We start from the raw sequence: 121,028 nt of genomic DNA, 5'->3' as shown, positions 1-121,028 counted from the left end.
GATACATTGTTTTATGGTAAATTATACATTGTTTCTATACTTGCTTTCTAAAAATGTATGTCTTGTTGCCATCACAAAAGACTAATTTTGAATAGTTTTGCTGATTTTTAATTAATTGTATCCCAGCCATGTTCCTAAAGGCACACTAATAGTACACATTTTCAACACATTTTCTTCCTAATCAAACACACCTAAATCAGCTCATTAGAACATTAGAAGAGACTCCAAAAGCCTAAAATGTATGGGTCAGATAAGGGGGATTATTGTTTCTATACCCGCTTTCTAAAAATGTGTTTGTTGTCATCACAAAAGACTAATTTTGAATAGTCTTGCTGTTGTTTAATCGAGTGTTTCCCAACCATGTCCCAAAAGGCACACTAAAAGTACACATTTTCAACCTCTTCCTAATCAAACACACCTAAATCAACTCATCAGAACTTTAGAAGAGACTCCAAAGCCTAAAATGTGGGTCAGATAAGGGAAATTAAACATTGTTTCTATACTCACTATCTAAAAATGTATGTCTTGTTGCCATTACAAAAGACTAATTTTGAATAAACTTGCTGTTGTTTAATCGAGTGTTTCCCAACCATGTCACTGCAGGCACACTAAAAGTACACATTTTCAACCTCTTCCCAATCAAACACCCCTAAATCAACTCATCAGAACATTAGAAGAGATCCAAAGCCTAAAATCTGGGTCAGATAAGGGAAATTATACATTGTTTCTATACTCGCTTTCTAAAAATGTATGTCTTGTTGCCATCACAAAAGACTAATTTTGAATAGTTTTGCTGATGTTTAATTAATTGTATCCCAACCATGTTCCTGAAGGCACACTAATAGTACACATTTTCAACCTCTTCTCTATCACACACATAAATAAACTCATCAAAACATTAGAAGAGACTCCAAAGCCTAAAATGTATAGGTCAGATAAGGGGGATATTCTGTTGGTGTGCCTCCAGGAACAAGGTTGGGTAACATTGGTTTAATCAACTATTGCATTTTTTTTTTGTATTGAATTTTACACTTTTTGATTATACTTTCATAAAACTTGCGTAAGACACTCTTTGTGTTTATAAAAGTGTGGTTTACGCTCTTCTTTTGTATTCCTGTTTTTAAAGATCAAAGAAGCGCCAGATTGCATTTAGGGGAAAAACTGCCCAGCACTGTACTGTACATATCAATAATTTACAGCTTTTGAAGACTGTTTACAGTTTTCCACAGCCTTCAACGTGCAGCCTATTATTTAATCAGCAGAAAGCTGGATGATGATTTTATTATTGGTGCTGGGTGACTGCTACGTGACTCTCTGTGGCCAATTGCCAAGTCACTCCCTTCTTAAACTACAGCACACCAATTCCTGCAGTAAACAAACAGCGAGTGGCGCTGTGCATCAAAGAATACCCATACATTCCCAATTCCCTACAAATCAGCTTCTGAGGATTCTTGTGCTATTCATGCACTGTGACATAAACAATAAAAGAAGCACATATATTTAACACAAAAAAAAAAAACATGCACAAATAAAAGAACATAGCAGAGTATTCTACTTAGTGTGTAAGTTATCAGCGGTATCCCGCAGGGTTTTGTCATGGGACCAATAGAGCTTTTCGCCCCCCAATCATTCCTCGCAACTGACACTCCTCCGTGCAGTCGCAAAGAATCAACAGCTTCTTTCACACGGAGGATGAGGAGGATGATGCCACACATGTAGAAGAGCATGATAGAGGAAGAGCATCCGTGGATTCCGTGGTCCGAATGAAAGACGCGAAGACAACCACACCAAAGCGGAGCTGTGCATTTTTCACAGGCTGTTTTTTTCTCTCTCTCAAGGCGTGAATTCGATCATGAATGCTGAGATTTAACGAGACTTTCTGTCCCGGTGACACATAGACAAAACGCTTCTTCATGTTGCATCCTCAAGCTTCATGACAATGGATTATTCGCTGTTATTATACAGCCTTTGGGTTCCCGTTATTCTCGCTGTTGAGGGTAAGTGCAAACGCTCTTTGTTACGGGGCCACTCGGATTGCGAGCTGCTGTTGGTCACCCCTTTTGCTAGTCTATTCACGGAAAGATTAGAACATTTAATAACAAATATATATAGAGAGAAAAGAGATAGAGCAGAACTTATAACCTTGTGATTTACGGACGGCGCGGACTGTTCGGGTTGGAAAACTTCGACTAGAACTTAAATGGTGCGATTTTGCATTTTATTTACAGGCTGAAACGCTTCGGCTGGATAATAAAACATATGCAGATGTACAATAGAACATATTGGGCGTTTAAATAAAAAGACAAAACATAGGTTTAATACCTTTACTGTCTTATTTTAGTGTTCACGGCAATACCATTATTTAATATATCCGAAATTGCGTTTGATTTACATAATTCGGATTCATTTAAAGGTCTCTTATAGTGAATTGTTTTAAAACCCTGTTCTAAAGCTGCAAACAAAGCAGCAAGGTGTTTGTTTTGTGGCATGCCCATAGCACATATTGATACAGACGATGTTGTTAGTCCGTGCCTTTGTTATAAGGTATAACAAACTGTAAACCACAGGCTAAATGAATCCTTTTGCAGTTGTTTGAACACGTTTACACACCATTTTTAATTTACTCGCGAGAGCCCTCGGAGATTATCATAACAACCTTTCGCTTCAATCATCGCCGTATTAAAAATCCCATGTAGTTTTTAGATTTTTCAGATGTGCTTTGTGCTGCTTGTGACACATGGTTCAGAGCTGCTGAAAGCCCCCTGTTGCTCTGGTGTGACACATTTCACCCTAAAGGCTTTTAAGTCACCCTGATAGTTGTGATAGCAGCATCACTTCATTGTAATTGCCACACATGCTAATTGGCTTTCATGATTGCAGCTGTTCAAAGAATTGTATAGGTGAGAAAATTGTAGTCTCATCAAAGTAACAATCCGTTTTTCGACATTATATCCAAGTCAGGTGATGTTTTAAAAACAGCAGTGAGGTAAAAACGTGACTAGTATTGAGCCTAGGTGTGGTTTTGGGGGGGGAGAGAAAGGCGATTGATACCTTCGAGGTTTGTTTACTTTCCACTACATTTTTGTAGAGAGCACTTATGTTAGTCTTATAAGTACACACACCAATTCGTCTAACCCTCTCGTAATGTCAAAACAAATTTTTGCTAGGTAAAAACAAGGCTGTTGTATGACCAAACATTTGAGTCTCAAGGCAGAATTTCGTTTGGTATCTTAAGCACATACACGCTGGCATCAGAATAGCCCTTAACTACAGTAGAGCCAGATACTTCTTCACCTTGGCCATGACTACCTCGATTCTTCATCAGTTTCACTGTCAGGATCTCAATCGATAGTGTGTGTGTGTGTATCTAGAGAGAGAGCGAGAGTAGGTGTTTGACTCACAGGCCTAGTTTCCGAGCAGGTTTCTTAACAGACTACATTAGTTACACTTCCAATGGAGGTCAAGTGGTGCCGAGCACCTCACGACAAGAGGAAAAAGTGTAGAGCTGCATCCAGGGTCCCTTGTGTCAATTCAGTCCATCTGTCACAACCTTCCCCAAGGCACTACGCGCTCCAAATATAAAACAAATGTTATGTGTTTTAGCCCAGTTACTGTGTCCTAAGTAGGGGTGACAGGTTTCCGCTTTTGTAATAACACACATATGTTTTTCGCATTCAACTGCTCCGCTTATATGTGCCAGATGGACGTGCTTGACCATTGCTTTTATGTCTAATCTCTTTTGCAGCATCTCACACAAAACACAGCATTAAAAATGCAGTAAATGTGTTTTATTTTTTCCACTTCACTACCTTGTCAGTGTGAATGGCCCTTAAGCATACTCTGAGCATTGTCCTCCTTACGCAACTTTCATCACACACCCTCTGCGTGTAGATAATTAGTATTTTTTTCCATGCAGACAGTCCTTGCGCAACAACACATGCGCAAGGTGAATGTTGTTAAGACAGTCTAAGACTGCGCATGTGTCAAACATGTCAATCTGCACTCTTCCGCACATATTTGAAAGCTGCTTTGATGCAGTTGTGCCTAAAATTAAACACCCAGGCCTTTAGAATTACAGTCTGATCTCATGAGGAAACGTAACTATTTTGCATTTTGTCACTTTAGTGGCTAATGGGTAAATGCACACAGACTTTTAAATTCAGTCCACCAGCCTCAGGGCTTCCTGTTAATTGTCATCCCATACAAAATTGCTGCGATTAAGTTCTGATTTCTTTAAAAAATTGCAATCTTCACTGCCAGGCTGAGATACGATATAAAGTGGGTATCAGAACAAACAAGAAGCACTGCATTAATGTTTTTAAAATATGGAAATTAAGTTCACCCCAGTATTTTCGATGGAATTTCTGCACTAACCTGCCGCTGATGATTTCATTAGGCATGGGCCGGTACAAGATTCTGACGGTATGATATCCTTGAATAAAAATATCACGGTTTCACAGTATCAGGGTATTGTGATTACTGCTCTAAAATATATTCTTTTAAATGTCTTGGTAAAAAAAAAAAAAAGCTTTTTTCCCCTTTGAACACAATAACATTTATTTTGAGAAACTTTTATAATATTTTGGAACAGTAAACATGTCCGGCTTTACTATTTCACAGAGTGAAGTTTATTCATAAACAAATTTCGAGAGGATCACGTGCTTATGATTGTTCGCAGCTGTTCCAACTTTAGCTAATGACTGATTATCCTATCAGACGATCCTTAACTCACTATAAATAACCAGACTTTTCTCATCTCAATCACTCCGTCTCGAAGAAACCCCCCCCACCCAACCCTACTTTCCCTCCTTTCAAACGGGCGTCACGGTGGCCAGTGATTAGCGCTGTTGCCTCACAGCAAGAATGCCCCTGGTTTAATTCCTTTCCAAACCAGACGGCATTTCTGTGCGGAGTTTGCTTGTTCTCCCCGTGGTCGCGTGGGTTTTCCCCGGGTCCCCCGGTTTCCTCCCACTGTTCAAAAACAAGCACTCTAAATAATTAATCAAAATACATTCGCTAACCTCCGAGTTCCCCTTTCAGTATACATATCTGACTTTTAGCTACAACAAGCAAGAAGGGGAGTCATCGAGATCTACCTGAGCTCAAACTCCCCTCTCGCCTTGCAACGGGGGGGGGAGCCCAGGGCTCGAGGATCTTATAAGCTCAGGGCTCTCTCCCGGGACAGCACGCCAAACTAGCTTTACTATCAATCATCAGCTAAGTGTGAACTCTTGAATTTCTTTACTATTTAAAACTGCATCTTTGGAGATATTTTCTGCTGGAGATACTGTTGTCCTAAAAAAAAATAATAATAATAATTTAACATGCCTTAATATACCTTAGGGACGGTATAGCAGAAAATTTTGGCGGTTTTAAAACCTTGACTTTTCTAAACCGCGGCATACCTTGAAAACGGTTATCGTCCCATGGCTAGATGGTGCCTGCATTTAAACGGTCGTTCGTCTCTTTTTAAGCTTTAGCAACCAAATGGATGCTTATGCCTATTAAACTGAATATATTTAAAATATATTACAACGTTGATACTGTAAAAGGAACCTTATGAAATTGAAAATAGCTCTAAACAGAAGTTCATCATTGGCTGAAAAACACTAGCTGTGCATATACCCCATTCATATGAGTTCAGTCGTATGAAAATGTATGATTTTAAAAAGGAGGTGTGGTACCAAACCCCACCCCTAAACCCAACCATCATAGGGGGGTGAGCAAATCATACTGAATTGTATGAATGAGATCGTACAAATTCATATGAATTAGGCGCTAAATCAAAAAGTTACGAATTGTTGTGAGATAGCATTGGAACAACCATACTGTACACAAGCAATTATTATGTAAAAGTAGCATAACTTGCTTGTGTTGATGTCTGCTTTATGTGGCACTGTAGGGCTGGGTGATATGACAAAAATATCATATCATGATATAACTCATCTCATATCCTGATAACGATATATATATATATATATATATATATATATATATATATATATATATATATATATATATATATATATATATATATATATATATATATATATTTATATACACACATACACACGCACACACACATACATATATACACACACACACATATATATGTATCGTGATATAGTACATTTTCTGTAAATGTATGTAAATGTAATCAATTTATAATTCATATACATGTTTATATACATGGAAGGCACTGTTTCATTTTGTTTTTGTTTTAACATTTTAAAGTATTTACTTGAAAATGTACTCATTCATGTGATCGTATTTTTCACTTTTTATAGAACTTCAGGACAAACAAAATAAACATAGTATAAAATGTAGAGATATAAAATACTTTCCTAATGAATACAGGCAGTAAAATATATATATATATATATATATATATATATATATATATATATATATATATATATATATATATATATATATATATATATATATATAATTTTTTTTTTTTTTGCTTGTTCAAACTACTTATTTAAAATGAGCTGAAAAAACCCAATTCTTGAGATTTCATTTGGACAACTTAATTTTTTTATGTGTTCAATCCACATAAATTTGTTAAAATTGTTAAGTTAACTTAATCAATTTGTGTTGGGACAACATGAATAAATTGTGTGGAACAATTGTGTGGAACAATCTGCATTTTTACAGTGTAGATTTTGAGTTTTTTTTTAGGACAGCTTAATAGTTTTATGTTCAATTCACTTAAATCTGTAAAAAACTAATGCGTTAACTTAATGGGCTCTATTTTGATGATCCATGTGCAAAGCGCAAAAACAATTAGGGCGTGTCGGAATCCACTTTTGCTAATTTACGGACGGAAAAATCCGCTTTGCGCCGCGGCGCATGGTCTAAAAGGGTTGAGCTTATTTTTTTTTAAAGAGTTATAGGTGTGTTTTGAGAATAAACCAATCAGAGTCTCATCTCCCATTCCCTTTAAGAGTCAGTTGCGTTGCACCATCCACTCATTTACTATTTACACGACGGACTTTGTAAGTGGAAAAACTGAGAATTTCACTACCAAAAAAACAGTTAAACAGAGCATCTGCAGCGCGAGAATGAGAGAAATGGCCTCATCATTATCTACTTTCATTTCGCTCTCGTGGATAGGGAAACCTTGTACACACAGACATCCATTAGCCTATAAATAATTAATTTAGTTTGTTAAGCACAAAAATTAGTTTCAAAACTGTTTCTAAATTCAGTTCTAATTTCCATCAAACTTATAAATGAACAATAAAAACGAAGTGTGGTCAAACAACTGAGTTATATACTAATACACATGCTGTGCCCCATATGGTCTAAAACCTGACAGGTGGGCAAATCTAAGCTTGTTTTTAATAAAACAAATATACATATGCATATAATAAATAATACTGCTAATAATAATAACATTATACAAAAGCAAATTGTTCTGAATAAATTGAAAAAGCCCCCCCAGATGAAGAAGGCATGAAAGTTTAGTTTTTATATTTATGTAGGCTAGAAAATATTATGTTTTGTAATATTTTAATCCTTTATATTTATATCCTAAAGGCTATATATCTACATTATATCCTAGAAATATCCTTAATATTTTAATTATTTTTCGTTTGTTAAGATATTTGTGTATTGCTCTACACCCTGTCTGTATTAAGCAATGTGTAAGCGAGGCGCACAACTAACTGTGCTGGACAATAGACCAGCTTTGATCTGATCTATTTGAACCTTCAAGTTCCTCAAAATAGCAACGCGCCAGCAATGCACCTCAATACGCCTTCTTTTTTAGACCAGAACGCCTATGGGCGCACATATGAGCGCAAATGCATTTGCTGTTTAAACAGCGTGGCGCAAAACATCAAAACGACTCTTGCGCCAAGCTGAAACTAGCAAACAACTATTGCATCGCGACTTGCGCCACATTGCGCCGGGTGTATGATAGGGCCCAATGTCTTCATGTTGTCCCAACACAAAGTAATTATTTATAACTTACCATTTTCTACAGTGTATAAACAATAGAGCACATTATGAAACAACAGACTTTTCATTTGGTCTATACAATATATATTGTCAAATTGCACAGCCTTATGGCACTGCAGGGTGTTAAGTCCATTTAAGTCTAACTACAGTGAACACATTTTAGACACAACAACGCTACAGTTGCATATGCAAAAACATATTATTATAGGGGCAGATCATTGACTAATTGTGCTGTTGTTGGCATAATAGTACACATACATGTGTTATGGCAGTTTACTTGTGACATGTAAGCCCATGAATCAATAAATTAACTCAAAAGCCACGTAGAAACAAGGGAAAAGGAAATGGTTGCTTCAGCAAAATTTAAGATCAGTTTTATCTCAGTTTGAAATGCATTAACACTATGAGATAGGTTTAGTTTTAGTGCACAGCTTGGTTTTTTTTTACAGAAATGTAGGCAGTAATGTATTTTCAATGAACCTGGGTCAGCTGTTTCATATAATTAAGCTTTTAAAGTCAAGTGGATTCACTAGCCTTGTTTATAATTGTCATCACTCTGGTTTTAAGTAGGGTTAATGTTTTTTTTTTTTTTTTTTTTTTTTTACAATTTTATTACAAAATAATACGCTTAAGCTCTATATAAAGTCAGGTGGATTCTGATTGCCCAATGTTTAAATGATCATTTATTGATTTCATTTGTTGGAAAAAAAAAGGTTTCCAGTCAAATGATATGATATCATCTGTCATAGTCAGCGTTGGGGGTAATGCATTACAAATAATGCAAGTTACATAGTAATATTACTTTTCTAAGTAACGAGTACATTTCTCTTACATTTCTGTGATGGAAAATTCTCATTATTTCAGAAACATGGAAGACAAGTGAAAGAGGATTATCTGAAAGGACAGGGATTTTACTTAATAAGACAAAACTTTACTATATTTAATTAGACAAAATCAAATGTAGCAAACACATTGCTTTTAACTTTTATTTATCTGTATATACGGCATGTGTCGTTCTAGGGTCAGAATGTACGCTGAAGATAACTTTATCCTACATTATTTTAATGTTTTTTTTTTTTAATAAAAGAAGAATATAGAGTGTGTTGTTAATTGCAGAGCTCTTCTATTTTAAAAAGAGAAGAAAAAACCCTCAAGTTCTGCAAGAGTATTGAAAAAGTAACTAAAAAAGTATCTCAAAAGTAACATAATGCATTACTTATCATAAAAAGTAACGAAGTAATGCAACTAGTTACTTTTTTAGGGAGGAACGCAATATTGTAATGCATCACTTTCTAGAGTAATTTTCCCCAACACTGGTCATTATTGTTGTAGTGTGGACCACTTTTACTGTATGTAGGAATTAAAATATTTATTAAAACTATAATTTTAGTTTAGTTATCATGTTTTGTGTAGGCATGGGACGATAAACGGTTTTAAGGTTTAACGCTGTATGTTAAAGTCAAGGTATGAAAACCGTAAAAATGTTTTGTTGTACCATTTCTAAGGTATATGTAAAAGTGCTGTAAGGAAATCTGTGTTTTTGAAGCTAATGAAGAATTTAGTGGTTTATTTTAATTATATAGCCTGACATGTTTACTGTTCAAAAATATAAAAAATGTTTCCTAAATTTTAAGATATTGTGTTAAATGAGGAAAAAAGTTTTTTTACGAAGACATTTAAAAAGAAATTACTTTGCAGCAGTAAACATTCATTCATTTTCTTGTCGGATTAGTCCCTTTAATAATCCGGGGTCGCCACAGCGGAATGAACCAGAACCTTATCCAGCAAGTTTTTATGCAGCGGATGCCCTTCCAGCTGCAACCCATCTCTCTGGTTAACATCCACACACACACATACTACGGACAATTTAGCCTACCCAATTCATCTGTACCACGTGTCTTTGGACTGTGGGGGAAACCGGAGCACCCGGAGAAAACCCACTCGAACGCAGGGAGAACATGCAAACTCCACACAGAAACGCCAACTGAGCCGAGGCTCGACCCAGCGACCTTCTTGCTGTGAGGCGACAGCACTACATACTGTGCCACTGCTTCGCCCAGCAATAAACACAATACAGATATTTTATTCAAGGTTATCATATCTTCAGAAATTTATTCTGGTACATGCCTAGCTTGGTGTGAAAGCTGCTTAAATATTTACTGTTAAAGACATTTTTAACATTTTTATTCTTCCTTATATATTTTTTTATTTAATCAAATCAAATTGTTTTCGACACATTTTGAAACATAATAATTTTAATAACTAATCTAATGACTTCATTTAGCCATGATGAAGTTATTGTGCAAGATAATAGTATTTAACTTAAAGTGCAGTTTAAAGGCTCAACTAATTAGGTTAACTAAGGTTAAATAGGGAAATCATTAGACAACAAGAGGGCTAATAATACTGGCCTTAGCAGATCTGACATTGTGATATACAGCTGAAGTCAAACACTTTTTGTTTCTTTTTCAAATATTTTCCAAATGATGTTTAACAGAGCAAGGAATTTTTCACAGTATTTCCTATAATATTTTTTTCTTCTAGACAAAGGCTTATTTGTTTTATTTTGGCTAGAATAAAAGCTGTTCTTATTTTTTAAACAGCATTTTAAGGTCAATATTATTAGCCCCCTTAAGCAATATATTTAGTCTACAGAACATACCATCATTATACAATGACTTGCCTGATTACCCTAACCTGCCTAATTAAGCCTTTAAATGTCACTTTAAGCTGAATACTACACTGTAAAACCCAACAATCAACTTTACCAAATGAAATGAGTGTAGTTAACTCAAAATCTACGGAAAGTTAATTCTACTCATTTGAAAAGAGTTTTGAACTCAGTGTTGAAGGTAATGTGATAATTAAATATACTTAGATACTTCAACTTAAATTGATTAAGATCACAGTACTCATATAGATTAGTTTAACTCAAATGGTTTGAGCTGCCTTAACTTATTGGGTGTTCTCAGTACTCAGTTGGTTTAAGTTCTTTTCATTTATTGGGTTTCACTGTGCTCAAATTGCTTCATTTACTCAAATAGATTAAGTTCAGAGTACTCATTAGGATTAGTTTTTGAACTTAAATGGTTTGTTGCAATTAATTTCCTAAAATGGTTTGAGTTACCTTGACTTATTGGGATTTTTACAGTGTAGTATCATGAAAATATATTTAAAAAAAAATACAAAGAGGGCTAATAATTCTGACTTTAACTATATATATATATATATATATATATATATATATATATATATATATATATATATATATATATATATATATATATATATATATAGTTAAAATATTATGTGCTGTCCTTATGGCAAAGATAAAAGAAATCAGTTATTAGAAATGAGTTATTATGTTAAGAAATGTGTTGGAATATTTCTGTTAAACAGGAATTGGCAAAAAAATATACAGTGTAAACCCTAATGTTGTCTTTAGTTGACTGAACATAACTTAAAATTTAGCATTTTGGTCCTATCACTCAAAAATATGAGTTAATTTAACTTATGTACCATGAAACTTCATAAACGTAAGATGTGTGGTGAGCTAAAAATCATAAATAATCCTTAGGTGATTTTCACAATAGGTCATTTTCACAAATGTGGACTGTAAAATTCTAAGATGTGCAATCTTTTAAGTGCAAGGGCTTTTTTAAATCAGAAAACAAATGGCTTCAGGTATAATTATTCATTATAATATGAATAAATGGCTAACTATTTTCTGTTTTCACAGTATTTTATTACACACATGGACACACACACACACACACACACACACACACACATATATATATATATATATATATATATATATATATATATATATATATATATATATATATATATATATATATATATATATATATATATATATATATATATAGTTGAAGGCAGAATTATTAGCCCTCTTTGTATTTTTTTTCTTTTTTTAAATATTTCCCAAATTATGTTCAACAGAAAAAGGAAATCTTGTAATAATGTCTGATAATATTTTTTTTCTTCTGGAGGAAGTCTTATTTGTTTTATTACAGCTAGAATAAAAGCAGTTTTAAATGGGATGGGGTAATAATTCTGACTTCAACTGTGTGTGTGTGTGTGTGTGTGTGTGTGTGTGTATATATATATATATATATATATATATATATATATATATATATATATACATACATGTGTTTGTGTGTGTGTGTAATTCTGACAAAACTGGCAAGTTAAATAAACTTAAACATGCAAGTTTTGGGAGACTCCATTACTTAATGAAATTGAGCCAACAAGTTTACTCAATTATTTAAGTTCAGTCAACTTATTAGGGTTTTCAGTGTATAAGGGGGCTAATAATTCAGGAGGGCTAATAACTCTGACTTCAACTGTATATATATATCATAATTTATCTTCAATATATCACATATGACAATTGATTGTCCAACAGAAATCCAGTTATACTTTTACAAATGTGATTTTTATAATAAAACAGTATAAGTGCCGCTCTTATTTTTCCGCCTCACAAACATCACAAACTCCCTCCAAAGATTGTTTGTGTTCCTTTGTACTTTCCCATCCTCAAACTCTAGGGGAGTTCGGAAGAGATTTCAGAAAATATAATGAGACGTTTTGTACATCTGCTGACTCTACAATACCAAAGTTTCAAAGTACATCCTGTACACTCGTTTGTGTGAAACAGACTGCAATGAGCTGCAACGTGTACGAAAAAAAAAGAAGCATCGTGATGCCGTGCTCCACAATACAGCCAAAACGCACAGATGCAAAGAGCCGTAAGGAAAGACTCAATGCGGTCATGAGGAATTGATCAAAGCATCAAAAGAACTTCCCTCCAATTAGATGAATATTTCACACGCCGAGATACCCTTACAGCTATTTCATCACACAATGAACTCCCTCTCTGTGATTTACAGCGCTGTTAAAGCGAGGTGTACAATCCACATAAACGCCATGTGTACGGTTATCATGCGCACATTAATCAGCTAAGTTGATGTTCTGCTCTAAATATTCCATGTATTTGCTCACAGATGTGTGTGTGTGTGTGTGTGTCACATCGGCTTCATCGAAACGCAGACTTGCAAAGTGAATAAAACATTGGCATGTGCGGTTAATTCGCGGAAGCCGGCTCACACAGTTTTGCTCCACTGATCGGAGTGTGTTTAAAGAACAGCGAGCGCCTGGGATGCAGAATGTCACCGGCCCTGCGAGCATCCCTGCGGTACGCAACAGGATCTGTTCTCAGATCAGCCACAGGCCAGAGCTGGAGCGGCGAGATAAATGCGGATGGCGTTATTAGTGTGCAGACTGAAAACAGTGATTAGGCCTTGCTCAGAGTATGCAGGGAATTCAAATGAGTGAAGTGCTTTGATATGTCGCTGGGCAAATTACGGTTTTTAACGCGACGATGCTCTGTTGTGTGTTTGGAAGGGAGGTTTTCGCTGTTTACTGAGCCTCATTGATTGCTTGTTTTGCAGAGACTCTTATGGACAGCAGGTGGGCTACTACAGAGCTGGCGTGGACCACCTATCCTGAAAGCGGGGTGAGTTTTGGGGCATTTTTTTGTTCCTGTCCAAATAAAAAGAGCATTTTAATCAACACAAGCACTAGGGATGCATGATATTGGGAAAAAACTGACGATTTTCTGCTTTTTCTGCAATGTACATTGAGTTGAAGTCAGAACTATTATCCCATTTTTTAAAAATAATTTTTAAAAATATTTCCCAAATGATGTTTAACAGAGCAAGGCATTTTCCCACAGTATTTCCAATAATACTATTTTCTTTTAGAATTAAAGCAGTTTTTAATAAAAAAAAAACATTTAAGGTAAATATCAATAGTCCCCTGAAACCATATAGCAATGAATCGCCTAAAGAACAAACCATTGTTATACAATGACTTGGACAATTACTCTAACTTGCCTAATTAAAGAAGATGGAATAAAATACCAGTGTATATCAGAGAGAGCAGCACTTTTAATAATTTTAAAACTGTTCTTAATTTAATAATTTGGCTAAAACAAAATCAAATATGCAGCCACTGATTTGATTTCATTTTATTGACAAATGATGTATTGTATTTATTGTACTGTAAGTGTATATTGTATTTGTTATAACTGTTAAATTTGTTACTTCCTGCCCAGGGACTACAGATGTAAATTAGCTTTATAGCTAACTCTGGCACAACATGTCATGTTGTACATTGTCCCTGTATAAATAAATAAAGTAAATAAATAAATTAACTTAATTAAGCCTTTAAATGTCACTTTAAGCTGAATACTAGTATCTTAAACAATCTAAATATCTAGTCAAATATTGTGTACTGTCATCATGGCAAAGATAAAAGTTATTAGAAATGAGTTATTGAAACTTATGTTTAGAAATGTGTTGAGAAAATCTTTCCAAGAAACAGATGTTGGGGTGGAAAAAAATTATACAGGAGGGCTAATAATTTTGACTACAAGTGTATATTGCGATCTGAATATAATTCACGAGTAATTCTCTTCAGAAAAAAATCTTGATTTTACATTGATTGGGATGATTTTGTTTGGTTGAGGGCATCTGCATAAAATATACAAAAAATAAGGCACAAATGAAAACAATAAAAGATAAATGAAAAGTGCTTCATGGTTTTTAGTGGGTGTCTGCTGGGTTTTAAAAAGTTTTAAAATGTTATAAATTTCAAAACCTAAATTTTTAGGCCTTAAAATGTCTTAAATTCACTGACATATTGAGCCCTTTCATACACTTGGCGCAATAAGGGGCAGGACGTGATTGCCCCGATGTGTTGCTATTTTCAGGTCAGCGCAATCTTAATTTTCCTGTTTTGCGCCACGTTGTTAAAATAGTAAATCCAATTGCGCCACTTTCTGGACACATTGGTGTTCTGGTCGTGAAAGGAGATGTATTAAGATGTGTTGCTATTTTGAGGAACTAAAATAGAGTGTGCTATAGAGTCCATCGCAGAGCGGGCTAGTTGTGCCCTTTGCTTTTACACATTGCTTAAAACACACCAGGATGTACATCAATATACAAATATTGTTACAAATGAAAAAGAAAAAAATGGGGGGAGGGGGGGGGGGGGGGCTTTTTTCAGTTTATTCACGACAACTTGCTTTTGCATATTTATATTTGTTTTTATTACAAACAAGCTTAGATTTGTCCACCTTTCAGGTTTTAGACCATATGTGGCAAAGCATGTGTGTTTAGATATAACTAACCACACTTCGTTATTATTGTTCATTTATTCATTTGATGGAATTTAGAACTGAATTTAAAAAATATTTTTGAAACAAATCTTTGCGCTTAACAAACAAAATTATAATGTAGGCTAATGTCTGTGCGTACAACACGTTTCCTTATCCACGAAAGAGAGAAATTGAAAGTAAAGGCAGATTGGAGGAGGCTCATTCTTTATCCTCTCGCTGCAGATGGTCTGTTTAACTGATTTCTCACTAGTGAAGCGCTGAGTTTTTACATTTACAAAGTCCACCATGTAAATAGCAAAGGCGCCATGCCGCGACTCAACTGACTCTTAAAGGGAATGGGGGATGAGACTCTGATTTGTTTATTCTCAAAACACACCCATAACTCATTAAGAGAATAAGCTCAACCCTGTTAGACCATGCGCCACAGCGGAGAGCATATTTTTTTGTCCATAAAATTGCAAAAGTGGATTTGGATTTGTGGATTTGCGCCTAGATAGTAAAATTAGAGCCCAAGCACATGTGATTGTGTTGACACTGAGACCAGGCACGTGCACACATAGGGCTGAACCTGTGCAGTGCACATGCCCTTTTTAGTCTTGGAGAGAAAGTGCCCTTCCAAAATGATCAAAAGTGCCCCCGCGACGAACCCACATTCCCCCTACCGCCCTTCAGTAGCGCGAGAACACCTCTCTTGAGTACGCGCGCATCCCCCAACACCCCCCCTTGCTTTACAGTACACGCGCGACAACACCGCAGATCACAACACCGCTCTTCAGTACGCGCATGACAAAAACAACAACAACCCCCCCCCCCCCTCCGCTTTACAGTTCGCGCGTGACAACACCACTGATCAGAACGCACACGACAACACCGCTCTTCAACAACATCAACATCCCCCCCCCCCCTGCTCTTCAAAAAATTTATCCTGCACATGCCCTTTGGACAGTCTCTGCACGGGCCTGACTGAGGCACTCATTGACATTAATTGAGATGAATAAAGGATTTTGAGGAAGAGACTGGATTTTGCAGGTAATCCATGGTGTTTAGCTATTTGTTCGTGCTGTCTTTAGAAATGCACTTAGTGTTTTGAAATTTTCAATTTTGATCTAAGAAATGTATCAAAGCGACTGAGAAGAACTGTAACCACTTAACAAACACCAAAAATGTTAAACATCATGTAGCTACACATGTGTATGACCGTCATCTTCACTGTATGCTTATTCATAACAAAATGAAACCTATAACGTAACCTACCTCCATTCATTTTCTTCGGAAAATATGAAGCATACCCTGTCTCTTTTGAAGAACATGAGTTTAATAATCAATAATGGCCAAAGTATAACGTACATAAAGTTTATACAATATAGGAAATAAAGGCAAGCAATCAGTTGTGCAGAATTAATGTACATGGTTAAATGAATATATTAACTTTTCTTTGCGCTCAGCCAAAATATGTTACCTAAGAACAAGTATTCAATTCAAAAGGCCGAAGAGTCGTTAGATAGAGACCAGATTAATTAAATATCACATTTAACAACTATAGTGAGATAACATCCAGCGGTAAATCCTTGATGAACTGTCCGACGTGCACTGCTCTCACCTGGGGAGGTGTGCTCAAAGCACCTGCTGACTGCCTGGAGATCATACGTCCGCATACGCTTCAGTGCATGCCAGAGTGTGTGTGTGTGGTCACAAGGTACGTTTTCAGCAGTATAGTGTGGACGAAGATCTTTTCAGAAACATTAGGTAAAACGCCATTGTGGACGTAAATCGTTTCAGTTCTAAAATACAGTTTTAAAACTAAAACGTATTAGTGTAAACTGGGCTTCATTCATAAATTGTATACGATTTGAGATCCCCCAATGAGAGGTAAATTTAGGGGTGGGGTTTAGGGGCACACCTTCTTTTAAAAACCGTACGTTTACGAGTTTATTTGTATGAATTAGCCACATTTCTGACAATATGTAAAAATAGGTACATTTCCTTCTGCAATCGGGCTGAACTATCCCTTTAATGAGCAAGACAAATAAAAGGAGAAAGACTCTCAAGACTCAGAGCAGCAGTTTATTTTACACATGTGACTGGTGAAGAAATTAACCAGCGACTCTGACCTTAAGCCTCACACACACACCATCCAAATCCACTTGCTCCCGTACTATGATTTGTCTTTGGAATGTGCATGCGAAGTCAGTCAATGGAAATGATGGGTTGCCATGGAAACAATCTTAAGCAGCTCAGCCCTATTCCGCAGGCTGGTGCTCGATGTCTGGCATCTCAAAAGCCATGCATCATCATAAGTAATGTGTTCCTTCACACCTGGAGATAAACACATGCTACCTCTCGCTGCGATGCCTCTTAATTGTGTTGTGAGAAGTTCAGGGAACCCAAATGTCACCTTTGAGAAAGCATTTCTATTTACCCTAACCACCGACATGAATTTAATTGAGCATTTGAGTCGTTCATTATTCCTGCTTCCATTTAGTGCTGCTTCGGGGCTCGACTTAAAGCTGTCATCGGAGTAACAATCAGCGATATTTAGGGTTCGTCTGATTACGAATTTCCAGACTCTATTTGTTGGTCCATACTTACTTTGAAAACGGGACAGAAATGTAATGTAAAAATGAGCAGCAAATGCAAATACTCAATTTGTATCATTACAAAAAAAAAGCTTTCCTAAAACCTTGAACATACGTGTCTGTGTGTGTGTGTATGTGTATACATTTTAATATTTATTTTAAAATCAAGAATATTTAGTTATTACAAAAGCCATGGTTGAATAGATAATTGACATAACAGCTTGAATCTTTCCTTAATATGGCTAATATGATTTTTTTTTTCTGTTTCTAATTCTATTCAAGGTAAAATTTTTACGTAAAAGCAATTATTATTGTAATATTTTCAAAGAAACAGTATAAAATATATTAATAATAATAATAGGAGTAGTAGTACAATGTTTTCTTTCCAACACAGCATTTTATGACCTAAAATATTAATATTAGTTATTTAAATTGGTAATAACTATTTAATTATTAAATTAATAATATTAGTCATTAAAAATCACTATAGTCATGGTATGAAACGCTTCTATTTTTGTATTTATTAATTGATTAAACAGATAATTCATCTAAAACTGAAATTTACCTCATTTACTATCCCTCATGTGGTTTTTAAACCTTTTTGAGTCCCTTTCTTCTGTTGAACACAAAAGAAGATATTTTGAAGAATGCTGATTGCTGGAACTCATTGACTTCCGTAATAGGATAAGAAAAATACTATGGAAGTCAATGAGTTCCAGCTACCAACATTCTTCACAATATCTTCTTTTGTATTAAAGAAAATAAAGAAACTTACAATGGTTTAAAATAATTTCCATAATTGCTTTTTTTTTCAGTTTAATACAAAAGAAGCTATTTTGAAGAATGCTGGTCATTCATTGAACACTTATTGAGCTCCATAGTAGAAGGAACATAATATGGAAGTCAATGGGTTCCAGCTACCAACATTTACAATTTCATCTTTTGTGTTCAACAAAAGAAAGACCCTCAAATAGGTTTTTTAGGGTGAAATCTCCCAATTAGTAATAATAATAATAATAATAACAATAATAATATTAATAATATTAAACATTATTCATTGTTCCTTACAATAATACTCAAAAAGATTGTGCACTGATTAAATTTCACTGTGGGTGAGACTTGCTTAGCGCAGCATTACATAAATTAAAATCAAGCGATTGACAGTCCTGTCAAGGCCACAGCTGATTGGGACAAACTTCAGGCAACCAGTATAGCTAGTGGCAGTCTAGCAGTTAATAAATAAATAAAACGGCATGTTTCTTGCAGAAGAACATTGTAGTTCTCAGTGGGTATGGATATGATGAGTCACACAGGTACCGGGCGACTTCGCAGCAGGGATCGACTCCACACATCTTAAAAACTCAGAATATAAACACTTTTATAGACTCTCTACAGTGATTCAGGATAAAACAAACACAAGGTTTGGAAGATGTGCTGGATCATAAAATACATGGTGTGTTGTGTTATTTACAAAAAAGAAATACCGCAGTTTTAAAGGGATAGCTCACCCAAAAATGACAATTACCTAATTTATTGTTTCTCATATAATTGCTGACCACATAAGGAGATATTTTGAAGTAGGGCTGCTATTCAGTTTCGATTTTGACCTCCAACAATTATGACAAAAACATCATTCATAATTTTAAAACGTAGCTATCAAGATTAAATGATTATTGCATCATATCCCATCCTCTTTCCAGCAGTACGCGTTTGTTCTACTGCAAAGCTCAGTTTCACTTGAAAATGTATTTGTTTCATTCATTGATGGGTATTCAAGGAAGGGCACTTTTTTGTCAGACAGCTCACCGGTCAGGTATTCATCCGTGCTATAATATCAAGGCAAAAGTCAACATAGCTTGCGTAGAAGAAGATCCAGCTCCCAACCCAACTTTGACAATAGATTAACGGCGATATTTTTTATTGCGCGATAAGAGTCAACACGTTAACGCCAATAACGGCCCACCACTAATATATATATATATATATATATATATATATATATATATATATATATATATATATATATATATATATATATTAGGGATGTAACGGTATCAGAATTTCACGGTACGGTAATACCTCGGTATGAATGTCACGGTACGTTATTTATTGAATCATTTACAGGAAAAAACAAAACTTATGAAAATACTCCAAAAAAGTGCCAAAAGTGTCAATGACATACAAATTAGCCATCTATCTGTAAGCTTTTGAAACAGGAACTTCAATTTTAATAACAAAAAATTATTAAACCATGTAAAAAAATAAAGTTTCAATTTAGTATTGTTGAAAACTCATCACATTCAACATTTAATCACACTCAGCCCATCTACACAGATGAGAGCTCTGCTAGTCGGACTTCTCATCAAGCATCTCCCGCTGGATCTAATCTCACTATATTTATTAAACGGGATATTTCATTTATCTTGTTGTCTTTATCTAACGACATATTCCCTGACTTTGGGCATTGGAATCTATTACTTGTTCTCAGGTAACGTGTTTTGGCTGAGCGCAAAGATAAGTTAATGATTAATGTAACCAATTCTGTATACTGACTGATCGCTTGCCTTCATTTCCTATAATGTATAAACTTATTGTATGTTATACTTTTAAAATGGCCATTATCGATTCTTAAAACTGATACTCAGCAAAAGAGAGGCTGTGTTTCGTATTTTCACTGAAATTGAAAGGAGGCAGTGTTTTTATCGGCTCCGTTTTGTTATAAATATCCACACAGTGAAATTGACGCTCATCTTATGCAGCACGACGCCTCAACATGTCTGCTGTCTAAGTTGCTAATATTAAAATGAAAATAGGCAGTTCCTTAAATCATGTTTACATTTTATTGTTGAGAAAGTGAAACAACGAAGCCAGGGTGATGTGAATGAAGTTAAAGTACACTGTTCCCTTTGAAGATTTACCCGTGTCCTCGGTATAATCTGCTTTTCCATATCAAACTGAGAAGAAGAGACTGCAGCCTTGATCAAACTTGCGGAGTCTGAACTTAAGCAGGTCGCACACCAGAAGCGCCGCTCGGCGCCGCGACACGGCGCGTACATGACAGTTTAAAGTATCGCACACCAGACGCGCACATTCGAATGATATTTAACATGAAACTAATCAGATGGCGCTCTGTGGCGCGGCTGAAAAATGAACTGCGTCCTGAGCCGTCACCGGGCGCCGCCGACAGCCGCCGACTTGCGGCGCCGGTGTGTGTATCCTGATAGAAACCTATGATTAGAATTCTAAAATACATGGCGCTGCGTGGCGCTGCGCGCCGCCGAGCGCCGCTTCTGGTGTGCGACCTGCTTAAAGAGTTTTCCAGCTCTTTTCATCCCCGCTTCTAGCAGCACACTCCATTTCCGCATTACTGGATCTGTAGCGACAACAGACCGCAAGGGATGATGGTCAAGCATGGGCTGATGGCAATTGTAGTTTTCGCTACATCCCGTTCGCTTCATTCGCCTGAGCAAATTTTCTCAGAAGACCTATAGTTTTACCGAGTCATGCGACTTCGGTAATATCGAAAAAAAATAATATTGCGGTATGACGGTATTTACAATACCGTTACATCCCTAATATATATATATATATATATATATGAGCAATATCACACGAGTAGCATGTATATCGGCGGCTGAGTGCCTTAGTGGCCCCATCAGTGCCGATATACAGCCATATCACATTGCTACGAGTGTGATATTGCATTTATACAACAGTTTAACTGCACAATTGTGTATTTAAAAACAAAATCAAACATGGAGAGTCTCAAAAACCCTTTTGAATGAGGAACTACTTTCTTCTGCGTTGGATTCAAATCATAAGCTGTCAGTTAACCCTCTCAAGGCAGGCGTTGCTGATTTGCAACAGTTAAAAGCATAGACTTTGCCTGTTTCCAAAATTTAATTTGAGCCTGAAAGGGTTAAACAGCTGAGCAAGCATCTTTTAAAAATTCTAACGACACTTTAGATCTAAGAAGAAGTGCCGAGTTACTTCATAACTCAATATGTTTGAGGTTGATATTGAGCTCTTTTTCAGCCAACCATGTCTTTAAACAATTTACGGCCTGTACAGTTTGCCGCACAGTGTTGTAGTCATGCCGATTTTTTTCTAAATAGTCCAAATCTGCTGATGAAACAGCTACACTTCTTGCAGTTTGCTCCATTGATGTCGGCTTTTCATCTTCTTCATCTGATGGGCTTTCATAGCTAATATCGAAGGATACGTTCACGAAAAATGTATCATTTGCAATGTCTGTTTTGCTAAACGGATTCGCTGAGACGGTTTGAAATTTTGTATCTTTAAATAGCTTGCTTTGAAATCTTTGCAAGCGGAGTGATACATTATACATGGGTAAAGAAGCTGTATGTATGCTGATATTACCTAAATATCTCACGGCTATTAGCCAATCAGATTCAAGAACCAGACAGAACTGTTGTGTGTATGTATATATATATATATATATATATATATATATATATATATATATATATATATATATATATATATATAGGTTAGGGTAATAGGCAAGTAATTATATAACGATGGTTTGTTCTGTAGACTATCGAAAAAAATATAGCTTAAAAAGGCTAATAATTTTGATCTAAAAATGGTTCATAAAAAAAAAATAAAACTTCTTTTATTCTAGCCGAAATGAAACAAATAAGACTTTCTCCAGAAGAAAAAAACATTATCAGACATACTGTGAAATTTTTTTTTGCTCTGTTAAACATCATTTGGAAAATATTTTTAAAAGAAAAAAAATTCAAAGGGGGCTAATAATTCTGACTTCAACTGCATATAGTTTATAGATCTGTTCTCCAAAACTTTCTACACATATAACCCACTGATAATTGCTTAAGATAACCGTGGCTACAACTATGACTAAAATAATCATGGTTATGGCAGCAAGGTGGCGCAGTGGGTAGCACAATCGCCTCACAGCAAGAAGGTCGCTGGTTCAAGCTCCTGCTGAGTCAGTTGGCGTTTCGGTGTGGAGTTTGCATGTTCTCCCAGTGTTTGCGTGGGTTTTCTCTGGGTGCTCTTGTCCAAAGACATGTGCTATAGGTGAATTCGGTAGGCTAAATTATCCATAGTGTATGTGTGTGAATAAGTGTGTATGGGTGTTTCCCAGTGATGGGTTGCAGCTGGAAGGGCATCCCCTGCATAAAACATATGCTGGATAAGTTGGCGGTTCATTCCGCTGTGTTGACCCCAGATTAATAAAAGGACTAAGTCAAAAAGAAAATAAATGAATGATAATGATTATGATTTTTCCCATAATCGAGCAGCCCTGTTTTGAAGAGCTCTGGTTGCTGGCACCCACTGAGTTTAATAGTAGGAACAAAAAAATTATATAGTAGTCAATGTGTGCAAGCTGCCAGCATTTTTCTTTTTTTTTTCAGAGGAAAGAAACTCAAATAGGTTTTGAACAAGCAAAGGGTGCATAAATAAATTATTCTATTTTTTTTTTTATGTGAACTATTCCCTTTAAACTTTATGTCTGGCTTTATTACATTCCACCTGCTTACACCATGTCACATTCAATTGAAACTATACACAAGAAAGATTTCTATAAACTAAATGTGATGAAGGTCACATGTTTTACTTGGCTTCACTTGTGCTAGTTTTATCTGAAAGAAGTGCTGCGGTAGAACCTTATGATAAACCACACTCTCGTTACACCATTCCAGAGGTCTAATAGAATCTGCTGCCATTTTTCAATTGGACATTTAATTCCAGGAAAGTTGATCGCGCAATCAGTGACAGTATTTTATGTCCTTCTCAGTGGGAGGAAGTGAGCGGATATGATGACCACTTGAGCCCCATCAGGACTTACCAGGTCTGTAACGTGCTGGAGCCCAATCAGAACAACTGGCTCCGTACAGACTTCATTCCCCGTCGAGGAGTCCTCCGAGTCTACGTGGAGCTCAAGTTCTCTGTGCGGGACTGTGGCAGTATTCCCAACATCCCCGGTTCCTGTAAAGAGACCTTTAATCTGTTCTACTATGAATCAGACGGAGACATGGCCACGGCAAGCAGCCCACCGTGGAGGGAGAATCCTTATGTAAAGGTCAGCCACAATAATCACTTGTTTTAGTTTAAGACTTTGCATAATGATACATTTTTACAACGTTTTGCTGAATGGAGGTTTAATTTTAAAGAGAGAAGGAAAATTCTGTCATACTCTTTTGTTGTCACAAACATATCTCTTTGGATAACGATACAATTTTAAAATGCTTTGCTAAGTGGAGGCATTTTTTAAAGGGAAAATTAAAATTATGTCATCTTTTAGACTACTTACTCTTATGTTACTTTTTTATACTCTTATGAAACTTATATCACTTTGCGTAATGGCATAATTTTACAATATTTTGCTTAATGGCTGTATGGTTTTAAAGAAAGAAGTCCTGTCATCATTTACTTCAGGGAGAAGGGGGGGGGGATCCCTGGTCAGTACTACCAAGGTCATAGATATATACACTAGATGTCGCCTGGCCTATTGTTGTCTATTGGACGGAATGCGTCAATAGCGCCGCCATCTTGCTACAGGGTAGCGCTCCTTTGAAATGAATGCGGGACCAATGTACAGTGGAGGACTGTGGCCATCCAAAGCCAGAGATATACACATATATCTATGATCAGGAGTTTTCCTGGATGTTAGTATGTAATTTTTTTTTCTAATTACGAAAATTATAATTTTACATCACTTTTCTACATTGATTGATCAGTGACCGCACGGGCATTCCTGACAAAAAGCTTGTGTTTGTGTGTCCAGAAATTTACTATTCACCCTCCCTGTTAAATTTGATCTAATCATGTCCTGAACCACACCTCCTATCCTGCTTTCACTGCTCATACTGATGGAGGGAGCGATTCGTTTGTGAATGAATCCCCCGTTATGAACGACTCTTTCACTAACGTTAGCCGACAATAATACAAGTTTCTGGCAGCGCAGTATCACGTTGTTATATTTCTTTTGCATTGTTTGCTGATTTTATTCAACAAAACTAGCATAAGCCAAGTGTTTAGTGCGAGTTGGAGCTTCTTTGTCTTATGGTGAATGCAGTAAGTGACTGTTATCATCAATAACGTTACCTGATTAGCACAAAAGTTCAGAACATACAAAACCAGAAAAAAACGTAATATTACCTATGAAATGTTCTGCCTTTGTGCTTTGATTTCTTTGTTTGCTCGTTACTACACCCATAGACAGCGCTAAAGTCCAGCATCTTCACGTAATAACACTGTCTTGTCTAGTGCGGTTGAATGGCATTTGTCCTGGGAGCACTGTACCAATGTGGCGGCGCTATTGACGCATGCTCAGGGCCCCTATGCGATATCTAGTGTATATATCTATGCTACCAAGGTCAGCAATCCGGGGACTGTACCAAAAAGCTGAGGACAGAGAGGAGAGTAAGGGTGAAATTTTAGTTTTCCGGGAGACAGAACAAAACAGGAGATGGGACAGAAATACAGGAGACTTCCAGTAAAAACGGGAGTGTTGGCAGGAATATATAAGGGGTAAGGGGACGCAAACTGTTGACTGGGATCCCTGGTCAGTACTACCAACGTCAGCAATCTGGGGACTGTACCAAAAAGCTGAGGACAGAGAGGGGATTAGGGGTGAAATTTCAGGAGTTTTTCGGGAGACAGAACAAAACAGGAGTTGGGACTGAAATACTGGAGACTCCCAGGAAAAAAGGGAGTGTTGGCAGGAATATATAAGGGGTAAGGGGATGCAAACTGAAGACTGGGATCCTTGGTCAGTACAACCAAGGTCGGCATTCCCGGGACTGTACCAAAAAGCTGAGGACAGAGAGGGGATTAGGGGTGAAATTTCTGGAGTTTTTCGGGAGACAGAACAAAACGGGAGTTGTGACTGAAATACGGGAGACTCCCAGGAAAAACAGGAGTGTTGGTAGGAATATATAAGGGGTAAGGGGTCGCAAACTGAAGTCTGGGATCCCTGGTCAGTACTACCAAGGTTGGCAATCCGGGGACTGTACCAAAAAGCTGAGGACAGAGAGGGAAGTAGGGGTGGATTTTTAGGAGTTTTCCAGGAGACAGAACAAAATGGGAGATGGGACTAAATTACGGGAGACTCCCAGGAAAAACGGGAGTGTTGGCAGGAATATATAAGGGGTAAGGGGTCGCAAACTGAAGACTGGGATCCCTGGTCAGTACTACCAAGGTCAGTAATCCGGGGACTATACCAAAAAGCTGAGGACAGAGAGGGGAGTAGCAGTGGAATTTTAGGAGTTTTCCGGGAGACAGAACAAAAGGGGAGATGGGACTGAAATACAGGAGACTCCCAGGACGGGAGTGTTGACAGGTATGGCGTACTTACTTGAGCTGTATGCCATGTTTACATGTACCTTGTCTAATAGAAGAATGACAGTGGTTGGACCAGATAGTCAGCTGGTTTGGTATGCTGCCAATCGCTGTGCCTATTTATAATAGTTTTAGTTATTTTTATGGCCAAAAGGGCATCAATCTGTTGATGTCAAATGGACTTCAAGGTTTTGTCATCACATCGGTCGACATTTTGATGGGTTTTTAATGTAGTTTTTGACATGTTTTTTGATGACAACTTGATATCATTTTGACATCTAGGTGTCCACTGGGCACTGTGTTCTACTCAGAAGAGCCCATCTCTATATCTATATATATTTTGAAGCAGGCACTCTTGAGAGTATAAAACTTTGCTTTGAAAGTGACTTCTGCGTGATCTTCAAGTAATAGATAATCTTTTTTTATTTTTATTTTTTTAATAGATAGACTTTTTTTATTTTAATGTGTCCAAAATTTCTGAATGACTTGCATGAGTAAATGGTTAAGATTCTGATGGTATGATAACCAATGATTCTAATGAAAACTAACAACTTTTTTCCCCATTGAACACAATATTCTTAATTTTAAGAAATATTTTGGAACGTGTAAGGCTAAATAATTCAAATAAATCATTGACTTCATTAGTTTCGTAAACACAGATTTCTTTACAAATTGAAAAGGCATGTTTGGATATTTTTCATTTCGTTTGATATAAAGTAAGCCACTGGACTGTTCAGGTTCAGAGCAGTCTTGGATGTTGGTTTGTAAGTGATTTGTTTTATATTTTGTTTTCTAAATCGTGAGCTGACCATTTGGTTTTGATGTGGATGGTCCTTTTCTGTACTGCTGCCCTAAAAAAACTACATTTAATAGTTGTAAACACACGGTATAACAGAATGAACTTTGGGTTCATCTTCAATGCATCCTCCTTCATCTTACCCCAGACATGCTCAATAATGTTCATGTCTGGTAACTGGGGTGGCCAATACTGCAGCACCTTGACCTTTATTGTTTTGATATGGAGGCTTTAGTATGAGAAGAAGTGCTATTCTGCTGAAGAATTTGCCCCAACACCATAAAATATTATTGCCCTAAAAATTACATTAAATAGTTGTAAAAACACAGCATAACTGAAAACGTTTGACGTCTTTTCCGAAGCAGTTGTCATCCCATACCTAGTAAATGATGACAGAATTTGTCATGAGAAATGAGGTGCATCCACAGTGAATAATGTTCCCAGTCTTATATTCATGAGCATCCATACTTTCTGTATTATCTCAGGTGGACACCATTGCCCCAGATGAAAGCTTCTCGTTGCTGGAGTCAGGAATCGTCAACACCAAAGTACGGAGCTTCGGCCCTCTTTCCAAAGCTGGTTTCTACCTGGCCTTCCAGGACCTGGGCGCCTGCATGTCTCTGATCTCAGCCCGGGTCTTCTTTAAAAAGTGCTCCACCTCCATTGCCAACTTCGCTGTCTTCCCAGAGACGGCCACTGGCGCCGAGGCCACCTCTCTGGTCATCGCTGCCGGAGCTTGTGTGCCAAACGCCGCCGAGGAATCTGTCCCTCTAAAGCTGTACTGTAACGGAGATGGCGAATGGATGGTTCCAGTGGGAGCCTGCACCTGCATGCCGGGATTTGAGCCGGCCAAGAAGGACACTCAGTGCCAGGGTAAGTGTTTGGCTTCTTAAAATCTGAGCAAAGCGGATTCTGTTTAAAGCTTTTGAGTGTTCGCTGGCAGATGCCACAATATGGATTATAAAATCTGTATGGAAGTGATGCAAAGGTTATGTGCAGGTCAGGGCGGGTTTATTATGCTTGTTTTATGTAGTCTTTGGGAGTGCTAATGTCTTCATTGAGGTAAAGTTGGTTTTATAGTCGCACATTTAGACTTTCTGCTTAATAATATCATTCATTCATTTTCTTGTCGACTTAGTCCCTTTATTAATCTGGGGTCGCCACAGCAGAATGAACCGCCAACTTATCCAGCAAGTTTTTATGCAGCGAATGCCCTTCTAGCCGCAACCCATCTCTGGGAAACATCCACACACACTCATACACTACGGACAATTTAGCCTACCCAATTCACCTGTACCGCATGTCTTTGGACTGTGGGGGAAACCGGAGCACCCGGAGGAAACCTACGCGAAGGCAGGGAGAACATGCAAACTCCACACAGAAACGCCAACTGAGCTGAGGTTCGAACCAGCGACCTTCTTGCTGTGAGGCGACAGCACTACCTACTTCGCCACTGCCTCGCCTGCTTAATAATATCATTTAAGAAAATAATTATTTGGCAATTTAAAATTGACTATCAAATGTACAACGTTGTTCATAGTCAAATAAATAGTCCTAATGTTATTTTGTAAGTCATACTTACATGTGATTTCAGACCAAATAGTCCAAGTGCCATGGTGAAATATAGGGAGCATGTCACATAACGAATGTGCGAATATAAAACTTTACCTTAAGGTTTTAATTGCACTTTGTTTTTCTTGTTAGGATTTTCTTAACATCTAAAATAATTCATCAAAATAGAGTAAATTTAATGGCTTTAATACTGCTTGAATTTTTATATCAAACATAAATATTTTAAAAGGCAAAATTTTAGCACTCCTTGTTCCGTTTCAAATATTTCCCAAGTGCTGTTTAACAGAGATTATTTTCAACACATTTAAATAATTTCACATAATAACATTAAATTATTTGTGTCCTTTGTCATGATGACAGTACTTTACCTGACAAAAGTCTTGTGGCCAATCCAAGATTTAGGAACAACTAACAATAACTTGACTTCTAGTTGATCATTTGGTATCAGAAGTGGCAAATATGAAAGGCAAAGGCCTCTAGATTACGCTTATTTGACCAAAATAAAATATGATCATGCCTTGATTTTAAATTATTTAATTAGGACATAAGGTCTGACTTTCTTAGACAAAAGTCTTGTCACTTAACAGAAATAATGTACAGTATAGAATATAACGTACGTTATACGTACGGAAAATGACCAGCTAAATCCAGCTAAAACCAGCTTGACCAGCCTGGTTTAAGCTGGACATAGCTGGTTTTGGCTGGGCTCCCAGCCGGGCTAAGCTGGTCAAGCTGGTTTTAGCTGGTCATCTCCCAGCCTGACCAGCTAAGACCAGGCTGGAAATGGCTGGAAACCAGCCTGGAAATGGCTAAAACCCCTCTAAAACCAGCCTGGTCGACCAGCTAAAACCAGCCAACCAGCCTAGGCTGGTTTAAGCTGTTTTTTTCAGCAGGGAGGCGACCATTAACTGTTTTCATAGAGGATGACAAGCTGAAAAAGCATTGCTGTCGCTCTGATACAAGTTTTATAAGTGGAGAAAAGTACAAAGCACTGCAGTGTTGGTGTGTTCTGTGTTTGAGAAAACTAATATTACCGAAATGTGAATATTTCATACAAGCTGAAGCTGATCGGTCAATTCTTGTCACATGACTTGCGGTGCGTTCGCTGCTTATCCAGCACGTTTTTACGCAGCGGATGCCATTCCGGCCGCAACCCATCTCTGGGAAATCACTTGGCCTTTTCCCCTTGGCAAAGAAGCTTTCCAAAGATGTTTGTTTTCCACTCATTTTGCTGCTTTTGGGTTAAATTTGGGCGCTAAAGTGATCGAGATATAAGCGAGAGAACATGGTCATTTTTCAAAATAAAAGACTTTTCAAAATAAAAGATCGTTCAGACTCAAAAAACAATAAAGCAGAAATAATTAATGATTTCTTGTGCAGCCCCAATTGATCCACAGACAGTGTCAAGATTACCAGCGATCATATCCCATAAGATCGCTGGTTTGCACTAACAACAACTCATGGACTACAAATCTGCCATTTCTGGACTACATTTTCATACATGCACTCCGGTCACACTCACACATGCTTCCTAATCTAGACTGATTACTCACACCACCTGAGGATTGTCAGAGACTGATTGTACACACTATTTAAGACTCACCTATTCAGTTTGCTGAGTCTTGTTTGCAATCAGTGACTTTACAATGCGTTTACCTTGTCTTGTTTCCCCGTGTTTCTACGTAGCTTTGTATTCCTATTCTGCTGCCTGCCTTTTGACCTATTGCCCGTATATTGACTACGAATCTGGACTGCCTGCATATACCTGTTTACACCTGTGTTGACCATTGCGTGCCTGACAAAGAATAAACCTGCATATTGGATGTTACCTTCAGTTGTATGTGTCATTCCCTGGCGTTACAGACAGATGGTTGAGGACCACTTAGCTAGGGGATAAAATGAACTAAGGCAACATGATCATTCTCCTAATCGTCCATTGCTAAGAAATTTAAAAAAATGACGCGACTCCGCTCAAACCTCCTGAGGCCCCCTTGTGGGCCGGGACCCCCGTGTTGGGAACCGCTGCAGTATGATATTGCACTTTAACTCATTTATAGCCATAATCCATTAAAAAAATCATTTTATCATGATGTACTTTTCCGTAGTAAACAATGATGTCTAAATGTGTTCATGTCTTGTGAGGACAACATTAGCATGAGTAAATGGAGACAGCATTTGATGATTTCGGATGAACTCTCACTCCCTTAAAAGTCATTCTGACACGCTTTTTGATTAGAACTATGATTGACTGCATTGATCATCTCGAGAGCATCTGCGCCTCAAAGTGAAAGGCACAAAGATCATTTAAATCACCGTATTGCATTTCCTTTCTGTAGTATTACTTTTCAAAGTGTCTAAGATGTTCTGTGCCTATCATGAAGAACATTAGTATTTAGAGAGATGAGACAGAGAGAAATGGGAAAGTCTGTGCGTGTGTTTGTATGTGTGTATGTACTTGTTATTATATCCTGCTGAGGACTTAAACCTGATTGCACACAAACTAATTGGGATTATGTCACTATGGGGACCTAAATTGAGGTTTCCCGTGCGTAAACATGCTTGTAAATTATACAGAATTGAAATATTTTAGTTAGAATACATTGGGGATAGAATGCACAGTCTGTACAGTAGAAACATCATGTCTATGAGAGCCCCCACTGAGATATATGAATAATTCTCTGTGTGTGTGGGTGTGTGTGGCTTGTTTGTGAGAAATACAGTGAGTTTTATAGAGTTTCAGTGACAATATTTTTAATCAACGTGACATTTTTTACAATTTTTAAGTCTTATATGTACTGTAGCTTGGCGTAAAATGTTGTGATAGTATTGTGTTGTGAGTTCAGTAAAGTGAAATTGCATTTAATAGGGACATGAATGTATTATTACACCTCTAATAAATGTAAACACTCACCGGCCACTTTATTACGTACACCTTAGTAGCACCTGGTTGGAGCCATTTTGCCTTCAGAGCTGCCTGAATCCTTCGAGGCATAGATTCAACAAGGTACAGGAAATATTCCTCAGAGATTTTGGTTTATATTGACAGGATAGCATCACACACTTGCTGCAGATTTTTCAGCCTCACATCCATGATGCGAATCTCCCGTTCCACAATGATGCTTTATTGAATTGAGATCTGGTGACTGTGAAGGCCATTTGAGTACAGTGAACTCATTGTCATGTTCTAAAAACTAGTCTGAGATCATTCACGCTTTATGACATGTCGTGTTATCCTGCCGGAGGTAACCATCGGACGATGATTACACTGTGGTCATAAGGGGATGGACATGGTCAGCAACAATACTCAGGTAGGCTGTGGCATTGACATGATGCTCAGTTGGTACTAATAGTCCCAACGTGTGCCCAAAGTGTGCAGGCAACTTTTTCCCAATCTTCTATTGTCCAATTTTGGTGAGCCTGTGCCTCAGTTTCCTGTTCTTAGCTGACAGGAGTAGCACCCGGTGTGGTCTTCTGCTGCATCTGCCTCAAGGATGGACGTGTTATGCGTTTAGAGATATTCTTCTGCCTATATTGGTTGTAATGAGTGGTTATTTGAATTACCCTTCTATCAATTAATTAATTGAGTAGTTAATTGAGTTGCCCTTCTATCAGCTTTAAACCAGTCTGGCCATTCTCCTCTGACCTGTGGTATCGACAAGACATTTGCGCCCACAAAACTGCCACTCACTGGATATATTACATTTTTCATAACATTCTCTGTAAATCCTAGAGATGGACGTGTGTGAAAATCCCACTAGATCAGCAGTTTCTGAAACCCTTAGACCAGCCCGTCTAGCACCAACAACCACGCTTGGTTTGAATGGTCCTTACCGTGTCTACATGCCTTAATGCATTGAGTTGCTACCATGTGATTGACTGATTAGAAATTTGCGTTAGCTAGCAGTTGGACGGTTGTACCTAATAAAGTGGCCGGTGAGTGTATACTGTATGGTAATACAGCTAATTTTATAAACACAACATCCCTTCTTAAAAAGATCTTTCACCCAAAATTAAAGGTTTGTCATGATTTACTCTTGATTTCCCAACCAGTTTTTTTTTTGTTTTTGTTCTGTTCTCCTGAACACAGAAGAAGATACTTTGAAAATGTTGGAAACCTGTAACCGTTTACTTCCATTGTATTTGTTTTTGCTGGATGTCAATGGATACAGAATTCCAACATTCTTTTGTGCTCAACAGAACAGAAAAACTGGTTTGGAACAAGTAAAGGGCTGAGTAAATGATGTTTATTTTTAGGTGAACTATCCCTTTTATTAAACCAAAAGTTTAATAAAATATGATTGACTTCTTTCCCATTTAATAACACTAAATCAGCATCCATTTGAAAGTACATGCATCGATTGCTTTAAGGAAACTTTTATGCCGCTGTTTAGTGGTTTTGGACCTCCACAGCCCAATTCATTTTATTAAACACGCACGCTAGCCAGGACATTCTGCAGCATTTGTATTCCAGACAAGAAAGAAGTCATACGGGTTTGACGCGAGCAGTGTTATAAGACCATTCATATAATTAGCTTTCGCTTTAAATTCCGAGGGTTGAAGGGCCAGAACTGCTAATAGGATTTTTAGGTCGAATTTGAAAAGGCCAGAATTTTAAGAGCTCGACAGGCTAGAACGGCCTGCCAGTCCAAAAATCTGGAGTCCGGAACAGAGAGAAACAATGCGCTAGTACTGATCCACAGTCTCCCCGCAGACCTTATCTGGGCTCAGCACAAGAGGAAAGAGAGAGAAAGAAAGAGAGAGAGAGAGTCTCAGTAATGGGTGGAGGACTGCAGTGGTGTCAGAGAACAAAGCTGCCAACAGCGGCAGCCCACAGCTTCCACTGACACATCTGATAGGGTCCTAACAGAGCGATAGACCAGAGACGGATGCTTCTGCAGAAGGCCAGACCAATTCTCAAATGCGAGTCCGGGAGAGTAATGGGCAAAATTAAAAGATAGACTACAGAGAGAGAGGGGGAGTGTGAACGAATGATGAGGTGGGCCCTGAGTAATAAAATGTGAATTGGACGGGGCCTCCTGGACTGTAGGAACTGGTGGACAAGAGGGGAACTTCCTTTGAGATTGCCAGTATGTGGCGGCTCATTTGTTTCCATCTGGTTGTTCAAGGTTAAGAGCTTGCCTTAAAGGACTGATAAACGACTCTCCCGGGCTGCGCGCTATACAGCCGTGAGATGCACCGTGGCCAATGGAGAGTGCGTCTAATTTCCTTTATCACCTTCCAGCTTTAATCCACACACACACACACAGTGAAGGGAAACAGCCAAGCCCAGTTAACATTTATCTGTCAGGTTGGGCATGTTCTTTCTCTGTCTCTCTCTTTTTCTGTCAGAGCTCTTTTCATTTTATCCTCGCTCTGAATACGTAATGCCACGCGTGTTAAGATTGAGAGCAGAGGCCACTTGCTTGGATTTTCCACTGTCTTATTACGCTAGCCGTGAAGTGATATGTGTCATGGGAGGAATACTGAAGACCATCTTTTTTTTCTTCTGTTTTTGCTATAATTCACCTGCGGTGTCACAAGCAGGACACATGTCTCCGCGCGGCCCCCATTAGCTGCAGTGTTTTGTGAGGGGGAACGGGTGTGGTGGGTTGTTGTTTACAGGAAAAGCAGAGCTTTGTGAAAGCAGCAGATTCCTCAGCCAGACTGTTACATCAGCCATTTTCTTCCAAAAGAGACTGACTGACTGGAGTGCGTCATTATAGCACAGTCTGGCCTCGACGGGGTGGTTTGAAACCAACTTTGTCTAATTTTATACTTTCAGTGATTTTATTCATTTAAAAGTTTGGTCCCACTTTATATTAAGTGGCCTTAACTAATATGACATTAATAGTTTGGATTTAATAGTTTGTTACAATGTACTGATTGTGTAAATACATGTATTTATTGTGTACTTATGCTTGATTAAATACCTGTATGTAATTAGATCTATAATTAACTTCTGTATTTACATTTGTAAATACACTGCTGACCATTCCCTACACCTTAACCCACCCTTAAACCTACCCATACCACCAAACCTGTCCCTAACCCAACCCCTATCCCAACTCAAGAGCACCACAAGTGTTCTCAAATACTTTATGTACACAGTAAGTACATTGTATTTATTTTTGATGTAAGTACATAGTAGTTAAGGACACTTTAATATAAAGTGGGACCAAAAGTTGAACTCTAATAACATAGGATATAGGAAAACTATAATTTTCTTGGTAATGCAGCCCATAAATGTATAGCTAGGCTATGTTAGAACACAGGTGAATGTCCTCAACTCACAGTTAGTTTCACTTTCTCAAGCAGAGAAAGCTTATTCCAAGCCCTGAACATGCTGTTTTGAAAAACAAATCTGAAGTAAAGTTATGCTTTTGACAACAGAAAGTTATGTTTTTGATTGCAGGACAATGCTAGGCAACAGAGGTATGCATATTTAAAGTCACGGGGAAAGATAGCAGACAGTTGAAATGCATGCGGTCATTTTGGTAGTTCTATGTAGAAATAATTATAGCTCTTTTGTGTTTTGTAATTTTACGAGGGGTGTGGGCGGGACTGTGACTTGCGCCTCCATGGCCGCTGGACTGGTTGGCTTCACTCATCGGATTGTTTTCCATATCCCCTGTTCCCATCCCCTGTGTCAATGTTGTGTCTTGCCGGTGTGCTTATGCTAAGATTGGGCTGTTTTTCTCCCTGTTCTCACTTTGCCCTAATCAAGGGCAAGCTGTTTTTTTTTTTTTGCCTAACTGTCCAGATGTATTTTACTTCCCTTCTAAATGCTACCTCCTATGACCTGTCTCCCCTGAAAATTGTGATGTTTGTGTATGGTCGGGGGGTTCAATTTTACTATACAAAAGTGTATGTGACAAATAAAGGCCTGATTTGATTTGATGTTGATTAAATAGCAATGTTCGGCGGCCATCTTTAAAACGCCTTTATGGCAGCATTTTCGGGTATTCTGTCTGTATGGTTAAACTTAAAATCAAATTCTCCAAAACTGTCTCATAAGTTTCGTTTCTAAACATTCGAATCAAACATAATCTGCATTTTGTCTGATTTTCCGAGTTAATGTGCATGTGCACTCGAAAGGAACAAGATCACAACACCGACCTCATTTATGGCCATTCTACTAGGGATGTCAAAATGAATTGTTTCTTCGGTGCACCGCGATGCAGACGCTGACAATTCAGTATTGGTTCAGTAATAATCATTATCGGTTATTGCGTACTGACGTTATATATATCATATGCTTACTATGGTAAGGGAGGCGAGCGTGAGTATTTACAACGCTCTAACTGTATGCGGTCCTTTAGTGACAGGAAAATATGGCGAAAAGTCTTACATGACGTTAATAGTTTGATTGCGGTGTTTACTTCAATAATGCCACTAATTTAAGCATACTCCACAGGTCTTAATTAATTTCTTTCGCCTTTAAGTAATCAAAAATCGCAGTTTTAAGCTTATACAGTTCAAAATTCATGTTTAACTGAATAAACAGTTAGTAAACACAAGTCCATCTTATTGAACATCATTTATTTTCATCACCGATTATCAGTTTCTCAAGCTGTTTGTGATGCATTTTGGAAACAGGAGATGGGCCCCTGGTCTAATGCGCCACCTGGCTTGAGAAACCCGTTCTCAAAGACTGACTTTTAGTCATTATTTGGGCAGCACACATATTCTGAATGCCTTCAGCAGAATTCAAATGAGCCATTTTAATCTAGATTAATCCAGATTAATTTTAAGATTACAGTGAGATTAATCCAGATTAAAAAAATAATTTATGCCCACCTATAGTAAATACATTAACATTCATGTATTTTAAAGTGTTATCATTTAATAAAAAAAAATTGCCTTAATGTAACTGTAACACTCCATTTTTTTCCCTTTGTTGGCTTTTAGCGTGCACTCCAGGGACCTTTAAGTCCAAACAGGGTGAGGGTTCTTGTATGCCGTGCCCTTCCAACAGCCGAGCCAGCTCTAGGGCATCCAGCGTGTGCCCTTGTCAAAGTGGCTACTACCGCGCTGACAGCGACCTCCCTGACACGGCCTGCACTAGTAAGTGATGATCATCAGTGGCACCTTTTTAAGTGAATTATATGTTGAAAAGGTCTGTTCTGTGCATTCAACCTGATTAACGTGGCAACTAATGACACGGAAAAGCGTGTTGCTAAAAAGGTCACGATCGCAACGTAAAACCAACCGCTTCATAAAGCATGCAATTAAGACTGGTTAGCTTCGGCGCTGCTCAATCTTGACACATGGATTTAATTGGAAATATCACACGAGTTTACACATTGATGCAATGGGTTGCAAAAGCCTCTCATTTGCAGGTTTTCAAGAAACTTTAATGTTATTTGAGTATTTAAAAAGGTATTCAAAAAAGGGGGATTGTTTTCTTTTACAGTAATTATAACCCAAGCAGTTCCTTAGGCAGTTGTGCGATGAAAATCCAGTCTCTGGATTTAATTAGCTCACATCGCCTCAATTCGCTGAGCAAGATTCATTGGTTATTTCTGACCCTCACGACTTAACTATGGGGTGCATTAGAAATCCCAGTAAGACCTTTTTTGGAACAAATACGCAGGAATAATTAGATAATTTAACCACTGACTTTGACTTTAAAACCTCCTCGTTTGGAAATAAGAGTTGGATTACTGTCTAACAACCTAAAAAGAGGTACTTTTTATTCCTGACTAAACATGCACTGTGGAATATATTAGGAGAACGCATTGCTTCAAGACAAATGTACACTCTTTAAAAACAAATCAAAAAAGGGGTTTCAACTTGAGCACGTCATGATTTTACCAAGTTCGATGCGATCCTGGATTAACATCTATGTTAATCCTGGAACATCATTTTTGTTCGAAAATGTAATCCATACCTATTTCCTACTGCTAAACCCAACCATAACTCTAAATTATTCCTAACATCAGAAGGGAATAATACCAGGGTGCAAATTATACATTGACGATCAGTGGGGTCAAGTTTTTCGATTATGTTTGGTAATATGTCTCAGTGAACCAAATTTATAGATTTAATTTAATTACATCTAATTTATTAATCAAACTTGTTATTATGTTTTCAGTGTTTTGAGGGATATTAAAGCCCAATCCCAATTCTACTTTTTCCCCTGGCCCTAAAAAACAAGTGAAATGAAATTGGACAGCACTACAGCACCTGCACACTTCATCATATGTCATCCTGATCTCTTGCTTCATATAAGATCAGACGATCGTGACTGATGTAGTTATTCCAGTTGCTTTATTTTTTTGGTATTTATCTTCAAGAAATCACTGAAGGCATATATTATAACGATGATATATATCGTTATCATAACGATCTAAAGTGGCATTAAGATCGTAGCTATAACGTTACTGCACATTTACACAGTGGCCAAAAACAACACTAACATTGTAGCAGACACTGTAAAAAGCTCATTCCCAGCCACTAGACTATTCTGACAGGGTATTCAAGTGTCATTGAGTGTCAGTATGTGTTGGCACAAACGCGGTTATGAATATAGTAAAACATGTGCTTGTTTGTTGTAAAAATTTGTAATAATAACAAAAAAATACTGCCGTTGTGGCTGGTGTATTCTGGGAAATTTTCTTACCCCTTGGTTTCGAGTGTGGTCCTGAAAAATCTTTGTTCGAAAGGCTATTCACCCCTTTTCCTTTAGCCCTACGCCTTCAAGCTAAAGCCAAACGGAATCTGCGGACGTTTTTTGCTATTTCTGCTGAGAATTTTGGTAAAAATCTGCGGATTTCTGCTGAATTATTTTGGGAGTATCCAGCGGAGTATCATAACTAAAACCTTAATATATGAAATAAAAAGTAATCAATTACTAAATAAAAACTGAATAAATTCAGATTTACACATTTACTCAAGTAAATAAACAGAATTAAGGATGGGCTAAAAATCTGCAGAAATTCCGCAGATTTCTGCAGAATTTTGCACGGGCAGATTCCGTTTGGGGCTTTGCTTGACGTGAACTCGCAAAACGAGTGGTAGGGGTAAGGGGAAGGGCTAAGAGGTAGAATTAGGATTGGCCCTAAGTGGTTCTCAATTTGTGATATATATATATATATATATATATATATATATATATATATATATATATATATATATATATATATATATATATATATATTCTGATAATCACAAAGTAAATCAGAATTGCATAATATTAATGAGAAAATTATGAGAAAACAAGTTCAAATTCTGAGGTAAAAAGTCACAGTAACCTTTTTTATTTTTAATTCAGTGACGGAAAGAGTTTCCCTTTCCTTAATTTAATTACTTTTATTTATTTATTTATTTATTTATTTATTTATTTATTTATTTATTTATTTATTTATTTATTTATTTATTTTACTTTTATTTATTTTTTATTTATTTATTTATTTATTTATTTATTTATTTATTTATTTATTTTACTTTTATTTATTTTTTATTTATTTATTTATTTATTATTTATTTTAGAAATCAGGGATTTTAAATTAAATGTGTATGTGATTTATTCAATCATACTTCCAAACAGTAAAAAAATGTTAATATGTGTTTAATTACTTTAAAGAGTAACATCTACCTAATTTATCCCATAAAATGACAGAAGTAATATTTTGAACTGGAACAGAGCCATTTAATTTAGCTCACCATTTTTTTTTTTCACTGCCTAAAAATCCATTTTCTCCTTAGCTGTTCCCTCAGCTCCATTAAACGTGATCTCCAGCGTCAACGAGACTTCGGTGTCCCTCGAGTGGTCCGAGCCTCGGGATTCGGGCGGTCGAGGGGACGTGGTGTATAACGTGGTGTGTAAAAAGTGTCTTCACGATGGTGGCTCTTGTGCGCGCTGCGATGACAATGTGGAGGTCTCGCCGCGTCGCCTGGGTCTGGCAGAGAGGCAGGCGGCAGTGAGGAATCTGCAGGCACACACACATTACAGCTTTGAGATTCAGGCTGTGAACGGCGTGTCCCCCAAGAGCCCGTCCAGCCCACAGTACACCACTGTCAATATCACCACCAATCAAGCAGGTGAGAGACTCATTTTCAATCATCTAAGGAACTACACCGTACGACAAATCTGTTCATTAACGCTTCTGTATTTGTGTGTCTTTCCTTTATTCACAATTGTAAATTGCATTATGGGGTCTTGATCTCTGCTCTGTCGACTTTTGATGTTGAAAATTCAACTCTACAGTTTAACAAAGTGACTTTTATTGACTTTTATTTTAGTAGCTTTGAGATAATATAATATTTAATAAATAATTTATAGAGAAATAAGTCTTTAAAATAACAGAAAATGTACTGGCAGTTTATTACAAGATTTTGTAGCATATTATACAACACCAACCCAGACAATATATATAACTTAAAACTATTAAAAATGTTAATAAACATCACATTTTTTCGAACTTTCGATGGTTAAAAGTTGTTGGAAGAAAGACCAAGGTAGGACTGCATTATATTGGAAAAATCTAACAATATTTTTTTATTCTGCGATATACTGTTGAAGTCAGAATTATTAGCCCCCCTGAATTATTAGGCCCCCTGTTTATTTTTTCCCCAATTTCTGCTAGGTTACGTAGGCAGGTTAGGGTAATTAGGCAAGTTATTGTATAACGATATTTTGCTCTGTAGAGTATCGGGGGAAAAATAGCTTAAAGGGGCTAATAATTTTGACCTTAAAATGGTCTTTTAAAAATTAAAAACTGCTTTTATTCTAGCCGAAATAAAACAAATAAAACTTTCCACAGAAGAAAAAACATTATCAGACATACTGTGAAAATTTCCTTGCTCTGTTAAACATAATTTGAGAAATATTAAAAAAAGAAAAAAATCAAAGTGGGGCTAATAATTCTGACTTCAACTGTATATTGCGATATAAATACAGTTTTACCTTGAATATCTATTTGGAAATAATTCATCATTTTAGATTGATTAGGGTTATTCTGCAGTGGCTTTCCATAAAATATAATAAACAATCTGCAAGCATAGAAAATTTCAATAAAGAATATACTCAGCTTTTATTGCTTGCTGAGGAGTCTTACTGTATTCAGCTACACAGTAACTGAATAATCACATTTAAAATAACACTGCATAGTATTTGTTGTATAAACAAATCAATGAAATATATTGTTAGTAAAGTAAAAATGACACAATTTTCTATGCCTGAGTGCTTTTAAAATCTTCATACAGTCACATGACTCAAAAAACCTTTGCAAAATGATCAATTACAATACAGACTCAGCATTGCAGATCCTGCGATGTGACTATTGCGAATGTTTACATTGCGATATTGATGCTGCAATGATTTATTGTGCAGCCCTAGATCATGGTCCCATAATGCAACTTAAAAGCATCAATGAATGGGGAAAAATTAAATGTGAATAACAAAATATAGAGAGCTGCTAGTTTTTGGATATTTATCACAGTGTAGTAAACCACTAGATCCTGTTCTTATTGCCCTCCAATAAGGAAGTAAAAGATTTAAGTGGGTTATTGCTTTCATAAAATGCTGGGTCAGTGATGAATTAAAAAAATCTATAATAATAAAGTTAGGTTTGTTTAAAACACATGTCAAGTTCTTTAAAATGTTTAGAGGGTATTGGCAATGTTGTTGTTGTTGTTGTTGTAATTCAAGCAGTTTTCAATATATCTAATGACATTTTTTATAATTGTGTGAATTATAGACAAAAACTCAATATTACATCAACATTAAATTAAAAATAAACCTAAATAATATTATATGTTTGTTTTAGAAAGTTTTACAAGATGTTTGTTTAGCAAAATCACACATTTGCTTTTGAAATATTAAAGTTAAATTTAAAGGAAAATCTGTAATTATCATTACATTTACACCAAATCAGAGTTGATCTTACATTTTCATGAAAATTATCAGATTCAGATCATCAGATTCTATATTATTTAGGCTGTCAGCGGGGTCTTAAAATCTCTTAAATTTCAAAAACTAAATTTTAGGTCTTAAAAAGTCCTAAATTAACTGAAATATCATCTTGTTGGTCTTGAACTATTTTAAATGGGTTTTAATTTTTCTTTTTGTATGAAAAGTTTGAACAAAGCATTGTATCTCAATAAAACGTTTAGTAAAAAACATATTTATACGAAAAAATTTTATGTCTGCTGTGCATACATTTAAATATATATATTTTTTAAAGTTTTTTAGTTATATTGAAAAAAAAAATAGAATGGTAACAACTGGGGTCTGTTTGTTTTTACTCAATATTCAAAGTATGTGGTTAAGAAATAAGTAACTAGAATTTGTTTCTTTTTTTTTTTTTTTTTTGCTGGGCCATTTAAAAAAAAATCCTTAGCGTTTAGCCCTATATAAGTCTGAAGTTTCATTCTTGTTGATCTTAAAAATATTTGAAAAAGCTTTAAATTTAACTTTGCGAAACCTGCAGAAAACCTGATTATTGATTATTGACATAATCATTAGGTCAAATAATTAATAATTATGACAGTTATCAGTTTTTCCCATTTTTAAAGGGCACCTATGATAAAAATCAACTTTTGTAAAGCTGTTTGGACAGAACTGTGTGTAGGTATAGTGTTAGAAACACAATAAGCGTCTTTTTTTTAGATTTCCTGACAATAAAAAAGGGTCCAAACCCCTCCCATTTTGAGACCCACCGCAACGTAACATACGAATGTGGGTTTCCCTGCCCACACATTTGACATACTTGCAATAACAAGACTTGCAATGCGTATAATCATATCCACAAGACAGGACGTGCGCAAACTGACTGGGATTAAAGGTTCTATTCAGCTCTCTGTGATCATCAATCATCATTAAATGTGATGTGAGAATTAGTTTTACAACTTTAAAACATTTTTAAAACAGTGCATGTTTGTAATAAGGACAGTAAAATTGCTCTGTAATTCATCACCACAACCGCATAGTGTTAGTACAATCCTAAAAGAAGACGCTTCAATCCCCATTTGGGACTTAAATCAGATTTCTTTTGTACATTAACATAGCAGCTATCTATACAGCAGTGGATATTAAAGTGTATTCTGTCACATTTGCCATGCAAAAACAGTGCAAAGTTAGATGTGTTTGTGTGCACTTGCACAAGAGCGATCTTTATAACAACAGAGTGTGTGACTCATCATTGCAGAAAGGCTTGAATTAACTCCACAACAAATATAGCAAATTGGGAAAGTTCTTACTGTAGTATGGGAAATCTGCTTCATTCGTGTCTGTCACTGTGCTGTTTATCTATGTGAAGTTGACGGCTCTGGCATGCACGTGGGAATGGTGGGCAGAGAGAGCCAGCTCATTCGCATTAAAGCCACAGGCAAAAAAAAAAAACAGCTACAATGTTATCACAGCACAAATTTCCCAGATTTAAAAAGATATAATAAATGATCAGACGGGGGGGGTTGAGCTGAAACGTTACAGACACATTCTGGAGACTCAAAAGATTTATATTAAATTTTGAAAAATGGTTAAAATTGGTGCCCTTTAAAAAAATTCTCGCTCCTTCAATTAGGTATTAAAATACTGAAAAATGAACCACTAAATAAAAAATTTAACTTAATTAAGTAATGAATTTATCCTTTTATAAATGTTCCTGTTGTATCACTCTAGTGTTTTTAAATGACTTATTATAGTATGTATGAACTCAAAATGAATGAATAAAAAAATCAAATAGCAGGGTGATAAAAAATATTCAATCTGTTGTACAACAACTTCATTTATTGAGCACGTTACTCAGAATAATCATCTCTTGCAAACTTGTATTTTAATTAGACTGAAACACGGCAGCGCAGGGTATTTCCCTTCAATTCCAATTTCAGTCTTTCCGTTTCTATCATGCGATTTAGGATTTTATTTCCCTGCTGCCTGCGCAATAAGAACAGACTAGAGACCCATTTGTGGATCACGACCCACCACTGAAAAGTCACTGCCGTAATCTGCTCTTATTCTAATATAGACTTTGTCCTTTTTTTCTCTTCTCTCTCCATCTCTCAAACACCTCCAGCTCCGTCAGCAGTCCCCACCGTCCACTTAATGCGGGCCACAGCTGGCACTCTCAGCCTCTCCTGGCTGCCCCCAGAGCAGCCCAATGGCGTGATCCTGGATTATGAGATCAAGTACCAGGAGAGGGTGAGGAACTGCTGTGCATCTAAATCACCCCCTGACTGAAGAACTCTTGAACCCGAGCCAGATGACATTACACCAGGCGCCCAGCATGGGTTTAACTGGCGTGAGCTCAAAGTAACCCTGGCTCGACTTAAAGTGGAGAACAATGGAACAACAGATGGCTACCGGTCAAACCCCAATGGCTAATGCTAAAAAGAGTGGCGCTTAATTCGCCTGTAGGATTTACTTGGGTGTTTGGGTGTTGCTTTTGTCTTTTCGGATACTTTTGATCCGCTAATTGCAGTGGAAACTTGTTAGCTTAACATTCACTTTAAGCACTGAATGACTTGAGAGTGTTGTTTTGGCTAAAGGAACTATATGTGTGTGTGTTTTCCTCAGGGAGAGTCCTTCTCTCATACGGTCACAGCTCAGCACACTTCTGCCAAAGTGGAGGGTTTGAAGGCTGGCACGGTGTACTCTGTGCAGGTTCGAGCTCGGACGGTAGCTGGGTATGGACGGTATAGCAACCCGGTGGATTTCAGTACAAGTCTTTATGGTGAGGATGTTGATGTTTTCTTTTTTGGCATCTGGTACTGTGTGCAACGTTTTTAATAGGCCAAACCATGTAAGGCTACTTATAGGAAAGGGAAGTCTTCAGATCTTAACCCTTGTGTGCTGTTGGGGATGTTTTAATGATTTTGAGTCTCATCATTGAGACTCAACAATGCTCTCTTGGCAAATTTACTGCCCTTTCGTTTTGTTAGTGGTGGTTTTTGCCCCATTGACTTCCATTATAATGACATGTTTTGATTGCAAGCCATAAAGCTAACACAGGCTCATTCTGAAAACGTAGTCCCGCGAACGTTTCTGGAGATTGCGAATTATGTAGCCTGAGGTACGTATGGCTGCATTTAATTTTTTAAGTGAACGTTGAGGGGCGGTATGATGCCATTCCTTTTGGCACTTACTGGCTGACCGCTTACCTCTGTGTGGACGGCTTTCCCGCCGCAACCAATTTATCCAGTTAGCTCGTCAAGTACGTCTGTGCACTTGAGATGCAGAGAGGAGTTGACTACGACGACGACTGGGTTTAAGTCCAGAGAAGAGCGGTTTCAGAAATCAGGTAAGATAAAAACAGAATCTAAAAAATGAAACAAGCGAGTGAACAACAGCGTGAGAATGAGGTAAAATCTGAAAACGTGGTAAAAATCAGACGAGGGCTTTTCTCTTTCTTTTTGCTTTTATAAACCGTCGGTTGGGTTTAGGGAAGCAAGCAGGCAGGCTGGTCAATCTGTAAAATTGGTTGGGTTTTGGGAAGGAAGAGGGTGGGTAGGTCGATTGGCCAGTTGCCCAGTCAATCATTCAGTCGGTCGACAGCAGCCTCTAATGGTGTAACCCCATGGAGTGACACATACAACTAAGGTTTGGATCCAAATGCATGTTTAATCAGTGGTCAGGCAAGCAACGGTCATCACAGGTGCAAACAGGTATATGCAGACAATCCAGAATCGTAATCGAAGTAACAGGCAAGAGGTCAGAAGGCAGGCGGCAGACGGAGACAAAAGGTAAACAAGGCTGAGGTCGAAACACAGGAAAACTAGACAGGAATAACGCGTTGTAATGTCATCTACAGATAAACAAGACTCGGCAAAGTGAATGAGTGAGTGTGTAGCTTAAATAGTGTGTGCAATCAGTCTCTGACAATCCTCAGGTGGTGCGAGTAATCAGTCTAGATGAGGAAGCATGTGTGAGTGTGACCGAAGTGCATGTATGAAAATGTAGTCCAGAAAGGGCGGATTTGTAGTCCATAGTTATTGTAAATGCAATCCAGCGATCTTATGGAATACGATTGCTGGTAATCGTGACAGATGGGTTTACGAGAGAACAGCGCGGTCGCGAATGGCACTCGCGAGAGACATTTGAGATGCGAAAAAGCACACACAGCAGCCTAGGCGGATTCACAAAAACAAAAACTGCAAAAATGCATACCTCCTGGGAGGTATTTTGCGGTCTCCAGAAACGTACACAGGGCTACATTTTCAGAATGAGCCTAGGTTGCATAAAGCCATCCAAAGCCATGCATTTTGAAAAAAAATTATTCATGATTTTATCACCTCTAGGTTGGATTAGTGGAACTCGTTATATATTTTTTGATTAGCCAGACAACTTAGTTTAATATTCTGCTGCCATTTTTTTTTACCAGAACCAAAAAACATGACCACATCACACCAGTCTTACACTCTTTTCACTGGTTGCCTGTCACTTTGAATTCTTCTCTTGGTTTTTAAATCACTGAATGGCTTGGCACCTTCTTATCTGTCAGATCTGTTGACTGAACATCAGCCTGGTGTGCGTTTCCAAAACAACGATATAACTCATGGCTGAACTGTCATAGTACAATGCATCGTTTGAAAAAGAATGTTGTACACACGAGTGCTTCCCAAAACCGTAGTTTCTCTGTCGCAGATTCATCATTTGAACTATGTTAGTTATGACATAAAATGTCCATAATGATGCACTAAACAAGATAGAGTAACTACTTCTTTAGAGAAAACCCCCATAATTTTTGTGCAAATTATATTGTTTTACACGATCACACATTTAAAAATATCCAATATTAGTTTTGGTAAAAACATGCACTCGTCTATTAATTGAAATATATGTAAACGACACATATAGATCCTGCATATGTTTCCTTTACAAATATTATTGAGAATATTCCATATAAAGTCACTAACTATAATGTAACACATATTCTAATCTCATATATAAATCATATAAATCTTCAACGGTTGCACCCCTGATGTGTTGACTGAACGCTAGCCTGGGGTGCATTTCTGAAAACCATCGTTAGCCAACTAAGGTCGCAAGGTCTGTCATCACAAACATAGTTTGTTGATTTGGCGTTGCCCAAATCCATCATTCTAACGAACATTCGCAAACTACATCGCAAATTTGTACGCTTGCAACTACACTTCTAGAGCTGTAATTAGAAGCATAGTTCCTGGCTGTGTTCTTTTTCAGGTTCCCCCCTATGCCCTATTCATTTAGAACATTCTAACATTTAAACTTGAAATTATTAAAAAAAAAAAACATTAAAGTCATCTCTCTTAGGTGTAATTTGCTTTGAAAGTCTTTTGCAGTTCAGTTTTAGCGATCTTCACATTGACAATTGCGTTCTGAACGCATCCGTGGCTCATGACGAAAGATATAGTCAATTATTTGTCAAATATATTATTTCAAAGCGGAAATTATGTTAGGTCTCCAAAGCTTGTGAAAACTAAAATATATAGCATACGTTAATGCTTTTAATTTATGAAAGGTTTTTTATTAGGAAATGTATCCTACTGACATGGGCCAGTTGGTCAAAAAAGTTCTGCAGTGGTTTGATTGTGTCAAATTGTAAAAGTAGACTTTTACAACAAATAAAATAAAATCAAAAATAAATAAACAAAAAAAAAATAATAATAATAATAATAATATTGGCGGTTCATTTCACTGTGGCGACCCCAGATTAATAAAAGGACAAAGCTGAACAGAAAATGAATGAATTATAATAATAATAACAACAATAATAACAACAATTAATAATAAGTTGGATTTTTTTTTCATTTTCTAATAAATAGCCTACTGTAAATTACAATCTTTAGTGATTTATATGATTTATAAATGGGAGTAACGTATGTGTTAACCTGTTTATGATTTAAAATAGAATATGGAATATTCTCAATAATATTTGTAAAGGAAACATATATAGGTTCTATATGTGCCGTTTACATATATTTCAATTAATATAGAAAAAGAGTGCATGTTTTTTATAAAAAAATTAATTAAGAATTGTTTTTAAATGTGTGTGTGTGTGCAAAAACAATAAAATTTGTGCAAAAATTATGGTGGTTTTCTCTAAGTGTTGTAAATGAGGGCGATGCCAACCCTCTTGTGCACCACCAGAGGGAACCATCGCCAGAATTCTGATTCGACTCACGGACTCAAAATCCCATAAGCCCTGCTACCTGGCACTGATTACGGTCCAGGTGCAACTCATCAGCTCTCGTGTATATATACCACACTCACGCTCCGGTTCGTTGCGAAGTCTTGATTTGCCTGGCTGTCATTTCTGAGCGTTCCATACTCCCTGCTTCGGACTGATCTGTGTTTCTGACCCTGTGCTTGTTCTACGATTACGAAAGACATCTGCCTGCCCCTGATCTCCAGCCTGTTATTCTGACCAGTAAGATATCTGCCTGCCTTTGAACTTTTGCCTGTCCCACGTTCTGTCTCCTGGATTGCCCCTTTGTGTTTGTTTGTATGTGTGCTCTTAATAAAGCTTGCAAATGGATTCAATGCCTTCTGACTCATCACAACAGAAGACTTCGCCACTACAGAATCCAGCAGCTTTAGCACAAGTCTCGACTGAACTTTCCACTCAAGCCACTCAGTTAGCCACCCATCATCAACAACTCACCCATCTAACTTCTCTCACGGAGGAACTGGTGAGAGCTATGCAGCAACTCCGTCATCTGAATCCTGCAGTTACCCCGCCTGCTACCATGACAGCTTCTCAACCAACGCATGTCTCCAATGCTCCGGCTACCGTAAGTCCCCGATTAGCTTTTCCTGAAAAGTTTGATGGGTCACCTTCTCGCTGCAAAGGCTTCTTATTGCAATGCAAACTATTTGTTAACCAACAACCTGCATTATATCCCACTGATTCTAGTCGGGTGGCTTTTGTATGCAACCTGTTAACGGGGAAAGCGCTGGAATGGGCTACAGCGATATGGAAGGAGGAGGAATGTAACTATCCCACATTTGAAACTTTTCTCAAGCAATTTCGGGAAGTGTTCGAGCACCCAGCAGATGGGAGAAGCCCCGGTGAGCAGTTACTTTCTCTTACACAGGGGCGTAACACAGCTGCAGAATACGCCCTGTCATTTCGCACTCTCGCCGCTCAAACTAACTGGGTTGAGGATACACTGAAGACACTATTCAGACGGGGTCTGAATACCAATCTACAATCTGAATTGGCTTGCCGTGACGAAGGAAAGAAATTGAACGAACTCATTGAACTTACCATCCGTCTTGATCATCTGATTCGCAGCCGTAGAAATCCTCGCACACAGCTCCATGTTTCAAGTGACACGCCCCCTGATGAACCCATGCAACTGGGTTTCACCCGTCTCACCCATGAAGAAAGAATGCATCGATTGCAAAATCATCTATGCCTGTACTGCGGTCAATCAGGGCACAGGAAATCCACCTGCAGCGTACGACCTCAGACACCAGTTCAATCGGTGAGTCCTTCCCATGTTCCTGCGCTTTTCAGTGTACTGATTCCTGTGATTATTAAATTTGATAAGAGAATGATTAATACTACGGCTCTTGTCGACTCTGGATCTGCCGGAAACTTTATATCTAAGAAATTTGCTTTATGTCACGAACTATCTCTCAGCTCATATGATTCCTGTCTTGCAGTGGAAGCACTAGACGGTCGTCCTGTGGGTGAAGGACGCATCCGTATGATTACGAATAAGCTACAGTTACAAGTTGGTGTTCTACACATTGAAGAAATGCAATTCTACATTATTGATTCAGTTAATCATCCACTGGTGTTGGGACTGCCCTGGTTAAGGCGACATGATCCTCATATCTCCTGGAGGGACGGACAGATATTGCAGTGGAGTGAGTCATGCATGAAACAGTGCATCCAGCCCATTCACAAAATTCCATTACGAACCACCAATGTGTTACCTGAACTCGTTGATGAACTAATCCCCATTGAGTACCATGACTTACATGAAGCTTTTAGCAAACAAAAAGCTACTCAACTTCCCCCACATCGACCAAGTGATTGTGCTATTGAGTTAATTCCAGGTTCAAGTCCTCCAACGGGTCGAATATTCCCTCTGTCACAACCTGAGCACAAGGCAATGTCTGAATATATCGACGAGGAATTGGCCAAGGGTTTCATCCGACCTTCTACATCTCCTGCTTCAGCTGGATTCTTCTTTGTAAAGAAGAAAGATGGCAGTTTACGTCCCTGTATTGATTACCGAGGGCTCAATGAAATCACCGTAAAATTCCGCTATCCATTACCCCTCGTACCTCCTGCCCTGGAACAATTAAGAAAGGCTAGATATTATACCAAGCTTGATCTTCGCAGTGCATATAACCTTGTCAGAATCCGTGCTGGTGACGAGTGGAAGACCGCGTTTTCCACCACTAGGGGGCACTATGAGTACACGGTAATGCCCTTCGGCCTGTCAAACTGTCCATCCGTGTTCCAATCTTTTATGAACGATGTCTTTCGGGATATGCTGGATCGCTGGGTCATCATTTACATCGACGACATCCTCATATATTCAAACACGATGAAGGAACATGTTGAACATGTACGTATGGTGTTGCAACGCATGATTCAACATCGTCTGTACGCCAAATTAGAGAAGTGTGAATTTCACCAGACACAGATCGCCTTTTTGGGATACGTCATCAGTGCAGAAGGGATTACCATGGATGATACGAAGGTACAGGCAGTTCAACGATGGCCGTTACCCCAGAATCTCAAGGAGTTGCAGCGATTTCTAGGTTTTGCCAACTTCTATAGACGGTTTATCAGAGGCTTTAGTTCAATAGCCGCACCATTAACAGCCATGACCAAACGAAATTCCCACAAACTATCCTGGTCCTCTGAAGCACGCCAAGCATTTAGCGATCTGAAGACTCAATTCACCACAGCTCCTATTCTCCGTCATCCCAATCCAGACCTACCTTTCATTGTGGAAGTGGATGCATCCAACACAGGAGTCGGTGCTGTGTTATCTCAACGTCAGGGTCAACCATCCAAAATGTATCCATGTGCCTTCTTCTCCCGTAAATTGACCAGCGCAGAACGAAACTATGATGTGGGAAATCGCGAATTACTGGCAATGAAATTAGCCCTGGAAGAATGGAGACACTGGCTGGAGGGGGCTAGTCAGCAATTCACCATATTAACTGACCACAAGAATCTGGAATATCTTCGCTCAGCCAAACGTCTAAATCCCAGACAAGCTCGTTGGGCTTTGTTCTTCACCAGATTCGACTTCATTGTCACCTATAGACCAGGGAGTAAAAATAGTAAGGCAGATGCACTATCCAGGCTATCAGAGGATAAAACCCCAATTAGTGATGAAACCATTATTCCTACGAACTTACTAGTGGCTCCAGTACAATGGGACATACTTACCGAGATCCAAGAGGCCAACCGAGAAAACAACCCTCCAGTAGACTGTCCGAATCACCTGATTTTTGTACCCAATAACATACGTACCAGATTACTGACCCATATTCATGACACTCCCAGTTCGGGGCATCCAGGCATCACTGCAACTTTGGAGTTAGTCAAAGCCCGTTTCTGGTGGCCGTCCCTCACGAAGGATGTAATTAATTATGTTCAGAAATGTAAAATTTGCCAAAGCACGAAGGCATCTCACCAAACCCCTGCTGGCCTGTTACAACCGCTACCGGTTCCGCAACGGCCCTGGTCCCATATAGCGGTGGACTTCATTACGGATCTCCCTGTTTCCCAGAACAACACAGTCATTCTCACGGTGGTTGATCGTTTCTCCAAGGCTTGTCGCCTAATACCGTTGCCCAAATTGCCCTCTGCCTTTGAAACCGCAGAAGCCCTGTGCAATCATGTATTTCGAATGTTTGGCTTACCTGATGATATCGTCTCAGACAGGGGATCCCAATTCACTTCCCGGGTATGGTCCGCTCTCTGTAAAAATCTAAATATTAATGTTAGTCTCACCTCAGGGTACCATCCTCAATCCAACGGCCAAACTGAACAAATGAATCAAGAAGTCATTCGATTTCTACGTTCCTACTGTCATCAGCAACAGCACGACTGGAGTCGCTATCTGATGTGGGCAGAATATGCACAAAATTCATTAATAAAGCCAGCCACGGGTATTACGCCATTCAAATGTATTCTTGGCTACCAACCACCCCTGTTTCCATGGTCCGGAGAACCCACTGAGTTACCTGCTGTCACGGATTGGCTGCAGCGGAGTGAGGATGTCTGGAACCAGGCTCACAGACATCTCATGAGGGCAGTCAGGAGGAGAGAGATTCAGGCGAACCGTCATCGACGCCAGGGACCCACGTATCAACCGGGGCAGTGGGTGTGGTTGTCGACACGAGATCTTCGTCTAAGATTGCCCTGCCGCAAACTCAGTCCCAGGCATGTAGGGCCATTCAAAATTGTACGCCAGATTACTCCAGTGTCTTTTCGCTTAGCCTTGCCTAATCATTATCGTATTTCTCCTACTTTCCACATGTCATTACTCAAACCCGCTGGTGGTCCACGAGAGGAGGCGGTTGAGGAGGAATCGGAAACCAGGACCCCTCCACCTGTCATGATCGAGGGCGAGGAAGCTTACCTCGTTCGAGAAGTGCTGGACTCTCGACGTCGGGGTGGCGCCCTCCAATATCTGGTGGACTGGGAAGGGTACGGTCCAGAGGAACGGTCCTGGGTGAATGCTAGAGATATTCTAGACCCAACTCTCACGGAAGAGTTTCATCAAAGGTTCCCAGAGAAACCAGCCCCCCGACAGCGCGGTAGACCCCGGCGTCAGGTGCCTTCTCGCTTCAGGAGCCGCTCGCAGGAGGGGGGTTCTGTTGTAAATGAGGGCGATGCCAACCCTCTTGTGCACCACCAGAGGGAACCATCGCCAGAATTCTGATTCGACTCACGGACTCAAAATCCCATAAGCCCTGCTACCTGGCACTGATTACGGTCCAGGTGCAACTCATCAGCTCTCGTGTATATATACCACACTCACGCTCCGGTTCGTTGCGAAGTCTTGATTTGCCTGGCTGTCATTTCTGAGCGTTCCATACTCCCTGCTTCGGACTGATCTGTGTTTCTGACCCTGTGCTTGTTCTACGATTACGAAAGACATCTGCCTGCCCCTGATCTCCAGCCTGTTATTCTGACCAGTAAGATATCTGCCTGCCTTTGAACTTTTGCCTGTCCCACGTTCTGTCTCCTGGATTGCCCCTTTGTGTTTGTTTGTATGTGTGCTCTTAATAAAGCTTGCAAATGGATTCAATGCCTTCTGACTCATCACAACACTAAGGAAGTTGTTACTCCACCCTGTCCATTATGGACATTTTACGTTATAACTAAAGTAGTTCAAACGATGGATCTGCGACCGAAAAACTATGGATTTGGGAAACATTTATCACTACATTGTTCTTTTCCAAAACAATGCACTGTACTATGATAGTTCATCTGTAAGTTATGTTGTTGTTTGGGAAGCGCACTCCTGGTCGGTGTCTTCGGTCATCAAATCAGAGAATATAAGGCATACCTAAATCGAGTCTGAAATACAAGGGTGCCCAAGCTTTTGCAGTAGCTAGTCCTAGATTTTGGAATGCTCTGCCGCTCTGTATTCTATCTAAATCATCTCTGTCTGTTTTTAAATCTACTTTTGATTTGGCATTTTATCAGTGAGAATTATTTGTTTTAGCTATAATTTTACATCTTTCTCTTTGTAATTTGTATTGTGCAGCACATTGGTCAACCTTTTGTTGTGTTTAATAGTGCTATATAAATACAACTGACATTGATATTGGCATGACACACAAAAAAGGCACCTCAGCTATCAGAACAAAGTCAGTGTATTTATTCAGGAACACTTTAATTTGTTGTTTTACTTCATAAAACTTTGTATAAAGGCCAGAAACTATTTTGCTAAATCTAAATGTTTAATAGTGTGCCATTTATCAGGGGTCACCACAGCCGAATGAACCGCCAACTATTCCAGCATATGTTTTACTCAGTGGATGCGCTTCCAGCAGCAACCCAGTACTAGCACCCATATACTCTCACATTCACACACACACTCATACACTACGACTAATTTAGTTCATCCAATTCACCAATACCACATGTCTTTGGACTGTGGGTCAAACCAGAAACCCACGAGAAAGCAGGGAAAACATGTAGACAACACAGAGAAATGCCAACTGGCCCAGCCGGGACTCAAACCAACAACCTTTTGCTGTGAGGCAACAGTGCTAACCACTGAGCCACCGTGCCGCCTACAGCTTGAATATACAGTTTAAAATACTTTGCTAAAAAATACAAAGGAAAACGTGTAATTGTATCTCGTGACCCCTTTAGAAGTCATTTACGAAACCATCAACCATATTATTTTAAGAGTAATATCGAAGGTGTTTCTCCTAGGCTGCTTAGAGTAAATCTCCTGCCTCTCCGATTTCTCTCCTGAGAAAAACACTTCAGAAATGTTTCGTCTGTCAAAGATTTCAATATATATGTGAGTCATTTCACATCAGATTCTTCCAAGTCTGTATGATCTGAGCTTTGCCATCCATATTCATTTTATAGCTCTATACTCCTACAGCGTGTCAACAGTTACGTCTGAAACTGCTCATATGAACCGAAGCCTTGCATGTTTTGCCTTTTTTTTTTCCTAAATATTCTAAATTCATCCGACAGATGACCCAGAGCGCTCCGTACAGGATCTGCTGCCTCTCATTGTGGGCTCTGCTTCAGCAGGATTTGTGGTCATCCTTGCCATGATAGTCATCGCTGTTGTCTGCCTGAGGTAAGAATTATCAACGAACATTCAACGGGTAAACTTCCTCCTTCTTTAAAATATCAACACAAACTCATTTCGCTTTCATTAACATGACTTGTTTGTAACTAAAACAGGTTTAATGAGGACAAAATGTAGCTTAAGTGAAGCCAAAATGACCCTTTTTTATCTTTATTTGGAATATGTGTGGTGATGAATTATGCACTGTTAAATCACATTTACTGCAATTGTGGTGGATGAAATCCAGCTCCTTTTTCACAGATTCTGATGATCTATACATAGCCGTGTTTCTATCCACATATTTTTAATGCAGATTTTGGACTAGCGCATGAAAAATGCTTAACGGAAATGTCAAATTATGCATACATTTAGAAAATTTGCACTAAAACTCCCAAGATTTATCAACTTCTTATCCGATTAGAAATAAAAAGGCACATAAACAATCATGGAAACACATTTGGTGAATAAATTCCAGGATGTGCATGATTCAGACTGCAGGATTTTCAAAGTAGTCGTGTCAGAGATGTTTTTACACTGCATGACTATCTGGGCTAGCGTTTTGTCGCTGCTTTGTTTACACTGCAAGATGGATCGGCAACAGGGGGTTTCACACTGCATGACTTTACAATAGGAAGAATCGACGACAACTTTGTCCAAACTACCTCTTACAGCCAAAAACACGCAGTATGTCTTTTGTTATTAACTACATAATGAGAAAGAAGCCTTTAATAGGGTAGAAAATGTACGTATTTGCTCACCTGGGTTTGAAGGTAATTAGCAATTTTTCCTCAACTTTCTTTTTTAACTTTCTGTATGAAACATCAAACAGACATGGGTGCTCCTGTCAAACCTCCACTAGTTTTTCATCCATTTCTTGGGTCCAAATAAACCGTAAATGAGCGCTTTTAACTTCTCCCCCAACCTCCCGCTGGCCAGCAGGTACACACACACAAGTGAATGCTGCTCTCTCATTGGCTGTAGGCGATCGCCGATATTATTTTCAGTCAAAACTCATTTCACACGGCATGATTTGAATCGCCGACAGCTCCAGATATTTAGCACACCAAATATCTTACAGGCATCGGCGACTCATCATTAATTCTCTCAGGTCGCGTCTTTCATAGTTCATACTGTGTGATTGCCACTCACGTGCACGAGCACCGATATACCTGTGATTTCATGGAATTTGTTGGCGATTTCTCAAAACCTATCGGCGAGTCTAAATTGGAGCTAAAATCTTGCAGTCTGAACTAGGCATTAGGCACGATGAGGTGACATTAATAGACAAATCAACAGACCAACCACATTGTACAACATAGAAATTGTTGTTTTGGTCATTAGACCCCAGCAGGCACACAACATCATATTTGGTTAGATATAGGTCATGATGTCAGGTGACTAAAATTCAATGTCTAGCCAACGTCTAAGGACAACGTTATTTTGACGTCCAATAACAACGCCAAATTATGTTGATATTTGATTGATTTTAAATTGTGTTGGAAAGTGACCAAAATCCAACGTCTAAAAGGCACCATTGTGGTGATGTCCACACAACGTCAAGGTGTAACATGATCAGATGTTAATAATTGGTTAATTTTAGGTTGGACGTTGGAAATTGACGTTGGGTTCTGACGTTATTTCCAAACAACATCCAGCTTCCCCATGACATTGGGGTACAACGTCAATATGATGATATCTTGACGTCCTGTGCCTACAGGGAAAATACCAAAATCCATCATCAAATTATTTTGGTATTATTACCTCCCAGAACAGTGTTTCCTCTTTTTCTCCATCTACTTATTATGAGAAAAAAGGCCCAGATTGGCTTCTCTCAGCAAATTCACTTTTTCATGTGGATATTTGACACGTTTATCAGAAAGTGATGATTTTATTCTCTCAGACTCATAGGATAGAAATTATCCTTTATTCCCAAACTCAGGGTCTAAATTTACATAAAACACTTTTTCCTGACTGTTTTTAATGCATATATAACATATAATTTTTTTTGAACATGTTTTGACTATCAGAGAGTAAAAACAACATTTTTTGCCCATTTTGGAAAGTTAAATATAGTGTTTGGGACATCTCAGATGCTGCAAAACAGTTGCAGTGTGACACTGTATGTCTGAAACTTAATATAAAACATTTAAAGTATTTTAAATAGCCACTTAAAAGCTAAAATGTGCTGTGGCCACTTAGCCCTAGGAGGTTAAAATTCACCCATTTTGCCAAAAATATATATATATTAGTATTTTGTGTCTTCAGAATGTGTTTAAAGATTCAGATTGACTCATAATTTAAAATATGTGGCAAAGAAAACCTTTTTTTTATTTTAATGGGGCAAGTAGAAAAAAATACTTGGGCTCTATTATAACAATTCAGCCGCAACGTCTAAAGCGCAGTGTGCAAATGCATTAAGGGCTTGTGCGAATCCACTTTTGCTATTTTAAAGATGGAAAAGTATGCTGTACGCCCTGGCGCATGGTATAACAGGGTTGTGCTTATTCTATTAATGAGTTATGGAAGTGTTTTGAGCATAAAGCGCATCAAACCAATCAGAATCTTATCTTCCATTCCCTATTTACATTGCTATTTACAACGTGGACTTTGTAAGTGGAAAAACTGAATGCTTCAGTAGCGAGAAAACAGTTAAACAGAGCATCTGCAGCGTGAGGATAAAGAATAAGCCTCCTCCATTCGGCCTCTTTACTTTCTCTTTACTTTACTTTTACTCTTTACTCCTTTACTTTCTTGGATAGGGAAACGATGTTGTACGCCCTTAACTGAAGACATCATTAGCCTACATATTTGATTTTGTGTGTTAAGCGCAAATATTTGTTTCAAAACTATTTCAAAATTCAGTTCTAATTTCCAGAAAACAAATATTTGTACAATAATAACGAAGTGTGGTCAAAAAAATTTGTTATATCCAAACACACGTCCTATTCTCATGCCCCATAAACTGATACATATGTCTCTAAAACCCAACAGGTGGACAAATCAAAGCTTGTTTTTATTAAAACAAATATAAATATACATATAATAAATAATACTGCTAATAATAATAACATTATACAAATGCAAAATGTCATGAATAAACTAAAAAAAAGCCCCCTAACACACCTCCTTTTCAGACCAGCACACACATGAGTCCACAAAGTGGCACAAATAGATTTACTGTTTAAACAACATGGTGCAAATTGTGAAAATTACAGCTGTGCTGGTCTGAAAATAGTAACAAATCACGCCATACACGTCTTGCGCTTTCGCCCTGTACAAGTCTAAAATTTAATACATAACGTTCTTAAAGGTCTTGAATTTGACTTGATCTGTAAAAACCATGTAAATTCCATCTGGACCAGAGAAATCACTCTAGCAGATTCCGCAATATATTCTTATAGAACTTGGTTTAACAGATTTAGAAAGTTGCTTGATTTAAACATTTGTACTCTGCATTTAGAAAACAGACATGCTTTTGATTTGCAATCACAAAATGTCCTGGATATTTGGCTAATGTCACTTGAGTCTTTAGACCAGGGACTTGTGGTAAGAAAGTAAACAGGATCCATTCAGATTTGATGTTGATTGAGCAGAGGGCTATTTGTGTTGTTTTCCGTTTCAATGCCTCAGTGCTCAATGTCAAACCAACTCAGCGGCGCAACAGCAAAATGGGATCAGAAAGAAAACAGACTTCAAAGTGCGTCTGACGTGGGATATTTATGAGACTCTCGCAAGATGCTCACTTCGGCCAGATCCAAGCGAAGACTGGGATGTTGCCAATCACTCCAGAGACGGCCGACTGCCACTGTGTCTATTTGACACATTCTTCTTGACTGTGACCGCCTTGTTGTGCCAAAGCGTCTCCTCCTCTTCGCTTCAAGCTCTTTCTTCTCTTTCATTCATGCCCTCTGCGCGAGTATCCTAATGTGTTCTTTGTGTGTGTGTGCGCGCGTCATTCTTCTCCTTCTGACATTTAAATTGGAGATGAGATGCTAATTAGCAGCAGGCGTCATTGTTAGCGCAGGTCAAGAGACAAAAGGAATCCCACAGATGGCGAATTCCAATAGGCCCCTTTGCTCCCGTTTTTCCTTTCAAACACGCTACTTATGCAGAGTTAGCGAAACAAAGAGATCTTAATGAGAAAGCGGAGATTTAAATACATCGTTCGCTGTCCTCAGACACTTGATACAAGCGTGAACCGAGCACCGATTAGCATGTACGTTATTTGTTCCCCGCTAAGGATTCAACCTATCATTTGGTGTTAATTGACTTAGTGCTTTCGGAGCAGAACCTATATTTTGTCTTATATGAACCGTGTAATGGAGCAGTCCTGGTTAAAGGCGATGACATGACAGTCTTGACGGTTGATCTTTCGCACTGCTTGTTTTGGTGACCCTGCCTTTGAAACCTACATGTAACGTAGCAATTAGCCGCAGATGGGGGGAAATCAAAAGGGTTTGATCGAAAATGAATCAATTTAAATTGATAAAATGATCTTTTGACGCAATTTGAGACACTTAATTGACGACTGAAGCAGTTGTACATATGTTGATTGTACATATGTACAGTTGAAGGCAACATTAGCTCTCCTGTGGTCAAATGTTTAAACAGAGCAAATGATGTTAAACAGAGCAAGACATTTTTCTCAGTATTTCTTATAATATTTTTTCTTCTCGAACAACATGCTTCTTGAAACAATTCTTTATTTTAGCTAGAATAAAAGCAGTTTTATTTTTTATTAACATTTAAGGTCAATATTATTAGCCCCCTTAAGCAATATGTTTTTTTACCCATTGTCTACAGCAGGGATTCCCAAACTTTTCAGTCCACGACCCCCAAAATAACAATGCCAGTGACTCGCGACCCCCAATATCTTCTGAGGTGGTTATAAATCCAGAAATCTTGCATGCAATGGCGCGCACACCAATAGACCAAGTCTATTCTTGGTTGAATTTTTTGTAATGTGTGTTAGTGCTGTAAATAGGCTTGAAAGTTTAACCTGGTGTTATAAAATTAATCTGCTGCATCTGACGCTATTGCTGTGTCTTTAATGTAATGTAATTACCCCAGGGGTTGCAATCCAATAGAACTAGTAACTATAAGCTATAAAGTAACTATATACAGTAGTACATAGTAACTATAAACAACTATTTTTTTCTTTTTTTAGTAGGTTATGAATAAAATAAGGTAATTCTTATGGTTTATTAAAAATATATAGATTTTTGGAAATCACCAGGCGACCCCTCTTCATTGTCCCGCGACCCCTCGGGGGGTCCCGACCCCCACTTTGAGAACCACTGGTCTACAGGACAAACCTCTGTTATATGACTTGTCTAATTAACCCAACTTGCCTAATTAACCTAGTTAAGCCTTGAAAAGCTAAATCTTGAAGAGTCTTGAATAATATCTAGTTTAAAAATATGCACTGTTGTCATAAAAGAAATGTTTTGATGCAATTTGAGTTACGATTGAAGCATATGAAGTATCTGAAGCACTCAATTGTTCCCCTTCTCAACATGTGTCCCAGTTGCTATTTTTTATTTATTTTTTTTCTGTGGCTGCATTGTGTAAATCCAGTCTTAAGCCAGACTCTCAGTGTGTGTATAATCTGGTTACAGACGGCAGCGTACTGGATCAGAGCTGGAGTACACTGAAAAACTACAGCAGTACGGTGAGTTCATCTTCTGCACACACTGCTTGCCAGAAATCTTTCTTGCTATACATATTTGTTGCTGTTGAGAGAGAGAAAGCTTGTGAATATGATGAAACATATTTGTAAGAAACTAAATTGGTGGATAGATATAGTATTAATCTATATTAAATCTACTCTCTGTTCAGTTGAAGTAAAAATTATTAGCCCCCCTTTGATTTTTTTTTTCTTTTTTAAATATTTCCCAAATGATGTTTAACAGAGCAAGGACATTTTCACAGTATGTCTGATAATATTTTTTCTTCTGGAGAAAGTCTTATTTGTTTTATTTCTGCTAGGATAAAAGCAGTTTTAACATTTTTAAAAGTCATTATAAGGTCAATGTTATTAGCCCCTTTAAGCTATATATTCTTTTCGATAGTCTACAGAACAAACCATCGTTATACAAAAACTTGCCTAATTACCCTAACCTACCTAGTTAACCTAATTAACCTAGTTAAGCCTTTAAATGTCACTTTAAGCTGTATAGAAGTGTCTGGTAAAATATTATTCACTGTCATCATGGCAAGGATAAAATAAATCAGTTATTAGAGATGAGTTAACAAAACTATTATGTTTAGAAATGTGTTGAAGAAATCTTCTCTCCGTTAAACAGAAATAGGAGGAAAAAATAAACAGGGGCGCTAATAATTCAGGGGGCTAATAATTCTGACTTCAACCATATATTGTATGTAGTAAATAGTTAAAGAATGCAAAATGCTTATGTAAAAACGCTAAATGTTTAGTTTATTAAATGTAAATATGCAAGAATAATGAAACAAGTATATAAATTAAAAATATATATATATTTTACACATGAAAATGGGTAAAAATATATAGTTTAAGAAGTTTAAAAACTATATACACTTACTGGCTACTTTGTTAGGTACACCTTACTAGTACCGCGTTGGACACCATTTTGCCTTCAGAACTGCCTTAAAATTTTCCCTACAGATTTTGGTCTATATTGACATGATAGCATCACACAGTTGCTGCAGATTTGTCGGCTGCACATCCATGATGCGAATCTCCCGCTCCACCACATCCCAAAGGTGCTATATTGGATTGAGATATGGTGACTATGTAGGCCATTTGTGTATAGTGAACTTATTGTCATGTTCAAGAAACCAGTCTGAGGTGATTTGTGCTTTATGAAATGGCGTGATATCCTGCTGAAAGTAGCCATCAGAAGATGAATACACTGTGATCATAAAGGGATGGACATGGTCAGCAACAATACTCAGGTAGGCTGTGGCGTTGACACGATCCTTTATTACTACTAATGGGCCCAAAATGTGCCAAAAAAAATCCCACACCCCATTACACCACCACCACCAGCCTGAACTGTTAATACAAGATGGGATGGATCTATGCTCTCATGTTGTTGACGCCAAATTTTGACCCCACCATCTAAATGTCAAAGCAGAAATCAAGACTCATCAGACCAGGCAACATTTTTCAAGCTTCTATTGTGCAATCTTGGTGAGCCTGTGCGAATTGTAGCCTCAGTTTCCTGTTTTTAGCTGACAGGAGTGGCACCCGGTGTGGTCTTCTGCTGCTGTAACCCATCCGCTTCAAGGTTCCGCATGTTGTGCGTTCAGAGATGCTCTTCTGCATGCCTCAGTTGTAATGAGTGGTTATTTGAGTTACTGTTGCCTTTTTATCACCTCAAATCAGTCTGGCCATTCTCCTTTGACCACTGGCATCAACAACGCGTTTGTGCCTTTTTTGGACAATTCTCTGTAAACCCTAGAGATGGTTGTGCCCAGTAGTTCAGCAGTTTCTGAAATACTCAGACCAGCCAGTCTGGCACCAAGAACCATGTTACGTTTAAAATCGCTTAATTTACCTTTCTTCCCCATTCTGATGCTCGGTTTGAACTGCTGCAAATCATCTTGACCATGTCTATATAGCTAAATGCATTGACTTTCTGCCATGTGATTGGCTGATTAGAAATTTGTTTTTATGAGCAGTTGGACAGGTGTACCTAATAAAGTGGCCGGTGAGTGTATGTATTCATTAAGACAATATTAACACTTCTTCAGAAAAACCTTTGTTAAAATTATTTAGTTTTTGTTCATTTTGAATAAAAATATAATTCAAGTACCATTGTTTTTTATTTTTATTTAATGTTTTATACTTGGATATTTGATTTATTTTGTTATTAGTACATGAGGTGTTTTAATCCTAAAACATTTAACAGCATAGATTTTTGCTTTAAAAAAATGCTGGGGGGAAAAACATATCTCTTGACTTCTTTGTTTTAGTATCGCCTGGTGTAAAAGTTTACATTGACCCTTTCACCTACGAGGATCCGAACGAGGCAGTTCATGAGTTTGCCCGAGAGATTGACATCTCATGTGTGAAGATAGAAGAAGTCATTGGAGCAGGTAAACCACATTTACAAGTGTTACAATCAGTAAAATCGGCATTAAGAAGAGTTTGCTAACATCCAACATCTTATTTTTCATAAACATACAGCAGATTTAAGTTTTGCTGGAGTTATGCGGCATCCCTCATAGTAACTATTAGAACAGTACACAGAGATCAGATTTGAGAAGCGGTGAACTGATAATACTGTACATGCGTGATTCAGCTGGTGAACCGAACACAACAGTACCTGACAGCCTGCTTTGTCTGAACTAAACTTGAACAACTGCAGCGCGGGTTCTGCAGCGTGAGGGGCTTAAATGAGAGGATCTGGCGAATATTAAGTTGATTTCATAACAGAAAATCGTTATGGAGTTTAAATGAGTAAGTCATGCTTCAGTTAAGTTGGAACTAATACTGAAAGTAATAAAAACTAAACTAAAACTAAGCTAATTTAGGGTGCTTTAGCACATGTTAACCGATACAGTTGTTCCGAAACAGAGATTACAATTGTTACATTGTTGCTCTTTGCTCTTGGAGCGGTTCGCTTTCACACTGCAAAGTCTCTAATCGGACCAAAAGAGCTAAAACAAGTCACGTGCGAGTAAACTCTCCTTACATTGGTCAGAGTGTCAGGGTTTATTTTGCAGCGTCCCGCTAAGCTGTCAGGAGAGGTGGTGGTTTGGTTGTGATTGACAGGGTGCACGCGCGACTTGTCTGAGGAAAGATGCGGTGGGGAGGGGTGAGAAGGGTGCGCGACGATGCCTATTTGAGGACCGGGAGGGAGACGTGAGATTACCCGGAGATCATCACTCGTTTGCGGGCATCCGGTGACTCGCATAACTTCCCGCCATACTCATACTTCTCTCTTCATATAGCCGTAAGCCTATTACATATCCATAAAACACTGATATAATCGCGATCGGATCGCTTTCTCACTGCAATCGAACCGCTCCAGGATTCATTTCAATCGAGCCGAGACCACCTCATTCAAGCGATCTCGGAGCGATTACTTTGGTGCGGAACAGAGTGCGATTGCCCTGTTCACATATGCCAAACGAACCGCGCTAACTGGGCAAACGAGACACGTTCCGGAACAAAAGTGTAGGTGTGAAAGCACCCTTAAAATAGAGAAACTAATAAAAACTTGTAAATCTACAAAAAAACAAATTAAAACTAACTGAATTTGAAAACAAAAAGCCAAAACGAAATAAAAACTAGAACTAATGAAAAATCCAAAAGTATTATAACCTTGACTATGACATGCTAATGTAAACATTGAGTGTAAGTGAAATGTTAAGTACTGAAAGGACGTTAATAGTGCTATATATGCTGGGGGTGTAAATTATGGGGCTCGATTTAAAATTAGTATTGAAATAAATGTTCTTAAAACCCTGATTTTAAAAACACACCAATAATACTAAACATTTGTTGGTATATAGCTCATGTTCATGAGAGAGTTTATTCTGTAACTAACCATATGCATGCTGCTTGCTGTTCTGTGCTTATTCATTTATGTTTTTGTCGATCCCCGTGCTCGTGCTTGAACACTCCTGTTGTTTTATGATCTGAATCACATCCCTCCTCCTCACTCCCAACTACCACTTCTAGAAAGCAGACCTAAAACTCCCACAGGCCTTAAATTCCTGTCTCCTCCTTCTCCGCAATGTGTCCCTAAACTCCTCTCTCACCCCCTCTCTCCATCAGTCCCCTGCTTATTCAGACCCTGAGCATTCGTTTCTTTCACCATCATCTCTTCCCTCGAATGATTTTTGATCCTGAGCTCAAACCAATAATCCTCACGCCCCTCCCCCACTCCCCCTTCCCCCCTTTTCCTCCTCTGTTCCCCTCATTCAGGAGAGTTCGGGGAGGTTTGTCGGGGTCGACTCAAACAGGCTGGCAGAAAGGAAACAACCGTGGCCATCAAGACGCTGAAGGCCGGCTACACCGAGCACCAGAGGCGGGACTTTCTCAGTGAGGCCAGCATCATGGGCCAGTTTGACCACCCTAACGTTATCCATCTGGAGGGCGTCCTGACCAGGAGTTGTCCCGTCCTCATTGTCACAGAGTTCATGGAGAACGGAGCACTCGATTCATTCCTCAGAGTAAGACTGAGATCATATTGAGCGCGTATTGCATTAGCTGCACTTATTAAGTTTCTAAAACACATTCCTGGCCTTATTGTGTAGAGAGCTGCAATGGAGCCCAATGGTGTTTTACACATCATTAGTGTGGCCTGACTAAATTATCCAGATTAACTAATTTTTACCCCGGTTAAAATTGCCCACAGGTACATTGTTTAAACAAAAGAAATGGCTAATTCGTATGAAATATCATTTTTCATCGTGACTAAACTAAATAAGCGCAGTGTTTTTACACACATTTCATTTCTATATAAACATCAATGAAGCAGAAAGCACATAAATGGTAAATAGTAATATGTGACTAGTTGCATAAATAGTACTGTAAATAGCAAAATTCAGGTGCTGTTTCACCGAGATGGTTTTTTTCAACACGTTTTTTTAAACAATATTTTAAAGGCCTTCTAGTTCACTCATTTTACGAGATGTAAGATAAATCTTTGTTGTCCAGAATGTGTCTGTAAAGTTTCAGCTCAAAATACCCATCAGAATATTGTTATACAATGCAGAATAAGCAAAATTTGGACACAGTCCTTGCTGCAGCCTACAGCTTGATAACGTAGTTGACCAGGTCCGCTACATAGTTGACGACCGCCTACATCTCCCCCTACCCTAAACCCAACCGTCACAGTTGCATGCGTTCTACCTTTTTGGGTGGTATAAAGTCCGCTACGTTGTTGTCGATCGCCTGCACCCCCTACCCTAAACCCAACTGTCTCAGTAGCATGGGCGCTACCTTAGTGAGCGGTACAAGGTTCACTACGTAGTTAACGATCGCCTACACCTCCCCCTACCCTAAACCCAACCATCACAGTAGCATGAGTGTAACCTTAGTGAGCGGTAGAAGGTCCGCTACATAGTTAACGATCACCTACACCTCTCCCTACCCTAAACCCAACCGTCACAGTATCATGAGCGTTTAACTTAGTGGGTGGTACAAGGTCCGCTACATAGTTGACTATCAGGTACACCTCCCCCTACCGTAAACTCAACCGTCACAGTAGCATGAGTGTTATTTAGTGGGCGGTACAAAGTCCACTATGCAGTTGACGATCACCTACACCCCCCCAACCTAACCATCACAGTAGCATAGGCACTATCTTAGTGGCCGGTACTAGGTCCGCTACATAATTGATGATTGTCTACACCTCCCCCTACCCTAAACCCAACCGTCACAGTAGCATAAGTGTTACCTTAGTGGGTGGTACAACATTTGCTATGTAGTTAACGATCGCCTACACCTCCCCCTACCCTAAACCCAACCATCACAGTAGCATGAGTGTAACCTTAGTGAGCGGTAAAAGGTCCGCTACATAGTTAACGATCACCTACACCTCTCCCTACCCTAAACCCAACCGTCACAGTATCATGAGCGTTAACTTAGTGGGCGGTACAAGGTCCGCTACATAGTTGACTATCAGGTACACCTCCCCCTACCGTAAACTCAACCGTCACAGTAGCATGAGTGTTATTTAGTGGGCGGTACAAAGTCCACTAAGCAGTTGACGATCACTTACACCCCCCAACCTAACCATCACAGTAGCATAGGCACTATCTTAGTGGCCGGTACTAGGTCCGCTACATAATTGACGATTGTCTACACCTCCCCCTACCCTAAACCCAACCGTCACAGTAGCATAAGTGTTACCTTAGTGGGCGGTACAAGGTCTGCTATGTAGTTGACGATTGCCTACACCTCCCCCTACCCTAAACCCAACCGTCACAGTAGTATGAGTGTTTCCTTAATGGGCAGTACAGGGTCCGCTACATAGTCGACAATCACTTACATCACAGGTGTCAAACTCAGTTCCAAAAGGGCCGCAGCTCTGCACAGTTTAGTTCCAACCCTAATTAAACACACCTGATCAAACTAATTGAGTCCTTCAGGCTTGTTTGAAACCTACAGGTAAGTGTGTTGGAGCAGGGTTGGAACTAAACTGTGCAGGGCTTCGGCCCTCCAGGAATTGAGTTTGACACCCCTGACTTACATCATCAAGCTGCAGGCTGCAGTGAAGACATCTAGCAAATTTGGGCTCAGAGAAAAGTGTAGCTGTCTCTGAAGCCGATGTCTTTAAATGCAAATGAGCTGGTTCTCCTTGCCTACTATTCCCACGTGTATGGTTCTGAATTATGAAGCGATTTTACTGTCTTTATTACAAACATTCTTTGTTTTAAGAACATTCTAAACTTGTAAAACTCATTCTTGAGGTGCAGCTGATCACTGAGAGGTGGAACAGATCTTTTAATATCAGTTTCTTTGCAAATCCTGTTCTGTGGACATAATTACATGCATCACTACAGACACAAGTTAATACGCATCTCTCAATTCAGTGGACGGGAAAACTCCTACATCACATTGCGGTGGGACTCAAAATCACTGGGATCTGGAGCCTATTTTAATGTCAGGAAATAACAATAAACAAAGAGACTTATTGTTTTTAATCATTCCAAACAGTTTCCTAAAGGTGATTTTGTATCATAGGTGCCCCATAATTGATCACTAATAATAAACAATTTCATAATACAGTAGTATAGGAGTTCATTTCACAGCTGTATCTCAGTCAAACTCTAATTCATTCATATTATTATGTGATGACAGTAATCATCCAGTATACACCTGGAAACAAATTCACATTTATTCTTGATATTCTCTCTTGTACCGGTGGTTTCATTATTGCTGTAAGCGGCTCAAAAACAAAACAAAAAACAGTTTATTTCATTGTTGTAGCTACAGTAATTAAATAGGTACAAATTAAACAATTAATTTAAACAAAAGAGTAAGAGTTTTATAATATTCAATCTTCAACTATTCAATGTTGTATACTCCATTACATCTTTGAGATACTATTCTACAGTATTTTCAGTTGCAGTACCTACTTGCAGCAAAGATGGTGCATACATTAAAAGAATGATAGAAAATCAGTCTTTTTTTAAGCTTAAAGTTTAAAAGTTTAAAGTAACATGTGCAGCTTTGAAAATATTCAGGGCTTCGCCTAGTCACACCCCTGGTCCCAAGAAGAAGAAGAAAAAAAGATTTGGCTTCATAATCTTTCATCAAAATTTAATAACTTGTTCGAATCCATTCCCCATAGGTTTTTTCTCTCTCTTTCTCTCTCATCGAATATTCTGTTTCAATCTGAAATACGTCACATTAACTTAAAACCCACATCTGTGGGCAGTCTCGAGTCTACACACTGACAGTGAAATTTGATAACCCCTCTGCATTAAACACTTATTCATAGTTCTTTACAGAGATTCATGCTTCACCTTTAACTAGAGTCAACATATGGCTTTTCAAACTCTTAAAATACCTAAATAATCTGCGGAAAGGCCTCATATAATCCTTCAGCTGAGTTTCTACTGTAACTCTTGATAAACAGTTTGAACCCCTGACCCTATTCCAATCCACGCAGACGGTCAGTGCCTGTTTACACACAATATTAAAATGTATTTCTGTCTATCCGATTACAAGTGAACAGTGCTAAATACAGGTCTAAATAGAGTCTTCCAGAGTATTTAAAAATGCCTAACATCCGCTAGCTTTTTTTGGTTGTTAAATCCCATAGATATATACACTAGATATCGCATACAGACCCTGCGTCAATACTGCTGCCATATTTGTGCAGTGCTCCTAGGACAAGAGTCATTCATCCCTAGTCAAGGCTAAAGCCAATGTGAAGGTGCTGGACTTTAGCTCTGCGTACGGGTGTAGTAATGAGCAAAAAAGAAAACAAAGCATAAAGGCAGAACATTACCTAGGTAAGATTTCGTTTTTTTTATTTTTGTATGTTACGAACTTTTGTGCTCAACAAGTAAAGTTATTGATGATAATACAGACCATAAGGCAAAGTAGCACCAACTCACACTCAATACCAGGCTTATGCTAGTTTTGTTGAATAAAATCAGCAAACAATATAAATGAAATATGACAACAAGACGCTGCCATGTGAGAAACTTATTGTCGGCTAAGTGAAGTAACAGCTAGTTTTTGAAGTAACTAATAAAGGTGCCTGATAGCATAACAGTGCCTCTGCCTCAATGTGCATACTGTCCACCCGAAATTGTTGAATATTACAAATGTTATTTAGCATTTAAATCAGAAAGGTGGATATCCATATTGAGATGCAGGGATATTGATGGTTCATGCGAGTCGTTCAAAACGGAGATTCATTCACAAACTAATCGCTATTAGAATTAGAAGTGGATGCAGGAGAGGGGGTGTGTTTCAGGACACGGATTAGTTTCAATTGAATAATAAAAACATGGAGGGAGGATATTACATTTCCATGCACACAATCACAACGCCTGTGCGGTCACTTATCCATCAATATAGAAAAGTGATGTAAAATTATAATTTTCGTAATTTAAAGGGCACATAGTTTACCCCTTTTTTTAAGATTTAATATTAATATTATGGTTCTTCTGAGTGTGCCGGTTTAGGTTCAGTTTCTTGGTCCCACATTTATTTCAAAGGATCGCTACTCTGTACTAAAATGGCGTCTTTGTTGATGCATACCTTCCAATAGACAACAACAGCGTAGACGACATCTAATGTAAATATCTGTGGTTAAATCCATTCAAAAATCCACAGAAAACTTGCTACTCCCCATCTACGGACGTTAATGTAAACATTGCATGTGGTGTTGATGGCATGTATTAAAGGGACACTCCACTTTACACAGAATAAGCACATTTGCTACTGCCCTATAGTTAAACAGTTGAGTTTTACCATTATTAAATCCATTCAGCTGATCTACAGTTGTGTCAGGAGCGCCTTTAGCTTAGCTTAGCATAGATCATTGATCATTGATGATAGACAACTCAGGTTCGTAGATAAACTATGGAAGGGTTATTGCAGAGCAACACGAACAGCATGCAGAAGTATAGATGCACGGCTACACGGAAGGCAGATGCCGTGGCTACTGTGAATCGCTCGACGCAGGTGTATAAACCAGTTCTGGATCAACTTAAAATGAAACTCTTCCGGGTCAGTTTTTGGACAACTATAAGTTGGATCAGTTAAATAAAATATAGCAACTGAATACAGTTAGTTTGGTGGTTGTAGTACGAAATATGTTCATGTAGTTTAACAGTATGTTGGCTTTCTCAAGCATTCATAAGCTGGAATTTTTAGCTGCTATAACCTGAAGCATGCGAGTTAGCAGCATTAACTGTGAAAGAGATGCTGTAAATTCTAGGAACAGAATAGACTGAGGTGGGCCGTAATCATAGTAACAACAAACTGCTTAATGCAGCCAAAATGTGCCTGCACTGAGTGAGTGCTTAAGGAGAGAGTATTTACCATTATTTTCTTTATTTTTTTTTCTGGAGAAAGTGTTATTTCTTTTCATTTGGCTGGAATAAAAGCAGTTTCTAATGATTTTAAGCTCAGTATTATTACCCCTGTTTGGCTACAGAATGAACCCCTATTGCCTAATGACTCGCCTAATTAACCTAATTAACCTTAAGCCTTTAAATTGCACTTTAAGCTGAATAATTGCAAAAGAATTAATAAAATAATACATACTGTACCGTCATCACGGCAAACACAAAAGAAATTAGTTATTAAAACTAAAAACTTGTCTCCATTAAACAGCACTTGGGAGGTATTTGAAAAAGAATGAACATTTCACAGGAGAGCTAAACAGACACTAAACATTTTACACTATTTAGCCACTAAACCGGTGTTAGGTAAGTGTTAGTATTAAACATTCAGAGCAATGTGTTTTTTTCTTATGTATAAATCAAGAGATTGTTAGTATTAGAAGGTCAAGTGTTGAATCAAGCAGATGAATGCTTTAGCTGTTTACTAACGTTACTGAAGCTGATCATTCAGACAATAGAAGCAATCAGTTTCAACAAAAGAGCAACACATTTTTGGAGTAGGTACAATATTACAATGAATAAATGTAAATTGTAGAAGGTCAAAGCTGTTTTTTGTGACAAAAATAGACAGTGTTGCTGTTAGTGCTGATGACAAAGATGAATTTTAGCTGTTAAGAGTGTCTTTATCTGAGAAACCATGTAAGAAATTTGATATATGGCAATATATGCAAATTACATACAGTTAAAGTCAGAATTATTAGCCCCCTTTTTAATTTTTTATTCTTTTTCAAATATTTCCCAAATGATGTTTAACAGAGCAAGGATATTTTCACAGTATGTCTGATAATGTGTTTTCTTCAGGAGAAAGTCTTATTTGTTTTATTAAGGCTAAAATAAAAGCAGTTTTTAATTTTTTAAAAAACATTCAAGCTAATTTTTTTTTTGATAGTCTACAGAACAAACCATCGTTGTTGACCTTATTCTAAAATGCGGAAGTGGGCCTGTTTTCGCGATTGTCCCTGAACTTCCGATTCAGTCGCCTATGGGAGAAATGACTAGGAATAATAAACGGCAAAAAACGGTCAAACTACTTGCTCTACAACCAAATGTTTGCATGACTATACAGACCAAGTAGAATAATATAACAAGGAAATATCAGTTTGCAACATCAAACAGCGAAACGAGCAGTTTTTAATGTCTAAAAATGAATGGAAGTGAATGAGACCGGAAGTCTCGTGTCAAAAAGATTCAAATGGCTGCGCCCGCTTGTCGGCAGAGAATAAGGTGAATAGAATAACTTGCCTAATTACCCTAACCTGCCTAGTTCACCTTATTAACCTAGTTAAGCCTTTAAATGTCACTTTAAGCTGTACAGAAGTGTCTTGAAAAATATCTAGTCAAATATTATTTAATGTCATCATGACAAAGTAAATAAAATAAAATAAATCAGTTATTAGAATTAGGTTTTTAAAACTATTATGCTTAGAAATGTGCTGAAACAATCTTCCCTCCATTAAAAAAAAACTGGGGAAAAAAATAAACAGCCGCCAATAATTCTGAGTTCAACTACATATCTATCTATCTATATCTATATCTATATCTATATCTATCTATATCTATCTATCTATATATATATATATATATATATATATATATATATATATATATATATATATATATATATATATATATATATATATATATACATATATATATATAAATATATATATATATATATATATATATATATATATATATATATATATATTATTTGAACATATGTACACATCTGCAATTCCAATAATTCTAATAAACAGCCTTTTTTGCTATATTTTGAAATATATGTTGCATATATGACTTATTTTGTATGTAAAATGCAAATCGTCACTTAAGAATGATAAGGTTCTATCTGACATTTTTGTCAAAATTGAGTTATTGTCATATTCTTATTAAATGACAACTTATCAACATTATGGGATGTTTTTTATAAGTTGTTTACATTTTAAGACTTATTCATTCATTCGTTTTCTTGTCGGCTTAGTCCCTATTAGTCTGGGGTCGCCACAGTGGAATGAACCACAAACTTTTTCAGCAAGTTTTTTTACGCAGCGGATGCCCTTCCAGCTGTAGCCCTTCTCTGGGAAACATCCACACACACATTCACACACATTTTAGCCTACCCAATTCACCTGTACCGCATGTCTTTGGACTGTGGGGAAAACCGAAGCACCTGAAGGAAACCCACGCGAAGGCAGGGAGAACATGCAAACTCCACACAGAAACGTCAACTGAGCCGAGGTTCGAACCAGCGACCCAGCGACCATCTTGCTGTGAGGCGACAGCACTACCTACTGCGCCACTGCCTCGCCACACTTTAAGACTTTTTATTTTAAAAAACAAATATTACACACATACTGTTTGCTATATGGAATGCAAAAACTTTGAAGCTCAATATATAATAAAATCATTCAGAATGCAAATAGAACCTTATAAATCCAAGCTGACGAAATACGAACTTGTATATCAGTTTCATATATTTCTTAAAATTTTATTTGTATATACAGTAGGAATCATCTCTCCTGTCAACTTGTGATCTGGCTGCCCAAACAGCATGCTATTAGCAGGTGTAAACAGGCTTTCAGAGATGAGGTGGTCTCACCCCGCCTGTAAATGACACAGCTTAAAAACCCACCCAAGCAGCCCCTGATCTTCCTACAGCACAGCTTGTGCTCACACAAAGTCCAGCCAGGGACACAAGCGCGCTCGTTTTCCACACAAACACACAAACACGCTTCTAAAAATATCTAGAAGAGCAAGCTTTGGCATGATTCATCTTCAACTTTAGAAGAAGAAGAAAAAACATCAACATCAAAATCTCGTACCAGAATGTTTATCGTCATTGGAGAGAAACCAAGTGAGAATGGCTACAGACGTGATGATGATGTCCTTTTGCTTCAGGGCTTAGCATGAAGCATGTGCTATTTGTGAACAGCAGACTTGTGAATTTTCTCTTAGAGGTCTTTTCAGCACTAGAACCTGGGCTGTAGCATTTCATTTTTACATCCAGTTTCTCACACCACGTTCTAACTACATGCAACGTGAAGAAAAGAACATCTTTACAATGTTAAAAGGAGTTCGTCCTAACCATCCGTGGTGGAACTGCTCAAATTTTCTATTTTAGAAACAGTTTAAATTTCCACAATGTCGCTTCAAAACAACAGCATAAACTACAATGACAATGATCACCTCAGGTACTGATTATGTGCTTTGATCAGTGGTAAATGCTACTGATGTGAGTTTTAACACCATTTTGCAAGACATTTAGTGCCATACTACTGAAAGCTGCAGCAGATAGTTCACCACAGATCTTGAAAATAATTAGCAAACGGTTTTAAAATGACGTAAGTCGTTACTGTGATTCATTGCAACAACTTTTATTAAAGTTAATTAGATTAAATGTGTATTAATTAGTTTATAACCCATTCCGTTGGGAGTGCAGTGGCTTATGTTTAAATGAATGGAATCTTGTCACATTGTAGGTTGTTAGGATCTGGTGTTTTGCTTACAAGGCCTGAATGTAATTAAATACTGTGATACAAAGCTAACGTTCATTGTCAGATGGTACTTCAGAAACCATTCTAAAATAATAATGCCATTAATGTTTAAAATAGTTGTTGTGGAAACTTTTGTCAGGATCCTTTGAAGCTTTAAAATTTCAAAAGCATTTATTTGCACAAAAACAAATCTTTATAATTTTGAACATTTCTTTTCAATGTAAAGTTTAACTCTTTCATGTTTAAAATATGTTTTAAATACTCCTGCTGAGCCCCCTGTATGTGGTTTTTAATGCGACATATCGCTTTAAAGTGGACCCCTTGTTCAAAAATAACGTATACAGTTGTGTGGATGTAGGTAGCCAATAATGGTAAAAAAAATGCAAAAACAGTCTGCACAAACACTTTGATTGACATTCTCCATTTGTACGTTGTCAGTAGGGGAAAGTCCCACCCATTGTGACCAATCTTACCCTCATTAGAAAGCCCTGAATGAGAAGCAGCCATTTTGAACCTGCTGCTGTGCTAACTTAAAGGCATTTTTAGCTCCGCCCTCTATTTAAATAGGTCTGGGAGCATAATCTCATTTGAATTTAAAGCAACAGTTATTAAAATGGCACAATAAGGATCAAAACCTAAAACTGTTATACAAAATTATTTGTGGGGTATTTCGAGCTGAAACTTCACATACACACACTCTAAGGACATTAGAGTTTTATTTTACTTCTTGTAAACTTATTTTACTACATCACCTGTAAAGTTTCCATGGCGGCACGTCAAGTTTATCACGTGGCACACCATAGCCCGATGACTTCAGTTTATGACTTCAGCTAAATAATTCAGTCATGATATGACGTCCATACAACGTTAAAAGTCTAACAACAGTAATGTTGATCTTTGGTTGATATTAGGTTTTGTCATTTACTAACCAAAATCCAACATCTTAACATTGGGGTCTGACCTGAAACTGACATTGGATTCTGACGTCAACCAAAATTAAAAATGTCAATTTGATGTCTGTGTGATGTCTAGTGCCTGCTGGGAACATTCTAGTAAGCTAAATTGTGTTTAACTGATGTAAATAGAGCAAATTGTCTGATTAGGTTTAAAAAATAATAACAAATTCTGACTCCATAGACATCAGCGTGTGTTACAAACTATAAATGGTATGTTTTTTCTGGTACATTTGTGTGTTTAAAGGTCTGAATCCTAAAATAAACATTATTTGTTTGACAAAACCAATAAATTGGGATATAAATTGTGAACATCATCGATCATGGGAAAGCAGATTTTAATTTAGAAACTCATTACGAGATCCAATAAACAATCTAATCACACTGGTGTGATCACACGCGTTTACATTTTTGCCTGAAAAAAATATATATATACAGGATATACTATTATATTTTAATTTCCAAAAGTCTGTAAAACACCAAAAAAATATTTGTCTTGCATGCGAACCTGTATTTATTTTGAATATAGGTTGTGTTTTCTAATTAGTCGCATTTTTATTGGGTGCACAGCCAACAAAAGAGGATGTTAATAAGCTTATTTAATTTGCGGTATGTACAAAAACATTACAATTAGATGGTTGTTTGCAATTTATGTTCCCATTTTCGTTTTCAATCCACCACTTTTCTCCACAACTGCTTCAGTCTTTCTCTATTCAGAATATGAAAAATGAAAACATGTGGCTTTGATATTCTTTGCAAAGTGTGTAATTGAATTACGCTTTCAAGTATTCAGCCCTATTGCGGAGGAAATTCCTCCATAAGGATTAGCTTTTGTGGAGTTTTGTGGAGACACTTCTTCATAGCATTGGCATCCCGATCCTCTGAAGAAGATTATGAGCTGCTGTGAACAGAATTAGTCCGAACGCACCGTCAAAGTCAGGCTGATTAGAAGAAGCAGAACCGTTGTAGTGTCGTGTTTACATCTGCTAATGTCACTCTCCCTCTTTTATTGTTCTGTTTCTCCATAGCTGAACGATGGCAGGTTTACTGTAACGCAGCTGGTGGGCATGTTGAGGGGGATCGCAGCTGGCATGAAGTATCTGTCCGACATGAACTACGTCCATCGTGACCTGGCTGCCAGAAACGTGCTTGTCAACAGCAACCTGGTGTGCAAAGTGTCCGATTTTGGCCTCTCCCGCTTTTTAGATGACAACTCATCAGACCCCACCTATACCAGCTCATTGGTGAGTACAGATGTCACATTTAATAATACATATATTTTTGTTCCAACAATTTCTGAAATGCCCATTACAGTAGCTTATTTTTGCCTCTTTGCTTTGAAAAAAATTAGTTTAACAATACATTTAAATGGGTAGTTCACCCTAAAATCATGTACTGCCCTTATACTTGTTTCACATCTGTTTAAATGTTTTTTTTTTTTTTGTATTTTGATTGAATAAAAAAGAAGGTAATTTGAAGAATGTTGAAAACTGGTAACCATTGACTTCTATAGTTGGAAAAGCTAGAACAAAATATCGGAAGGCAGTGGTTACCATTTTTAATCTTATTAAATGGTATTCTTAAACAAATGTTTAAAAAAAAACTCAAACATGTTTGGAACAAGTCAAAGATGAGTAAATAATGGCAGATTTTTTTATTTTTGGAATAACTATCCCTTTAATTGACATGATTTTTTTTAAAAAGCAAGTCCCACTTTAATTTGGTGACCAATTCACAATATTAGCTATTACTTATGACTTTTGCTTCGAACAAAAAATAAGTTTTCTGCTTATTAATAGTTAATAATTTGGGTTCAAATTACAGGGGGGGTTGGAGGGGTTTGACACATGTAAATAACATTTTATTACCTGAAGGACTTCAAAACAAGATGCGTTGGCTGGGTTTCTCTTTAAATTGTAGAAGATAGTTTGTACTGATCTGACCATTTTTCTCAGAAAACATATTTCTAATGGTGCTTTTGACTTGATATTTTCAACAGATGTTGGTAACAACCAAAAAAATTTATATATGCATTGAAAACAAATCTAATTAGTTTACAAATTAAGTTATGCATAATAAAAGGAAATGACGCAGGGAAAAAAAGTATTGATCACATGAAGAAAGGGAGGTGTTGAAACCCCAGACAGCAGCTAAAATCTCTCAGTATTTATTCAACAACCATCTGACCTTACTAAGTGTAAATGAATATTAGCTGCTAGCAGGACGATGAAGATGAAACCAGAGTGGACGTTTCAACAAGATAATGATCCAAAACACAGCCAAGGAAACTCTCAAATGGTTTCAGAGAAAGAAAATCAAGCTGAAGAATGGCCCAGTCAATCACCTGATCTGAACCCAATAGAAAATGCAAATTAAAGCTCAGATTTGATAGACGAGACCCACAGAACATCAAGATTTGTACACTCTGTTAAAGTCTGTACAAAACACACACCTGAACAATGCATGTGAATTCTTTAAGCTGTCATCACCATAAAAAAGCCGTTTATATGAAGTATTAAATGTATTTCAGTAGTTCAGTACTTTCTTCTTGTGTCATTCCATTGTTATTACACGTAATATATATATATATATATATATATATATATATATATATATATATATTATATATTATATAATATATATATATATATATATATAATAATAATATATAATATATAATATATATATATATATATATATATATATATATATATATATATATATATATATAATATATATATATATATATATATTATATATAATATATATATATATATATATTATGTGCATGTCAACATTTAATGAAGCAGCAAATATTTGGATTTTTTTAAACATTTTTTTTTCATCTGACTGGCCATAATTATGACCTTGAAATGAAGAAAATCGGTGGGCAATTGATCAAATATCTATCTTTGCTCAAGGGGAGTGAGTAATGTATGATAGGAGTCTCAAAAGCAAAAATGCAATGAAATGCACTTCGTGTTTGGCAAGAAAGTGCGACATCCTAGAAGCAAAACACGAAAGAAAGAAATATTGGATTTGATTCAGCAGCGCAGCGCAATCGTTCAATATCATGGCTTTTGTCAGAGTACCGTGAGATTGCCTATTGATATTATGATGATCAGCAATTAAGATACTAATGATACGCATTATCATCTAAGCTAACATAGATGGCTCTGTAATCTATGCACTGAAGAATTTGTATTCGACCAGTTATTCATACTTTGGTTTGGGTGACTAATTCTAACTATTAACTACTTGCTTAGGGCGGCTTGGTTGCAGCTGGAAGGGCATCCGCTGTGTAAAACATATGCTGGATAAGTTGGTGGTTCATTCCGCTGTGGCGGCCCCTGATGAATGGATTAAGCCGAAGGAAAATGAATGAATGAAATAATTTAAATAAAAATGTATGTCTTTTGTTGTGTGTGTGTGTGTGTGTGTGTGTGTGTTTGTGTGTGTTCATACATGTATACATAAATGTACATCTTGATGTGATGAATCATTTGACAGCACTAATTATAATAATAGACTGCTAATTAGCCAGTAGCTAATAGCATGAATTGTGACCTGAACTAAAGTGTTATCACATATACAGTATGCCTGCTGAAAAATCCAGCTTAAACCAGCCTAGGCTGGTTGGCTGGTTTTAGCTGGTTGACCAGGCTGGTTTTAGAGGGGTTTTGTTTTCAGCCATTTCCAGCCTGGTCTTAGCTGGTCAGGCTGGAAAATGACCAGCTAAATCCAGCTAAAACCAGCTTGACCAGCCTGGTTTAAGCTGGACATAGCTGGTTTTGGCTGGGCTCCCAGCCTGGCTAGGCTGGTCAAGCTGGTTTTAGCTGGTCATCTCACAGCCTGACCTGCTAAGACCAGGCTGGAAATGACTGAAAACCAGCCTGGAAATGGCCAAAAGCCCTCTAAAACCAGCCTGGTCGACCAGCTAAAACCAGCCAACCAGCCTAGGCTGGTTTAGGCTGTTTTTTTCAGTAGGGTTATACAATAAAATGAACACCTCACATATGCGTCAAGTCTGAAAACCAAGTTGGTATTTACTGCCTTTGTTAGCATAATACCCAAAAAGACCTTGTGAAAAACTCCATTTCTATTAGCTTTGAGGAAAATTCAGAGAACATTTTATTAAAGTGCCAAAGAGAAGTGCAGCGATATCTTTGCTTCACAGCTACGGTGAGCATTACGAATTGATAAGAACAGCCTTGACCATCAGAATGGAGAGTACAGATGGCAGCCGTGATATGTGCAGAAGCCTGTCTCTACAGTATCTCTGTCTGCAGCAAACATATGGATGTAGTCAGTAGAGTACAGTACGTGAAGGCTTGTTCACTGTAGCCGACATGATAGGCTACAAATAAGGGAACTGACTGACTAGAATCTCATACAGCTCCTTTCACTTCAGCATCTACATCATCTCTTCTGGCTAAAAATGTTGAGTAAACATTTCTGTCGATGCTAGTTGGGAGTGAAGATTTATAGCTAGCTTGCTCGTTTAGCTAGTACTTTGTTTGGATTAGTGTATTGATTAGCCTATTCGTTCACGTTGTTGGTTTCAGCGTTAAATGTTGTTTATTTTAGCATCAGAAGTACTAAGCTTTTTCCACTGAGTTTTTCAGATATATTTAGTAAGAGTAGATGCTTATTCTTACTTTAGTTAGCTTTAGCTAACTAAAGATGAAGTTTCACAGATGAAGTTAGCATATAGCCTGCTCATTTTATTTGGACTTTTTAAAACACATTAAAGGAGTAGTTCAGCTTAAAATGAACATTTCCTTATTATTTACTCAAACTCAAGGTGTTTTCTTTCTTTTGTTGAAACAAAAAGAAGATATTTTGAAGAATGTTGGAGAAAAACAGCCACTGACATTGAAAGTAGGAACAAAAAAATACTATGGAAGTCAATGGCTGTTTTTTTTTACTCATCATTCTTCAGAATATCATCCTTTGTGTACAACACATGAAAGAAACTGGAACTTGTTTACGAAATACAGTGGAGGATGTGTAAATGATGACAGATTTTTACCTTTTGTGTGTGTGTGTGTGTATGTGTGTGTGTGTGTGTGTGTGTGTGTGTGTGTGTGTGTGTGTGTGTGTGTGTGTGTGTGTGTGTGTGTGTGTGTGTGTGTGTCATTTGATTTTGAGTTTCTACCGATACCAAAACCCAATCCGATGCTTTTATAATACATTAAAAAAAAGAATAAAGAAGAGCAAATAGTCAGATCCAGGATGTTACCTCAAAGTAACTTCAACTTAAAATACCCGGCAGGCAGTCGGGTCTCACATGTCTCACAGTTCGATATGCCAATGTTGTCATCATCAACTTTATATTATCTCTAGACCACAGACATACTCACGCTTTCCACTTCAAGCTGATTCTGCGTTCTACTATGCCACTGTCTTTGCTGTTTCTGGTTATATCTCTTTAGGCTCCAAAAGCATAAACATGAGCTAAAATTAAAACTTCCAGAGGTTTTTCGCACTAAATGTTTTAATGTAGTTAACATATTTTAATTTATAAAAAAAGCAAAGGTCAATATTTGTTACATTAGTTGTCTTTTATCTTTGTATTAAATCTCTCTGGGGTCTGTTAATTCTCTGTTTATACACTTTAGCATGAAATTCTTGTTGTGCAATTTGTATGCAGGTCCAGAATAGGGATCGGCCAAATAAAACAAACACACACACACACAAAAATAAAAATAAATAAATAATAATATTAATAATAATAATAATAATAATTCTTACATTTATATAGCGCTTTTGAACACTCAAAGTGCTTTACACATTTTGGGGGTGGATTTCCTCATCCACCACCAGTGTGCAGCATCCATCTGGATGATATGACGACAGCCACATTGTGCCAGACACCAGCTTATTGGTTGAGTGAAGACAGAGTGATGAAGCCAATTATTGATAAAGCCACGATGGACAGAGGCCAGGGGACAGATTTGGCCAGGATGCTGGGGTTTAACCCCTACTCTTTTCGAAGGTCATCCTGGGATTTTAAAACGGCCACAGTAAGTCAAGACCTCGATTTAATTTCCCATCTGAAAGATGATGAAGTATAGATTCCCCAGCAATGTACTGGAGAGTGAGGAGCCACACAGACCACACATTGAGCGCCCCCTGCTGGTCTTACTAAAGCCACTTAATAAATAATAAATAAATGAAAAAAGCCAGTTCTGATTGCTGCTTATTCAATCTTTTCATCTGTAAGCAATAAAAAAAACAAGTAGAAGCCTGACTTAAAAAAATAAAATTAAATAAAAAACACAACAGAAAATAAATATAATATATAAGGCTGAAGCATACAAACAATTTTTTTTTTTATAATTTATGCAGCTTTTTCGATGTTGTACCCCAACGTCGTTGCATTTTATTTGAAAATAAAAATCAGGTTGAGAACTCAAAGTCAGGCCAATGTCAATATCCAATATCTAACCAAAAACCAACCAAATATCAATGTCTAATGATGTTAGAGCTTGACATTGTGTTGATGTTACCACTATGTTGTCTATCAGACGTTGCATTTTAGTTGCCATACATGATAAATAAATGTCAGTATTTGACGTAAATAGGATGTTGGTTTAAGATGTTGGCTCTACATTGGACTTTGGTTACTTTCTAACAACCTAAAATCAACCTAATATCAACATCATTATTGGACATCAAAATAACGTTGTCCTTAGATGCTGGCTAGATGTTGAATTTTGGTCACCTGACGTCACAACCTAAATCTAACCTAATACTACCGTCTTATGACATTGTGTGCCTGCTGGGCAATAACTAAATGCACTACAGAATGTTACGTTTAAACACATTCCCAAATTACATGTAAACGCATCAGCTTTTTACAACATAATATTTACTACTCACTACTCTAAAGTACAATTAAAAGGGCTACTTTTTACTCATACTTTGAGTAATATTTACAATGGTATTTTTAATGGTACTTTTACTTGAGTGATATTTCAGTACTCTGTCCACCATTAGATGTCTTCAGTGAAGTGCTTCAAACCACGTTTCATTATCCACGAAAGTAAATGAGCAAAGAGTAAAAGTAAAGTAAAGAGAAAGTAAAGAGGGCGGATGGAGGAGGCTCGTTCTTTATCCTCTCGCTGCAGATGGTCTGTCTAATTGTTTTCTCGCTAGTGAAGCGTTCAGTTTGTCCATTCGGTTTTTCCACTTACAACGTTCCCCATGTAAATAGCAAATGAGCCACGGTGTGATGCAACTGTCTCCTAAAGGAAATGGGAGATAAGACTCTGATTGGTTTAATGCACGTTATGCACAAAACACACCCATAACTCATTAGGAGAATAAACACAACCCTATTAGACCATGCGCCCCACGCATAGCGTATTTTCCCATCCTTAAAATAGCAGAAGTGTATTCGGACACGCCCTTAATGCTTTTGCGCCATGCGTTTTACTCTTTGCACCTAGATCGTTAAAAGAGAACCCTAAATGTGTGATGTAGGAAAGAGTGTTGGTTGGTATATGATGGTCAGCAGGTCATATCTGTGTGTGTTTTGCAAACTGCTTTTCATCTCAGATTAATGAGCTGGAGCTGGGTCTTCTCTCTAATTAGGCATCCACAGACTCCTGTGGTGTTAATGTGTGTGTGTGTGTGTGTGTGTGTGTGTGTGTGTGTGTGTGTGTGTGTGTGTGTGTGTGTGTGTGTGTGTGTGTGCGTGTTTTAGATGTAACCGTTTTCTTCATGTGTTGTATTGTAGGGTGGGAAGATCCCGATTCGCTGGACGGCTCCCGAAGCTATCGCCTTCAGGAAGTTCACCTCTGCCAGCGACGTGTGGAGCTATGGCATTGTGATGTGGGAAGTAATGTCATTCGGAGAGCGGCCGTACTGGGACATGAGTAATCAAGACGTACGTCAGCTTCTTATGCTTTCGTCAAATCGAAATCAAGTTTGCGTCACATTTCAGTTCTAAATGATAAGAAAGAAATATTGGTAACACTTTACAATAAGGTTCATTAGTTAATGCATTTACTAACATGAACTAATCATGAACAACACATGTACAGCATTTATTAATCATAATTGAACATTTACTAATGCATTATTGACATCCAAGTCCATGCTTGTTAACATTAGTTAATGCACCATGAGTTAACATGAACTAACAATGAACTACTGTATATTCATTAACTAACGTTAACTAACATGAACAAATACAGTAGTAAATGTATTGTTCATTGTTTGTTCATGTTAGTAAATGCATTAATTAACATAAACTAATTAACCTTATTGTAAAGTGTGACCGAAATATTAAAGCAAAAGATGATTCTGTATAGGCCTGCATTGACATAAAATGTGCAAAACAATCTACAAGCATAGACAAATTCAATAAATAAAAACATACAAATTAAATAAAAAAGTGTTTTATTGTTTTCCGAGGAGTTTAACTCTATTCAAGTATATGGTAACTGAATAATTAAATGTAAAATCATACTGCATTGTCTTCATTTAATAAACAATTCAATAAAATTAATCTTTATTATTTTTTTCAAAGTTATAAACAACACCACTTATTTGTTTAACAACTGATTTAAAGTCACAGGCCTCAAAACTGATTTAAATCAGTTACAGGCTTCAAAAACACTTGCAAAATATAATCTAAATTTAACATGGCATATTCTGCGATGTGACTATTGTAAATGATCACATTGCGATATGGAAGCTGAAATGATATATTGTGCAGCCCTAATTTGAATCCAAAATATTGTTATTGTATTAATAATAAATAATAATAATAATGACAATATAGTAAATAATATAGAGAATAAAACAATAAATGTCCTAATATTAATAGTGTAAGTTACTATAAATAGATTTGTATTTTTTTCAATTAACATTTTGACTTTATTATTATTTATTATTCATTTAAATTAGGATAAATATATGGTACTTAACATTGAAAAATTATATATATATATATATATATATATATATATATATATATATATATATATATATATATATATATTTTTTTTTTTTTTTTTTTTTAGTTGTTCTTTTTCATTTAATCTTAGTGTTAATTTTCATGTTCATCCCAATTCAAATTAATAAATAATAATAATAAAAACTATACATCATACAACAGTAACTGCTTGATAATTGTACATTTTTAAATATTATTTAATATAAAACAGTCATTTAAATTAATAACAGTTAAATAACATTTGAGTGGTGGGTTCTATATAATAATAATAATAATAACAATTGTAATAAATAATGATATAATTAGGTGATGCAGTGGCGCAGTAGGTAGTGCTGTCGCCTTACAGCAAGAAGGTCGCTGGTTCGAGCCTAGGCTGGGTCAGTTGGCGTTTCTGTGTGGAGTTTGCGTGTTTTCCCTGCATTCGCGTGGGTTTCCTCTGGGTGCTCTGGTTTCCCCCACAGTCCAAAAACATGCGGGACAGGTGAATTGGGTAGGCTAAAATAAAAATATTTTATAAAAAGGGACTTAGCAGAAAAGAAAATGAATGAATAAATAATACAATTATTAGAGTTATAATAATAATTATTATGATTATCATTATTATACATTGTAATTCATATTTTTTACCAATTTAATTATCTGGAACTGTGTTTTTTTTTTTATTTCATTTACTTAAATCAGCATATATGAATGCTAGTATAATACAGTATTTACTATAGTACAAATATACTAAATATATTTGAATACATTACTAATAGCATAAGTATAACAGCAATGACAATTTCATTTTTTAGTACTATAAAAATGCTAAATGTGAAGTCATTTGTTAGCTAAATATAATTCCGAATCCTCTTTATTTTAATTTCAGTAGTGTAAAGTAATGAATTGCAAATTCTCAAATTACAGTAATTGAGTACATTTTAGTGCTGTATCTGTACTTTTACTCCACTATTTTATTTTTTCTTGCCTATTGTGATTGGCTGAGTAGAAAAACCAATCCTGTGATTCCTGTCCAATCAAATCGCACATAGAAACTAAAGCCCATCCTAGTGAACAATCTCAAGACATGGTTGCTTTATAAATTCAGCAAACCATTTGGAAACATGCCCAAGATGTCCAAAATCTTTACACTCAATGACATTGATGAGAATATAAAGGATGTTTGATGACAGAAATCGTCAAGTGGCCTTAAATGATAACCAAATGCACTACAGAATGTTACGTTTTCACACACATGCATCAGCCTTTCACATTTTAATGCTACCAAAGGACTACCTTTTACTCATTCTTTAGTAATATTTACAACTGATACTTTTACTCTACTTGCGCTACATTTTTGGCCCTGTAATTGTACTTTTACTTGAGTACGACATTTCAGTAGTCTTTCCACTATTGTTTTTAATTATGTGCTAAAATGTGACATCATAATATCCATCATTTCGCAACTGATCGTTTTCTGTTTCAAAACATGAACTCTTTTATCTCTATTCAGTGATTTTATAACAAGCACTATGCAGTAGGTTTTATTCCCAGAAGGATTTTTCGACACTATTAATCTTTATTACGTTTTAACCATTGTAACAGTTCAGCCGCATACAGAAATACAGTGTGCCTAATAAAACTCTTCACAGCGTTGAGTTTTTGGTAATTTGAAAGGACAGTGTAATTGGTGTCTGCGTATGTGTGTTGATGCTGTAGGTGATGAACGCAGTGGAGCAGGACTACAGGCTGCCTCCACCCATGGACTGCCCCGCGGTTCTGCACCAGCTGATGCTGGAGTGCTGGGTGAAGGAGCGCAACATGAGGCCGCGTTTCGGACAGATCGTCAGCACTCTCGACAAGCTCCTCCGCAACGCCGCCAGCCTTAAAGTGCTCACCAGTACACACTCAGGGTGAGCAGACAACAGGCCACAATACACACAGGTCAACTGTGCTTTTGATTTACAGGACAAGACAGATGCTTCTGCTGAAATATAGACGCTCAAATCAATTTTGGCAGAGCATGCGGTAAAAGAAAGGCTGAAAAGTCGTCAAACTGACAAAGCTTATTTTTGACATGCAGTCGAAGTAGACTGTAGTAGTATTTCCTCTAATGTCCTTTCTTATAAGTCTTATTTTGCCTAGAATTAAAGTTTTTATTTTATTTTTAAGCCACTTTAAGGTCAATATTATCATCCCCTCTAAGCATTTTGTTTTTCGATTGTCTACAAAACAAACCTCCCTTATACAGTGTTTTGCCTAATTACCTTAACTTGCCAAATTAAACAGTTTAAGCTGAATACTAGTTTCTTGAAAAATATCTTGTAAAATATTACACTTACCGGTCACTTTGTTAGGTACACCTTACTAGTACTGGGTTGGACCAACTTTTGCCTTTAGAACTGGCGTTATCCTTCGTTGCATAGATTCAACAAGGTTCCGGAAATATTCCTCAGAGATTTTGGTCCATATTGAGATGATAACATAACACAGTTGCTGCAGATATGTCGGCTGCACATCCATGATGTGAATCTCCCGTTCCACCACATCCCAAAGGTGCTCTATTGGATTGAGATCTGGTGACTGTGGAGGCCATTTGAGTACAGCGAACTTATTGTCATGTTCAAGAAACCAGTCTGAGATGATTTGCGCTTTACGACATGGTGGGTTATCCTGCTGGAAGTAGCCATCAGAAAATGAGTATACTGTGGTCATAAAGGGATGGACATGGTCAGCAACAATACTCAGGGAGGCTGTGACGTTGACATGATGCTTATTTGGTTGTAATAGGCTCAAAGTGTGCCAAGAAAATATCCCCCACACCATTACACCACCACCAGCAGCCTGAACCATTGAAACAAGGCAGGATAGATCCATGCTTTCATGTTGTTGGCGCCAAATTCTGACCCGACCATCCGAATGTTGCAGCAGAAATCGAGACTCATCAGACCAGGCAATATTTTTCCAATCTTCTCTTGTCCAATTTTGGTTAGCCTGTGTGAGCCTCAGTTTCCTGTTCTTAGCTGACAGGAGTGGCACCCGGTGTGGTCTTCTGCTGCTGTAGCCCATCTGCCTCAAGGTTAGACATGTTGTGCGTTCAGAGATGCTCTTCTGCATACCTCTTGCCTTTCTATTAGCTCAAACCAGTCTAGCCAATCTCCTCTGACCTCTGGCATCAACAGGCATTTGCGCCCCTAGAACTGCCACTGACTGGATATTATCTCTTTTGTGGATCATTCTCTGTAAACCCTACAGATGGTTGTGCGTGAATATCCCAGTAGATCAGCGGTTTCTAAAATACTCAGACCAGCCTGTCTGGCACGTTTAAAGTCATTTAAATCTCCTTTCTTTCCCATTCTGATGCTCGGGTTGAACTGCAGCAGATCCTCTTGACCATGTCTTCTTGGCTAAATGCATTGAGTTTCTGCCATGCGATTGGCTGATTAGAAAATTTATGTTAATGAGTAATTGGACAGGTGTACCTAATAAAGTGGCCAGTGAATGTACATAACATCATCATGGCTAATAAGAAGATAAAATAAATCAGTTATTAGAAACTATGAATGAGTTATTAAAACTATTATGTTTAGAAATGTATTGAAAAAAATCTTTAAACAGAAACAGAAATTGGGGTAAAAATATATCGGGAGGGAAATACTTCTGACTTCAACTGTGTTTCACTACATTGTGATTTTAAAAAAAATGTAGGCCTTGTTAAAACATCAGGGAGCATGAATGTTTTGCTGGGTGGTTGTTTTTTTATTACTCAGGAGATTTAGAATTAGGATGACTAAGGAGTTTTTAGGTTTTAAATTTAAATCAAATGAGTTTTTAAGGCACTTTGTGGTGTAATATATGTAAATCCCCGCCGTGAGATAATGTTGCTGTTGTAAGAAAAAAAGTTGCAGTTGCAACATGTATAAATTTCACAAAATCTAAAGTTTGAATAATAAGAAATAAATTACAGCTAGATATAAAGACAGTCACAATGTGAAATTTAAAATAACAGATGTAGTTTGTAAATATAAATGTGGAATACAGACTTTAGTACAGTGGCCGAATAAGATTAATGTACTGCAATTTTAAGGAAACAAGTGCAATAACAAAATTGCCAGCAAATGAAAAAGGTCTACATTCATTTGACAGCAGACATTCTGCAAATTCTCACAATACATTGACATTTAAAAGAAACAAAAGAAGTCCTCATAGCACTTTCAAATAGTACCGAAACAATGGAAATGTTTCAAGGGGACCCTAAAGTGTGACGGACCCAGCTATTTAGGTTATGGTTATTTAGTCTAATAAAATACAAAAAAAAAAACAAGGGAATCAGGATGTTGAAATAAACAAATAAAAAACTCACCTTTCAAAGATCAACTACAACATCACTTAGCAATAATCACGGCACAGCGGCATCCATCACATTTTCCTGAAACATTTCCATTGTGTTCTGTTGTTTTTGTAGAAAAAAGTCAAATAAAAAAGACAAAGTCGCAATTTGAGATTGATAATGATACTGTGATACGTTACAGTATATCATAATATGGGAAAGCAGGGTGCAACCTCATAAAACAATGTTACGGTTTTAAAATGTTTCAATTCTGTTGTTAAAAATTTTAGATATAGTCACTTTGTGCAATCTTTTGTTGAAATTAAGGAAGCACTACAATGCTAGATGCACTTTGTCGAAAACCAGAGCTAAAAATGCTTAGTAATTAGTAGTTAATAAAAAAAAATGTATTCAATGTCTTTTTGAAATTTAACTCAATAACTTTTAACTGATTTTAAAAAACACAAACACACACACACACAATAGCAGTGCGTCTGAAATTGCATACTTCATGCTATATAGTATATAAAAAACAGTATGCGAGCCGAGCAATATACTAATTCAGGTATTCTCAACTGGTGCCGACTACTAGGCGTCAATGATCCTGCAGGTGGGCCGCAAAATATTTTACTATAATTTTGGGATATCATTATTAATATGCTATATTAAAATGATCGAAGTGATGCACTTTCTCCTGTTCTCTGATTGATTACTTCATGCGGCCTCGTGATCGCGTTTGCAACTAGTACTCGTAAGTCTGTTCATTCACAAAGGGAAGTGAAAGTTTCTCTTTGTGTATTTTTGTTTGAACTGTGTAGTATATCCACATAGTTGTCCAAATAATGTCCTGTGAGTGTTTTATAATGGACGCGTGCCCATACAGGAGGATCTAGAGAGGCGCAGCGGTGTTTCTGTCATCGAATGTAAAATAAAATTGCATATGAGCTTCAGACGCGCTCTGGCGGAGCTGTCCTCTTTTCTTGTCAGCGATCTCCCAATAATATTCAGCTGCAAACTCAACAGCCATTAGATCAACGCATTTCAACAGATTTAGGGTGTTTTACTGTATTTTACATTTTGAATATTTTTAAATAGTAGATATTTAATAGTAGATATTTAGTAAGTGCAGTTTAAAGCAGAAGCTGGTCTTTTGCCATCTCCCTGTTGACCTGTGGTTCTCTTTGAATCTGTGTATGTTTTTTTATTATATACAGTTGAAATCAGAATTATTAGCTTCTCTTTTATTCTTTTATTTTATAACATTCTCAAAGGATGTTTAACAGAGCAAGGAAAATTTCACAGTATGTCTGATAATATTTTTTTTATTCTGGAGAAAGTCCTATTTGTTTTATTTCTGCTAGAATAAAAGCAATTTTAAATAATAAAAAAATGAAGGTAAAAATTATCAGCCCTTCTAAGCTATTTTTGTTTTTGATTGTCTAAAGTGTTGGAATATCAAGCCAATCCCACGCGTGTTCAGTAAAAAAAGGTGAGGAGACGGTTTTCTTCAATGCCAAAAATATTAGTAATTTATTACATACAAATGAATAAATCAATGATGGTTACGTTACCCCAATGCAAGACAAGAATTACATTCAAGAGGTTCACAACTAACATACATTTCCCTGACTCCAGAGCATACACACAACTGATATTAACATGTGGAGTTTTGGTGTAACGTCACTTATCAGTCATTCTGCAGTCCTATGAGTGTTGCCCCCAGACATACTTCCTCTTTCTGCAACCCTTCTCTGCATACCAGAACTGAACAATTACATGCATCTTTAATATATTTCACAACCTCTATAAGCATCATGCTTCTTGTGACATGTCTAGACTTCTTATTAGACAGCAGTCTGAAACAAGGGCCCCCACACTATATGTATTCTTATTCTGCTATTTCCCTCTTGTCAGCATTACCTTCTAAAAAGTATGCAACACAGTAAAAAAAGAAGAAGTATGCCTGGTCTATATATGGTATCATACAAAAGAAAAAGATAGATTAATCTGTTGTTAGTAAAGATACAAAAGTAATAAAAATAAATTCCTTTTTCTCCACAACAGAACAAACCAACATTATACAATAACTTGCCCTATTACCCTAACCTGCCTAGTTAACATAATTAACCTAGTTAGGCCTTTAAATGTCACTTTATAGAAGAGTCTTAAAAAATATCCAGCGAAATATTATGTAGTGCCATCATGGCAAAAATAAAATAAATCAGTTATTAGAAATGAGTTATTTAAACTATTATGTTTAGAAATGTGTTGAAAATCTGCTCTCTGTAAAACAGAAATTGGGGAAAAAATAAACAGGGGGCTAATAATTCAGGGCGGCTAATAATTCTGACTTCAGCTGTATATAGTTTATTGTTATGTATAAATAAATTAGAAAAAATAGAAAATAATAGAAGGCACAACAAATCAGGTTTAAATGAGCATTTCATACAAACATTTTAGCGAAAAATGTCAGACAGGCAGGCCTTCAAAAATTGATCAAAGAAAGAAGTGGCCCCGAAGTTAAAATGGTTGAGAACTTGTACTTAATCCTGTAATAATTCATAGTATTTGAAAAAACAGTAGACGAAAGGTACCCGGATAACTTACTATCTCCTGTGAGATTCTGGAATACGCATAATTTATTCACATAATTCACATACTTTATAATTAGGAGCAAATTAATGCAACTGACGCAGGTAGCGTTCCGCATTCCGCGTCATTTACACAACAGCTCTTTGTTCTCAGATTTGCATTGACTTGTATACAATTCATTCATGCAAATTCTTAATTCCATGTTTGGTGTAAACCCAGCATATAAAGGCAATTTCTGATGTACAAATTTATGTCAATAAATACAGTTTGTCTAATTATTATGTTTCTTTTTGTTTTTCTTTTTAAAATATTGTCCAAATGATGTTTAACAGAGCAAGAAATTGTTCACAGTATTTCCTATAATACTTTTTCTTCTGGAGAAAGCCTTATTTGTTTTATTTCGGCTAGAATAAAAGCAGTTTTAATTTTTTTTAAACCATTTTTGGTCAGTATTATTGGCCCCCTTAAGCAATTTTTGTTTTTGATTGTCTACAGAACAAACCATCAACATACAATAACTTGCCTAACTTCCCTAACCTGCCCAGATAACCTAATTTTAAACCTTTAAATGTCACTTTAAGCTGAATACTAGTATGTTGAAAAAAATCTAGTGAAATAATACGTACTGTCATCATGGCAAAGATATAATAAATCAGTTATTAGAAATTATTTATGTTTTAAAATGTGTAGAATAAAATCTTCTCTCCGTTAAACAAAAATTTGATGGGGGTGGGGGGATATACAGGGGGGCTAATAATTCTGACTTCAACTCTATATGCGTTAATAGTGTGAACGTAACTGCGATCTCCGCATGAGGAGAGTTTTAATTACATGTTAGAATTCTCCATTGCAGTCTAACAGAGACGTTTGAGTTTGGCTCGCAAGCTAAATTTGTAAACCGAACATGTGCAATAAAACAGCTATCATGATAAGCAAAACCCTCCGTGTCAAGCTATGCAAATCACTGTTTATATGTAGAGCTGTTCCCCCACCCGTCTCCACACGATAAGCAGTTTCAAGCACATAAATTATCCAGCAAATAAATGCAATCCATAACGCTGCTGAGTCTGACTTAGTCAAAATAAGCACGCTCATTTCACTTGCGTCTGTAAACGCCTGGAGCGCTTTGAACCGCACCGTCTTGGGATTGGAGTAACGGCTGACTTACACACAGTGCAGTGCCCTTTCCTCTTCGCTGGCTGCTGTGTCTGCTCGCTGGGGAAGCTGCTTTCGCTTTAGACTATGGCTAGCGGAGGTGGCGTGGAGAGCTTAATAAGGGAGATGGAGGAGATGCTAAAAGAGAGCAATGAGTTTAATTAGTCGGCTAATGAGCTTTTTAATGTGCCGGCAGTGGAGCCCCGTGCCCAGTGGTCGAGTGTGTGTGCGAGCGAGTGTGTGTCTGTCGTGACGCTGCATGCTGATGGCCTGTGTATGATTCATTTATGTTTGCATCTGTATGCACGAGCAGCCGTGGCCGGGCTGTTGACATGCCATGATCCAATCTCCAGAGGCAGCTGTGTGTCCGTGTGCCTGATTACCGTCCTCATTGGAATGAGAGCCAACACATTTGGCCTGGCTTTACTGGGAATTTAAGGAATGGTTCAGATCAATATTAAAAAATTGTCATTGTTTACTCCCATTTTGTTCCAGATCTACAGTGGGGGGAATAACTATTAAATGTGTCACTATTTTTCTCAGAATACATATTTTTGAAGGTGCCGTTGACTTGAAATTTTCACCAAATGTTGATAAAAACCAAAAAAATACGTAAATGCAAAGAAAACAAAACTAATTAGTTCACAAACTAAGTTTACACAGGAACAAATTATTGAACACATGAAGAAAGGGAGATGTAGAATAGCAGTGAAAGCCCAGACAGCAGCTGAAATCTCTTAATAGTTGTCAGCATCCCTTTTCTCTTCGTCACTGTAAATAAATATTAGCCGCTTCAGTCCATATACATTAGCAGGATGATGAAGACGAAACCAGGGTGGACATTTCAGCAAGACAAGGATCCAAAACACAGCAGAGGAAACTCTCAAATGCATTCAGAGAAAGAAAATCAAGCTGTAGAATGGCCTAGCCAATCACCCGACCTAAATCCTATAGAAAATAACAGATTTTAAAAATATTTTTCAGATTTGTTTTATTTTTCTGTTTGTATTGTTTAGGTTTTTAAAATAATAATAATAATATTAATAATAATAATAATAATACATTTTATCTGAATAGTACTTTTCTTACATGCATGCAACTCAAAGCGCTTCACAAACAACAAACAAGCTTTGTAAAATTATCCAAATAAAAAGTATAGACAAATAAATCAAAATAAACAACAAATATATACTCAGATGAAAGCACACATGTCCACTCATACAGTTGAAGTAAAAATTATTAGCCCCCCTGAATTATTAGCCTTCCTGTTTATTTTTTTCACCCAATTTCTGTTTAACAACAAGAAGATTTTTTCATACTCTATATGAGAATATAAAAAGTTAACCAGTTACAGTACAAGCTGTGTGGAGCGATTACAAGTAATAAAACACAATTAAATACATATTTTGCAAGCTGGAGAAAACAAGGAGGCAACCATTTTAATCATACTTAAGTTACTTACACTTGTGAAATAAAGGAAGAAACTGATCCATGAACTGTGTGCTGTAAAGTTCCTGTTAAGCTCTGACAAAGTCCCATACATCAGTAGTCTTTTCTGATCTTTCCTTTAACAAACAGTTGACGATTCCTACGTTGCAGAGTAGATTATTGAATTATTAACAGAATGTTCACTCAATATTCACTCATCTTCAGTTATGATCAGTCCCACATACACCTGCACTCCACTGGTGTTTAAAGGGAAAAGTGCGTTCACGTTTTACCTGATCCGGCACTTCATATTTTGTGAAACAATCTACATTTTTTCATATTTAAACTTTATGTTTTTATTCACTTAGAGCTGTCGCACACTGTATGGAAGTTAATTTTCAAAAACCCATATTAGGGCTCTTTAATCCACAGAGTCATTTAGCTTAGCTTAGCATAAATCATTGAATCCGATTAGACCATTAGCATCTCGCTCAATATTTAAAAAAAATAATTGAATAATTTTCCCATTTAAAGTTTGACTATTCTGTAGTTAAGTTGTGTACTAAGACTAATGTGTAACAGAGGCTAGCCAGTAGGTGCTGTACAGGTAAACCTCACTCCTCTGACCTCTAAAGGTGCTGTAGTGACAGATCTCTAGAGGCCATGGTCTTTAGCCTCCTTGTTAAAGCAACCGACTCCTATGCGGAAGGTCACCGGTTTGATACCAGCTTGGAGCGGGTTGGGTGGCATAGGACCGGCAGGGCTATGTTGGTGTTGTGACCCGGAGCGGAGTGAGGTTAAGGAGGGTGAGTGTAACAGAGGCTAGCCAGTAGGTGCTGTGCAGATAAACCTCAGTCCTCTGACCTCTAAAGGTGCTCTAGCTGGTTTGATACCAGCTTGGAGCGGGTTGGGTGACGTAGGACCGGCAGGGATACAAATGGAAAATGAAAGTTGCTATTTTCTAGCCTTATATACTCTCATTCTGGTGTAATAACCAAGGAACTTTGCTCTCATATGATATTGCACAGCGCCTCAATATAGTCCCCAGCTAGGTAGCTAGAAAATAGTACTGTGAAATATCATCTGCCATGATAGACAGAAAGACAGACATTGAATTATCTTGTGCGGACTAAAGTAGAAGAACATGACATTTTCCACAGATGTAATTCTTCCTGTTCGCATTCAAATGAAACATTTGGTGAGGCGTGACCAATTCAAAGCAAATTGATTTCCACTTTGACGTTACATTACAACAGAATCATCATTTCATGTAGAGTCTCTTGAAATTAAAGCCCTCAGTTCTGTCAATTTGTCATGCGTTAGCTGATCTTTGCTTTTTTTTTTTATTTCCTTCTCCACAGAGATCTCTGTCGAATTGGCGGGACTCTGCCGGGGCACCAAAGGAAGAGTATAGGAGATGCACAAGACATAAAACAACAAATGAGCCAAACTCTACCCATACGGGTTTGACTGATTCAAAATACACACACAAAAAACACCTGCTGAGCCTCCAGGCTAGCAACAACTGACTGGGACAATCAATAGAAAGCCCATGGAAAATGACTGGAGCCAACTATTGCTTGAAGAGCCAATGGAAAAACCTGTATACAATTTGAGACAGTGTCGCACCCCTTCCCAAGGAGCCTGTGGAAAACAGGCGTGTCCAATGGAAAACTGTATCGCAGCCTGCGTTTCGGCACCTGGGGATGCTGGGAAATCACAGCACATGTTAATTGGAATTCTGTATGATGGCGCCTCAGGCAACCGTCTTTGTTCTTCCCTCCCTTTTGCCATGACTTTCTTGTGTTTACACTGAATTCTCATTACATGGATTAAATCGACAACGTTTCTACTTCTCAGGTTCAGTTTGCATGTGTGCATGTGTTTCTCTACTGGCAAAAAAAAAAAAACTAAAAAAACAATCACTTTCTTCCGGAACTCAAATCCCTTCCATACTCATTTGCCGAGGCCACAAACGATGAGACGGACTGGAGAATTATAAGCTAGCTGTAATAATGTTTAAATAATGTATTAAATGTACGCCGGGACCGTTTGATGTTGGCTAGAGGATATTTTGCCACTCTTTCTCCCTCAAAAATTCTTCTGATCTTTTCTTCATATTGAAGAAAGGACGAGAGGAGTGGAACAGATGAAACTTTCGGAAAGAGACGTTACAGAGAACGGAAGGTCCTATACGGACGAAAAACAAAGCGGACTGTTACAAATCAAGAAAGGTGTTTTATTTACCTCTGTTGTATTTCGTCTTCCATGAAACGCTCCCGAGACTGAGAGGTTTGTCCACGTGGAGGACATCGAGCTGTGATTTTAAGATTCCCATTTCCCCAGCTTGTAAGCGAGGGGGGAATTGTGCTGTGTGTATGTGTGTGTGTATGTGTACAGTATGCTCATGTGCGCTTGACCGAGCTGGTCAGGCTCTACAGCTTTACATGCATGCCATATTCAAAACTCAAAGCTTATCCGAAAGGTGAAACGACGACAGGTTGACTCGAGCTGTTGTTTGATGAATATTCCGCTTATTTGAATTCCGTCTGTTCAGATATGCATAACTATGTAAATAAATGCCTCATAAGAACTGAAGAGTCATCGGCGTGATTACAATGGCTGATTTACAAGATCCATGACACCTACATGAAATGTTCCCAACTATTTATTCAGCGCTAAGAGCAACTAAATGAGACATCACTGGGTTTTCTTTAACACTCTGTGTGCACATGCAACAATAGGCAATGTTCAAACACAATTAACCATGCGAGAAAGTCATTCATTTTAGTTGAGGTATTTAAATCAACATGTATTTATGCTTGATTCTATATATGTAAACACATCATGCAGGTTTGAAATGGTTTTTATTATTAAGGGAAAACAAAATACATAACTACATAGCCCTGTGTGATAAAGTGTTTGCACCTTAAACCTAATAACAGGTTAGCAGCGAAGTTTTCAATTACTTGAAATGTGTCTGTTACAGTGTTTGTGAAGGAATTTGTGGCCCACTCATCTTTATATAGTTGTAATATAGCCACATTTGGAACATGAACTGCATTTTTAAGGTCATGCCACAGCATCTTAATAAGATTCAGGTCAGGACTTTGACTAGGCCAGTCCAGAGTCAAAAAATATAAGAATATATTTGTAATTGAGGGCAGCTAGCCTCTTTGTTAAAGCAACCGACTCGCATGTGGAGAGTCACTGGGTTTTGTTTAACACTCTTTGCACATGCAACAATAAGCAATGTTCAAATACAATTAAGCATCCATTAAAGTTATTCCTTTTAGTAAATCAGTTTGTTAAAGGTATTTCAATGAACGTTTTTTAAGCTTGATTCAGTATATATATGTATATAAAGTGGTGTGAAAAACCACTTTACTGATTTTGCCCCTTACTGATTTCTTATTTGTTTGCATGTTTGGCACAGTTTATTGTTTAATATCATCAAACTAATTTCAATATTAGTCGAAGATAACACTAGTAAACACATGCTGTTTTGAAATGGTTTTTCTGATTAGGGGAAAACAAAATACAAAACTGCATAGCCCTGTGTGAAAAAGTGTTTGCCCTAAACCTATTAACTTGTTGGGCTACCAATAGCAGCAAAAACTGAAATCAAGTGTTTTAGATAACTTAAAATGAGTCTGTTACAGTGCTTGTGAAGGAAATTTAGCCCACTCATCTTTGCAGATTTGTTGTAATTCAGCCACATTTGGAGCATGAAGCATCTTTGTAAGGTCATGCCACAGCATCTTAATTGGATTCAGGTCAGGACTTTGACTAGGCCAGTCCAATGTCCAAAAAAACTAGAATATATATGTAAGGCCAGCTAGTCTCTTTGTTAAAGCAACCGACTCGCATGTGGAGAGTCACTGGGTTTTGTTTAACACTCTTTGCACATGCAACAATAAGCAATGTTCAAATACAATTAAGCATCCATTAAAGTTATTCCTTTTAGTAAATCAGTTTGTTAAAGGTATTTCAATAAACGTTTTTTTTAAGCTCAATTCAGTATGTATGTATATAAAGTGGTGTGTAAAAGTGTTTGCCCCTTGCTGATTTCTTATTTGTTTGCATGTTTGGCACAGTTTATTGTTTAATATCATCAAACTAATTTCAATATTAGTCGAAGATAACACTAGTAAACACATGCAGTTTTGAAATGGTTTTTATGATTAGGGGAAAACAAAATACAAAACTGCATAGCCCTGTGTGAAAAAGTGTTTGCCCCTAAACCTATTAACTTGTTGGGCTACCAATAGCAGCAAAAACTGAAATCATGTGTTTTAGATAACTTGAAATGAGTCTGTTACAGTGCTTGTGAAGGAAATTTGGCCGACTCATCTTTGCAGATTTGTTGTAATTCAGCCACATTTGGAGCATGAAGCATCTTTGTAAGGTCATGCCACAGCATCTTAATTGGAATCAGGTCAGGACTTTGACTAGGCCAGTCCAATGTCCAAAAAAACAAGAATATATATGTAAGGCCAGCTAGTTTCTTTGTTAAAGCAACCGACTCGCATGTGGAGAGTCACTGGGTTTTGTTTAACACTCTTTGCACATGCAACAATAAGCAATGTTCAAATACAATTAAGCATCCATTAAAGTTATTCCTTTTAGTAATTCAGTTTGTTAAAGGTATTTCAATGAACGTTTTTTTTAAGCTCAATTCAGTATGTATGTATATAAAGTGGTGTGAAAAAGTGTTTGCCCCTTACTGATTTCTTATTTGTTTGCATGTTTGGCACAGTTTATTGTTTAATATCATCAAACTAATTTCAATATTAGTCGAAGATAACACTAGTAAACACATGCTGTTTTGATATGGTTTTTATGATTAGGGGAAAAAAAATACAAAACTGCATAGCCCTGTGTGAAAAAGTGTTTGCCCCTAAACCTATTAACTTGTTGGGCTACCAATAGCAGCAAAAACTGAAATCATGTGTTTTAGATAACTTGAAATGAGTCTGTTACAGTGCTTGTGAAGGAAATTTGGCCCACTCATCTTTGCAGATTTGTTGTAATTCAGCCACATTTGGAGCATTTAGCATCTTTGTAAGGTCATGCCACAGCATCTTAATTGGATTCAGGTCAGGACTTTGACTAGGCCAATCAAATGTCCAAAAAAAAAAGAATATATATGTAATGGAGGCCAGCTAGACTCCTTGTTTGAGCAACCGACTCCCATGTGGAGAGTCACTTGGTTTTGTTTAACACTCTTTGCACATGCAACAATAGTCAATTTTCCACAATTAACCATCCCAAAAAGTCATTCATTTTAGTAAATTAGTTTGTTGAAGTATTTAAAGGAACGTTTGATTAAGTATATATGTTTATATAGTGTTGTGTAAAAGTGTTTGCCCCTTACTGATTTCTTATTTGATTGTATGTTTGGCACAGTTTAATGTTTCAGATCATCAAACTAATTTCAGTATTAGTCGAAGATAACACTAGTAAACATGCGGTTTTGAATTGAAGGTTTTTATTATTAAGGGAAAACAAAATACAAAACTACATAGCCCTGTGTGAAAAAGTGTTTGCCCTTAAACCTACAGTAATAACTGGTTGGGCTGCCTTTAGCAGCAACAACTGCATTCAACTTTCAAGTTTTCAATAGCTTAAATTTAGTCTGTTACAGTGCCTGAAGAGGAATTTTGGCCCACTCATCTTTGCAGAATTGTTGTAATTCAGCCACATTTGAAGCACAAACTGCCCTTTAAAGTCATGTCACAGCATCTCAATTGAATTCAAGTCAGGACTTTGACTAGGACACTCCAAAGTGCAAAAAATAAGAATATATACGTATAGAAAATGCTATATTCAGCTTAAATAAACAGCATAAAGCTATATGAACAATTGTTATTGCTTCTTTTATCTATCTCAAAATGACTGATCCACTAAAATAAATGACTTTCTCTGATTTGATAATGATATTTTGATCAGTATTGTAAAAACTGCTGCCAGCTCATATCACTTTTTGGATTGTAATTTACATAAATATCCTAAACAATACAGTATATCAAAGTACTGAAGTTGTTAGTACAAGTCAGTTTGTTCGGCGTTTCAATATCAAAAGTTGCCATAGCAAATATCTTGGGCCCATCATTCCATTAAAAGAGTCAGTAAATGAACGCCACCTGCAAAAGCTACTGACAAATCTGAAAGGCATAGTTCACCCAAAAATAAAACTTCTGACATCTACTCTACTTTACAAGTGAAGTTTATTTATAGACTAATTTCGAGAGGAGCACATGCTTATGATTGATAGCACCTGGTCCACATTAGCTAACACTGATTTACCAATCAGACGACTCCTTAACCACTATAAATAACCAGAGTATCTTACCTCAACCATCTTCGTCTTGAAGAATCCCCCCTTCCACCCCTACTCCTCCCATTTCCTTGTCAGGGCAGCGCGGAGGCCTAGTGGTTAGCACCAAGAATGTCACTGGCTCGGACACTTCCTAGCCAGGTCGGCATTTCTGTGCAGAGTTTGCATGTTCTTCTCGTGCTTTGCGTGGGTTTTCACTGGGCTCTCCGGTTTCCTTCCACAGACCAAAAACATGTAACATAAGTAAAGTGACAAATCTAAATTGACAGCATACACTGAAAAAAATTATTCAGAGATGATTCCTTAGATTTACTTAATTTTTTTACATTAACTGGTTGTAAACTATTTATTTGTGTTGAATTTAAACAAATTAAGTTGAAGATTATTAAACTTAATTTATTTGTTTAAATTCAACACAAATAAATTGTTTGCAACAGTTTTGCATGCAACACTTTTTTCAGTGTAGACACTTCATAGCATTAATTTACTTCCAACATTATCAAGCAGGGGAGTTCTCGAGACCTACCTGAACTCGGACTCCTCTCTCAACCTGCAATGGGAGGGAGTCCGGGGCTCGAGGATCTCACAAGTTCAGGGCTCTCTCCAGGGACAGCATGCCAAACTAGCTTTATCATCAATCATTAGCTAAGAGCGAACTTTTGAAACCTGCTTGAGTTTCTTCGTTTGTACACAAAAGATAATATTTTGCATAATGTTGCAAACTGGCAGCCACTGACAACTAGGGATGCAACAATACAGTTAGCCCATGGTTAATACATACCTCGGTTTTTTTAACACGGTTTTTGGTTCGGTTCGGTTCTCATGGCTTGACAAATGTTTTATTTATTTATTTTTTTATTCTATAGGCAATAGGAACAGTAAGAGGTTAAGGAGAAAAAAATAAAAACAATTTATTGCAATACTCATTTTATTTTTTTGTGTCTCTCAGAACCAGTTGGGTTTTGTTTGCTTGAAGGATTCAGCGAGGGATTGTTGCTATTTGGAGGACTTTATTACCTTCTCTGATATTCTGCCTACAGGCAGTCATATTGCTGGGTGATGGCGCTGCAGATGTGCAGTCATGGTTAAACGTGTAAAACAATGCTTGCACTCAGTTATTTTTTGTTTACAGTTTTTTTTTTCCGGCATTATACTTATCGGCAAAACTGAAACGTCCTCACACCGCTGATATAAAAGACGCCGGCGATTTCTTGTACTGTTGCCTCACTTCGCCGCCGCTTACTTGTACAGTTGCCTCAACCTCACTTCACCGCCGCTCGCAATGTTAAAGTGTGGAATGATGGTCAAGCACCCCTCTAACTTTAGAGCATAGTGATTGGATATTTACTCGCAGGGAGGAGTTTCCTCATCTCAGCTTTAGAGGCGCAGACAGTCAATTCGGGGAGATAAAAAACCCACATAAATTATTTTATATATTTATATATTTTATATATATTTTTTATATATTTATATATTTTTTATATATTTATAACATTTAATTATTAAATAAATAAATACTTATTAAATTATTTATTTCGCAAAACCGAGAAAACCGCAATTCACAAGCGCGTATTAAACTGTGGAAGTCGTAACGTACGGTTCAATATTATATTGAGAACCGTGGCATTCCTACTGACTACCATGGTATTTTCTTTTTTCTACTGTCGATGTCAATGGCTACCAGTTTAAAACATTTTTCAAGATATAAAATCAAGAAAAAAACGAAGGTTTGGAACCTGAGGGTGATTAAATAATGACAAAATTTAAACTTTTGGGTGAATTATTCCTTTAATTAGCAAATACATTCAATCATCATCAACCATTATTATTAATAATGTTTATTTATTTATTCACAGTGAATTGAGGTGTTGAAGTGACATTTAGGGAGTTTAGCTTAGCGAACATGCTAACATGAAAGCTTAAAATAAGACAACAATTCAGTCTCTTGTGAGCATATGTGAGAAGCAGCATGTATGTGGAACATATTGTACTTCATATTTTAGAGGCACTTGCGAGGTTATCACTTTCAGGGTGTCGAGAAAAGTCAATATTCGACGATATTTTAAAATCAAACGTTTGTGTAGCCAGTTGAATGCTATTAACGCACAGCATCTTATTCTACGTATATAGAGAGCATTGAAACAGTCACTTTTAAGGTGCCACCGCCGTCAGGATGTTATTTTAACACAGCTGCTTATGTAGGCTGCAGACACTGTGGCAGCTCACTAGGTTTTGGAACAAAGCTACTGTATTTCCACCACCCACACTAACACTCTCCCTTCCTGTTTCACAGATACACACATATAAACACAAACACACAGCCTCCCACGCAGCGCAGCCCTCCACCATCTTAATGAGAGTTCACGCAACGTGATTATTACTGCACTTTTGGCCCAAACAGTCCCTTCTCTCCTGATGAGGCAGCAGCAAAGGCAGATACGCGGATCTCCACCTCTGGGCGAATAACTCCACCAGTAAAAGAGCCTGATGTGCAACCAATTCTGCTGCCAAGCTGTTCTCTCGGATCTGCAGGCTTGCACAGAGCGGCCGGCGTAATTGGAAAGATCAAACATGCTTTTGTGCAGCGTGGGGAATGCGGAGCCTCGCCGCGGAGGGAGATCTGACTTGGGAAATCAGGGAGATACACAAGAGATAGAGAAGCTCTGATCACACTGACAAACCGCCTTCCAAGTTTGCTCATAAAGAAATAAGCGCTGGCTATTCGAGGGGATTATGCTTTATTATATATCAGGCAAACTTGTGGATAATTGGATGTTGGACGTCGGTGAGCAAAACTAAATGGCGTTACTGTGGCAGGATTGAGAAGGCTTTGAAATTAGCTTGTCAAATACAAAAGTATAGAGATAGTCTGAAAATGTATTAGCAAAAAGTTGCAGAAAGTAGATTACATCTAGAATATTCAACATTTTAAGCATCAATGAAGCCATAAGTTGAATCGATCTTAAAAATAGTATAATAACCATGTATTGAAGTAATACTTTCTGTTTTACATACTGTATATCTACATATGCGAAAAACAAATAGCATTACAGAGCCACGATTTTTCTTTAATTTCGAAGACTTATGGTTAGCATGTTGCTAAGCTAAAAACATTAAATGCCATAACCTCACATTTGACTACTACAATATATTTTACATACTGTATATCTAAATATGTGACAAACAAATAGCATTTCATTTTTTTTTTTCAATTCTGGACTGCTGTTAGCATGTTGCTAAGCTAAACCCCTGGAACGTCATTGCCTCCAGCACAGTCTCACAAGTTAACAGGCCTACTACAATATGTTTTACATACTGTTTAGGCTATCTACATACGCAACAAACAAACAGCATTAGCCTTGATGTTTCTTCAATTCTGATGGTTTCTTGTTAGCATGTTGCTAAGATAAACCCTTGCATCGTCATAACCTCACAAGTGACTACTAAAGTATGTTTTACATATGATATATCTACATATGTAACAAACAAATAGCATTTCAGAGCCCTGATTTTTCTTCAATTCCGAAGACTCAAACCCCAAAAGCTCTTTGTTCTGCAACTAAGCCCCTTATCCCTTTCGACCCTAGCAGTGCCCCTGCTGTGTGTATATATATATATATATATATATATATATATATATATATATATATATATATATATATATATATATATATATATATATATATATATATATATATATATATAATGCGACAAATGCGAGCATTTTAGAGCCTTGTATTTCCTTTAATTCCATTGACACCTTGTTAGCATGTTGCTAAGCTAAACCCCTTAAATGTCATAACCTTACAAGTGACTTCTGCTTTACAAGGCCTGGATTCTGATGGTTACTTGTTAACATTTTGTTAAGCTAAATGCCGTAACTGACTACATTGATTTTTCCTTTGATTTAAATACTCGCATATTCGTGTTTTGCTAACACTTGACTGAAATACAAACTACAATATGCTCTACATACATGCTTCTTACATAGCCTATGCTGCAGACAATCAACATTTTACACAATAGGCTCAATCATTGTCTTATTTTAGTGGTTGCACGTTAGCATTTTTGCTAAGCTAATCCTCCTGAACATCATTACCTCACAAGTAACTACTATGTTTCACATACTGGATATCTACATTTGGTACAAAACAAATAGCATTCCAGAGCCTCGATCTTCTTTGATTCTGACCATTCCTTATTAGCATTAAATGCTAAATGCTATAACCTCACAATTTACAGTTAATTTTGTTTCTTTGCCCCGCTGAAAAATCCAGCTTAAACCAGCCTAGGCTGGTTGGCTGGTTTTAGCTGGTCGACCAGGCTGGTTTTAGAGGGGTTTTGGCCACTTCCAGGCTGATTTCCAGCCTGGTCTTAGCTGGTCTGCCTGGGAGTCCAGCCAAAACCAGCTATGTCCAGCTTAAACCAGGCTGATCAAGCTGGTTTTAGCTGGATTTGGCTGGTCATTTTCCAGCCTGACCAGCTAAGACCAGGCTGGAAATGGCTGGAAACCAGCCTGGAAATGGCCAAAACCCCTCTAAAACCAGCCTGGTCAACCAGCTAAAACCAGCCAACCAGCCTAGGCTGGTTTAAGCTGGATTTTTCAGCAGGGTCATTTTAATGCTCACATATTGGCATTTTGCTAACAGCCTGAAAGTGATAACCTCGCAAGTGACTGTAAAATATGAAGTAAATTTAACTCTACACACATATGCTGCCTCTCACACATGCAGCAAACAAATAACATTTCACACAAGAGGCTCAGTTGTTGCCTTGTTTTAGTGGTTGCATGTTAGTATGATTTCCAAGCTAAACCCCATGAACGTCAAAACCTCACTACTACAATATGCTTTTCATATTGATATGCTACCAACAAATAGCATTCCAGTGCCTTGCTTTTTCTTCGATTGTAATGGTTATATATTAGCATTTTGCTGAGCTATAAATCCTTGATGTCATACCTTCACAACTGACTAATACAATGTTTTACTTATATAGTGTTTACATGCTACAAAGAAATAGCACTTCAGAGCCTTATTTTTTCCTTGTTATGATCGTTCTCTAGTTGCATGTCACTAGGCTAAACAACTTGGAATGTAATAGATCTATTACAATATTATTGCATAACAGATACAATAGCATCTATAAAAACATGTTCTACATACCTGTCTTTATTACCAGCAATCAAACCCGTATAGATTGCAGAAGAACATTCATTATTACCAGAACTACATGTCTGACACTGATATGAACTACAACTCCCGTCGTGCATCTCACACACACCAGTTCCAATTCACCCATGATTGTATACATGTATACATACAGCTGATACTCGGAAGGTCTAATGACAGGACTATTTATACAAGTCACTTTAAGACACATATTTTTGAGTCTGGTTAGTTTCTACTTGTAACATTACTAAGCGTTCTCCATGTTTGATCCTTGCCTTGTTGCCTTGTTTATGTTTATTGCCGCCAGTATTGACCTCATTGACTGTGACCTCGACTACACTTCTGGATTTTCCTGTATTTACTCACTTGCTCCTATAATTGACCATTACCGGTTTGACATCGATTCTCAATAAAACTGCATATTGGATTCTCATCTCCACTGTCACCTGACACCCATTGGTTAAAATATCCAGCTTTGCGCTTTAGTTTAATATTAGGATGTTAAAAAAATGGCAAAAAAAAATAATAATTCTCCATCTTTATACCAAAATTCTTTCAACTGAGTTAAATTGTGAAACATTCTGTAGCCTAGAAAGTCAATCCCTTATATTAGTTTAGTTATTGATTAGCAAATCAAGACAACAAATTAGTTTATTGTGGATATTTAACTGCAGACATCAATACATATTTAGAATTTGTTTCCTTTTGTTCATGTTGTCCTTTAAATGACTCTAAGTATTTAAAGTTTTTAATATCTGTAATTTATCATTTGCATTTCATTTCATCCACTAAACTTGGTTCTTTCCCCTACTATTTCTGTTAAAATGCATTCTGGGATTGCATTTGTTGAAAACTACATGTGATGTAGCTTTGGCCAACATTAGATACCTAATGAGGCAGCATAATTAGAAAGGAATTAAGGTTTGGAACAGCTTTCGCATCAGGATTATGCCCATCACGCCTTACAGTGCTGCCTCCATAGTTCTGGAACAGAGTGAGCCGATATTAAAGAAGGATGCAGACAGACGGCCCAAGAGTGTGTGTTAGCATCTGGGTTGTTTGAGAGAAAGATAGCAAAAGAGACTGAATGGTGGAGTGTTGCTGCACGGTGAAAACTCGGCGGGGGTTGTCAGAGACGCATCACGCCATGCTGCAGAAGTTGTATCCAACGTATAACTAACGTTCTCTTGGCGTGTGTGTAAGTGGAAGCTGTCAAAGCACGCTTGTTTACTGTCGACTCGAGCTCGCAATTCCAATTAGATGGACGTGGCAGATTCGGCATGTACACCGGATGGAAAAAACACTCACAGTATGGTATCACTACAGATGTAGGAGGTTCTGCTGACCTCTTTCAATTTCTCTGGGTTTTACATTCATGACAACCAGATTTTTTTATAGTCGTGCCTTGCGCAACATGAAGACATGATGCTAAAACATTCTGGGTGATTGCCAGGGTGTGCTATCTAGTTGCTGAGGTGTTTTGAATCATTGTTAATAGTGTTCAGAATTGGTTGAAATGTGGTCTCTGTGATATTCTGGTCGAATTTTGGTGTTCAAATTTAATTCCAAAAAAACAAAAAACAAAAAAAAACACATTTTTCCTTAATATATGCCGAGCTAGTGCTGTTCCCATGCTGATACACTTCCGGCGACCTGTTATTGTGAACTTTTTTCCATTTTATACGGTTCCTTATACAACATCGATGTTGTAATGTCAACAAAATACATTCAGTTAAATAAACTTTAGCATTCATTTAGTTGCTAAAGCGTAAAACAAGACAAAAAGCTGTTTACTCGCACGCGCCCGTCAGAATCGGCAGGCTAAAGCAGAAGCTCCATTGAATATACTAGGGTAAAATAAATGCTCATATTATAAAGATATGGCGGGGGAAATGTAATTTAATGCAGTGCTTCTTGTACAATCTGAGACCCACTTTTTTTTTATTTTATTTTTTTTATTAGAATATGCAAAAAGGTACATAAATTGGGATCATACAAATACAAAAAACATCAACAAAAAACCATAACAAAACAACAATAAAAAAAAAAAAAAATATATATATAGTCAGGTACTGTTAGGTGTGTGTGTGTGTGTGTGTGTGTGTGTGTGTGTGTGTGTGTGTGTGTGTGTGTGTGTCCATGTAAAGGTAACTTGGTGGAAGGTCAGATTACATACATTAGGAACAATATTAGCCAATAAATGAATCTAGTCTCGCAGATATAAGTAAAACAGATACAAAAGAAACTAGTCAGAGTTAGGGAGTAACAACTATGCTTAGTAATGTATAATAGAAATAATGACAGTAAAAAGAAAGAAAGGACAACAGTAATAATAAATGACAATGATAATAAATCACAAGTACTACCCTAACTACTACTACTGCTGAAAGTTACTTATATTACTATATAATTATTAACTACTATTGCTGCTACTACAATCACAACCACAACTATTACTACTATAATGTCTACTACTGCTGATACTACCACAACAATGACTACCACTACTGATACTACAGCGTCTGCTACAACTAATACAACGTCTACTACTACTACTACTACTACTACTACCGCAATCACTGCTACTACAACATCTACATCAACGACATCTACTACTGGTACTACTACACCAACAACGATTACTACTGCTACAACGACACTTTTACTACTTCTGCTACCACTATACCAATGACATCAACTACTACAGGTACTAATACTTCAATAATCACAATTACGATCGATACTACTACAATGACTACTACTACTACTACACCAACAACGACTACTACTACTACTGCTACAACGACACCTTTACTACTTCTGCTACCACTATACCAACGACATCGACTACTACAGGAACTACTACTTCAAAATACAATTACAATCGATACTACAACAATGACTACTGCTACAACTACTACTACTAATACAACAACAATTACTGCAACCTTAATAATGATAATCGTATTAATACTTATATTAATGATAATGAAAAGATAACAGAAGGACAGGTCAGAACGGTGATAATATTAATGATAACAAAAGTAAAAGTAATACCATTAATGATAATGAGACCCACTTTAAATCGGATATCACTCAGCCAGTGGAGATCGCTGATTTTTAAAGAAAACAGACCTTAAACGCACCTTATTTTGCATTGGCATTCCATTCGCCGGAAGCGCTTAACCCAGGTTACTGGCAAATTAAAAGTCCTATTAGCATGATTCGGCATATACCCCATTTAAAGGTTACTCTCTACAAAAGTTAGCAACTAAAAAACTAAACAAACTTATAGCATTTGATATTGGTCCACCGTTTTTATGTTGTTAAATTCGAAAAAAAAGGACTGGGTGTGTTTAATTTACCCCAATATGACAGTCTATACACTATACTCACACACATGTCTGTCCAAACAGCTTTAAAAGTAGATTTTTCAACATAGGTGCCCTTTAAAGACCAAATGCAGCCATATGTACTTCTGGCTACATATTTTGCGATCTCCAAAAATGTATATAGGGGGATGAGCCTGTGTTACACAAATTATAGAATTGTTTCACCTGCTTGCATGAGGTGGTTTTTCAGGCATATTAAGGAATATTTAGCAAAACTGCAATGGAAACGTTTTGCATTTACAGCCTGATCTCATGTGTTTAGGCTCTAGTATTGAGAGAAAAATGGCTAATTTATATAAATCGATATGATTTAATTATACAAAAATGTACAATTTTCTAAAAGTGGTGTGCCCTTAGATCCAACAATCATTTGGCGATGAGCAAATCATCCAAAAATGTACAATTGAGATTGTACTAATTCATGCAAACTAGCCACTAAATCAAAAAGTAGATTGTGTTAAATGTTTTTATGCATAAATGTTATTCGCAGAAATCGGCTTCCTTCAGTGTGTTGCAAGCATTTCAAGAAATCTAATACTTGACAAAAGCACTACATACTCAAAAGAAATTGACGTGTTCATCTAAACATTCTGAATCCACATTTATTTACAGTGGACATCCATGCATCAGCAACAATACAGCAAATGCTGTTAATTGCAATCCTGTGGACTGCTCTGGCGCTGCTGTGTAATTTTCTGTAACATGGCATCTCTCTTCATGGATTAGATGATCTTGCTCGGAGACCGTTCTGCCCCATTGATTTCCACCCACATATGCATGTGACACCATCACACCATCTACTGACATTCATGCTCCTTCACAAGTGTTTATCCAGCGTCTACATGACAAGAGAGTGGAAAGCAGGCGGAGGTGTTGATATTAACGCACTGTTGCTTTGCACTTGTTTGTTTAATAAGCAGACAGAAGAATTACATGCTTGTTATCTGACGCCCATATAAAGGTGACTATAATACGCCTCGTGAAAAATAACAATGAACATTGAAGTTTTGTATACATTTCTATTGGTGACAAGTATGGAAAATGGTGATAAATTGCTTGATCTTGAATTTGGAAGGCAGGTTTAGAACTGCTAAGCCATATTTAATGCTGTAAATATATATTTTTTTTACTTTAGTAATAATAATCACTTATTTTAATTCTGAATATTTGTCTGTATTTCCGTCAGAAATTTTGGTTTATTTCCACTGGGTTTGGGGTTGATAGAGCGACTCTACAGTGGATTGTCCTTTAACAGTTGCATTCATGTTAATCTGAACTGAATCATTTTTGAAACAATTAAAACTATATTAGAATTATACTACTATTCTGCTGCCTACTTGATACACCAGCAAAATCTTACGGTAATTTGTACCTTTTTGACTTAGTGAGTGATTCGTATGAATTTGTACAATTTCATTCATACAATTTAGTATGATTTGCTCCTCTACCAATGACGGTTGGGTTTAGGGGCAGGATTGGGTGCCACACCTCCTTTTAAAAATCGTACATTTTTGTACGACTGAACTTGTACAAATTAGCCACTAAACTGACAAAACATAAAATACGTATGTTTGCTCATGAGATCAGACTGAATATACTGAATATGTTCCACAATGTAGAAATTTTGTAATATGACTTTTATTATTTGTATACAACCCGGGCTCATTCTGAAAACGTAGTCCTGTAAACGTTTCTGGAGACAGCGAAATACGTCCCGGGAGGTATGTATTTTTGCAGTTTTTGTTTTCACGAATCCGCCGATGTGCGTTTTTTCACATCCCGAACATCTCTCGCGAGCACCGTTCGCGCCAACGCCATTCTCGCGTAAACCCACCAGAGGCCGCTGTTGGCCGACTGTCTGTCTGACTGACTGAATGAATGACTGAATGATTGACTGGGCGACCGGCCAATTAACTGACCCACCCTTCTCCTCCTTCCCTAAACCCAACCAATTTTACCGATTGGCCCGCCCACCCAATTACTTCCCTAAACCCAACAGACAATTTTTTCAAAAGTCGTCCAGAAAAAGAAAAGCCCTCATCTGTTTTTTCACTACGTTTTCAGATTTTTACCGCATTCTCACCCTGTTTATTCACTCATTCATTTTATTTTTTGGATTCTGTTTTTGTCAACAGATGTAAACTCCACACAGAAATGCCAACTGGCCCAGCCACTTGAACCAGTGACCTTCTTGCTGTCGGACAACAGTGCTAACCACTGAACCACCGTGATGCCCGTCTTTAGGTTTATGAAATAAATAAAACATTTATTCTAAATGTTACTATAATACATAATGTGTCAATGTTTTAGCCTAAAATTGACAGAAAATCAAAGCTGTCAAATTATATTACAAATTTGAAATTGATATCTCAAAAAAGAGCTTTCAATAAGATTTTGTTTTGCCGCAGTACCAAACATGACCACCGGTTGACATTCATTTTCCATTGCTAACCATACAAGGGTTTCCCCTTTGTTTTGAGCAATATCAACTGTATGTTTTCATACTTTTGACACTATTAATAAAGTAGACATACAATTCTCAAGAAGTATGAGCAGTTTAGTGGTATTTCATTTTATAGCTTCGAAAAAAACATCTAGAAACATCTAAACAGATTTTTACATGTGGATTGCTGTAGCAAAGTAATGCTTTAGGACTCAGATATGTATATTTGTTGCAAGTTAATAAATACTTGTTGCTCATTAATGTCTTTAAAAAATCGGATATGAAAACTAGACATTTTAAGCTTTCAAATGATATATAATTTGTCATGATTGCTTTATGTTTAGACTACTAAATTGTGGTTTAAATATGCAACCGTAAATGGCCCCAAAGAATGTAATGTGACAGTTAATGTGTTTTAATTTATTATTCTGCCTAAGTAACAAAAAAAACTATGGTAAAGTATGTATTCACAGGTTATGTTTTCAGTGATATTTAGTTTGAACTGATTAAGAATCAGTTTTTAATATCATAGTGCAAATGTCATCATCATAATAGAATTCCAGTAATGTACACACACTTTTTTCCCATTGTAAATACTTTGTACATGCAAGTCGGAAACAATCCCATATCTTTTTTTCAGTAAGTAATTAAAGTATAATGTACCGTGTTGCTGTCAAGCCACAAGATTATTATACATTTAGTTATTATACGATTAACTGCATAAACAGAACAGACTTTCATAGCATTAGTTTTTCCTACTATGTAAATCAAGGTAGCAGGTTTCCAACTTTCTTCAAAATATCTCCCTTTGTGTTCAACAGAAGAAAGAAACTCAAACAGGTTTAGAACAAGAGAACGATGCGTAAATGATGACTATTTTTAGTTTTGGTTGAACTGTCCCTTTAAATGAAGCCTACTTCAAATAAGTCAAGCATACAAGTAAAAACACAGTGTACATGTTGGGCTCATGCACAGTAATACCAGGATTGTGTGTTTGGAATTTAAATAAGCCACTTCTAGCATTCAATAACACCTTCACATGACAGAACACCTTTATGAGGCTGTGTGTGTGTGACTCGCGTGAGGTCTCAATCCTTCGTCAAACACTCCTCAGACTATTAGCATCGACGTCAAGCTCACCTAAACCCGCTGTGTTTGAGTCTTTAGGGCACAGGGGGGAGCTGACCTGAGACCAGCCTTTAAAGGCACATTTAATGCCTGTCATTTATATTTATAGGGCACTTTGACTTAAACACCTAGTGAAGCGCTCCAGCCTTTCACTGCCCGCCTGAATGACTGAGTGACTTTCACCTGAGAAGGACGACATCCCTCATGGACTTTATTTTAAGGTTTTTTATATATACAGTGGGGGAATTAAGTATTGAACATTATCATTTTTCTCAGAAAACATGTTTCTAAAAGGTGCTGTTGACTTAAATATTTGGATTAGATGTTGGTAGCTATTAAAGAAATTCAGATATGAAAAAAAACAAACAAATGAATTAGTTTGCAAATGAAGTTACGTGTAATAAAATGAAATGACAAGGAAAAGTATTGAACACATGAAAAAAGGGGAATGTAGAAAGGTGGTGAAAGTCCACAATGCAGCTGAAATCTCTCAGGCCATGTCCACACTAATGCGTTTTCATTTAAAAACGCATTTTTTTGTCTCCGTTTTGCCCTTCCATCCACACTGAGACGCGTTTTTAGGAAACAAAAACGTATCTTTTTGAAAACGCTCTCCAAAGTGGATAAATTTGAAAACGACTTTTTCGTGTCGTAGTGTAGACTGTGAAAACGGAGTCTTTCGAAAACGATGACGCGTTTTTTGTCATGTGACACTTAGTCATGTTACTAATTCGTTTACTTTATTTTCATTGTGATTATGATTTTAGTGATGTCGTCCTTACTGTGAGGGTAAGCAGCGTCATCAGCAGGATACTGTTCTTTAAAGCGGTCCAGTATATTGGCGTATTTGTTTTGGCACGTCTCCCAGTCTACATTTCCACTCTCTTTTGCAACTTTGTATTCATGTGTTACTCGAAGCAGCAACTCTACTTCATTGTCAGTCCATTTAAAAAACTCTGTGCTTTTCCTTGACATTTTGCCGCAACGTTTCAAAGAGCCGGAAAGAAAATAAACGTCAGCCGAAAATGACGCATGACGAAGCGTCTTACGTTTCACGCATGCGCAGTACAGGTTGAAAGCATTGGTAGTCGTTTCAGTGTGGATGACAAAGTTTTGGAAAACGAATAGAAACGACAGTGTGGACGTGAAGCGTTTTTAGAGGAAAACTCCGTTTTCAAATTTATCCGGATTAGTGTAGACATGGCCTCAGTAGATCTTCAGCAACCCTTTGCCTATGCTCATTGTATATGAATATTAGCTCCTTCAGTCCAACATCTACATTAGAAGGATGATGAAGATGAAACCAGGGTGGACATTTCAACAAGACAATGATTCAAAACACAGCTGAGAAAACTCTTAAATGCTCTCAGAGAAAGAACATTTAAGCTGCAGAATGGCCCAGCCAATCACCCGATCTGAACCCAATAGAAAATACAAATCAAAGCTCAGATTTGATAAACAGGACCCACAGAACCATCAAGATTTTTACACTCTGTTGAAGTTTGTTGAAAAAAATCACACTTGAGCAATGCATGTGACTTCATTCACCATATGAGAGGCGACTTTAATCTCCCATCACCAAAAAAGCCTTTTATATAAAGAATTAAATACGTTTTATTACTTTCTCCTTGTGTCGTTCCTTTGTTTTTACACATAACTAAATTTTTTTTTTGTTCGTATTGTTTGGGTTTTTACCAAAATCTGGTTCAATTTCCTTTCAACAGCTCCTTTAAAAACATTATTTCCGGGAAAGTTTGTGTTCAATACTTATTTCCACCACTGTCCACAGAACAAGAAAGAACAAACTTTAGGACAAACTTTGTACTGTTGACATACAAATGATGATATAAAGGGGAAAAAAGAGACGAAAACATCTTAGTCACAAAACATACAATCAAAACTAGAAAAGTTATATAACATAAACAACAGGCTCATTCTGATGTCTTAGCCCTATTTACATTGCTGGAGATCACGAATTATGTAGCCAGAAGTATGTATGGCTGCATTTCAAACGCTACAGGGTGGTAAGACGTTGTTCCTTTTCGAAATTACCAGCTGACTGCTTACCTCCGTATGGACGGCTTTTCCGTTGTTACCAGTTAGACCAGTAGCTTGCCATGTACATTGGTAAACTTGAGATGCAGAGAGGAGTCGATTGACGGGTTCGAGTGTGGCGAAGAAAGCAGGAAAGACAAAAGCATGAACCAAGAAACTAATTAAACAAGTAAATATAAGCGTGAGAATGTGGTAAAATCTGAAAACGTCAGGCTGCCGTGAGGGCTTTTCATTTTCTAGATTGCATTTTAAAACTGTTGGTTGGGTTTAGGGAAGTGGGTAGGCGCTGTTTAATTGGTGCTTTTTAAAACACTACTGGTTGGGATTAGGAGGGTGGGTTAGTAGATCAGTCAGTCAGTTAGTCAGTCAGTCAAAGAGTCAGTTGACAGCGGCCTCTAGTGGGTTTACGCGAGAACAGCAGGCGTGAATGGCACTCACAAGATTAATTTGAGGAGCCCTATTATACACCCGGCGCAATGTGGTGCAAGGCACGACGCAATAGTCTTTTGCTAGTTTCAGCTTGGCGCAAGAGTCATTTTGAGGCGTTGCGCTGCGCTGTTTAAATAGCAAATGCATTTGCGTTCATATGTGCGCCCATAGGCGTTCTGGTCTAAAAAGGAAGGCGTTCTGAGGCACACTGCTGGCGCGTTGCTATTTTGAGAAACTATAATAGATTTTTCATTAGACCAAAACAAACCCGGTCTAAAGTCGAGCGCAGAGCACCTCGCTTACACACTGCTTAATACACACAGGAAGATGTAGAGCTATTGCAAATATCTTTACATGTAAAATTTTAAATATTAAGGATATATATATATATATATATATATATATATATATATATATATATATATATATATATATATATATATTAAGAATATATATAGGATATAAATATAAAGGATTAAAATATTACAAAACATATTATTTTCTAGCCTACATACAGTAAATATGAAAAACCACTGCTTTTATGCTTTCTTCATCTCGGGGGGCTTTTTCAGTTCATTCATAAAAATTTGCTTTTGTATAATGTTATTATTATTAGCCGTATTATTTATTATATCCATATTTATATTTGTTTTATTAAAAACAAGCTTAGATTTGCCCACCTGCAGGTTTTAGACCATATGGGGCACAGCATGTGTTTTAGAATATAAGTCAGGTTTTTGAGCACACTTCGTTATTATTGTTCATTTATTCGTTTGCTGGAAATTAGAACGGAATTTAGAAATAGTTAAAAAAAAATATTTGTGCTTAACTAAAGAAATTAATTATTTATAGGCTAATTCATGTCTGTGCTACAAGGTTTCCCTATCCACGAGAGCGAAAGTAGATCATTTATCTCTCATTCTAGGTAGATCTGTTTAACTGTTTTCTGTAAAAAAAAAAAAAAAACTGTAACTGTTTGCTAGTGAAATGTTCAGTTTTTCCACTTAGACTTACTTTACGTCATGTAAATAGTAAATGCGCTTATGGCGCGACGCAACTGGCTCTTAAAGGGAATGGGAGATGAGATTCTGATTGGTTTATTCTCAAAACACACCTATAACTCATTAAGAAAATAAACTCAACCCTTTTTGACCATGCGCCACGGCGCAAAGCGGATTTTCCCGTCCTTAAATTAACAAAAATGCATTCTGACACCCTAAAAGCGTTTGCGCCCTGCGTTTTGCAATTTGCGCATGGACCGTCAAAATAGAGCCCAAGATCTCAAAAAACGTACAAGGCGATCTCTGTTGGATTTAACAAAAACTTTAAAAAAAAACATACCTCCTGGGATGTATTTGGCACTCTTCAGGTATGTATATAGAAGTGTGTCTCAACACAAACTGATTAAGTTAACTTGTTTTTACTAATTTAAGTAGATTGAACATAAGACAATTAAGTTATCCCAAAACTATCTCAAGAATTGTGTCGTGTCAGCTCATTTTAAATAAGTAGTTTGAACAAACAGCTGACATCATTTTTTTGGAAGAGTGGATTGCTCTTGAGTTATAGATTTGTCAAATAAATCAAGAAATATGGAGCAAGTCCTTAAAAATTGGAGTCTCTCCATCTGAATAACAAGTATCATGTCGGAAATTCACACTCAAAAAGTGATGTTTGCTGTTTGTTCAAACTACATATTTAAAATGAGTTAATTCTTGAGTTTTTGGGGGGAACAACTTAATTGTTTCATGTTCAATTCGATGAAATTTGTAAAAACTAATAAGTTAACCAAATTCCTTCATCTTGTCCCAACATAAACATTGTTTACAGTGCAGTTCTGGAATGAAGGGGGTAAAGGTGATTTACAATTCTTAAGCACTAGTCTTTTAGCCACGACTATGCCTTGCATTACTTGCACTGTTTGAGTTTGGACTTGTGCTCATTTCTTTACCGGGCTAAAACTCCATCAAATTTTGGAAAGCACAAAGCACAGATTAGAGTCCCTCTGTTTGCCGATGGGATTGTGGAGGTTCGGGACCCCCCAATGGCGTCCCTGCCAGCAAAGCCAGATTGTAAATCAGAGGAGAGAGGCAAAGAGAAGCGGGAATAAAGAACCAGCTGGAAGCTCATACATTATCCTTGACGTCAACATACAGTAAGGATATAGGCCTGCAGAAAAGCACAGAGGGTTCTTTTCAGCGGGCTAATAGGCACACCAGGTCTCCGGGACCACCCCTGCTTCATTTGCTATCGACTTAAGTAAGTAAAGTGGCCCTCAGGAAATCACTGGAGTAAATCTGCACTGCGTCCCCTTTGAGTTTTTTTCTTCTCTGCCTCACAGATTTGTTCCTCTTCATTTCGCTTCTGCCTTATTTTTTTATCCCAGCTACAAAGTGACATTTGCCACCTGAGTCATCCAGACAGAGTTGGACCAGATACTCCCTTTCGATGAAGTCATGCCAGTGACCCTTGTCCCTCCCCCACCTTCCATTTGCGCTCCTATCCTCGCCTTCAGCCGAGATATAAATAGCATCCGCTCCTGCCGTAGTTTGTTTTCTGGCAGTCGCAAGAATAGTCTATAATTCTGTACGCCGTGATAAATGAATGCTGCATGTATAGGCGCCTCTCCAAAACCATGCAAGCTGCCCTTTTAGGACGCATCCAAAACATCATGGTACCTCATCAGGCAAACACCCTATATTGATGGCCACGCAAACATCACTCAGCACAATAGATTTGATAAGTGTCTTCAAAGAATTTTACAAATACTGTCTTCCACACGATCGATTAGTTATTATTAGTTTTACACATTTAGGTGGTTTGAACATAAAACAATTAAGTTGTCACCCCAAAAATTCAGTTATTGTATTGTTTCAGCTCATTTTAAATAAGTAGTTTTTTTTTTGAGTGAGTGATTTGCTGTTAAGCTAATGTTGTAATTTCCTAATATTAATTTTAGCTATGACATGGGCCTGATTCAACTACTTTAATAAGAAGGAATGATTTATTAGAACATAGCCAGGTTTTATTAAGAATTATGGAATGAATTGATCAAACTCAAACATAAAACAAATTTAACAAAGTAGGGTCTTAACGTAATAATTTGCCGCAGTTAATTACACAGTATTTACCATCCTGAGCCTAAATGAGCACAACTCATTTTGAAAATGATTTGTATCTATTTCTTAGTGAATATAGGGCAAATAGTTTGGTCTAATGTGAACAAAACAGATTTGTTAAATGGGTATATTTAAGAAAATTGTATTTAATCCCTGAACATCATTAAAAAAATTGAAAGATAATACATTTGAATTAATGTGAAATAATGCAAAAAAATTATTACAAGCTACTAAATTTCAACAAAATTATTTGTTTCTCTTGATTTTTGCTCTTAAAAAATGTATTTATTATTTTTTCTTGCACTGTAAAACCCAAAAATCAACTTTATCAAATGAAATGAGTGTAGTTAGCTCAAAATTTACCAAAAGTTAATTCTACTTATTTGAAAAGAGATTTGAACTCAGTGTTGAAGGTAATGTGTAAATAAATACCTCATTACTTCAACTTAAATTGAGTAAGTTCACAGTACTCATATAGATTATTTTTTAACTCAAATGGTTTGTTGCAATCGGTTTCAGTTGCCTTAACGATTTGAGTTGCCTTAACTTATTGGGTGTTTTCAATACTCAGTTGGTTTGAGTTCTGTTCATTCACTGAGTTTTACTGTGCTCAAACTGCTTCGTTTACTCAAATGTATTCAAAAAGTTCACAGTACTCATTAGGACTAGTTTAGGACTAGTTTTTTAACTTAAATGGTTTGTTGCAATCCGTTTTCTCAAAAGGTTTGCGTTACCATAACTTTTTGGGTTTTACAGTGTAAGATATAAATTTTGGCTACTAATTATTGAACCATTATGGTAAGTTATTTTGTTAGATTATCTCTAGATTTGGCTTCAGTACTGACTAATATAATGAATATTCACAAATATATAATTTTAAAGCATCATATACACTTCATTATATATATATATATATATATATATATATATATATATATATATATATATATATATATATATATATATATATATATATTAGAGTAAATAGCCTCTGCCAACAAGGCAGGTGGGGGGTGTGAGTAGAAATATATGGGGTCTACAGCCCCTCTAAAATAGGCCTAGAAACGCCCATGATCCCCATAGGACAAATTAAAGTGTAGAGTAAAAGTACCGAAAATGTACTCAAGAGATATTAAAAGAACACATTTTTAAAACTACTCAGTAAATTACAATTTCTGACACAAACTACTCAATTACAGAAATTTGAGTATTTGTAATTTGCTTCACACCACTGGTTAGTTTTGATTTCATCTGTACTTGTCATGCATGTTTATAATATGACTCCTTGCCTACAGTGTGCATGTAATATGTGACAGAATTTGTTTTTTACACTGTGTGCAAACCCCACACACTACAATCAATGATTTTTTAAAAATAAACTTACAAAGTAAAATAAAATCCACCCCAGCAACCAATGTGCACCAAAACAACCGCCAACAAATCTGAAGGAATTTTTGGAAGCACAAGCAAGCCCAAAAAAAAAAAAAGTCCAGCGTCATATACATTGCAATCTGCGCAAAAGACTGATGCAAGAAAACAGCGAAGTTAACCTTGGGTTAAAGCTTCATGTCTTCCACGACTCATTAAACGGACATGTTCAGCGCTGCCAAAGGATGGCCATTACAACACTGCAAAGTGTCAGCACAATGAAGCCTTTTTTTTCATACGTTTAGCATAACATTATCAACTTGAGAAATGTGCTAATTTGACTATTAACACCAAAGAGCAGAAATAGACTTCACATTCAGTCAAAAAAAAGGACACTTTGGGAGTTAAAATGTTTCTTCCTTTGGCTACAAATTAGGTTTTGAAGCAAAAAAAACACACACACAAGGCTGGATTTGAACCTTTTGTCAGCATCATGTATTTTCTAGATTCATGGGCATAATGCAGATTGGGTCGTTCTAAAATTACAGAGGAATTTCAACTAAAATGTAATCAAGAATGCTGGATATTTTCGAGGGCTCCGCCGGACAGGAAAGACGGCGTTAAAATGAATCAGTGGCACAAATTAGTAGAGTCGACCCTAACCCTGGGTTAAATGTTTTTGAGGATGATCCAAAAAGCAATTAAGAAGCATGCGAGAGGAATGCGATGATTGATTGTTCTCCAAGGGCCATGTTTTACAATGCCCCTGTCCTTGCCGAACGGTTGCTATAGCAACAGGAAGAAGGAGGTGGACTTCGGGAGCAGGAGAGGATGACAGATCAGTTTTGGAGAGTATTGACCCTCTGTTCTTTTCAGCGTGTCTTCCATTTGAGGCTGTTGTGTGGAATACTGCATTTTAATTCGAGATGCGATTCATGGAGCGGCCCTAGCAACTGCTGAGTCACGGGTTTATAGACACATTAACTTTCGTGGTGAATGATATGTGTGGAAGGCATCTTGGATTTGCATCTAGTCTGTTTGAAGCTCTCAGGGATGTGACGTGCATTGAGGCGTGCTGAAAATATCAGCGCACCTGAAGTCACGAATTAGAATGTTTGAGTTGACGCAATGATGGAGGCTCTGACATGCTTCTAAGTACATTAAAGTCAATTAACATGTCGAGCGCCGTGACATGGAAGCAGGTCGGCAGTATGTAGATTTAAAACAATTAGAGACGCAGTTAACCTTTAAAAGTGACAGGAAGCGAGGGCGCCCAAATCTCCGGAGATGTCAGTGTACATATTACCTAATCTTTTCCTTGAACTAATCACAACCAATTATTTGAATTGTAGCATTTGAAGAGTGTTACAGCAGGGATACAGCTTAGCAGCATTGGTATTAATTGGACAAGTCAATTCAGAGTACCTGCCTATCTGTCTGTCTGTCTGTCTGTCTGTCTGACTGTCTGTCTGTCTGTTTGCTTGCTTCCTTTTAAGGCGTGAATAAATTAATGGATTGTTGTGAGTCTAAGGATTTTAAAGAGCCCCTATAAAGGGTTTTTGAAAATGACCTTCTATGGAGTGTGTGATCCTGCGTTCACACCAGACGCGGAACGTGCATCAAGCGTGAGTGATTTACATGTTAAGTCAATGCAAACGCGCGAATAGACATCCTGCGGCACGATACACACGAATGATGCAAATGGCGCCAATGACGCGAATGGCGCTGTGCGAATTAAGCGTTTTGCAGGTTTTGCACGTTTTGTGGGGGCGTGATTGTGACGTACACCTGTTGTTGGAATCCCGGGAGAAATCCTCCAGCCGAAAATGACAAAAAGTTCATCAAACTGAGGGCTCAGTCAGAAGAAAGCCTCCATCATCCAGGTTCAGTTTCTGGAGGAGTTTATGAGCTCACAGAGCTGGATGCACCTCTGAAAGAATGTAGAAGGCTCTGTTTTTTAGCCTTCATAAAGCACATAAACAGTTATTTTATCAATAAAATCCATGTTAGCCATTTAGCTATGAAGCTAAAGTCACCAGGCAGACAGAGCCCTGCCCATCACGTGAATTCGCGTCTGTTCTGAAGTGAATTTGATGCGCGAATGAAGTGGGGTTTGACGTGCGAATGAGTAAACTGAAAATGTTCACGCGGCTATTTACGCACGAATAGTGCGATTTATCCCCTCGTTCCGCGTCTGGTGTGAACAAAGCATAAGGGAATGAAAGCATCCAGGTGAGGTTTAGATCGACTCAGAGTTGAATAAATGAATCGTTTTGGGTTTGAATCTTTTGCCAAACATGTAGTTCGAGATTTGGTAAAACGTGAACGCGCCTTTCCCTTCAGACACTTTGACAGGAACTTTGTCAGTAACTGTTGCAGTTCACATGGACCAGTTTCTTCTACCTCCGGATCATAACATGTAAGTGTGATTAAAATTGTTGTCTCATTTTGTGTAGTTTGCAAAATATGTATTTAATTGTGTGTTGTAGCTTGTAATTGCTCTGCGTGGCTTGTAATCACGCTTCTATTATAGATCAGTGCTTGTAATATATCTAAATATTAAATCTTTATGGGCTATTCATATGTTTACACGTTGAAAAAAGGCTACGCTGGCTTCTTCCTTTACTGATTTAAATGCACTTTTATACTCTCTATCTGTCATGATTCGCCTTACTATGTAATGTGGAATTTATATAGCACATTTATTGTGTATGGCCATACACCCAAAGCGCTTCACAATCATGAGGGGGGGTTTCTCCACACCACCACCAATGTGCAGCATCCACTTGGATGATGCGACGGCAGCCACAGGACAACAGCACCAGTGCGCTCACTACACACCAGCTATTGATGGAGTGGAGAGACAGTGATAGAGCCAATTTGGTGGAAGGGGATGATTGGGAGGCCATGATTGTAAGGGCCTG

The 121,028-nt window shown here is 37.3% G+C and overlaps 1 protein-coding gene across 5 annotated transcripts; it reads left to right on the top strand.

Moving 5' to 3' along the window:
* Positions 1-1,506: 1,506 nt before the first annotated feature.
* ephb3a (eph receptor B3a) lies at positions 1,507-111,479 on the top strand. 5 transcript variants are annotated; one of them, NM_131097.2, is made up of 16 exons: positions 1,507-1,997; positions 13,446-13,510; positions 23,537-23,821; positions 27,364-27,751; positions 36,359-36,514; positions 39,158-39,493; positions 43,468-43,592; positions 43,968-44,124; positions 54,076-54,184; positions 59,794-59,846; positions 62,132-62,254; positions 64,092-64,339; positions 75,236-75,451; positions 81,952-82,101; positions 84,874-85,067; positions 94,021-95,252. In NM_131097.2, exons 1-16 carry the CDS (start codon positions 1,934-1,936, stop codon positions 94,127-94,129), a joined length of 2,778 nt encoding a protein of 925 aa, NP_571172.2. In that variant the 5' UTR covers positions 1,507-1,933; the 3' UTR covers positions 94,130-95,252. The 5 variants fall into 5 exon arrangements, 3 of the variants coding, with proteins under 3 accessions (NP_571172.2, XP_068079029.1, XP_073768034.1); XR_012384973.1 differs by lacking the exon at positions 94,021-95,252 and adding an exon at positions 109,698-110,106 and having other exon boundaries at positions 1,642-1,997; positions 63,846-64,339; XR_012384962.1 differs by having other exon boundaries at positions 1,642-1,997; positions 63,846-64,339; positions 94,021-95,257.
* The last annotated feature ends 9,549 nt before the right edge of the window (positions 111,480-121,028 follow it).

Source organism: Danio rerio, chromosome 2 (assembly GCF_049306965.1).
Source record: "Danio rerio strain Tuebingen ecotype United States chromosome 2, GRCz12tu, whole genome shotgun sequence".
NCBI lineage: Eukaryota > Metazoa > Chordata > Actinopteri > Cypriniformes > Danionidae > Danio > Danio rerio.
Note: the sequence above shows the minus strand (reverse complement) of the source record. Positions and strands in the feature narration are given on the sequence as shown.

Coding starts and splice junctions, on each gene's coding strand:
- ephb3a (NM_131097.2), top strand. CDS start 1,934: ATGACAATGGATTATTCGCTGTTATTATACAGCCTTTGGGTTCCCGTT. Junction 39,494..43,467: donor TATCACCACCAATCAAGCAG/GTGAGAGACTCA, acceptor AAACACCTCCAG/CTCCGTCAGCAGTCCCCACC. Junction 43,593..43,967: donor AGATCAAGTACCAGGAGAGG/GTGAGGAACTGC, acceptor TGTTTTCCTCAG/GGAGAGTCCTTCTCTCATAC.